This window comes from Gavia stellata, chromosome 6 (assembly GCF_030936135.1).
Source record: "Gavia stellata isolate bGavSte3 chromosome 6, bGavSte3.hap2, whole genome shotgun sequence".
NCBI classification, from domain to species: Eukaryota; Metazoa; Chordata; class Aves; order Gaviiformes; family Gaviidae; genus Gavia; species Gavia stellata.
This window is the reverse complement of record NC_082599.1, coordinates 36,378,580-36,497,387: the sequence shown is the minus strand read 5'-3', so window position 1 is coordinate 36,497,387 and position 118,808 is coordinate 36,378,580. Positions and strand designations below refer to the sequence as shown.

Genomic DNA, 118,808 nt, shown 5'->3' with positions numbered 1-118,808 from the left:
CGCTGATCTACTACTTTTAGATGCTTTTTGAAATACGGATCCAGCAAAGTACTTATGTTCTTTACACAGAGCGCAGAAAATTAGACACATGGAAGGAAGAGCAAAATTTTGATAAGGAAACATCCTAGAGATCTGTTCTTCCATGGGCAAGTTTTCTTTGAAGGACTGGAAGCAGGATTGCAGCTTTCTTTTAAAACCTGGCCCTTGGAGGAGGTGGTGGTTGCAAACACTGTCACCTTATTATTTGGCAGTTTATTGTTGAAGCCAGGTCACTGTACTGAAAGGAACACAAATTCACGGGGCCAGAACGTACAACCATGGACAGCTTTGGAGTTGCACAAAGGTCCAGTGCTGGTCTTAAAAAAAAAAAAAAAAACCACACCAAACAAAACCTAATAAAGACCTCACCCCTTCCCATGCCCCCCGCTTTCCCTCAGCTTTTTACAGTCCTGTTTAGGTTTTCTATGTGGCCCCTCATATCTAAAAGTCCTTATTCAGCGTCCCATTCTTCTCTTTATTAAATTTCTGAAGAATAGGAAACCCGTCCATTCTAACAAGCTTTTAAATGACAAATCATGCCTAAAAGCTATAGTTAAAAACTTTCCCCATAAACATTGTGGCCTACTTCTGTATCTTTTCCTTGACTGTGAACAATACTTTCTTCCCACTTGCACTCTGGAGTCAGACCTGGTAAGGGTAGCGTGGTATGGAAATGTGCAGCTATATCTGCTCAGCATACTCCTAATTAATGTCCTTGCATCTGATTTTGTGTAAATCTCTTCTGTTGTCTCTCTAGATGATCAGCTTTGCAGAGCATGAAATTCTCAGCATATCTTACTTTGTTCAATACAGCTTTTTTTTGTGTACAACTCATACAGAGGGGCAAGCTGAGGAGGAGTGCAAAACTTGGTCCACAGTGCGTATATAATAGAAAGAAGGACAAAATCCAACTTCTCCACATAACTGAATATATCTTGCAAGGGCTTGAGTCAGATGGTGCTATTGAAAGGAGTGCAGTTAAAATGAAAGGGTTTTTTTGGTTAAGTGTGTTTTCATTCATGGATTATGCCTACTATAAATAAAATTCACAGTATTCACTAACTCATCCGTTCTATTTTCTAGCTACTGGTGGGTGCAACTCCAGCAGCTGTGGGTTCATAAGAAACTGTACGTTATCTGGTTTATCTGTTGAAACTTAGTAAATGCTGTAATGTATCACCAAATGTATTACTGTACTGCTCCGTTCTTAGGTACTGTTCTTGCTGCAGCTTTTGAAAGCAATAAGAGAAATTTTCCACATAAATAGTTGCCATATGTTCAAAACTTATTTTAAGAGGTTCCTTTTTTATATAAATTGTGGATTTGGTGTTTTTGTTGTATAAAACAAAACTGTATTAAAGCTTATGCAAACATTTGGGAGGTTGATCCACAAGAGGTGATGAGGTCCTTCAGCTCCATACCTTTGAGATGGTTGCTATCCCTGAGAATCAGGCAGTCTTGTATTTATGCTAACAGTATTTTACTAGTTCCAGTACTGGAAAAACATACCACATGTAGAAATATTACATATGCAAAGCTGCTAAATGGTGGATTTGTTGTTTGTTTTGGTAGGGCATTAGGGATTTCAGAACGAAGAAAGGCATCTTATGTGTTAGAACTATCACTGACTTCTAGATTTTTGAGAAAATGTTCTATAGTCAGGATCATTCCTGTTTTCTGCTTCACTTACTCCAAAAACTTGTTATAATGTTGGAGCACATTGATGTGCAATTCAATTTATTATTTTTGCCTCTGTAACCAATTTAGTTGGATGTTAATAAATCATACTTGCAAAAGGTCATAGAGCACCCTGACTTTTTCCCAGGGGTTGTAAGCATCTTTCTTCAAAGGTTGTTAGTGACAGCTGAAATAAGTCTAGCTGCTGTAGTGATCTGTGCTTTTTACACTTTCCAAAATGGCAAGTATGAAAGAGCTTCTATCTGCTAGAAGCCTTATTTATCGCTCTTACAATCTGTCCGGTAGTTGTGCAATGTTCCAGTTGTTTACCAGTTACCTGCACGTGCTGTACAGCACTGTCTCATGGCTATTATGCCAGACACTGGGGCAGGGAAAGGGATAAGCTGATGGAATTCATTGAAAGCTGGAAGTTGATTCTTAAAAGCAGTTTTTAGTGGACAGATGTGCAGCATAAATGTTATGCTTCAGCATGAATGTGGAAAACACAAACCATATGTTCTCCATAAAACAACTTTTAAAAACAAGGAAACATAGTATTTACTGGATAAAATAAATAACTGGAAGGAAACGGTATCAATGCGGTGTTTTCTCCCTTAGAGATGGTGATTCAGGACAGCTCTGCCAATCAGATCTCAACTATGTCTCACAGTCCCACCATATGCATATAAGATGCAATACAGATGGATTAGGATCTTGAAAAATGTGGGAGTACAGTGAGTGCAATTCCTGACCAACCTGTAATTCCTGACTGCAGTTCTGCAGCACTTCCCAGGCTCAGTGTGTACAAAGTATGTGGTGGGAGGGAGCACAGAGGTTCCAGGAAGAGCTGGGAAAATTGGATCAATAAATCTGTTACCACCCAAAACATCCTCAGCTGTTGTACATGGCAGAATAAGGATAGAGGCTGAAAGAAAAACAGTGTTTATAGTGGGCAAGAATCAGTTCCTGTTTTTTGAAATCCAGCCATTTTGGTTCTGTACTGGGTTAAGAACTTTGGAACTTGCTCATCATGTCAGTGGGAATCACTTCATTGCTCATTAATTTCATAGAGATCTAATATACTTTATTGGTACCTGAAGTAACTAGCATTTAGTTCAAGTTGCTGGGAAAATAGCCATTTAAAGAAGCAGTAATATTTTTATTCATAATTATAAAAGGGAGAGGAAGATGGCAAGGGATGCTTTTTATTGGTGGCCTAATCATGAACACCTAGGGCAGTAGGAACTTCTGTTACGGAGAAATGGACATGGAGTGATTGCCTCTGGAAGTAATAACATGCCAAGTACCCCCAGCGTGGTCAGTGCTACCCAGACAAAACAGGCTGTTGGGCCCTACAGAAGTGTAAGGTAAACTTGGCTCCTATAGACCTTGCATCCAATTTGTGTTTAAGCTCAGTTGTCTGTTCATTTACAATAATCTCTATTTTAAAGTAATTTTGCTTACTGCAAAATGATTCAAACCACCGTAGCGTGAGGAAAAACACTGACAGCTGAGCAAAGCTTGCTCTGCATAGTAACTGACACATCTTGGCTTCTTTTTCTTTTTTTTTTGAATGCTTCTGTTACATTTCTTTCATCTTGCAAACATTGCTCTCCATGCTCAATTTGTTGATTTTAATTTGAACCCCCTCTAGTGCAGCAGATGCATAAGAATTTGTAGGGTTACTCTGAGTTTTTAAATGGGGTTAAAAGCTGGCCAGATACCAAATTCTGCTGTATACTTATGAATTTGTATCTTTGCTTACTCTGTGCCAAGGGAAATATTTGAAATTGCTATGTGTAAACCCTCATTTGAGGTAAATCAGCATTGCTCTACTGAGCTCAGTATAAGTGAGGCTTAAGTTAACTGCGAATTTGACTCTGTGGGTTCATTGATGTAAGTTTACAGGCTCTTGGAACAATAATAAATTCCTGGAAGACAAGATGTTGTGTACGAACATCAGCTGATGTTTCTGCCTGTAACTTCACAGACTTCAGGAATTATTGGCTTTCTCTAAATGTTACGGCACTATTTCTCTTTGAGTATTTTTTGAGCTGATATTTCACTTGGTATTTTAATAAGACCAGCTGTTGGAATTTGAAAATAAGATATTTTTTTCTTTATTAACATTATTTTTCTTCATTAAAATTTCTTTAATAAAAAATTGCTTTCCTAAATTACAAATTTCTTACTTTTTCACTTGTGTTGAAAAAAAAAAGAAGCCATGATAAAGGCTGCAGTAAATCGAGTTTGAATTACTGCAGTACATGCCTTGAAAAATCCTTTCCTTCTCAGGTTTTATGAGGATATGTCTGCAATGCCTAGATTGCTGCCTAGAGCAAGGAAGATTATGTAGATTTATCAATAGATGAGAACCTGTCTAATAGCTGAGGAAGATTTACTGTTTTGTTTACTCTTTTTTTTGTTATCATTTCAGCCATTGACAGACTGAAGATGAGAGATCATCCTACTTGCATTTGTTGTTTGTTACTTGCACTTCAGTAAGTGAAACAAATCTTGTGAAAACAACTAGAGCTATGTAATAGCTATATAGGTTTTTTGGACAGGAAAATCAATTTTCTTATGAAGTTCAAAAATAGTGCACCAAATTCTTAAGCCCTTTCAGGGGAAAAACTTCTACTGAGGACTTTGCCTGAGAAAAAGCACCACAAGTAGATCAGTTAGAGCAAGCTTGACTTTTTCTGAGTTCTCTAGTTACCAGAAGATGGTGAGCCTAGCCCATTCTTAACCTGTCCCCTTTCATTTTGGAGAGAGAGTAAACTTCAGTCAAAGTTGATGGAGGGTAAGAACTCAAGGATATTATATTCTCACCTTTTGTGAAGATCAGAAGCTGGAAAAGAGATCTGGATGTGCCACTTCACAAGAAAGGCCATATTAGGAGCTCCACTATATTTTATCTAGCTGCAAAGCTTCCTAAAGCTGATGCTCATGTGAATGCTTTGGTCTTCATACCAACAAGAATTGTTTGTTTGAAATGATGTGGGAAAGGAGTAAGAGGAAAAAGTATATATTGTTGAAATAAGATTCTCAGTATTGAAGCGTACATTCACGGGGTCCTAGCCAAAAGAATGACTGCAGTTCATGCGTTCCCAGCACTGGTTGCTCACTGTTTCCTTTCATAGTAACACTTCCTCTCAGGACACAGCTGGTCTTCCTTCTCTCTTAGAAATTGCATTGCTCACACTGTAGTGTATTTGCATTGGTGAGGCCAGACAGCAAATGCAAAAGAACCAAATAAGCCCCAGCTCAAGCTGCCTGTGACCAGTTCTGTAGGAGGAAGTCCATTCCCTTCTCCCAGTTGCACAGAGAGTAGTACTGGCAATAAGAAAACCATCCACCCAAGGTTTCTTGCATCACCCGTTACAGATGCTACTCACCCAAATCAATGCGTCATTCAGACAAACAAGGGCAGAACAAGCTGCAAGGACACCAGTTTCAGTCCTATGATAGAGCAAATAAAATACATTTTTAATTGTCAGAGAACAGGCCAGCACTTCGTTTCATATGTGAGTTTTTTCCCAGCATAGCGAAGACCTGGTCTGCATGTGTAACTGCAATATAACAAACAGTGTCAATAAGCTGCAGTTGTGTGACTCTAGGCCTGGCTACCACCTGCACAAATTTGCAGGACACCACTGCTGTGTAGAGGTTCCCCCTCTGTTCAGAAGGACACCTGCAGCCTTTTACACCTACAAATCTGTTTTGACCCACAGCACCCCCTTTATGACACCTTGCTGTCTTTTCGGGCAATACCATTGCATAATATAAAAGAACTCCCGTGCAATTAGCAGACCACGCAGTTTTCAGCTGCTTGCCAGCCCTTCCTCCTTGTTTCAAAAAGAACTGTGTTCTTTCCATCCTGCTTCCCTTTAGTGGGGAAAATCCAGGTATGTTCTTACCCCAGAGTCTGTAAGACATTGAAAAGAAAACCCTCTGTGTGCTGAAACTAGGGGGCAGCAATAGCAAGCTGAAAAATGAAATGGCTTTAAGAAGAAATACGGGGCCTTAGTCTTGGTACCCAACAGGGCTGAATTATCAGCCCTGTGTGAAATGGGGTGGGTTTTTTTAGAATAGTTTGGGTGGAAGGGACCTGAAAGATCATCCAGTTCTAACCCCCCTGCCATGGGCAGGGACACCTTCCACTAGGCCAGGTTGCTCAAAGCCCCGTCCAACCTGGTCTTGAACACTTCCAGGGTTGGGGCATCCACAACTTCTCTGGGCAACCTGTTCTAGTGCCTCACCACCATCATGGTGAAGAATTTCTTCCTAATATCTAATCTAAATCTACCCTCTTTCAGTTTCCTTTAGTCCTCCCCTGCAGTGTGCATTTACACAGGAGAAGATGCAGACAGCCCCTGGCAGCTCCTGCTGCAGAGACCCTGGGAAGCTGTAGGAACCCTGACTCACCTTGTAGTAGCAATGCAGCCTCACAGCTCCTCAGGACCCTCTGGAGCCACTGGCTTCTTTGCCATTTGTGGTCTTCTCCTCAGTGCATCTGCTACTTCTGTGGGCCATGGCCGGCTTCAAAAAAAACAAAATTCTCAATTTCTATCTTTGTGGGTACTTAAAAATGCATTTACTTTGTTCTCCTGGAGAAACCAGTTTCAGATTGCCCTGCAACAGGCATTCCACTTGTTGAGTTCTGAAACAGAGACTGAGCTGACAGTTAACAGGTAGTGAGAATGGGGGTTAAGGAGTTGCAAAATAACTGGGAAATAAAATAGAAGAGGCACCAAAACCAAAAGGGAGAGACAAAATTTGTTTTAAATCATAATAAAGCTATTGCTACAAATGTTGTAGTAGATGAAAACATGTGACTGGTGTTATTCCATGAAATATTAGTGTTCGCTTCTGAACATTTTGCAATGTTTGACTACGGCCATGCTCCAGTTCGGTGTCAGTGTAATACAAACACCATCCAGCTGGCTGCCTCGTGAGGAACTGCAATAGCATACTGAGGATTCTTTGGAAAATTCTGCCTGAATTGTTTGCTCCTGCAGTCGGATAGTGAGTGTTTTTGAGGGTGCTTGTGCCTACACATCTATTCAGAGGATGCAAGAGGAATTGTGTGAACCAGAAGAAACCTGGGGAGCTGATCAAAGAAAGCTGTTCCTTACAATCAGCTCTCCTCTCTACAGGCAGCTTCAGTCACAGGCTCTTCCCCACAGATCATTTAACTCCTCTTGTTTTGCCAATTTTGTCCTGAACTTTCTATGTATTCTTTAGATGTGTTTTCCTTAGTTCTTCCATTCACAGTAACTAAGGTTGTCTATAAATAACAAAATCGATATGAACTGCACTAATTTTAGGATCACATTTTTTATTGATCTGAAAATGTAACAGTAGCACAATTATGAGTGGAAGTACAATTTATTAAATCAATGCAAATTACATAATCATTTACAATCAGTTGTACCTAGCTGCCCATAGTACTAGGCACTGCACAACTATACTTAAATAGTGCCATGTGCTGTACATTTATATTTTAAAGAACCCTGCCAGAGTGCTTACAATCTGAAAGGTGTATGTGTGCTGAGATACAAAGATGAAGTGCCTCATTTTTTTGGAGGCTCAGCGACAGGTATCTTCTGTTTGCAATGTTTTATTGGAAAAAAAAAAATCCTAGTATTTGTTGTTTTAATACAGTTCATCATTTGACTTTGTAGGTCCTGTTCCAATGGGCTGAGAACCAAAGATGCAAAAAAAGAAGAAAAATTAGAAGCATAGGGGATAAGCTTCATTTCAGATTTTATTACTGATACATTTTTTAGACTTTTGTAGTTTAACGTGGAATAATATGCTTTTAAAATAACTGTTTATACAGGACCTACATAAATGTTTGGGGCTCCTACACAATAGTTTGATAGCCATTCCTTTTGGCTAATTTATGAGGAAGTCCTTCTACTGAGTAGCTTGAACAATATAGCAGCCAGATGTTTTTTGATAAAACATTAATGAGACCAGATGGTTCATAATAAACTACTATGGAAAAAGACTTTTGAGACATGCAAGAAACATTGTCTATTCCTAAGTCTTCATTTATCATTATTGTAAAAGAAATAAAGTTCTGTGGCTGCCATCTAATCTACAATTTAAAGTTAGAAGCACTCAGTTCATGCAGCTTCATGCAAACTGTCCTCCATATTATTGTTAGAGACATCACTAGATGATTCCTTCGGTAACTACAATCTATTAGACATGATCCTAGCTTACCCTTTCTGACAATTTTCTTAAAACTGGGAAAATGGGAAAATCATCACATAATCACAAGGTTTTCATAGGTAGATCTTTAAAAAGTTACAGCTACCCTAAAACACTGTCACTGCAGGGATAAGAACGCTTTTACGGTGACAGAGGGGAGCCCTGTGCCACAACACATGTACTATGGAAAGGTAGATATAGTACTGTTTCCCCCCACGCCGACATCAATACTCGAGGCACCAAGATCTGACTGAGTTATACTGAACACATCTGCCTCCTTCTGCGTCTCAGTGGGGCACTCTCCAGCTGTCCTTCCAAGGGATTAAAAGATCCAGAAGTGAACTCTTTTTTTCCTCATATTGGTCCCTAAAGGCAGCAGAGATGAACCTGACAATAAAAGACAGCCTCTAAATAGTGGCCAAACTCATCTCACAGGCAAAATCTTCAGATGGTTAAAGATGTCACCTTCCCATCGCCGCCATCAAGAGCCAAATGGACAGAAGCTCACATAAATGGGTAGAGAAACACAGCAGAACAGCTTTCTGGCTGCTTTGAATTCAGACGGTCCCTCCTGGCTTACTGCACCCTCTCACTGGTGTCCCCTAAAGTAGGACACAGTAACTCGCTGTTTGCTAAGCCCGTCAGTAGCTGCTGGCACTGTGGCAGGGCTGATGACAGCCGTACCAACAGGAGAGCAAGACAGCTGTTTGCAACAGGAAATATTTCAGAGGACTGAATGGTATAGGCGAAAACTACAGAGCATCCCACTAAAACAGGAAATTAATTTTAATGTGAAATACAACTAAGGCTTGTTAGTCAACTTGAAAGAAAGAAAGAAACAAAAATCCTGCTCAGATCTTTTATTCTTGCAAAAGGAAACGGGGGGAAAAAGTTCATTCTTTTGCTGGTGATTTGGCTTATGTTGTTGGACACCTTTAAAAAGATTTGCTACCCCAAGTATCCTTCTTTTCTAAATAGAAGCCCAAAATAGTTTCACACTTTCTTCCCATTTCCTCCACAGAACTGAAGCCAGCAGACCCTTCTCCAGCCAGTGTGAGGCTTTAAAAAAAGCCGAGGATGCAGCCACAGAGGGCTTTGGACAACCTCCTGACATGTGAATATACAGGCTGAATTTCAGTGAGTGCTCTCCAGCTAGGCTGGATGCAGCCTGAAACAACTCATTGATGGCTACAAGGCATCATATGTCATTAGCACTGCTGTTAATACAGACCCCGTGAAAGCATTTAGAAAAGTTAAGATAGAAAGAGAGCAAAAAAACAGCTATTTAAGAAATTCCCCTTTGCAGCCAATTTTGGACTTACATCCTAATGTCAGTGGTTGGAAAAAAAAGGCCAGATTATGCCATCGTACAAAAAGAAAAAAATCTAATGCCAAACACTTGTAGGATGCAAAGACCTTTTCTGTACCTGGTAGGAATAACCATTCTGCAATGCTGACATCTTGTGGTGGCCTGCTCAGTGATTCTTATCTTAATATCATGCCTGAGGAATTTCACACAGAGGTGTTCAAAGAGCATACAACTATTGTGTTGGGGTTTTTTTCCTTTCAGACTACTATCTTTTGTGTTATTACTCACTTACTATGTGCATTACTAATTTTTTAGTTGTAGCTGTGAAGTTCTCGTGTCGATTTATTATTTATTTAAATAAGGTAGCCAAATCTTGTCCCATACCAAAAGCAGTTTGTCCCAGAGGCAAAAGTTTCTGGTTTTCTCCTTCTGCTCTTTCTGCAAGAGGATCTTCTCATGCAGGACTCATGCAGAAGGCTCTTCTAATGCAGAAGTGATGCACTTCATGCTTCAGCTCAGGAAATGGAGTGCGTGGCAGACAGATCCCAATACAGACCACACTCACAATGTGTATTTCTCTGATATTTCCTTGCTGGCATCCCAGTTGGTCATGAAGTAACCACGTGCTGTAAGTTTTGACTGTGCAGTACACCTGATGAACATTTCCACAAAGATGGAAGGCTCAAGGTGGGTGTTCAATCCTAAATGTCTCCTATTTGCAGCCAGTTTTGGTAAGTCTTTGAAGCCTCTAAGTTAATTGCTGCATAGTCCCAAAACTGTTTGCTAATACCCAGACCTATGTTTCTGTCTCTTCTAACTAATGAGAAACATCTGAACACTATGCTATGTTGGCTTGTGTCCTTCAAGTGGATAGATTTGTGCTTGAAGATTTTTCTTGAAAAGATGGAAATACTCCTGATGTGGCCACCCTTTATTTGGTGTGCACACAATCACTGGTAACATTCTCAAAATGACTAGCGAGTAAGTTTCACTGGTTTTATTTGTGTCCCCCCTCCGCAGTGAACATTTCCATGGTAATGTGGTTCAGTGAAACTTCCTGGCTTGATTTCTCAAAACATGCTTTAGCAGACACATTTGAAATTAATCACACATTGCCACTCCCTGGAAAAACACAACAGCTGATGAAACATGTGCCATTACTGACCACTGTGGGAGATTATTACTGGAGCTAGAGATTCTGCATCTCAGTGCTGATCTTAAAAAGAGATGTCCTGAAGATGTGTGGGTGCTTTTTCTCAGGATGAGGCTCTAAGAATGGAGCGTTATGTTTTGTTATTAATTAGTCCATAAAAAGTAAATTGCCACAAATGCAGATACTTACTCAGGCTATTTGTTCAAATTTCTGTAAGCAGGTGCAACCCCAGAAGGGAAATCTATTTATCATTGATTCACTAAGGATGCCAGCTGGGGGAATCAGAAAGGGGTGATGGATTAAAATCTGCTGAAACTAATTGGAAGTTTTGGATAATGTACATACTTAAACCAAATGGAAGAAATGGGTGATACTTTAGCAATATGCATTAACTGTTACCTGTCACCTGGGACTGTTCATTTAAGGACATGCAACTTTCAATTCCCCTTTGTTCCAGAGCCCAGGTGTTACTCCATTAAGATCTGGTGATGTGACACTTGTGACTATACCCCGCAGCCTCAAATGCTCTCTTAAAACCACAGGGGAAGTACCTGGCCTGTAGCACAGTTCACTTGAAAAAGATTTGATGTTTATTATCTTGAAAAACTACTCCTTGGGTTTCTGCAGACTCATCTATTTCTCGCTGGCTCAGTCCTTTGGTATAACAGACAACCAAGTTGTTTTGTTCTGGTGTTGCATTGTTTTCAAAGGGCTGAGATACTGTAACAGAGCTCACTATTTCATACTGTGGTTCATGAAGCTGCCCCCTGTGCTCCATTGACCACATTTCTCATTTTCCACAGTGCTGCTGTTCCAGGTCTCTGGACTGGGGACCTTGGCTTGGAAGCTCCCATTCGGACCACTGTGACTTCGCACAGCCAACAGTGCCAACCCTAAGGTTGCAAACCTGCAGCCAAAAATGTGGCAAGGCTGCTGCTTCCAGCAGATTTTGCACGCAGGCCACTACCCTCTGCATTTCTGACCATGGGTGATCCAAGCCAGATTTGAGAGGATGTCACAAAAATTCCCTTAATTAAATAATTTAATATAATAAAATATCATTATCCAGCAATTACCCGTAGGGAAAAGAAGCTGCCTGTGTTATTTGATGGGAAGTAACCATGCAAAAGCAGCTGTCCCACTCCCTGGCTGAGCTGACGGACACAACCAAGCCCTCCTCTGCCTCAGCCCCTCGCAGGGCCGCACCACCACACAGGGCAGCCCCTCTCAGAGACCTCCAGCTGGGGCTCTGTGCCGGACAGCTGCCCCCAGCACCGTGGCACGGCAGCAGCCCAGGCTGCCCGTCCCCTGCGTGCAGCCACCTCATGGCAGTATTTTCAGCCCCCGGGGAAGAGGAGGCAGGCCCGGTGCAGGCAGGCGGGAGGGATGGCAAGGGAGGCAGAAACTGCCCCGCGGTTTCGCAGGCGGACAGCGGCAGCGCCCCGGCCTCGGCCAGGCCCGGCCCGGCCCAGCTGGTCTGTGCTGGGGCGGTGCCCTGCGCGGCAACATGGCGGCGGCGCCTCGACCAGCGTCCCGCGGCGCTGCCACCGCGCCCTCCCCGCACGGCCTGAGCCCCCGGGCGGCGATTGCGCTCCTCCCGCCTCGCCCCTCGCCGCGCCATAGCGCCGGCAAGAAACCCCCTCTCCACCGGGGGCTTCACCCCGCCTCATCCCTCAGCTTCGCCCTCGGCGCCTCGTCTCGGGGCGCGGCGCGGCTTGGCACGCCCCGCGGGCGGAGCTCGCCGCATCCTCGGGGCCCGGCGCCGGGAAAGCCGTGAGTACGGGAGCGGGTCCGGGGAGGCGGTGGGGCTGGCCGTGCCCGCCTCCCCAGGGCCCGCTGAGGGGCCCCGGCTGCCGCCGCTCCTCCCTCCCCGGCGGGCTGAGCCCCCCGCGTCCCGCCGGCTGGCCGGGGCAGGCGCAGCGAGACCCCGGCGCGCAGCGTGCCCCCCGTCCGACCCTGTCACACGCTCGGGAGGAGCCGCTGCGGCCGCTTCGCCGACTGCGGAGCTCCGCTCTCCTTCCCTGTCTGCCTGGGCGCGCCCTCCGGCTTCACGAGGGGGAGAACAAGGCTGAATGGCTGCAGTGCACGTGGGGTGGTTCTGAGAAGGGGTTTAAGCGTGGCACGGCGGGGTCGCAGCAGCGTTTGAGGGGATACCCGCGCTCGGACTCCTGCCTGAGCCGCCTCAGTGCAGGTCTTGGTGAGGTGGCCACTGGTTTCTTCACCAAGGGCAAGGGCAGCTCGGGCCCGTTCCCGCAGGCTGCAGCTCCGGCCACGGGCCCTCGCACCTCCGCCTCGCAGGACGGCACCTGCCGCATCCCTCTTGGGTGCCTCGAGCCGCTGTGGATTGCGTGACGTCCAGTCTTCGGCGACATGCTCTGCGAAGTCCTTGAGGCACAAAAGAGGGCTACATCCAGGGCTAAAATTCATTGGGTGTGTTTTCGGGGACCACGTGTGTCCGAGGACTGAAATTTGTTGTGTGAACATCACAGCTAGGCTTTGCGTATGAGCTTTTACAGCAGTTTTTAAATGTAAATTATCTTGAAAGGCGATGAAAATAACTATAAGGTTTTGTAATAAAACACACATCCTGCTTGTCATCACTTCCATGCTTTAGTTGCCTTTTGGCGTAAACTCCGACTTTATTAGGATTCAAAGGCCGTTCCCGCTGCTGCACAGCAGAGTTAATGCCTAACAGCTCTTCTGACACCACAGCTCCTGCGTGGTCATCTTTGGCCTTCAAGGGCTGTATTTCCTTATAACTTGGATTGGCAAGGGATGTGCTGACATTTGGCGATCCAGTGGTCACCCTCTTCCCAAATTCCATGTGTACTCTTCCCGGTGTGCTGGGTAATCTTGGGGAAAAAAAGCTTTTTTGTATTTTTTGTAAAGGTCTGTGTATGTGTATACAGAATGTAAGAAATATCAGGCAACTGTTGCGAACTTACTTTTGTGCTGACAAAGGTAAACACTGATTATTCATAAAATGTTTCTTTGGATCTAATGTCCTACTATATTGAGTTAGGGAGCTGTGATAAAGGAAAGTTGCAGCATAAGATTTGTTTGTTTAAGTAAACAATTAAGTTGCTGTAAATAATCTTCACTTGATCTCTTCCCCTTCGTTGAATAATCCTCTAGTAGCCCAGGTTCAGGCTATTTTTAAATTTCTTAGTAGGCAAGGAAGGTACTCCATCCTTTTCTGCTTTCACACCTAGCTATCAATCTACAAGAATGAATTCAGTCTGACAGGCTTTTCCTACCAGCTTTGATACCTTCCCTTTTAATTCTACCAAACCAAGCACAGCTCTAACAAAATTTCCTGAGGAAGAAACTCCAAAGGCAGAGTTTTCTTAATGCTGTGTCCATAACTGCTCCATGTCCGTTCAGTCAGGATGCCGTCGATCCTGGTAGCTGTATTAACTCCCTGATGTTGGCTAAGGGCATATTCAATTGCTCTATGTCTTTGTTTTGTGAACTAGTGAAACAAGATATTTGGGTGCATTTTAGAATTTGTGTTAAAGGCACTATATCCAAAGAGACGTAAACAGGAATTTGGATAGAATATTCTTGCTTTGCAGGTACAGCTGCGCCAGCAAATATGCTCCCTGCAAAGACGTTCCCAGCACAGTGAAGTGTGGGAGACGCTGATGTTGTCATTCTGAAGCTGAAGACAGTCCCATCTTTCCTGCCTGGTGAGTCTCAGCAGTCATCATAAGCACTCCGTGGTCTTTCCCAGATGTCCTTTTTGCTAGTCAAAAGCGTGGTGACTGGGAGTGAAGACAAACCACCATGAATTGTAAGTTTTATAGAATGGTGTTAATGGTTCTTCTCATGAGATTTAGTGAGTGTGTAATAATGCCAAATCATAGGAACTGTTTTTTGCAATTTGTCTTATCATAAACTCCTCAGAAATTGGTGAACCTTTTTCTTTTTGGAGACTATGCCTGTGTGAGTTGGTTGTGTGGGAATGGGATCAGAATGAGTGAACAGTCACATAAAGTACAGAAATGTTTGAAGAAGGTTATGCTGGGGAAGAGCAGCTCATGCAGGCAATAAGAATTTTCTTGATGGTCCCCTCCACTACAAATCAGTTTTGTGGGTGGTTGTGAGATACAGAGTCATGCAAAAGAAGTCCCAGGGAAAAAGAAAACTTTTTTTTTTGGGCTGTTGAGGGGTAGGTTGGTTTGTTTGGGTTTTTTTTTTCTGCTGCAGTGGAGCTGCATTGCTTACTCTGTTAAAGTGTTCTCACTGAGATTAAAACCGGGGAAATTAAGGAGGAGAAATTTAAGAATTCAAAAAATCAATCTCAGTTCAGAGTTTAGGAAAATGTCAAAGAACAAGAAAGTTAGCGGAAATATTCTCAGTGCATATAGCAGGGGCGTTGCTGCAGGTTTATTGCAGCCACAATTACAAAGTCCCAGAAGACTCTTCAGTAAAATGTTAGGCGACTTTGACATTGTTCAAATCCTTTCCATGCAGGTGTTGTTGGGAAACACCCTTTACTTGCTTACATAGAGAACTAAGAGTAGGCCATAGGGGTTTCATGAGGAGGTAGATACCTTAACATGAATTAGTAAATGCTGTATGAAATATTATCTGAAATGGGATTTGGGAAAAGCAAATGGAAAGGTAAGTTCCCGTCTGCAAAAAGGCTTTTTTTCCTCTTTTATCCAACTTATACTAAAACATGGAGCCTGTGGTCCAACCACTAATATCTTTATTCAGTTTTCTGTTTTCTCTCAATAATCCTGAGACCCCACTGCAGTATCAATTTTTGTTTGAAGTCTGTTCTAAGTTATTCTGGACAGTATTTGTAAATGACAAATCTAACATCTCTGCGGAGCAAGACAGGTAATTAATCATGAATGTGTGGATACCTAGCTAAGACATCATCTTAGTTGAACTTTCCAGTCAATGTCAGCTGGAGGATTCAAAGGAGTGCTGCCAACTTTAAAAAACTGATTTAATTCTGGAAACTAAAAAAGATGAGATTTTTAAAAATATTGAAATTTAATTTATTAGAATTGTGTGTTTAGCACTTATGAACGGTCATTTTTACCATTTCTCCTGTGAGTTTAGCTAGTTTCCCTTATTGAAAAAGTTCATTGTAAATACAGCAAAGTGCAAAGTGCATTGCTTGGGGTAAAGGAAACCTTATACAATAAGAGATGCCAATATTTTTTAATTTAAGACATTTAAAAGCTAGAATAAGATAATGTATGTAGCTGTTTAGCAGATATGAATAACAGTTGCAATTAACAGTTCAGTTCAGTTTAGCTGTAGTTATGCTAATGGAAAATAGAAAATTGAACATTGAAGGTAAAAAAGTTCAGAAAGAAAAAAAATTATTTGGGACTTTCCAGGGGCATAGTTCAGAAATAAAACTTAGTCACAAATATTCCAGCACAAATATTTGTTGCTTTTTACAGAATAATTTTTATTATCCCTGTATGTATTTACTCACTATTAAAAAAATCAAGATAATTTGTGTAAATAATAGCCAATTACCTTATATGGAGTAAGATAATTTTATGTTAGGTAATAAAAGAAGGATTCTGTTGGGAGGCAGAAATCCTCTGCCATTGCACTGGTGCTCTTGTCATCCCAGCCAGTCTCTCTGGAGCGCTCACAAGTAGATGCTTTTTTTTAGAACTTCAGGTAAGCTGAGTTAAGTTTTTTCCTCCCTAACAAATTAATTACCTGTGAGCGTTCCTTGAAGGAACTTTTCAGCTGTAGATTGGAATATTTATTTTCTCACACATTTATTTTCTTTCTGCATTATTATTGTAATGTTTAAGCCTTGCATATCATGTTTGCAGTGCATTGTCCTTTGCTTATTCACTGTTGCTTATTTAAAATTTTAACTAAAATTATTTTGTCTGTTACTGTGAGAACCTTTTTACCTTGGGATAAGTGGTTTAAACTGACATGATTCTCAGCTCAGAGTGGAGAAGGTAGGATGAAAACACTACCTGTTCCTGTGTTAATACCAATATTGTGAAGAACTTCTTAAAGTAACAATGTAGATACTTATACTTTCCAACTGTAGCTGTTGAAAAATGAATGTATTCTTTCAGACTTTAATTGATTCCCCAAGATGTTTGCAAAAGCAACAAAGAATTTTGTGAGAGAAACTGACAGTGGAGGTGACTTGATCCCTGTCTCCCACTTGAATGCCTCAGACAAGCTGCAGCTCCTGAGCTTAGTTACGAAGAGGAAGAAATTCTGGTGCTGGCAGAAGCCCAAGTATCATTTCTTGACAGTCACCCTGAGTGATGTGCTCACTGAAGACAAACCAATAAAACCAGGTAAAGCCATACTTGGGCAGCACTATTATTGCAGATAAAAAGAATGCAAAGCCTAATCTTTTTTGTTACTATTCTCAGTCGTGTTACTAGAGGGCCCCTTTCAGAGGAACGCTCTGAAGTATTCTCCATCCATGGAAATGAGATGACTGGATCTTTTCTCACTTGACTATTCATTTAACTAAACCCAGTAATAATAAATGTTTGTTTTAAAAAAAAAAAAAAAAGAAAAAGTTTTACCTAGATAGACTACTGAAATTGAGTGCTGAAGGTTGTCAAGCCATGCAGTCCTACTGTTTAATAACAGTGCTGCCTGCAGCCACAGGAGCTCCCCTAGAATATTTCTGGGTTATTCCAGTATGTGATAGTAGCGTGAAACTATACTGTGCTCCAGGTCAAAAAGCACTGGATAAACAGTGTCTTGTTGGTGATAGTAGCCCAGGGAATGCTTGCACAGGCAAGGCCAAGCAAGTTTTACCACTGCTTCCTTTCTTTTTGCACAGAGTGTTAAAAATGGCTAACCCTTGCACTTCTTGCTTCATCCAGCTGCAGCAGTCCTAACCAGGTTTTAGGATTAATGATCTGGAATCCCATATTTCTGGGCATGTCACAATTCCATACAGGAAAATAGATAAGTCCCTAAGTTTAGATGTTAATTGTAGCTGGCTTGGAAGATTAGCTGATTCTGAGTCAGTTCTTCGGTTTATAGGTGTATAAGATTCAGAGTTGTTTTAAGCCAATTCAATGCTTCCATTGGTTTTCAGTGAACTTTGGGACAGCCCTATAATGAGATATGTCAAGATAATGGCAAAATATTAACTCTATTGTACAAACTTTGTAGTTTGTCTTTGTAGCTGGAATAAGTTTCAATCTTTCTTTATAAATCTTCCATAGTATCTGAGCTCAGCATTTCTATCCCCTTATGTTTTCCTAAAAAGGCAAAATATAAAAGATAGCTGAGCAAAGATGATGAAAATATGGAGGAAGCAGAAGTAAGATTGCAGAGTTGTAAGTTTCATTATTTACCTGCTCGATACTGTTCCTTGCCTTCACTAACTTGTCATATTTTTTGTAAGTTTCTTTTTTTCCAATCACTTCAGGACTGTTTCAGCACTTCTCTTCACAGGTAGAAATGACTTTTATTGCTTTCCTAGTAATTGTGGAGTCTGACTTTGCAAAATATACGGGGAAGTTTGAAGATTTTGTTCAAGGAAGTATTGAAACTTCATTTGGAAACATGAGCCTTGGAGCTGGAGGGAAGGGCTATGTGGAAAGCCAGTCCTCATTTGGAAACCTGAGGAAGCAGGAGATTGACTTGCAACAGCTTATGAAAGACGTCAAGGACAGGTATGTTTTTAATGTGGGCATTTTAATGGCCAGGAAAGATTACTGTGCAGAAAAGACTTGGGCCAGCTGTGGTCACTGAACAGTTGCTTCTGTAGTGTTGCCATAGTTTGAGAATTATTTTTCTTGTAAGCTTTCATTTTCAGGTGATAAATCATATATACCAAAATGAAAATTTCCAGATTTTAAGAGCTTGATGGTCAAACCTTTCCCTTTCATTTTAAAAACATCTTTCTGCAATTTCATCTAACGTATTTGCATGAATTACCATATGGAACAAGGGTCAAATCTTTCTTTGGGGGACTGTTCTGAGGTAGCAGTCTGGAAAAAAATGGATTGGTTTCTCTGTGTTACAGGGGCAAATGCTATGGAAACTGAATTCAGAACTACCAATATTCTTGTAAGCATGCTTTATAATTTATTTGTGTGTGTGAGCAACTGTGCTAGAAAATTGGATTATTTGAAGCTGAAGGAGTAGTAAAGGTGAACAAGCATGGTCAATGCATGTTCTAGTAGTTGAACAAAATGCAGTTTATAGATCTGTTGCTCACTGTTATACGCTGTACTAACTGAGGGGGAAACCCCCTGATGTTCCGAACTATAATCTTAATTTTACAAGATATGCAATACTTCCTAGCCTACTCTGAAATGAGATTGATTTAATCTTGCAGTAAGACAGTCATGGACCTAAGCCTAATTGGCATCCAGCTTACAAGTCAGGGGTCTACTCTGCATTGCAGGTCCTGACTCGTGAGAGATGAAGGTGGTTCGTTTGTGACAGCATTGTACCCTAGATCAGTAGGAGGTGGTGTAATACATTTTAATAGTCTTTGCTGGTGCTCTGAAGATAAAGATGATAGGTTTTTGTTATCAGTGCAAAAGTTGTCAGAAGCAGTGTAAATTCTCTTCAGATATACTGATGTTCTAGAAATAATCAATTCTCCATTTTCACAGGAGCAAATGGCTGCTGTTCTTCTTATTGTGAGCATTCACAAGTCAACAAACTTATTCTAATAGTAAGGCACCTTGCTATCTTTGTACTAAATGCCTTATTAAAAGCAAAAAAATACTGAGCTAAATGTGTGTACCAGGCCTGTAAAATTAGTATGCATCTGGTATCAGAAAAATAGTGTCAGTCAAGATTTAGAATCTTGTTTCTAACACTAGAGTCCTATAAAGAACCAAACTACAGTAACTTCTGTTTAGATCAGGAAGCTTTTACTTAGTTTTCTGCAGTATGTTACCTACTCGATTCAAACAAATAATCTTCCCATAGCAAATCAAACTTACTTCAGCACAGGTTATAATCTTGAATGTAACTACACACTTATAAATATATTATCTTCTTTTGAGCGTGGAAAATCAGTAGCCCTCCACTGATCTGAATATAACTGTAAATGAGGTTAATGTGTGCGCCCCTTTATACAAGGAGCTAGTTCTTAGATGCTCATAGCTTATTAAGGCTTATGATGCAAAGTGTGTAATTGATGTCTAGTCAGTGTGGCTTCTGCCAGGTCACTGAAAATTATGAGGATAGCACAATTTTTATTTTCTTCTTCAGCATAACTCCGAGGCTCACTGGAAATTGTGACAATGCCTTACAAATGAAATTCCAGTTACTCATTCATAAATATTCTATGATTTATGATGGATTGTGTCCAAGCTTCTAGCTTTCGTCTCATTCATGGAGCATTGTGTGGAATTCAGGAATTCAGCATTCGGGAGTGCTGGTGCCTAGAAGTTAGTGATTTTTTGATGCAAAGCATTATGGTATTAAGAGGATGTTTACCCATCAGTCCTTGTGAGATGAGAGTCAGCTAAGTGTTCTTGATTTCATCTAATGACATATGTTGCTTGTGCTTGTTAGATCTATTGTTGTTTCCTTTATTATTTCTATATGTATAGCCTAATCAAGTTGCATTTTAAAACGTTGTTCTTGTATTATGCTGTTTAAGTCAAAGTTGCAGATAAATAGCAGAAGACTCTAAAACAATAGTCAAAGCTGATATGGCTTCTAAACTAGGTCTTCAAGGTTCAGCAAGCTGAAAGTGCTGAGTGGCAGCAAATTGGTTTCCTGACACTTCTTATGTGAACCTTCTGAAGGAGAATCCTACTGATCTTTTAATTAGATTCCAGATGCCACATTGGCTCTCCTTTTCCACAAAGGGACGACAGCTGAAGGATGTGGGATGACATCCTTCCTGATTTGTAGAAGCAATGATATTTTAAATGCAGAACCGACTTTTCTTAACATAATATAAAATATAAAAAGTTAAGTGGTACTTTAGATATATCTTAACTCAGCATATTTTATTTTACATTATTCTTGCTTTTTGTTTTACGTTGTGCTTGCTAATTCACAGAGTACTGTAACGTATTGATTTTAGGTCAGAGTCCTATGCCTTTAACTCAGTGAGCTTGCTATGTATTTAGGAGTATATTCCAACTTCTATTTTAAGGCGCTCAATAGTGTCTGCCATAAGATCCTCACAGAGAAGCTGATGAAGTATGAGTTGGATGAGCAGCCAGTGAGGTGGATTGAAAACTGGCTGAATGGCTGGGCCCAGAGGGTGTTGATCAGTGGTACAAAGTCTAGTTGGAGGCCAGTGACTAATTGTGTACCCCAGGGCACAATACTGGGTCCAGTCCTGTTTAACATCTTCATTAGTCATCTGTGTGATGGGGTCGGTAGGTGTACTCTCAGCAAATTTGCTGATGACACAAAACTGGGAGGAGCAGCTGACATACCCAAAGGGTCGTGCTGCCATCCAGAGGGGCCTCAACAGGCTGGGCTGGTGGGAACCTCCTGCAGTTCAGCAAAGGGAAGTGCAAAGTTCTGCACGTGGAATAACCCCAGGCACCAGTACATGCTGTGGGCTGACTGGCTGGAAAGCAGCTTTGCAGAAAAGGACCTGGGGATCCTGGTGGACGCCGAGCTGGACATGAGCCGACAACAACCCTCACCGCAAAGAAGGCCAATGGTATCCTGGACTGCATGAGGAGGAGTATTGCCAGCAGGTTGGGAGAGGTGATCCTTCCCCCCTACTCAGCACTGATGAGGCCACACCTGGAGTACCGTGTCCAGTTCTGGGCTCCGCAGTACAAGGGAGAGATGGACATACTGGAGAGAGTCCAGTGAAGGGCCACGAAGATGATGAAGGGACTGGAGCACCTCACGTTTGAGGAAAGGCTGAGAGAGATGGGGCCGTTCAGCCTGCAGAAGAGAGGGCTCAGGGGGGATCTTGTTAATGTATATAAATACCTGAAGGACGGATGCAAAGAGGACGGAGCCAGGCTCTTTTCAGCGGCACCCGGTGACAGAACAGGAGGCACAAACTGAAACACGGGAGGCTCTGTCTGAACATCAGGAAACATATTTTCTCTGTGAGGGTGACCAAGGACTGGCAGAGGTTGCCCAGAGAGGTTGTAGAGTCTCCCTCCTTGCAGACATGATCCTAGGCAGCCTGCTCTAGGTGGCCCTGCTTGAGCAGGGGAGTTGGACCAGATGACCTTCCAACCTCAGCCATTCTGTATTTTCCCCTCCAGTGAAAAAGATTATGAGGAGGTTATAATCTCTGTAGATCTCATGGAATAACAAATTTGCTTGTTTGTTTTTACCATTTCACTGAGTTGTGTTGGGTGATTGAAATAGAAGTTCTGAGAGGATAGTGACAGCAGAGAGAAAGAAACAGGACCATGTGGCAGCAGTCAGTCAGTCCACATCAGCTGCAGAAAGGTTTGCCTGTCACAATTCCATGATTTCATGTGAATGATTCCTAATTCTATGGTTAGCATATTAGAAAAACAGAATAAGTGTTATTAGTAATATACTCTGGCATGATTGAAAGATATTTTTACACTATTGCATGTTGCACTTTAATATGCACTTTCATTGATTCAATTATGGTCCATGCGGAGACAAAAATAGATGCCTATTCCTAATCTGAGTACAGTGGAAATTCAGCCCATTTTGTTATTTGTTCTTTAAAACTCCTTGAGCATTTATGCGTATGATGCAAAAAACATTCAGTTTTCTGCCAAAGGTGCTACATGGGCAGTATGAAGTCACAGAATGTTATGAGACAGGATTGAATAAAATCAATTGTGTGTGTCTGTGATTTAAAAAATAAGGAGGGCGCCAAATAGAAAATAGAGGAACTATCTGTCACTTGCACTTTCAAAAGTCTTTGGCATTCTTGGAGAAGATGTTCTATGAAGTAATTGTCAGCTTATTCTGTAGGGAAAAATGTGAAATGCTATCAATAAGCTGACTATAGCAGATACTGTGTTCCAGTGTGACTGTAAGAAGTAGGTCAGAGAGGTTGTATTTGAAACATTAACAAAAGAAATATTAGGTGTCTGTGCTTGGTGGAAAGTGGCAGAGTGAGGTCTGGTGGATTTTACTTCATGGCACTCATTTGGAGGCCACTATTAGAGAAGGAACAAAGCTGGATGAAGGCTCTCACTGCAAGCAGCATTTGTGTGGAAGACATCGGACTATTGCCCCTTATAAATGAAGTGGAGAAGACCGAACAAGCTGAGAAATTCTGGCCAAGCAGTGAGAGAGGTTTTGAAGTTACTTATGTGGATGTTATGCAAGAAGTTGCATTTGGGTGAGGCTGTGAGAGTAGGCCACCCATGTCTCTGCAGCTGGGAGAGGAGGTGTGTTGAGCTGACATTTCCCAGTGCAGGACTGAAAAGGTTTTTCACTCATGTGGGTAGTTTTGACTAGTGAAAATTTGTGCAGGCAGGCAACAGTGCTGACTTCAGTGTGAGGATGGAGAGGACTCACAGCAGTAACCATTCCTTCTGGTATTCATAGAAAACTGGCAAACACCTTGCTTTGAGGATTTGTGGGGTGGGTTGCTGAGAAGACTAGACAGGATTTGATGCAAAAATGGTCCTAGTCCCCCTCCTTTGTGGATGGTCCAGTCAGAGATTCTGTGCCTGAAGGGAAGACTCTCAGTCTCAGCTGTGGTGTTTAGAGAAGGCTCCTGCTCTCTCCTTTAACTGTGAGAGCCTGCTCTATTGCCAGGTATTATCTGTTTTCTCTTGTCTTCTATTAGTTTCTGCCTTTCAGTCTTTCTTTTCAGTCTGCAGTGAATTGCCTTTGTGCCTCTCTGTTCTCCGCTGCTTTCCTCATGCAAGAAGAAAATGGTTGAGTAAAAGTGAAGGAAGCATTTGCATTATAGGAGAGTGGAAGTGTTTAATCCAATTAAATGTGGAGCGAGTGAGACTAAAGAAATTCTTTTTTGTTCATGTTTGACCTGTAGAGCTTCCAGCATAGTAAATCATTGACCTCAGGAAGGTTATTTAAGCAGAACAAACAATCAAACAAATTATCTTTTAAATGATCTTTATTTATACAGGCTCATAATCTGTGTGTTGATAATGGGACTTAGCAAACCAACATCTCATCTTATTTTATGTAGTGCTACTTTTGAGTACTGCAGCTCAGCTTCTCAAGGTGGGAAGGAGTACAGTGATGTAGTACAGGTCACACAAGATCAGTGAGGGCTTCTGTACAACAGATGATGAAAGAGGTGGTAAGAGTGATGGTTGTAGAACAGAAATAAAAGCTCTGAAACATGACCAGTAAAACAAAAAAATGCAATGCAATTCGTGTACTTGCATGCATGTATTCTTAGGGATTTAACTCAACCATCTCTTGTTATTCAGATATATTCTTGATATTCAGGGTGTTATGCTAGCAAATGAGTTCAGCTCTTGGAAAAATACGCTCAAGATTCAGTGGCCATTGCCCTGCAATACTTTAAGCCCAGCTCTGATTGTCAAACTCTAACGCTGTTGCATTTAGCTCTTGATGACTATTTTCAGTGATAATTTAGATAAGCTGGGTATTTGCTTACCTCATGTTGTCTCCTGTCTGAGTCGCTGAGAAGAGCAGAATGTTTTGCCTTCCACAGGCTGTGCCCCAGTAATAACTTGTGATGTGCTTACACACAACCTTAGGGTCTAAGGAGTTTTGTGATAGAAAGTTCAGTGCCAGTAGTCAAGAGGAGAGCATTTAATTGTGCTGTCCTTAAAGAAAAAGTATTTGTAGCTGTTGGTAAGGGTATGTGTTTTAAAGCTCTGAATCTGGTACTCACTAAACTTAGTGGGAGGAGAAGAGCATTTCTGCCGCCTTTTACAGTGGAACACATCCCACTGAAGTCACTTGAATCCTGGGGCTGAGGCAGTGACCATGTCTCTGCCACACCGTGCAGCTCTGTGCAGAGGACACCAAGTTACCTCCGAGACATGGTGCCTGCAGGAGTGCTGCATCAGGGACCAAAGCAAGTGGCTCTGTGCCCCTATGGTGTTAGTGTCACTGCGTAGCCTCCAGTGCTGTGGCAGCTCATCCAGCGCTGCCTCAGAAATCTCTTCACTGTGCCTCACTGCAAGTTTACCTATGTCTTCCGACTCTTGCACTCTGCCACTCTGCTGTTAATTCTGCATCTGAACCTCAAAGCCAGGAGCGTGAGAGGGTCTGAGCCAGTCCCACCTTGGGCAGAATACTATAGAAGCAGATGGAAGAAAAAGTCTCTTGAATTATTTTGGTCATTCATTTGTATAGAGTTAAATCATATTCTATATGCTTCTTATGCTAATGCTCCTTCAGAAACAGCAAATCTCTGTTTAATCTGTGTTTTTCTACCTTTGATGGTTTTGTTTCTTTTGCTCTAACTTTTGGGGATATCCGGTGAGTTTGCCATCCTCTAAAGCAGGCAAAAAATACATCATATGAAGGCAAATGACAAATTGCTTTTGTGCTTCTTCATTGTATTTCTTCCCCTGTGGCTTCTTAGGTCAAATGTTAAAATTGCAAGTTTTAGTGCATTAATTTGTATTTTCAAGATGCTTAGCACACCTCTTCAGAATCATAAATCATTATTGTGAAGTATATGATAAGCTTGATGTTCTGTTATTGTGATAACTGATAGCTCTGGTTTGGCAGACACTTCTAAGACCAGCGGTGTTTGTGATTGCGTGACATTGCTTCAATTTTTGCTTAATCCAAAGATTCATTGCATTCCAAGCATAAAGCATGGCTTTGCACCAAAAGAAAAAAAGTTATATTAATAATCTCAGGAATGTTTGGGGATGCTTTTCTAGTGGCTGCTGCATTGCTTCAGAGGTATTTTCTTTCCCTTGTTTAAGCAATCAACTTTAAGGTTTTCAGACAGTTCATTCCAACTGATTGAACTTTCATATAAGCATGTAACTCTCCAAAGATCAAAAATTGCCTCAGGATATTTTTAATTTAATAAAAAACCAAGCTGACTTCAGACTTACGCAGACTGCATAAATCCAAAACTCCAGAATCTAATAAATCTAAAACTTTTTAATTAAAAGTGGAGATATCTCGATTTAAATAAAGCAGAGTCAGACATGTCTTTCTGTCATATTTTTGGGGAATTGCCATTTAGCCCCATGAATATCCATTTACAGTAAAAGGGAGGAGAAAAGACTAAATAACTTGGGCCAGGGATAGCAATCTTTTAATCTTCCAACTGTCTTGCTAGAATTATCTGTTCATAGAAAATATGACATCTCATCTGAGGACCTCCAGTGAGTATTTTGAAAAAGTATAATATAATTGACACATTTTAATCAATTCAATACAGTTAAGAAGTTGCTTTAACTGTTACCAGAAAGTCTGTTAACACCCCATAAGTAGTAGTGAATTTTGTCATCTTTTCTTAGAAAACAATCCTCCTGTATTGTTTCTGGGAGTTCACTTTCGTTCTTATGCTCATTCTAAGAACCACCTAACTTTAGAAGTATCTCCAGCAGCATTTAAACACACGCTGAATTATGTTGTGGAGAAGGGATGACTTGTTAAGTTGGAGGCATGGGCTAGAGATTTGAGGTCCCTCTCACAGTTAATTTTTCTTTTGACTGTGGTAGTCCTGGTCATTAGTTGTAAATTGTGAGGTTATACCGATGACAACACAGGAGTTTATAGCAGGTGGGTTTTTTTATAGTAATCTTCTCCAGTCTCAAAGTCCATGAAATCTTTTCTGTGTTTTCTTGTCCAGCCCTTTGAAGTATTTGGTCAGTGTTGATCCCACTCAGCCAGTTCAGGGTTTAAGTGAACACTGAAACAGATCCATAGCAAGCTGTGAGCATTGGCATTGAGGTGTCACTCTCGTAGGGAGCTGTTCATCCCTCAAAGAGAAACGTGGGTGACTCAGAATTTGGCAGCAGTATGTCAGGGCACTCCTTTGCCTGCACATGGGCCTTCAGAGGCCAAACCAGCATTCCTAGTGGTGGTCACCTCAAGCTGTCCTAGTCCAGGGTGAGTCTGGACATCAGCATTTGGGCACGAAGGAGCCCATGTTACCTCCCCTGTTGAGAAGCACCTGATGGCACACCTGTGGCAGGTAGAAGGACATACAAAGACAGGGGTGACAGGACTGAATGGTGACAAGGAGATAAATGAGACCGAGTTTGGCCAGATGGCTGGAAAGTGGTAACAATGAACTGTGAGAAGGAGTGGAGACTAAGGCTGGGAGCCATGAACAGCTGGTGTCATCTGAGGGTAGAAGATAGCAGAGAAATCACATGAAATGGGGCTGGTGAGCTGGCTGGCTGTGGGACAAAGCTGAGAAGAATGAGAAGCGGGGGGAAGAAATGGGGCTTGATCTGTTCCGGTAAGAGAGAGAAAACCGAGAACTATTGTAATCAAGTCCCACTTTTCCTTACAAAGAGCTAAACTAACTAGGCTGGAAGATTGGTTGCTATGTATTTCCTAACTTCCAGTAGCTTGACTGCAACTTCAGTCTTTCTAAGCAAAGCTTTTTGATATGTGGGTAATACTATTATATTACATGCTTATTGTGTAATATGCTATTATAGGTATTTTTATTGTGTGTGTGCATGCACAATGTATGCAGTAGTGTGCTAGGCTGCATGAGCACAGGTCTTTTGTACTCCCTCGTAACCTTTTTGGTTGAAATAATTCTTTTGAGTAAAGGCTGCAGGATGTGACCCATTGACTTACTGACACTGTTTGTGCTAACATGAGACTCTAAAGACAATGGTTAGCTGGCATCCCCTGCCATGGCCAAGTTAATGTCGGTGTGAATTTGGAGTAGCAGAGGATTCAATCCAGTGTCCACAAGCCTGGCTGGTTGTTTTCATATTACACTGAAAGCTTAAAGTTGGCTTTAGTTCTCCCTTACTTTTTTAGCTTAGGAAGTAGCCAGACAACTGCCATTTTTGCTCAGAGTAAGGAATCAAGAATTCAGTGCATGTGTTGGGACTTACTGTGGAATACAGATATTTACTGCTACCAAATAACAAAAAAGGCCATAATAATTTTGAGGAGACTGCTCATACAGAAACTGTTGTTATTTATACAATAAAAGCTTCTTCAAGCAATTAAGAAAATGTTTTTTCTCAATTCTAGTATTTATGTTGTTAACGGTGTATTTTCTTTTTCAGAACAATAAATCTAAACAATAGTTTACTGCAACAAGTAATAGAAAGAAAACGTGAAGTTCTGTGCATCTTGAGAGAAAAGATAATAACAACTCAGAAGTGTACGATATCTGAACATATCCAGACAGAAGAAAAAATCAGCGGTGTGATGGGATGCAGTACAAAAATAGTAAAGGTAAAAGTTATTAAAAATCTGCAAGGAATAAAACATTTGCAGATTATCTGAGAAGAAATTATGATTTCTCCAAATAGACTTCAGAGTATTTTTCATGCTTCCTTAACATGTTGAACTCTCTTCCTTAACGTGTTGAAATCACTGCACTGCATAGTTGTGAAACTTTAGAAAGGTAAAATGTTTTTTCTGTTGCCTCACTGGCAAAAGATGCCATCTTTTAGTGTGAACCTGGAATGTGGTTTCCATCAATACTGTCAAATTGTAATTCAGTTTCTACGTAGATTCCTGCCTACAGCAGAACATAAACCAAACATATAACAATTCAGTGGAAGGTGAAGAGCAAAAAGCATTGCTGAAGCAAATTTATTTGAAAAGCCAAGTAATCGTTCATCAAAAATGTTTGCAGTGTCTACTGAGTTTTAATATTTATTGAGAAGCTATTTGTTTTCAGTCATGGGAGTATAGATTAGCTGCATTATGAGGATATCTGAAAAATCGTCTATGAATTGAAAGGACTTACCAAGGTCAAAACATATGCTCGTTCATTGTAAGTTTTTTTTTTTTTAAAGCTGCAGATGAATCACTTCTGTGTACTGGGTGTCTCCAGTAGCAGAAATCCGGGAGTTGCACTTCAACAACACTCTGTGCAAGTGCCACCTTCCTGGTACCAGTCTCCAGCTGGGCAAAAGGGGTGTCAGGATAAAAGAGGGCAGGGCAGGATACTGAAGTGGGTGCCCATTTCCTAGTGACACAGTGTTTCATGTGTGGCAAAAGCTGTACCTGGAACCCAACTTTGTACTAGGACAGGGTAGCTAGGAGTTTGAGGGCTGCTCTTGGCATTGTGCTTCTACCTCGCTGCTCATCTAGTTCCTTTCATAGTTGTCAAATATAAAGTGCTTTAGTTAGCCATCATGGAAAATAAAGCATATTCTTTCTCTGTATTTTTTCCCCTTAATTAATTCTGTGTTTAAGCTATGCAATAGCTGAATCAGATAAATTATATGTCCTCTAGGTTTCAGTGAGTGAAAATGGAAGTATGATGAAGTATTCTAGTGTGATCCTTGAAATTCCTCCTGCAACTACTATTGCTTATGGTGTAATTGAACTGTTTATAAAGCACAGTGGCCAGTTTGGTAAGTATAAAATTCATTTTCTGTGGCACACAGTTCAACTGTGGACAGAGCTGTTGGGCAATGATTTTTGCATTTCCCTGTGTATGAAAGTGATGATGTTATATGGTCTCCATTTCCTTGATAGTTACTTCTGCTGTGAAATGCTGCTCTTCTGGTTTAGTAATCCTTTTTCACTTGTTTGAATAAATCATAAACTCAGAATAACTTAGGTTTCAGGGGACCACAGGAGGTCATCTAGCTCAAGCCCCAGCTCAGGGCAGGGCCAACTTTTGAAGTTTCATCTAACGTCAGAGTTAGATCAGATTACTTGTATCCTTGTCTATTCCAAGTTTTTATTATCTCCAGAGACAAAGATTCCATCATCCCTCTGGGCAGCTTGTTCTCACGTTTGACCACCATCAACTGAACTGTTTTTTTTCCCTTAACACCTATGAGAATTTCCCTTTCTTTAATTTGTGTCTCTTGCCTTTTGTCCTATCATCATACAGAAGAGTCTGGCTGCTTCCATTGGGTATTTGTAGATAGCAATAAGGTTTTCCCTTAGCAATATTTTCTCCAGGCCGGACAAACACAGTCTCTCAGCCTCTTCTCATACATGATGTTCTCCAGCCCCCAGCAATCTTGGTGGCTGTTTGCTAGATTGCTCCAGTATGTGAATGTCTGTCTTGTACCGGGGAGTCCAAAACTGAACACAACACTCTGAATGCAGTCTCTCAAATTGAAAAATCACTTTCATCGATCCGCTAGCTACACTCTTGTCAGTACAGCCCAGTATGCAGCAAACTTCAACAGCTGCAAAGGCACGCTGCTGATCCTCTCGAATTTGTTGTCCAGGTCTTTTTCCGCAATTTTGCCTCTAGCTAGCTGGCCCTCAGCCTGTGCTGTTGCCTTCAGCTATTGGCAGGGAGAGTGAACTGAATATAAATCGATGGTCAACCAGGAATGTTTAGACAACAGTCATGATAAGAAAAGAATTATTCATAAGTATAGGACTGGAATTTAAACTTTTCTGTCTATTTTGCACTATCATATCTAGATTATTCTCAGAACTGTTGCAGAAATGTCCTGTCATGTTTTCTGGTCATGCTTTACTTATTTTAGGTTGAATACTTTCAGGTGTCAAGTTAAAAAAATATTGAAATTGGCTTTGGGGGGAGTAGTAACTCTGCCCTACAGAATCACCAGGTTTTTTCTTTCTTGTCTATCCTCAGTTAAACTCCCTGACCTAAAGGAGGTTTCAGGGGATGTTATGTAAGAAGGAAAGAAATCAGATGGACTGTGTAGAGCTGGAGGTTGGAAAGGACTTACATGGAGAGAAACAGGAGATACATTGAAGAAATAATTGAAGTGCAATTGAGATTTGAATCCAGGATGCACTTTATTTGGATAAGAAATGTAGAATATACTCTCCATCATTCTCCTTCAACTGATTTCTGATATTAAGGAAGTCTGTAGGTTCAGGAGTATAAGTAAATATCATGTGACCTGTAAAAAAAAGATTTCTGAAGCATGGAATTGTTCTGACATAGACTGAACGCAGTGATGCACCAGAGGGCATTGACTTCATGGTCATAATAAACTGTAATTCAGAGTAGTCAGGTGCAGTTAAGGCTATCTGACTACATAGGTGTATAGCTGGTAGCCTACTTATGTGATTTCTAGATGGAAATTCCTATGTCCTGCTAGCTGATCATACGTGGGTCTTGTTAATGATCTGTATTTCTTTGCTCTCTTTCCACTTCTTCTTTTTCCACTTTTCTTTTTTCATGTTTAATGTTATGTCTTTTAAGCTTCAAAACCAGCACAGGTTGTTTCATGTTTTATCTCAAACAACCTATGTCTTGCCTTTTTTTTTTTTTTTTTTTTTAAATTTGTGCTATCTTCCCTTGCCTGACTGTCATTGAGAAGGTAAGGTGAAGGAACTAACAACAAAATTAGGGATTTGCCAGCAAGAATAAGTATGGTGGAGCCTAACCTTCAACTTCTTAATGTCTGAGCAGTAATCAGTGTCTGTTTATGGAAATACAAATAGCCTTTGAAGTTAAATCCAGAGACTAATGTAGTCTTTTTACATGACAGTGAAAGTGACCAGTAGCAGGTGTAACATAATGGGATTCTCTTCACAGATAATTATTGATAAGGTGCATGTAAGTTTTCTTTTGTTGTTGTTTGTTTCTTTTTCTTTGCCACTGAGGGTGCTTGAGTTATTGTGTAAGGAAGAATGGTATATAAACTTTCTTAAAAATGTTCTGGCTAGTGTGACTGGACATTCTTGGATATTTTTATAAATTAAAGAAAAAGGTCTAATCCTTTTCTAATTCCTTCACCATAATGCTTTCCTGTAATCATTCTGTTTGATTTCTACAGGCTAATTTTCCACTACACGTAAAAGCTATTCCTGTTTGGAACTGTTTGGAAGGCTTTGCAGTTTTGTGCCTCTAAAGTTTCACTACAAGTCCTCTTGTTCTTGCTTTACAAAACAGGAGGTATAGTAGCACCCCGCTGATTTGCTTTGTTCTGTTCATTGCTATGTATATGTGACTTGCTTCCTCTTAAATGTCTGTAGATTAAACAGTCCTAATCTTTTCAGCTTCTTCCCGCAAAGGAATCTCTTTGCCTTTGATTGCTTTCATTGATCATCTCTGGTTTTCTTCCATTTTTGTTAATGTTTCTGAATAACTAAGAAGATCTAACTGCATTAGTGGAGGTTTGTCATTGATGGATGTAATAGAATTCAACAGAGAAAATATCACAGGATTATGTATATTCTTTTATTCGCTTATTTTCCCTTCTCCTTTTTTTTAAATAGTATGGCAAAAATTAATGAGCTACAAAATTAACAGTCCTATTAATACAAGACTTTCAGAGTCCTTTATTTTCCTCTGAATTGAGTCCGACTACAACAGCAGGGTCTGTATCTCTTAAAACTTTTCACATGATGCTGTGTATTGATTTCCCTTATTAGCATCATTCTGCCTTAGAAGGGCAGGTAGTTTATTAGCACTATCTTCCTCCTTCAGGGTTTGTGTGAAAGCCTTGTTATTATCAATGAAAGTAACATGACCATGTTGGCCTTATGGTGCCTTAGCTGCTGTCCGGAGTCTTGTTGCTTTGGGAGGTTCTTTAATTTGTGTTAATCATTTTCTGCTCCTCTGTAGTTTGTTCTTCTCTGTGAAGGGTTATGCAGGCATAAAGGTCTCTGACGTCTTTCTCTGTGGCAGAGATTTCTTTGTCTACTCTCCCTTTGAAAAAGCTTTTTGCTGATGGAGTGCTCTTTGTGCTTTCTCGTCTTCTTTGAATGTCCTTAATTTGGTGAGACAGACTCTTACAACTGCAGGAAGGTTATATTTAGGTTTTGTGCCTGGTACATGTGAGCACTGTGCTTGATTAGTTACATTTTTTTCCCTTTGCTGTCAGGTATTACTTTAAAATTGAGTTTCTCTTGCTAGCCTGCCTGCATTCTCCTCAGACGTGCTGCAGAGTGCCAGGGACACAGTTTCAAATCTTGCATTTGAACCAATAAAAGATGATCAAAATATGCATATTATATTCTGCATCTTCGGGGCAGAATATTGGACACATGAGCACAGAATTTCATAGTCCAGATTTCTCAGCATAACTCTTACAAAGGCTCCCTGTGTACCTTCCAGGAGTCCCTTAGCTTCATCAAGTTGAGGGTGTTGGGGTGGCAGGAAATCGGCAGTCCTGTTTGGGTGAGGTAGGCCAGTGCTTGTCATGAAGACGGGGCAGAAGGGGTAATTCAGCCAGGGTGTGTTATTTTCTCCATGAAGTTATTGGAAAGAGACAGTACATTGCAGAGTGATTCTGTTCATGAATATGCCTGGGTGAAGTCCTTTAGAGACTCTGAAAAGCCCCATATTTTCCACTGATCTGGAGAACTTGAGGATGGACCTGTGGTTTGGTTGAGAAAGAGGAGTCTATCAGTGCCATGACCACAGAAGCTCTGTGAGGGACTCTAAGAGCTCTTATGAATCTCAGAAAGTGCTTTCATTGTGTCTCCATCATGAGTGAATCCTGTAGCCTGTGTTACAGCTCATCTCTTAATTGGTAGGAAATGTGAAGAATTCATACCTGTATCTCTTGTATGCAGCATTGAGGTTTACGGTGTCAGTAAGAAGTTTTCATGTTAGTTGCTGTCTACATTACTTTAGTTCACAGGAGCTGGTGTCACATTTTGTAGTTGGTAGCTGCACCACAGGACCTTTGCCTGTGCACACTGTACCAAACATCAGGACTGCAGTAATGCTCAATAATTCACATACATAGCAACCACTGGCATTCTTCCCATCTAGAAGAGATGAGACATGGAGAAATCACATGCGAGAACACTAGATAACATAAACTAGAATCTCGTTTGGTAATTGTTTGTGTATTTTATTAATTATTTTTTTAATTGAATTTCTAATTACAGAATTCTGTCTGCTAGATGAACAGCAAGGAGGTTTTGAAAAAGACAGCACAGAAGGCTCAACTTATCCCCATTCAGCACTATTCAGAGATGCTTCGTTTCTCTATCAGCCAGATGCTGTTGATAATGAGATGTACTCTGAGGCTAAAAACCTCATTCCCAGTGATGCTTCTTTAAGTGTATTGAAACAAGGTATTGCCAGAAATGCTTTATATGATTACATTACAGTGAGTTAAGCAACGCGGTAGGAGGAAATAATCTGGTACAATAGCACATAAGAAACTATGTTAGTTCGTTTTAATAGCCCTTATCAGGAACTCTTGGGGGAATGCACTGAAAGAATAGAAGAATTTACTTCTGCAATAGGTATATGCAGTGGACTGTTCCCTAGGAACATCCTGAATCCCTTTGTCATAAATATGATCTTACAAAATCAGGTTTTCATAGCAGTTCTGTTACATTCCAGCTGAGCTCTATAGGATTAGTGATGATTTATGCTTTCATTCAGAAAGAGTCACTGAAAATACTTCTTCATGATTTGGAAAATACTCTCAGTAAAGCTTCATAGTCAGAGGTTAGTTTAAGTCTCAAAAATTACAAAGACATGTCCCCCCGCCTTTACTTAGACTCATTATTTTCTGAGAGGCTTTATAGAAATCTTTGGTATTAACGAAGGCTGACGAAATTAAAGTGTGATTTAACTGGAAGTTTGCAAATTGGTATAATGAGCCAGGCACAACCTGTTTATTGTAGGGATGTGGAAGGAAGGGGCAGGATTGTCACCAGAGGAATGAAAAAGGGGAAAACAAATCAAGGCCCCAGAACACACTTTACTTTTCATTAGTTCTTAGCAGAGTTCTTACAACTCGTTCTAATGATGAACATCACTTTTGTTATCTCTAAATTTCACCCTTTGTTCATGGCTGTTCAATAGACTAACTGTGACAAAAATAGATACTTATTGTCCTGAAATAAATTCTGTCATTCTCCACTGTAGACTTGTTTGAAAGGAGTAACTGTGTCTCCATGTGTGTATAAAAACCACTTATTTGTGAAAAAAATGGTATGCCACCGTTTTGTTTTTTGTTTTAGCTTGACATACCTTTGTGCTTTTCTTGCTTAAAAGGCTTGGAGGTGTCTTTCAATTAATTAACCTGACCTGTCTCTTGGAAAAAAACTAAAATAATTGTTTCTACTAAAGCAATTTACAGTAGGTTTCCTCTTCTGTTGTTTGTATAGACAGTCATAGGATAGCATCAGGTACAAAAAATATCTGCCTGTGACTGGGCATTATTTTATTCCCAATGAAGTAATTTTTAGATATAAAAGGCATCTTTAAAGAGAGCGTGTTTCTTGACCGGAGTGACACGAAGGGAAATTTCTTTTGAACAAGGTTAAGAACGCTTGCATGCCCATATTTTTGGAATGTGGCAAAACACATTCCAAACTTCCAGTTAGCATTATTGACTTTAAAACTTATTTTCTTTTAGGAAAGTGCTAATTTGATGTCATAAAACATTGTGGTTTAGTGTCATAGTTGAATTGTGGGGAGAGTAGTGCAGTGAACTCTCTTGTCCTTCTGTTGTATGTATTGTAATGGATTCAATATTTCAGTCAAGAAGAGGGGTTTTTTTTTGTCCTGATTTTTGTAGTAAGTCTTTTTAGGTCAGGGGTGAAGGGGTGTAATTCTTTGATGTAATTCTCTGATGAAATATGAGGACAATAACAATTTACCATCACAATAGGAACTTTTAATTCTGTGTGTGGACTCATACCATTGACTTTGTAATTCCTATTAACCCACAGATTAAGAAGTAAGGTTATGAGCAGAACTCTTCATTCTGCCTCATAAATGAACATTCTCTGGAGATGGTCTTTCAAATAAGAAACTTCATATATGGTTAGTTCAGTTAACATTAAAATACCGACTTCTAAAATATTAAAAATACTGAACACTGCATGTTGATCCTTGGTAGCTGTTCTTCTTTCTTAGAATTTTCATTGATGCTTCATTGGCTTATTAGGGAAATACAATCAGATGTGTTCCAGCCTTGCATTATAACTTGTGCTGATGGAAATCAGGATGTCGAGGTGTGGTAATAAATGAGCTTATGAAACACATAGCAAAAATGTTAACTGTTTTTACTGGTATTTCTGTAGAAACACTTAGTTTTATTTTTTACTGCTTTCTTGGGAAAGATCTGTCACGGCTGAAGACTCAGTTCCAGCCCTTTGTGAAGCTGCCGGAAGACAAGCAAAAAGCTTTATATAAAACCCTTTGTGAACTCTTGCTCCATGAAGAAATGGTAACTGCCCTGGAGGACGTGGTAAGATTAAGAAACTTTTTCTTGCTTCCTAAAAGTAATTTCAGGATAGAGCTAGCATTCTCTTTTGCTTGAACTTTTCTCTTTTCAAGAAGCTTTACTTACTCCTTTGCTTCCAGTTAGATGATATCTGCACAGGACACAAGCCAGATCTGAAGGAATTAAAACCTGCACAACAACGAGAGCTCATTGACTTCTTGCAGCTCTTAGGGTGCAGTTTACAGAGTGAGCTGTTGTTGCAGAAATACGAGCCTCAGGATGAAGAACTCTTCTCAGCTGCTCACCTCCTCATCAGTGCTGTCTCTGGTATGTTGTGAATGAAGAGAAGAGCCCTTTTTAATTATTTTCCTTTTAGAAGCTCCCTCTGTGTTAAAGCGTTTATGTCTCTTTTTGAGCAGTTGGTGAGCTGAATGAACATAATTTGTTCTGTTTCTTTTTACGGGTTTGGTATACCATGCTTAGCATTCCTGGCTGAGAATTAAATTCAGCCCTCAATCACTGACAGATTTTGCTTGTAAAATGCACATTCCCACAAGATTGCTCACTCTACTTTCTGCTGAATGTGGGCATTTCCAGTTTGGTAAGCTGATTTCTGTCCCTGCTGCATGCCAGAGTTCTTCCTGCCTAAATGCTGAGAATTACAGATGAGGTGTTGTCTAACATTGTGTGTAACAGCGTATATTGTTGAGGTGCAAACTATATTTAGCAAAAATGAATTTAACATAGACACACTGCAATTAGAGGGTTGTTTTGCAGCTGCTGAAAAAGGTGATTAAACATAAATGTCAAATAAATGCCATGCTCACAATCTAGTTGGCACCACAGTGTTAATTAAAAGCTACCTGCAAAGTCCAAGACAGACTTTCCTGGCTTTTTCTCCTCTCTCTCATATATAAAGCATTTGCTGACATTACAATAACGAAGGGAAGTCCAGTGTGGTATTAGTTAGATACGGCATTGTGCAGCAAAATGTCAGCGTGCATCCGTATACACACAGTACCCAGGTAGGAAAGCTTAACTCATTTGCAGAGACAGAAAAGAAATAGAAACCAGAAACCTACTGATGTGGTAACACTTGTCAGATGCTATTAACAGCAGGGCACAGTTAATTGAGAGTGTTGCATTATCACTTGGCTTTGGACATTGTCTGCTGCTAAAGTCCAAGCATAAATGTAGCTGGATCAAGAATCAAGAGCTGTTTTATGCCTGTTGCTTCTATTAGGAATTACAACCTTCTGAGTTACAGAGTTGAAGGGCACCACAGGGATCATTCAGTCCTTCTCCCTGCCTCAAGGCAGTCTAAGCTATGTCATTCCTCTCAAATTGTGTTTTTGTTGAAGTCAGCATCTCAGATAGAGTGGAGGTTCTTGTTTTATTCAAGGCCTAAATCATTCATCCAGCCTGCAGACTCGGAGTGAAACACTGGGGAGATACTTAGGGAGGAGACAAGAACGATGAGGAGGAAATCCCCTTTCCTACGAGCTGCCTGTTCTCAAGGGCATCTATTGCCCATCCCATTTTATTCTGCACTCTGGGAAGCAGGCAGGAAAGGGCTGGATCAGCCTCTTCCAAACGTCCAGCAGAGCACTTGGGACAACTGTCCTCAGCCTTGAATCACTTTGGTCTCCAGCATCCATTTCATGAGGTGCTGTACCTTGCGGGTGGGCCTCAAAAATGCAGCTTATCTGTCTTTGCTTACCAGGAGAACCCCATAACAGATCTCACTGTTAAGAAAGTCCCCTTTCCAGCAGCCAGCCCCGTGCAGTGTTCACTGGAAACAATCTTTCCCTTTTCCTTCGCAGAGCTGTCTGATTACACTCTTGTCCTGCTGCGTGCCTGCTGTGATCTTCAGGTTGTTCCGGCATTGTGTTGTTTGGTGAGTAATCAAAATGTGACTGCGTAGCATGTGGGCCCCAGCAGCAGTAATGACTCTGTTCTCTGCTTTATTGTGTTTCTCACCCAGTAAAGAAGATGTCAAGCTGCAGTGCAAATTTCAGCTCTAGGCATTGCTTAGGTGAGGTCAGAGTCTTACAGTGGCAAACAAAGAAGATAATTTACGGCTGGTGGATACCTAACTTCTAAAACATTTCTGTATTTCAGAGATTTCATGGGCTGTGAGCAAAAGAAAATTGTTAATTGAAGCTTGAATAGTAATTTACTAATAGTCTCACTAGCCCATTTTAAAGTCCTAGTAACAGTATCACCCGCCCTTGGGAAACAGAAATTTCGCTTTGATAGCAGCAGCACTTGGGCCTTGGCAAATTCTGAAGTTCCAAAACTTCATTGAAAATGCTGAAGGAATGGGGCAGGGCTTTTTTTTTAAGCATTTTAAGCTTGCAGACAAAAATAATAGTAAAAACCTTTAAATATGTAGGGCGCGGGGAGTCTACTGTTTGCTCAGAGTAAGAGTGAGAGTTAAGTGTGATCTGCAGTGAGATTGAACTGGGGGAAGGACACAGTAGGAGAGATGTTTCTCCTTAAAGGGTGCCAGAGAGCTTTGGTTCTGGATGAGTACGTTGTACTTGTCGAGGCTAATAGTAAAGGGAGTTTTGCCCTTTTGCCACTGTCTTGTAAGCTCTCCTGTGGTTTTGTAAGAAAGACCTGAGCTATGTGGTGGCAGGAACAGCACTGCTTGGAAAACCTTTTTAATGTCTCTGTCTATTGCTCTCTCTCATGAATACAGCCTAACATCGCTTCGGCTGATGGCACTGTGGCGCTGAGCAGCCCTTTGGTGGCTACTCTCACTGACAGAGGAAGATTTGATGTCGTCCAAAGGCTGTTTGCTTCATCAAACATTAATTTGGAAATGACAGAGTCTTCTGTAAAGGCTGTAACTATGAAAGAACCTAGATTCTTCCCACTTGTTCTTTATGTTGCATTGTATGGATTTTATGCGTTAGGTGGGAATGTATAGGAGCTTTGCTGAGTATCCAGTTATTGCTCTAGTCTGTTCGTTTTTCTGTAGCTCTGCAGTGTAGTGGTGGTGTGTTTGAGCTAGCAGTAGAGCCGCTCAGTTGAGTACTTATGGCAGTCCAGCCAGGGGTTATGGAGGTCAGGGTAGTCTTGGCATGCCAGGGGTGAGCGCTCTGCACTGCCATCAGGTGTGCTACTGCTCTGCAGTTTCACTAAGGTGTGTCTGCAGTGGAAAATACGTAAACAAGGGATGAAGGGGAGGAAGAAAAAGAAGACAAGCCTGGAACAGAAATTGAACGTAGCAGTAGCAGCCTGATTGCTTGCATTAATATGCGTGGGAGAAAACTGCAAAGTACAAACTGCGTTTTGTAAGCAAGCAAACAAGCAGGCTGTGGAAATCCAGGGTTCTGCAACAAAGTAAATGTTTTACTCATTTAAGACTTGATGTGCAGAATGCCTTCACTCTGGAGCAAGTGGAATGGAGGGCTCTCAAAGAGGTACTTGATTAGGTTTTCATTTATTAAGTATAGGTTGGCTGTATGGATGCGAACTGCGCACTGCAGGAAATAAAAAACTCTTTTTCAAAAACTAAGACCGCCTTAGGGAACTATGCCTCTGTACAGCATTTCTGTTTTCTATTAAGTTTTTACTCAGCAAGTTCCAGCTATTTAAATTGCATTCTGAACTTTCTCTTTGAGATACGGTGATGCCTTTTGGTGTGTGCACATGAAATGTCCCTGCTGTACTCCACAAAAATGATCATTTTACCCATATGACATTTTAAGTGCAGATGTTTTGCTTATTTCTTTGACTAACGTCAAAGTGTTAGTAAAGCACTTTGTGCTTTGAACTGCTTTGCCTTTTTTTATTGTAATTTTTTGTAATCATGTGAATGGGATAGAAAGGCAGCAGAGATCACTGTAAATATGGGCTTGGGAAGATGATGTTGCAGGTAAGTGGAATAAGATCGTGAGATGGCTGACAGGCAAACAAGCAGGCACCTCTGTGTGTGTGTGCACGGGAGGGGTGATCAGGCCCTGAAACTTAGCTAGTGGGTAAGAGTCCTGGGTTCAGTTTTCTGTTCTGTTCCCCCACGGTCTTGAGCAGATTGTCTAAGAGGACTGTAAAAACTCATGTCAGTTAAGCTTTCACTGAGAAAGTGGACTTTGCAGAAAAGCACCAGAAAAGCACCTTTACATAGCCCGAGAGTGTAGGATAGCCTTGCACATGGAGCTGTAGGTGTTTCTGTGTCTCATCTGCTAAACGAAGCTGAACCTTGCACTGGTGTATACAGAAATGTCCTTTAGGATGACGGAAGCATGTTGCCCTGCTTCTGGGAGGGATGTGTGTTTGTAAATGGGAAAGTCTTCACTTGCCAATCACTACTTAAAAGTTGCCTCTGTAACTAACTCATTTATCAAAACTTTCTATTAAATGTTATGTCAAAACAATAGAATAACTTATAACCTCATGCATTTAATTTCCATAGTGTTTTTGGGGGGGGGATTCCAGGCATTCCCTTGGCCTTGAAGATGGTGCACACAGATGGCAAGTGGATATGCAGACATCCATGTAGTGCCACTGTCCATGTGCTCTAATCTTCCTTACAGAGTTTTGGTGTAAGCCTTATGTGCGCTATATTGCATAACTGCTTTCAGGGGGTGCATGCTGTGTCATATATGTAGGAGAGGAGGAGATTTGTTTAAAGAGGGGAAAAAAACCCAACAAACTCTAGATGTTCTCTAGAAACACCATTAGAAAAAGAAAAGGTTTTGTTTCCTGCTGTTTTGCTTTCAGATGTAGATCAGTCTTTTGCTTCAGCTAAATCCACTGAACAGGTTCAGGCTGGGGAGTATAAAGGTTGATGCAAAGCCAAGGTGAGGGCACCTGAGTGGCTGGCAGTGTCTGTGGTACTGTTCACAACTTGACTGCTAGTAACTACAGCCAGGGAGGATGGAGGCAGTGTGCTCTGTTAGAAAGTCCTGCTGCTTGTAACTCTTAGACAGAGGGGAACCCAGGGAAGTGTTCCATGAGGCACCGCTGTTGCGGGCTGTGTTTATGTGCGATAAAAAAAAAAAATCTCTCCAAATAACTCTTGTCCTGCCCTTCCCTAAGCTAAATGAGGATAGCCTCCCCAGGGACCCAGCCTAAGCTGCACTTCCGAATTCAGAATCCACTTTAGAAGAGCTGGATGTGCATCCACTACATCTTAGATACTAACAGTGATTTCTTGTGACAGGCTGCCCTCACACAGAAAGTGCTTTTTCAAGGTTAGATGAGGTCTTCCCTAGAAAACGGTGGTGGTAAAAGGGCTGTAGGGTCCTTCAGAGAAGGTTGAAGCTTGTCTCATAAAAGGCCTGATTTCACACCCTGAATTCCCTCCCCAAAATGTTGCTTCCCCATTCCCCAGGAGGAAGGGGGAAGAAACCACACCTCTGCCATTCAGAATAGGATCAGGACCAGGGAAGATGAGGTCCCCAGCCTCTCTTCAAAGAGTATGTGCTGTCTCCAGAGGCCAGCCAGCTCAGCCTTGCTGCCAGTAACCAGGACTTGCCTCATACCAGCTGCAGTCTGAGTCCCTTGAAGCTTTTGTATGCTGGCTAATTACAGTGTGGGCCCAGGAGAATGACTCCCTTAATGCTGCAGTGCTCAGAAAATAAGGAGCCCAAATTCTGCAAAGACATTTATGGGATGGTTGAAGAGGCCCCAAGAGCTCTATACATTGAACGGGGATCTGGCACATTCAAGAACATCAAGCTAAACAAGACCAACTGAAACGCTGCTTTTCTGAACTTTGAGCACGAAATGAGGCCCGAACACCCCATACCAGCAGTGCACAGCACCTGCTAGACCTAAAACCAAACCAAAGCAGCACACGGAGTGCAAAGCCCAGTCTGTGCACACGAGCTGGTCAGTGTGACGTTTGGTACTAGCACGCTAACACACTGGTGGGCTAGCAGGAATTAGTGTGTTAACATGAAGTCAATTTTCAGCAGTAAAAGATTAGGTAAAGATAAAAGGCAGATGTGTGCAGATTGTTTCTTGATAGCTTCCTTATTTGGCTAAAATTCAGAGTATGACCAAAAGAATCAGAAAAAAGCTAATTATATTTTTTCAATATTAAATCTTTATTATATACAAAAATATTTTGTTGGGAATTAACAGAATTTCACAATTTGTACATTAACATTTTTATGTTTGGCTGTGTTTATTGTGAAAATATTAGCTGTGAAAAAGACAATGGGGGTTTTAGAAAACAAGTCACAATTTAAAAATGTCCTGTGTATTAGCTGACTTTATCAATATGAAGTCAGAATGCTAACAAGTCCCATCTGCTAGGCCTGCTCTACAATATTGTATTCAAACAACAGTTAGATACTAAATCATCTTCAGGTTTACATTAGAAAGTTTAGCTAATAGTTAAGATTATTATTTTTTTTGGTAGGATGTTTTCAGCTAGAGTTTTTTTTTTTTACAGGAGAGCAGTTCTTAAAGTGTTACAAATGTCAAATGCAGTTTAATTTAATATGCTGTAGAAGAACCCCCCCCCCCCCCCCAAGAGCTTCCAACAGGCAAAACCAGTTGTGAGAACAAGCAAGGTAAGGAAATGCACGGTGACAGGCTTCTAATATACATTTAAATCCAAACACTTCACTGAGACTTTACAGTTCTTAGCCCAGTTTGGGGTGGGAGAGGGGCAAACTTTCCTGTATTTTAAAACCTAAGGAAGCGGTCCCCCTTCTTACACCACAGTACACAAATGTGACACGCAGGCAATACATGATGAGGGAGTGGGGGCAGGGAAGGAATGCTCAACATGCATTTTTAAAGGGGGAAAATACATTTCAACAGTTATCTCCATGTATAATTGTGTACAAGACCTAAACAAACAAAAATCAGTCAAAAAAATGATTTTTTTGCAGCCAACAATTTTGCTGCTGCCTCCAGAACTGTACAAAGCAGTGCCATTCATTTTGCTCTATGCTACGTATCATGTAAGGGGTCAAGTAACAGAGCAGTTACTTGCATTTTTGGAAGAGGTTTTACTGTATTCTTGGTAAATGTTGGCTACTTACGGAGCAATACTTGCACCAGCCATGAGGACAGCTGAACGTGCATGGACAAGCATTAGCATGGAGCTAATGACATGAAAAGGATAAATGGGAGAAAGTGTTTCCATGATTACTTCAACTGTCTTAGCCTGGCAGGTGGGTCAGTAAGTACCCCAACATCCAGCCACTGCCTTGGCAGCAAAAGGAACGCCATACCCAACTAGCGTGAGAAGGGGTTAAAAATACTGAGAACAAAATTCAGATTTACTTTAAGTGCAATTTATTCTATAAAATACAAATACTGCTGAGACCCTGCTTAAAAGAATATTCTGTTTGGAGGTAAAACTGCTTAACAGCCTTCACTAGGCTGGAGTTTGGTTTTAAGCCTGTACAGGTAAATCCCAGCTGCAGTACCAGCAACTGAACTGAGAATTCAGCAGTTTAACACGTGACAGTTTGTGGAAAAGTATGCCACCATGGAGAATTCAGGCAGATACTTACCCCTAAGTTTTATTTATACATTTATGTATGTGTGTGTGCACAAACATGAGCGCACTTCTAATATGTTTGGAAGCCAAAGCTGCCTCTGAAAATTGGTTGTTTTACAAGTGTTTTAATTCTTTTTTTTTTTTCAATCCATCTTGGGACTGAAAACAGTAAGTTATACCAGTCTTAAATACTGATGCTTATATTGACTGCTAGTTCCTCTACAAGACACAAATTGAGAAATCCCAGACAATTTCCATCAGTAAGCTTGTTAAAAATACATGAAAACCAAGAAGGGTAGGCCATAAAAAGAAACCCAGCAAAAAAAAAAAAAATTGGGCCAGGACATCCCCAACTTCAATAACAACAGTCCACCAGAGAAAGCAAATGAAAGTACCTTTAACTACGGAAATCCTTTCAATGGCCCAGGAGAGGTTTTGCGTAGGGACTGACATCTGGAGGGGTCTTTAAGGCAAGAGGCCTAGCAGACTACAAGTCTTTGTATCCAATAAGCGCTACCTAGACGTCGGTAAATTGATTTCTCACTTTTGCAAAAATAGTATCATGAAGTTTGGCAATAACAATACGGTACTTTAACTATTCAGAATTTGGGTGAGGCAGGAAACCCTGCATGAAACAAACAGTCCATATACATTTGCATGACAGATGCAACAGACCTCCGCCTGCAGCTTGTCTTAAAGCTGTACCTACAGGCACCATGAGTGATGGGGAATCAACCTACTGCAGTAGGCACTATAGGTGTACTGAGAAACAGCATCTGCCTCAAAGTTCAGTCTGAATGAAGAAGCCAGAAGAGGAAGCCTGGATGGGAAGCCAAGGAACAGGTAAAGGAAGTTTGAATTTGGTCGTGTCACAATAATAGCTTATGTGTAAAGACAGGTAATAACCCCCATCTCTTGATTTCTGGAGTGGTGCTCTACTTGATCAGTCTCCACTGGTCCTTAAGCATAGCAGAGAGGCAAGCTTGGCTCCAAAGGGTACCTAGCCAGGAATTTTCTGTGTTTCAAAGAGTAAAAAGTTTCCTATTTGTTATCTGAATCGCCCTCTTCAAAACAAATCCCAGATGACTTCCTGAACACTGAGCTGTAGGCAATTTGCACTGCAAGTCATTTAGGTATGATTTTAGAAGATACAGTGAGTTAGAATTGTGCTGAGGATTAGGGAAAAAGTGTCACATTTTGAGCCTATCCAAGATGTGACAGTTTATATAAACACAAATTCAAAAATGATGAGCTGATGTGCCATCCTGCTCCACAAAGCTTTGTACGACTAAGTACACAGAGCCGCACTTATCTGAGAATGCAGCAAAAGTTAAGGATACTGCATTGGTTATAAATTGGATTTCTTTTGCCTACATCAGTCTGTGATTTTGCTCCAGTTTTACCTTCGTTTTATATTTGCAGAACATTTTGAAAGACCTTTATAAATCTATGCAAGATGACACATCCCATTAAACTTTAATTGACTGCATCTTGTCCCATGATATAGAACCTAAAGTAGACCTGCTAGTGTAACATTTAGAGACAGCAAGGTAATCACTTGGGTACACATGCACCAAAGTATTTACATTAAAATTGAGATTGGTGCACACTTGAGGGAATTTTTGGTGCATTTAAGGAAATAACTTAGGGGTCTTGGCATACTGACTGTACTTTTATGTGTAACTTTTCATTCACAGGGCAACTACAGTGTTTCTTCTATAAGTCTCTGTATGTACAGAATTTTACAGCACCTCATGCACTGTCCAAAACAGATAGAAATTACAGATAAATATAGACTTTTTAGATTGAAATATCTGTATATTTAGAAAAATATACATCAGTAAACACAATAAACCAGGTAGAGAAGTGTACCAGTTCTAAAGTCTCACATGCAGGTACATTTCTGGATTAAGTCATGGTAGCTTAGTAATGTGATAGCAGACGTGAGCATTTTTTGTTTTATCATCCACATACATACATATACACAGAAAACTATTTGATAATTTACTTTTCTAAACTACTTAAATATTTATCTTGTGATACATACCACATACCTTAAACATTTAGCAGCATCTTCACCTCGCTCAGACACGCCTATTATCATTAACAGTCAATGTAAAAAGTTTTCCTGTTAGTATCTGGAAAATGAATGTTTACTACAGAATGAGACACATGAAATCCCAGTTATTTTAACTCCTCAAAAATACTTCAAACAGCTGTTATATGAAATATTTTCACTTTCTTAAAACAAGCCTTTCATAGTATCTTTCTCCCCTAATTGCACAACGCACAGGTCTCAGTCTAACATCTGGTTTAGCACACCCTGACAGGTAGAGACTATCACCGCTGTCTGTATGACTGAAATGGCACCATCATTCTAAGAACGTCTGAGAATGCTCTTTTTAAAAAAAAAAAAGTAACTGTCATTCTCATTGTAGTCATCCTACCAGGTAGGGGCAAACTAAGCAGAGTATCTGATTAAAATATGATTTTGCTAAAAACCAAACCGAAACAAAACCCACCACCACCAAAACAAAACAACCCCTCTCCCCTCCCCCCCACCTGCCCCTCTGAACTCAGTTTTCAAGATCTAACAAATAGATGCAATGAGTGTGGTGTTTGGGTTTGGTACCCCCCACCCCTTACAACCTGCATGTGGACACCCAGATAAAACCTGCAGACACTTTGATACAATCTTTGCGTGCAAACTAAGCAAGCGCTCTTCTCTTATTGCTTCAGAATTGTACTTCTCATTAGCAACTACATTAACAACAGTAAATGGTCAGCCACTAGGCTCCACTGTGCTAACTGCTTGATTTAAAAACACTATGTGAACCTGCAGCGAAAGGTTTAGGGTTTAGCAAACACACATAGTTAAAGCAAATGGCTGTTTGGAGATTGCTAACTAGGGAGGCTCTTTAGGCAGTATTCTCCCTGGGATGGAAATAGAAGGAGCAGAGAGGTTTTCCTGCCTAAACCTTGGTGCCCATGCTTCATGTGTTTCATTTCGTTAAGTAAAGTAAATTTATGGAAACAAAAAAAAGAAAATAAGTGATATTTGCAATATAAAGTACTATGGTGCGGAAACTGAAGAATCTTCTCATTCCATTCATTAGGGAAGAGTGAGCTCAGCCCACTTTTGGCATCACAAATAGAGTATTTTCTAACTCATAACAAAAAGGCATCGTATCTGTCCAGATAGATAGCATATCTTATTTACAGCGTATGTAGGTCTCCTATTACACAGTATACAAACACAGTTTAGTCATGTTCAGCATATAGTGCCAATAACAAATCATTAAAATAGTCAAGCAACAGCTCTGCTAACATTGCTGCTACCTACAACACTCGATCCATTTCTCAAAGCAGCCTCTGAGCGATAGGATCACAGAATGTGTCTCCTGGGAAAGGAAAATAAAAGTCTTATGCTGGTGTCACATTTAAAAGCTCTGCCAAACTTAAACAAAACCAGAGAAAACACATCCTGAAAAGTGTAACAATGAAACAACGTAGTGGTACAAATTTTCCTTCGAGAATTTCAGATTCCCTCTAAGAGACTGAAATCTCAGTATTAAGAGCCACAAAGATGACCTGTACTATACACAGTTTTGACTAACATTTTCCACATACATTGGGATCCCAAGCCCCCACCACCTCTTTCCCCCCACAACAACCAACTTTATAGGCTTTTCAAAATCATCTGTAGTATACTGGTGTTTTGAGGGGTTTTTTGAGACTTACACTTTTCCTATACTGCATCAACTCCATTTTTCTTTTCCTTGTGCACATAAAAGTCTTTAAGAGCCCCAGGAAGCAATACTGTTTTACAGCGTCTAAGCCCCTCTTCCTTCAGAAATAGTTCTGAGGAAGTTGCCTTTTGATAGCATTCTGTGTCACACTTTGGTGTTGGAAAAGAATTCAGAAGCCAAGTGCCTGTCACCAGATAGAAGAGAAATTAAACAAATAGATGACTTCAGTTTAGACACCTAACCTGGTAAGTGATGGTGAATGTTACTATATACAACAGCTGACATTATAATATAAAATATGGTCACAAAAAGAGCTAGTCTTAGTCACATGCTATATTTTCGTTTTGTTCTTGTTAAGTAGAAATTTACATCAGCGTAAGTTTTGGTCGATGAACTTGAACCTAATACAAATTCTATCAATGAGCCTACTAAGGGGAGAACTGTCATTAAACAAAAGGAAATATGTTGTAAAACAAAAAGGTATAAACAACATTGCTTTTTAGCAGTAAGCTATCTAATGAAAAATGCAATTAAAACAAATGTAACAAAAAGCACAGAAATTCCATTACATCACACTCAAAAATACAGCAGTTGATCACGCATAAATACTCAAAGAGATAATATAGAACCCAGCTAGATCTCTCAGGAAATTAAGCCACAGATCACTATATAAATACTGAACAATGTCCTAAGAAAAGAAAATGCCTTTTTTTTTTTTTTAAAGCAATGTGTTTTTACAAGTGTGAATATATAGTACTAAACATTAAGTGTCACTCTACAAGGCTCCACGTTATCAGGTTCTCTCTCAGGCTACTTTACCATTATTCAAATTGCACTGAATTACCTTGCGTACAAGCTTTCTAACGTCAGTACTTCAACCTTAATGGGCCACCAGGTTGGCTCCCAAGAACAGCCCAATAAGCTGCTTTCTAGGTATTGCCTTCCGTTATTTTGAAAGACACATAAAAGGGAACCTTCACAACAGTTGTCTAAATCAAGAGACATCAAGAATTTGTGAAAGATCAAGAATGCACCAACATTAAGCCAAAAGAAGCTGGAGCAATGGAGCTGTGTGTTGGTTGCTGCTTTTAATATCTAGAATTCTGCTCCCATGACATCATTATTTTTTTAAGGAAGAAAAAAACCCAAAGAAATTAGTGTTCTTTCCTAATAAGAGCTATAGACTTTTGACCAGTTAAACACTGACGTTAACAAGTTTTACAAAAAATGTTTCAAGTATCCTTGTTTTAATCACAGTGAAAATGTAAGACCAAGATGTAAATGTTGAAGTGAATGATTGAAAGTTTCTTAGATGAAAAAGGCAAAGGTACTAAATCAAAACATATAAAAATGCTTAAACGCATTTCCTTCATGTGATATGAATAGAAAGGTTATCTGTAAAAAGTTAGAAAAATTAAAATAAATTACATATTTAAGTACACTTTCCCTTCAACATTTTTATAAAAATTCAGAATAGTGTACTTTTGAATATACACAGAGTAAAAATGCACAGGTGCTGTGGGTTATCGTCAGTATCTACACAACGTCACATTCGCATATTTGCTGCAGTTGATTTTGTTACTTAAGCTCCTCTCGAGAAATCTCAATATACCCAGCTAATTGGGACCCACTGTGGTTCCAGCCTCAGTCTCTCGATAGCAGTCTGTAGCTTCTCAAAGGCTTTGTCTAGGTTGTCATTTACAATGGTCAGATCAAAATAGTGGTTGTATGCTCTCTGGATCCGTGCACTTTCATCCACTGTTTTTTTCAAATCAGTGTCCTGTTGAAGAGATTTTAGAGACTACTAAGAACGTAAGACTTGGCAAATCCTTATAAATACAGAAGAAGTATCCCTTCATGACATACTGCAACTGACTATTTAAAGCTATATACTGAATATATTTTAAAAATAACGAACGCTTTCATTTATAGTAAATCCACATAGAACTTACTTAAGCTAAAATGCACTGAAAAGGCTGAAAATGTTATGAGTTGTGCCAATAATGTTAAATATGGCAACCCAATGTCTGCAAATCTTGCAATTTTTAAGGAAGTCAATAGAAGCACATGAACTTGGGCTGGTATGCATCATGGGCAGTTAATAATTTTGTACGTGCAACCGAGGATCCAATCAGAATAAAATTAATGCTTTAAGAATGACTGAGTCAATCAGTTATGTAAATATATTTGTGCCCTTTTTTACTTCCACAGAAAGCACCCCAAAATCACAGAATTTAAATCAGTATGAAATAAAAGACAATGAAAGATACATTTCTAGTAGAATAAAGCTCTAGAATACTTTACTGCATTTAGAGGCTACATTTCAGCCTTGTTCACCTGACATCAGTTCCTCATTTGTAAACTACTGCTGCATTATTTTAGTTCTGACATGAGCTGCAAAATATGCAGGAAATTTATATTCCTATATTATGAAGCCTTCATGAAGTGCTGCCAATGTGCATTTTTTTTATGTTTCATTAGTCCTACATTCTTAGAAAATTCATCTCAACTTCTTACAAAAAAATTGCTTTTGTGCAAAAGTGATGAGATTTGTCCCCTTGACAATATTTATTTTAATATTTTCAAGTCCAGATACAGTTGTAAATACAAAAGCCAAATGAAAAAGTAAGTTTGTGAATAGCCTTTTCTTCACAGTAAATGAAGGAGACAAGAAAATGTGGCACCACAAGAGACAGAATTTTTGCAATGGAATGGCTTAGGATCCTAGAAATAATGTAGACAGGCCCACTAGCAAGCAGAACATAATACTTTAAATGATGTTTGTTTTTCATTTGTTCAAGAAGTATAAGAATATGAAATGGGAAATTATACTCTTTATGTACATGTGCACAGATATGGTTTAGAATCCATAAAGATACATAAATGTGTATTTTAAAGGTAACTATCCTCTTTATTATTCATAAGGATAAGCAAAACAAAGGCAAGGATGTCCCTTAGGGAATCAAATATTAGGAAGTGCAGGAAATTATCTTTATACTTCTCTGGACAGTTTTAATCTTGCCTTCTTGTATAGGCACCACAAAATTCAGGGTTCATTAGGGGCAGGGAAGCAGAAAGGCAGAGCACCCACAGAGATACTAGAAGCTGTAATAACCAGAATCCATGACTAACACTGGACAGTCTCTCATGTGGTTAAAAGAATGGGATCTCACAGGTTTGAAAAGAAAAAAAAAACACACTAAAAATCCACATTCATTTAGTGGAAATTAACCCACCTCCCCTTTTATTGCTTTGAATGCCCTGTCAGCATTATACAAGATACTGCTACTATCTAAGCTGCAGCACTATTGTTGCGAGTTGTCAGCAAACCATGGCTTTTCTCAAGTGGGGAAGCCGTACTGCTGAACAGAGAGGATAGTCGTCTTAACTGCTCAATCTGGCTTTTTTTGCTTTGATCCTGCAGCTGGGAAAGTTCATGCCCATACAGAATATTTGCTGCACTGGCGGAAGCATGTCTCACTTCCCTCTACTACACACTGTATCTCAGAAAAGGAAAGAAGATCTAATGAACAAAATGTGCCACTTTGCTTTACATGGTAAATCCGATGAACTTAAGAGGAAGAGAAGCTATTCAATACTTCTTACTCTGGCAGCTTGCAGCCATTCCCAGTGCAGCACATGCTGCTACTGCAGTGGAAACAAGGCCTAGTTGCATTCTCTTGTTGGTTGGAGGATTTTTAATGCAGGCTGCAATATCTTTCCTAAGGATTACAGAATACATTTTTAAAGCACACCTGTATTATAAGACAAACCTGAACAAAACTTTTTGAAGGGAGAGATGGGGAAAGTGAAGGAAAGATATTGCAAATAATCAAAGGTGACACTTCCCAAAGAACACATTACAAGTAATTTCTGTAATCAACACTTCTCTGTAAGAGGTCTATTTTTAAGAAAGAAGCAATCTGCCTTATACATAGCATTTGATTAACTTCTACTAAGTAATCAGCAAAAGTCTTGCCTAACTTTTCTTAGAGACATTACTTTCAGAACAAATTCAATCTAAAATGAAAGGTTAAAAAAAATAATAAAAAAATGTAAGAACATCCTGTTCAAAGCAAACTAAATATGAAATAATCTGCTTACAGTGAGAAGTTTGGTTGTAATTCCAGCATCTACCACAGCCTTGTGCATAGCACGCAAAGTCTCCAACTCTGGAGCAGCAATAAACACTACATAGGGCATGAATTCTGAAGTCCTCAGTATTTTCAGGGCCTAGAAGCAAAGAAAAAGAAAAAAAACCTCTAAGTTTGAGAATGACTCACCACATGTCCCCATTACTTAAGGGGCACTGCAAAACTAGTCTGTTACAATGGGCAGAAAACATAAGCGAAGATTCTTATTTCTATTTTGGAAACTCCTACACTGCCTTTTGGAATGCTCAACATCATTCTTTCCTTGGGTAAAAAGATTATTTACTACTCTGCAAGACTCCTCTTCCATGCAGAATTTAAGCTGGGTTTTTTTCCATCTTTCTAACTCATTCCAACTAAGTGCCACAAATGCAAGAATCCAGTTGATATCGTCGTCTTTAAACCAGATAAGCAGCCTTCAAATTTAAAGGCATATCTCTTCAACATTATACTCCTACAATTGTAGTGTAACATTATAAATGATATACCTGTGGATTCACATCCAAGATGCAAGTCCTTCCTGTCTGAACAACTTCAAGGATAGAATCAATTTTGGTGCCGTAAAGATTTCCTTCATATTCTCCATGCTCTAAATATCTGCCAGCTTTAATATCCATCTCCATTTCAGCTCGTGACACAAATCTGTATGCTTGCCCATCCTTTTCATCATCCCTTGGCTTTCGTGAAGTAACTAAACAAAAAATTTAAAATATAAATGGAATGTTTTCTTTTTGTATTTGGAATACAAATATGAGACTGGACTGCCTATTAAGTTAGGGAGAGTATCATACACGTTAATATACAATTATAATTGTTCCAAATACAGATTAATTCATTATTCTAGTGTAAGTTTCAAAACTGAGCACAGCCCCTCCTGTTCCCTTTATTTGTATTCTTTCCTATATGTTGCTTACCCACCATTTGCTTATTTCCTTTGTATTACTCCTTCACACCATATACAATACTCACTCATGTAATCTTTTTAATTATTCACTTGATAAAATAATTATTTAAGTGAATTGGAAATCAACTGGAAGTTTAACTCTCAAATGCCAAATGTACTTCTGAAAATTGAGGCCAGCTAAGATTACTGATTATCCTACCTTAAATATAAAGTAGAGAGGAGATTCTATATACAAGAAACTATGTACTGCATGTGCTTGACTACATTGTCAAATTGCTTCGTGGGAAAAGTTATTTTTTATGCTTTTGAAGGGTGTTCAAGACCTCCAAGTAAAAGCATTTTTACACTGTGTTGCATTACTTTATGTATTTAAGCATCTCTATAGCATTTTAGAGAAACCAGTAATTTTGAGGGCTTTTTAAAAAGGGAATAAAGAATTTTAGAAGTAATAAAAGGTTTCTTAGTATTTTTCCAATATAAAATAATGATATTTCCAGGGGAAGATTTCTTTAAAAAAGTAACACTGAAAAGTCAACCTTGTTATCAGTCACACATACCAATTCTTAGTGCCCTGGCCAGTTTTGGTGTCATTCAGCAGATGAGAGAGACTGGTTCTCATGTTGCACAATTTATCTTTCAGACCTGTCTCTCCTCCCCTATTACCAGATCTACTTCTTGTCCACTAAAAACAGAAGGCAACAGACTTTTTTGAAATTCGGAAAAGCAGGTGGCAGGAGAACAACAATGTAGCTAGGGTAGACTTCTCTGGTCAGCAGTCAAGCAGGAAGGGGCAGTTAAAAAAAAAAAAAGATCTTGTGAATGAGCAAAGTAACTATCTGGAAGGAAGGCAAGAACACAATACTTCAGTAAGGGAGGAGGTTTTTTTCTGAAGTTGATAGGGAGAGAAAAAGAAAGATCATGGGCTTGAGGCTAGATGTATTAAAGCATCAGATTATCATACACATCTTGGAGACCACAAACACTTCAGTTTTATTGGAGGTTTGTTGCTTTTCCCTACATTTCTAATACTAAAGTAACAATTTATAATGCCTAGGGTGCTTCTACAGATGGAAAACTGAACGGCAAACCTAAGAAACTCCACTGGCTGTTCATTACAGAACACTACTAAGAACTTCTAGAATCCCCTCGCTAACTGATGGTGACTGACACTGAAGAAACCTAACAGACTGTGATACAGTACATACAGAAATTGTTTTTCTGCAGCATCAGTGACATTTAACTGCTAGTTACAAATATTTTCACTGGTCATCATATGGTAGTTCAGTTCTCTGAGAAGATGAAGAACCTTTTGTTTTCCCACTCTATAACAATTTTTATACTCTGACAAAATTACTCCTACCTTGAATCACGGGGATAAACACCAGGTATTTTCCAGATAATCAGAGATTCAAAGTATTATAATACAATAGGAATGCTGACAACTTACATGGCACTGTAGTTCCAAACCTAGTAGGATTCAGTACTATAAACCTGTTCTTCAAACTTCTTCGCCCCACTCCCTGGGCCCCAATTAAGACTAGTGTTTTCCTCTGAAAAGGAGGCATTTTGGCTACTTCCTCATAGATCTGGATTTCATGACGATCAAATTCTACATTGAGAAATGTACAAAAAATAGTTAATACACAGTCAGTACTGTAAGAAAAAAAAATTAAGCAGTCCTGCTATATATCAACAGACCACACGTGAATATAAAGAGTACCCAAAGGGCATTTAGTCTGATACAAGCTTTCTTGCTTTAAATTACTATGGCAATAAAATAGTTACCCCTTCATGGACAGCATAAGGTCAGATGATTACCTTTACTTCCAAGGAGAAAATTCGAGACTGATCAGAATGGGAAAACTGTGATTAACAATTAGTGACCTTTCACAGAATCACAAAACAGTTGAGGTTGGAAGGTACCTCTGAGGGCATCTGGTCCAACCCCAATGCTCAAGCAGGGCCACCTGGAGATGGTTGCCCAGAGCCATGTCCACGGCTGTTAAGTATCTTCAAGGAGGGACATTCCACAACCTCTCTGGGCAAACTGTGCCAGCGCTCCATCAGCCTCACAATAAAAAAGTGTTTCCTTCTGTTCAGAGGGAACCTGCTGTGTTATTGCTTGTTGCCTCTGGTCCTGTCGCTGGGCTCCTCTGAAAAGAGCCTGGCTCCGTCCTCTTTGCACCCTCCCTTCAGGTATTTATACACATTAATGAGATCCACCCCCGCGAGCCTTCTCTTCTCGAGGCTGAACAGTCCCAGTTCTCTCAACCTTTCCTCATAGAAGAGATGCTCCAGTCCCTTCATCATCTTCGTATGCCCATGTTTCTCTTGCACTGGGGAGGAGCCCAGTACACTTCAGGTGTGGCCTCACCAGTGCTGAGTAAGGGGGAAAGATCACATCCCTCAACCTGCTGGCAACAAAGCTTTCACTCTTTTTCTCTTTTAGCACACAGTTCTTCTCTGACTTCCACCTACCAAAAGATGTACTCAGCACCACCGTATCTTCACTGGTCGCTATTGCTTTAACCATAAAAACATGATCTATCAAATTTATAATCAAATATTTTACTGCAAATTTTTCAGCTTTGGATACACTAGACTTTCCAAGTTTAGAAGTTTAGAGAACTTTGACTCATATGTAATGTTAAGAGATACCTGCATTTCTTGTAGTGAGATACATCATCTTTTTCTTTTTTTTGCTGCTTATTGTTCCGCAGAAAGGCCCTAGAAATGAAAATTGAGACCAACTCATCATTTTTGTTAAATGTGTTTTTCTGAAGCTTATTTACATGAACATATGCAAGTTTAGATTAATTAAATTTACAAGGACTATTTTAGAATTTTTTATATTCTAGGGCAGGAGATCACATCTATTTTCATCCACATCAAATGGTATAGTAAGAACATGGAGAAAAAAATGCATTTTCCTAGAAAGCTTTGTAAAAAGCAGCAGAAAAATCTATCAAACATGTTTAATTTATTAACTTTCAGTGCATACTATAAAAACATAATTAAAAAAAAGAGAGCTAATTCTTATGCCTTCCCCACCTCATTTAGCTTTTCATCAGCAGGTGGCAAAACTGATTCATGTACCTTTGAAGACTAAGCATAGACTTTGGCCCCTCTGCTTCAGCCAAAGCCAAAATATAATAATTAGCATTTTGCAATATTCTGTGTATTCTCGCACAGCAGTTTTCTAGTATCTATGAAGTCAGGAAAAGCAAAACAAATGGAGTCAGAGCAAAATCTATTCCTGAAATTCATTAAATCTCACCTGAGTTGTCCCAGTCCCTCCTAACAAAGGCTTTTCTCTTCTCTTCCAGGAACTGGCTAGGAATAAGGCCTGCACTTCCTCCTTCTTTGACATGACTAGCCTGGGGAAAAGAAATAAAAATCATAGGTAACTTGTGAGAAGCATTTTTCCGACGTGGTGTTTCGACATGGTGTTGACCAACTTTCACACTGCCAGAGTTTTTCAATGGTAAGTATTGATACATTTACTAATGAGACTTGAAAATTCAAACTCAGATGTGGATATTAAAATTCTGTCTTAGAGTAACAGTGCCTTGCCACTGAGTATTAAAATTCAGGAAACTTAAATAGAAAGAAGTTTCATTACTGGTTCCCATTGTTAGTAAGCTACTATAGCCATAAACCTTTGGCATCAAAATCCTAAATGGAATTCTATGGCTCCAGACATTGAACTCTCAAGTGACAAAACTCAAGACCTTCTAGTACACAGTACACTTATTCTGTATTCTTGAGCTGCTCCAAACAGGTTCCAGTGCAGCTTATTAACTGTCATTTCACAGTGAATGCCATTAACACGTGCCTAATCATGCCTTCAAGCTTTTTGCACTAAGTAACTACAGATTTAAAATCTTAGTAACTTAAGTATTCCTAGCAATTAAAGTTTGGCTAAGATTCTCTCTAAAATAATTTCATGGCAAGCTCAATTCTCAGCAAGCTGAACACATACAAACACAGAGTTATGAAATATTACACTTTTCTTCTCCATAACTGGTTGGCCTGTCTCTTGCTAACGGGAACTGTTTGCTTTTCAACTTGTACACTTTTACCTATGACTAACTGATTTTTTACAGCTAGCAGGTTTTCAGTAGGAGTCTAGCATTACTAGAAAGCACAAGGAAAAACTAACTTTTTTTTCGCAGTGGCATGATCTGCATAGCAATACTTGCAACACACTATACTGGTTTAACGCATTTCATTTTTGCTACTGATCGAGTATTTAAGTTTTATTTCTCCTGGACTCCCACAAGTTACAACTGGAGAATTTACAAAGCAATACAGAAGACAGCATGTAAGCTAAATGTCAAACTACTCCGGAGTTTTGGAGTGTCTAACTTCTGAAACTAATTAACTTGGCAGTAATAAATTTTCTGCCTTCCCTCACACTTTTTATTCTCTTGCTTTCTGTTATTACTGTCACTGACAAGCAACAGAATTCAGCAACAGTTGTTGATGTATATTCAGACTTTGTTGCTTTTAAAGAAGTCATATATATATTGCTCTCAAGTAACGTTTGGTTTGGCTCACTATTGCTTGTTATCTAGCAAAGGGTGAGCAATTTAGGGATAGAAAGGGAAATCAATAATGCTAAACTCTTTGCCTAGAATGCCACTGCCACTTGGAATTTTGAGTATCTCGGTTGAGAAAAGTGTCTTAAAGGTTCACTCATCCCACTTTCAAAGGCACTAATGATGTTTAATTGTGTGTATAGTGTCTTGGAAAAAATAAAAATAGCATAAGCACTGGATTACATTTGTACTGAAGGACTGAATGCAGAAATACAACCTTAAAGCAGGATGAACTGCCAATATTTGAAATAGTGCCAAACACTTTGATTATGAACATGCATGTTACAGCTCACAGACATTGATCACCACTGTGGAAATAAAAGATACATCTTCTGCAAACAGCTATTCTCACCCCTCTTCAAATCCACAGGGTTAATTTCCCTCTCTCTCCCCTCAACTCTGAGCACTCAGGAAGGGGTCCACTTCCTCCACAGTCGCTGTCAGGGAAGGCTTACCACAATTAACATGGTCAACCTAAGACTTTCTGCTAGAAATTGTCCACTTAAACCGATTTTGGAATGTCTAGGCTTATGATACAAGAACAAAGACAAATAAATAGCAGTAATAGCAAAATAAGTTGTTACCTATACAATTTATACCATTCAATTTTCTCTAGTATTTCAACTGTTAATATCTTGACATTAGCTTGACACTGGATTGCAGTGTAAATATTTTTTCTTATATCTACTGTTAAATGGAAGTAGATCATAATTTAAAGTTTCTTATTAAGGCAACTAGTAAAGCTTTTCAGTTTATTTTATTTTTTTAATCTTTTTACCAACCTGCCACCAATTTGGATCTTCCCGGTTTACAATCTGAAGAATTTCTCCTTTAGAAAATTTCAAACCTGCTTCTTTGCATGGGATGAGGTTGTCATTATATGGATTATAATCAAAATGACACTTCACAAAAACCTGAAATGTGTAAAAATTTACAAAGCTTAAACATTATAAAAGACATTCTTACTAATTTATCTGTCAAACCGAAGTAACCCCTTTACCTACAGCATAAAAAGTCTGACATGATCAAAGTTGCATTTGGCAAGTAAAATACAATCTATGGAATAAACTGGCATATACCCGCTGAGAGAGTAGAATAATCAGCAGTGCAAACCTTGGCTGAAGGAGCTTCATGACAAAAATAAAACAAAAACAACTGCTCTATTTGGACAATGTATTACAAAACACATTTTTGCATTTCAGTATATACAACTCAATTAGTATTCTGACTTAAAATTTCTTAAAAATATAAAAAAAATTCTCAGAATGTGAGTACTGTATTCAAGGCTTATGGAATCTTAAGAACTAATTTTGCCATGAACTCAATGGTTTAAAACAAACAAGATATGTGACTGCTTAAGACTCAGATTTGATGCAGGGGAAGAAACAGTAAGTTGCATCAGTACACTGGAAACATCTTTGACTTTTTTCTACCAGGTTGGGGAGCAAAGGAAGCAGTGCACCTGCCTCAAATACAGCACACTCCCTCAGCATCTACTTAATGTAAGCATAGTCTGTTATAGTCACCGACATTAAGACCCACTACCTGAAGGAGTGTCTTAGAAGATGTTTCAAAGGCACTGATATAGAGCAACAAGTTACTTCTGCAGTGGAGAAATTGAAAGCCTACAGCAACAACAAAAGGATAAGGAATAGCCACCATCCAAGTTCCTACTCAAGTCAGTGAGTTCAAGCTCATCTGTTGAATTCAGTATGTTTCTGAATTCTGTGAAACAGATTACTTGGACACTGATCATGTTATAAACACATGCAGTTCACTGCAGTTTAGTGTGGTTGTGGCTAGGTCATCAGAGGTCACTGGATGTCAAAGAAACATGCTTTATATGTACTATACAATCTTACTACTATCTTAGATATTAATTAGAATTTTTTAGGCAGGCATATTAGGCGTGGTATTAATCTACTGAATAAACCCATTTCCAAAATGTACTTAAAGGTGAACACAGGTATCTACATTTTAGCTTTCCTGCTAGTCTTAAATACACAAAATAATCAAAATATATCTAATCCAACATCTTAAAATAATCTTACACAATAAAGTACCAAGCAGAAGTTCTTTTGATAGAATTGTTAGAAGTGTGCTACTGACCTGTTGAGGAATAACAGTGTCTCTGTAGCTGGGGAGAATCTTCAGAGTGACACTGCCACTAATACTTTTCAGCAGTTCCTGCAATTCCTTTGGATTGTTTCCAACCTCATGGCCATTCACCTCTTTAATAATGTCACCTACATGCAGAAGACCTTGTCGATCTATCATTCCGCCATGAAGAATTCGCGCTATTACCAGATCATTGTTCTCAACTCTAAACGTAACACCCTGAAAGAGGTATGTGACATCTAGTTTACCATTGTTTGAATTTTAATTTCATTTTACCATTCTCTCAAGCAAAAACATACAGCTATGGGATATTCTGTCTGAAAGCAGACAGTAGTAGTTACTACAGTGTAACATTTCCTAATACACAGGAATACATCAGGTGACACAAAAGTGCTTCCAGACAAGGTTTTCATACGACTGAACGACGACTGTATTGTTCTCGATTGCATGCAATCCTGTCATTTTGTATCAGGATCAAACAGATGTTGTATTAGTCAGTTATGCTAGCAAGTCATTCAGCCTAGTGACTGCCTAGTCACTATCCCGTAATTTCTTAAAGAGAACAGGATGGAGATCCTGAACACAAGTATCTTCTTATTTCAACCTCTCAATACCGATCCTATCACCCATTAAATTACACAACATAATAATGGAAATACTTAAAACATAATGCAAGAAATCAGGCATATGCAAACGTTTTCACTCGCACTTTAAATTAAAGACACAGTCATCTTCAATTACTTACCAGTGGTTCTCCTGCTCTTTTGTGAATTCCAAGGATACGAATAGCATCTACTGGAACAATCTGGTTGTTCACTGAAGAATTATTGACTTCTGGGCTAGAAGGAGGGGAATCATAACATTTTGAAGCCACAATATCATGTGCTTCCAAGAGTGACTGCAAAGGAACAGAAAAAGCCTTTTTTTAAATCATTAAAGAACCATTTGCAAAAGAATTTATTGCTGAATAACCATTGAATCTGCCCTTTTAGGACCAGATCATGAAACTCTTACTTCACATGGAATGGAGCAAAAATTGACATACAAGTACTCACAGGGACTGATAAGCCTACTGTCTTGAAAAATATGCTCTCTTTTGTAAATACAAATGACTCTTAAGGAAGTATAGGAGAAATGTAATTAATTTGGGAGGACTATGTGATCTTGCAAGGAAGAAGATGGAAAAAGGAGTACCTAAAATAGTCTTTCACCTAATGAGACAGTATCCGAGCAAATGGTGAAAGTAAACGAACAACCCACTGCAAAAAAATGAAGATAACTCATCATTAGATACTTATGTTTAATGTAATAAAATTTTCCTCCACAGTAATTTGGATAATTACAGGTATGCAAAGATTTCTAGCAATCTGCAGAATGAGTGCTTTCTGCTTGCATAAAGCCAAGGCAGAATTCTAGCACCAAATAAATACAAGTTGACAGAATTAACTTTCTGGAAGACAAGATCTCTGACCTTACAGTTAATGGTGTTTTCACCAGTCCTCATACATAAATACAAAGCAAAAGGAGGAGATCCAAATAGATATAATCATCTTTGGAAGACAATGCAATTTAGACTTGATTTCCTCATAAAAGATACTTTAAGATTTAAAGAAAATATTTATAAGACAATACATACAGGTAAAACAAGATCAAACTTGTGAAATTAGACATTGGAGACTTTCTGTCTTAAATCGGAAAAGGGACACCCTATAGCCACCATACATGGTAGTTCAAGATAAAGCATCCTACAGCACAGAGAGTCTCAGTGACAGATACAGAAAGAGGACAAGAAGCAAGTAGAAGAGATGCCCACTAGGCCTCAAACAACATAGCTCTGTTTCATTCAGTGACCTGATGAGATACGGTTTTAAGTCAGATCACTGACTGGTGTCAAATAAGTAGCTAAAAAGAGAAGACACCATAGGGACTGTCACAGATAGTGACATGCACATGCCAGAGGAAGACAGCAAACTACCAGAAAGCAGAGCAGGTGAGCAGGCAACATTTAAGCAAATTTAACAATTTTGCTATGCAGTCTGTTCAATCCTTTTGTAAACCACCTCTAACCCAAAAGTTGTACAACCATATTAGTTCAGCGCTAAGCTCAACATGCAAGCCCTCAAAGTGTCACGAACCTGAACAGTCATTTTAATCTGCCCATTACACGATGATCCTGCTGATATTTCAACTTGAGGTTAGAAGGAGGTACTAATTCACCGATTCTGCCCCTGCCATTAAGGCTGTAAAGACAGCTGCTTATTGTGGCTGCTCTGATACTGTGGACACAAACCAAATCAAATTAAATAGGTAAAACAATCATTTATTTAAATCAAGCAGCTGTCAGATGGTAGCAATTTCTAATCCTTCATTAGCCAAGACACATCCAATCCAGAAACCAGAACAGATTTCTCTTTGCCAATGTTTGCAAGAAACATTCTTAGATCTTTCTACATTTCCAGAATGAAACCAACTAGCATCAACTACACATTTTAACACATTACCACTGACAAAACCAGGTAGATACACCGGTATCATACTTCCAGTTTTCTCTTTTGGTCACATGCTAGAACAAATTGTCCCCAAACTTTCTAGCCACAAACCACTAGATTTCTCATGGAAAGCATAACCATGCTTGTACAGTTCCCTGCCCTTAACGGTCATATAATTTATGGATTATAGTCTGATCCACAGTCAAAAAAGTCTACTAAGCAAACAGTCTGTGCCATCCTTTTCAAATTAACATGCTCTGTAAGATTCTTCAGTTCTTAAATCTGATCCCATTCCACATTCTGATCTATTTATTCAGTCAGTTTTATGGATAAGCATGAATTCTTTCAATGACTACTTAGCCATCTCTCAATCACAAAATCTTTTTCCTGCTATTTAAGTGATGGATGAGTCACAGAAGTACTATCACGGACTGTACACTGCTGCCCACAATTATAAAACGGTTTCTTTAAGAAAAGTAGTTTATCGGTTTCCTCAAAACAAGCCATATTTAACTTACCACCTTCCCATACCTAACTCTCAGTTCTGAAACTCAAGAATCTATACCAGTTTTATGAGACTGTTTCCAGCCAGGTCAATGGCATACAGTCCTGAAGAACACTTAAACAAAGCCACCTGGCAACAGGGGCCATGTGTCTGTATCCACTGCTGGACTACTCTCCAACATTTTACGTTGCTTTGTTACTTTCTTATTCCAGTAATATGGATGAGTGATCTGAGAAATACAGCTGCATCAACTTCAGTTGTTTCTTTCTTATGTTACTGGAAAAAGTGATATCCTCTGCTCCTGCAACTCCAGAGCTCCCCTGGAATCTGACCTTTCTGGTGCTGGAACACCTACAAAACCACTGTCAAAGTCTGCAAAACAACATGGACTGAATAATCAACAACCATAAAATGGTTCAAAGTTTCCTCCATGCAGTGTATGTAAACAGGATCAGCTGACTGTCCAAGACTGGATGACTGTAGAAAGGTTCTCCTGGAAAAAATGGCAATGTTGCCGGAATACGGCATTTAGAAGAACTCTATGTGTATCACAAGAGATATCCCACAATGGATATACAGTCCTGTGGCAAATAGTATGGCCCCTTTATGCAAGATACTGTCATAAAATAAAATTGGGGGCTGGGGTGGGGGAAATACACAAAAGCAGAACAGCTCTATGGTCTTGAATTCAGGGCTCCTGTCATAACACTTCAGGCCTCAGATGTACTTAAAATACTTCCGTTCCTCTTCTATGCACTAAATATGTGCTAGTCTTCTCTGATAACACTGTTTAAAAATTAGAACTTAATAAATGGACTACAGGCCCCTAATGTACATGTGAAAAGAAGACATTTTTAAAGGCTGTTCTGGAAAAGTGAGGAAATCATTTAAGATCTTAAGAGAAATCAGGGGGGCTGGTAGGGAGGCATGAATGTGTGGGAAAAATAACCCTATAAATTAAGATCTGTCTAAGAAGCAACTTAAGATCACTTTTCTAAATTAAACATTTTAAAGGTATGATTAGCCATTATAAAACTAACTATTAGAAGAAAATACTGGCTGCTTTTCCGATTAATTATTTTATTGCCAGCAGAATTTACTACTTAGGATGAATGGCTTGCATAATTCTTGGAAAGTTGAAAGTAACTGAACAAGTTCTTCCATAAGCAGCAGAAATGATTCTTCTGCATGTTTAACCACTGCAGCAGTGTGATACTTTCAACTCCTCCCTCTTCCCTCAAGGCAACCTCTCTTACCACTCCTCTTCTGCTCTCCAGCTACTGTCTGGTAAGACTTGCTATAGGCTTTTCCATGCACTGCATGTGCCACCCAGCTCTCCAATACATACTGTCCTGATGGCCAGCCATCAATCCTGTGAAACTCCTAAGAACTTAGTATCTTCCACACTTCGACCCCTGAAAAGTTCAGTTAAAACTAAAAGGGGTAAAAAGTGGAAAGGAAGAAAAAGAAAGTAATGAAAGGAGAAATGAGAAAAGGGAGGGAACAGACAGTCAAACATAATAGTATAACCATACATGCACCTGTACTCCAGAAGACAATCCCTCCCCAATGTTCTTCTATAAAAATGTATAAAAGAAATTAAGTTCTGTAATTTGGTATTTTCAGCACTAAATGATACATTCAAATAAGCTATCGCACTGAGGACTTGTATACCACATTTGATACTTGTATGCCGAGGTAGGTTACAACTGTAAGATGACGCTGTGATAAAGTGGAACCATTCATTTGTAGAATACAGAATCAGCCTCTAAAACAGTTACACAATAGTGTCCATGAAACTTTAAGAGAGTCAAGTCAAGGTGGCTTGTTTACACATTTACTGAACTGCAGAAAGGATGCAAATTACATTTTCTATAATTACAAATGACATCGTATTTTTCCTTTCTTCCTTACAGGTGCCTTCCTGCAGAACTTGGAATATGCCTCCTTGCACCAAATGAGGCAGAAAGGATAGCACTTATTTCTTCAGTATTTGGTTAATTTTCTGTTTCTTTTTCAAAAGAGAGAGACATACAGCCTCCCCAAGACTTAAGACAGAATATTGTATCCACATTTTGGTCTGCAAATTGTCCTAAAAGCTCTTCTAGAGTGGTCGTAACTACGATATCAGTTAAATAAAAACACTTAATCAAAATACTGCTACTTTGGCCTCAGTTGTCTTTGTTGCCTGCTTTCAGATGGGGAACGAAAACACAAAATTAAGGGCCCAAAAGTACACCCTAATTTTAGGCTTCAAAACAGAATCATATCAGATCTACTTTTTAAAAGTAGAGTAGCTAGTTGCTTTTTGGCTATAGGTAGCAGCCAAAGCTGCTCATTGTTTCTGCAAATGAGACTGAAGGCCTCGTAACAGGCACTTAGAAAATAAAAAAAAAATACAAGTTAAACCTGCTTCAGACAACTTTTTTTTTTTTAAATGAACTCTAATTCTGACTGAGTGAATGATAGCTTAGTTCTCCAGGGCAGCATTTAACTATCTTAACCATCAAATAGTGTTTTATCTTCCTTTTGTACCTAATTCTTTCTGTACAATCCAGGTTTTCCAGCAAATGAAGTAGGGAGCTCTAGAAATGGCTTATTTCTCTTACATACCCATGACTCGCCCAACAGTATAGTGAAAGAAGCAACATGCAATCTTGTTCATAGCATGCAATAATCGTGACATGACTTTTTAAACTGGGTTCCAAGGAAAAGTCAACAACCTGTGACCCAGTAAGTCTGATGTTGATACTAAACAAATTAGAAGTTTCCATAAAAAACAGAATGATTGGACAAAATAGATCATGGGAAAGCATCAAAATGCTTTAATAAAGGGAAGTCATGCTTCTCAAATCTAGTTAAGTTCCTTGAAAGAGTCACCAAGCATGGCAACGAGGCTGTTACAGTTGATAATATAGATCAATTTCCAAAAGTCCTTTGATAGACCCCTTTATCAAAGTCTTTTAAAGAAACAAAGCTACTATAGGATAAGCTGTAAGGCTCTCAAGTGGATGAAAATACTGGTTAAAAAGACAGAAAAATTACGGCCAGGAATATAGTATTATTAGTTTTCAAAATCCATGTCACCACGGGATTTCCCACAGGCATGTGGGATCAGTTCTACTCCTGCCAATACACTGACATGTCAGATAAGTGATCTAGGAAATGGGGGTGAGAAGTGAAATGACGGTGTTTGCTGATGCTGCTAAACTATTTAAGGAGTAAAACAACTGATTGTAACCTGCAGGAGCACCTCATGAGCAACAGAGTGAGAACAAGGCAAATGAAATTCAACACAGACTGCAAGGGAAAACACAATCCTAGTTTAACACTAACTGGCAGACTCAGAAGTGGTATCTCTGAGGTGTAAACAGTAGAAAACCAAACCAAAAAAACAACCCACTTTATGTTTACTGAGCCTAGAGGTACCTCTTCTTTACTGAGACGGTAGTCAAACACTGGAACAGGCTTCCTAGAGAGGTGGTTGATGCCCCATGCCTGTCAGTGTTTAACAGGCATTTGGACAATGCTTTTAATTTTTGGTCAGCCCTGAAACAGTCAGGCAGTCGGACTAGATGATTATTGTAGGTCCCTTCCAGCTAAACTATTCTATTCTATTCACCAGCTGTTAAAAAGGCAAACCAAATACTAGGAATTTTTAGGCAATGAGTAGGAGATGCAACAGAAATTATTACACGACTTCATAAATCCATGCTGCTACAAGTGACTCTGGGAAGCTGTATACAGCTTTGCTTCCCTTCTTTTTATTTATTTGAGACAGACAGAAACACATATAAAATGAGGTCTCTCAAATCACAAGCAACATGGAAAAGCTGATTAAGAAAAACTGTTCACTTTCTTCCTACACAAGAGCAAGGGGATATTAAGTGAAATTGACAGGAGACAGTCTCAAAACCAAAACAACATAGTCTCCACTGATGTGGGATGTTGTGAATGCCACATTTTTACATGGGTTTAAAAAACAACTGAACAAGTTGATGGAAGAGAACACCACCACAAGTGGGTGATACTACTTCTCACTCAGAAGTCAGAGCAACAGATCACTAAATCCTCACAAAACATTTTGGAAGGTATCACTGTTGGCTTGCCCTAGCCTTACAGTCTTCACTAGATGCCTACTACTGAGGACAGGGAAGGAAAACAGAAGAGATATTTGTTAAATGGGCCTTTAACGTACAATTAGGAAGCACTAACAAAAGATCAGAGCAAAACTGTAAAGTTAACATAGCATATATGCAATTTAAAGTTTGTTCTTTATAAATCAAACAACAAAAAATGTACAAGAAATAGCGTAAGTATTGGCGTTTTTGTTCACCAGCTACTTTGGAACTTTAGAATAAAATGTGCAAGTTGCTTAAGCCTGAACTAATGGAGTAACTGACATCATCATCATGTTGTGCCTCTCTGTAAATATGACCAATGAACAGGAGTGAATGCTGGGTTTACCTTAGTATTGGCTATTCACCCTAATTAAAATTCTTATTTGATCTCAGTCTCCTATAGGCCATTTCCAGTCTCCACCACAAAGATTCTTTGCCCAGCTGGTCTCCGGTCTTTGCCATCTCTCTCCAGAGATCATCGCCACAGTGCCTTTCAAGTCAGTCTAACTCCAGCACTTCACTTATTAAGTCCTTTTCATCTTTTGATTCATTCTCTTTAACTTACCAGCTTTAGTTTCTCTACCTAACACAATGGATCTTTGTCCAGTCTGTCACTGCACCAGTCGGCCCCGAGTTCCAATCTTTTTGCACTGTAACTACCAATTCCTCCAAACTCATCCTCTCCTTTTCCAGTACCAATTTCTGCTAAGGGATCGAAGACTGATTTACAGGGTTACTCACCATTAAGTCTCCAAATCATAGTCTTTGATCCCTTAGCTATGACGCCCTTCTGGACAAATAAGAGCACAAGGGAGGACAACATACTGCTCTTCACAAGAGAAACTGTCAGCACTCAGAAGAGCTACTACCTCAAAAGCAGAGGTCTTAAAGCATTCCCTCTTCCAACAGTCCACAACACAGCTTGACAGCATTTCCAGTGTTTATCTATGTTAAACAGTAATGCATCTCATTGCTATGTTTGTATAATGTATAACTGCAAATTTAGAAAGAAAATGTGTGTTTAAACTCATACACCCAAAAAATGTCTATGACTCTACACCTGTCTGCCAAAAGAATCACATTTATACTGTGGCAAAAGGTTTGCTTATGTTCTTCTACAGGACACCTATAGCTAAGTACTAAAAACAGCTGAAGACTGCTTAGAAAGTCCAGAATCTACCAAGGATTTACAAACCCTAATAATCTTCAAGGGTCAGTACGGAAGCTGGTAATAGAATGGCAGGTATGGAAAAACATCTGCTTTTGAAAAGCATATGTCAAAACTTCACTTATGTTTAGTAGAGCAACACTGAGAGGGATGCAGAGTCCCAACTTAAGCTGCAGTGCAGATCGCGTCATAGAAGAATCACAATCATTCACTTTGCAAACTGTACATAATGTCAACAGCTGAACTGAAGTGCAGAATGGTCAGTATCAGGAACTGAGACCACCTGGAAATGCTAAGGATGAAAACTTCAAGGAATTGTTACAGAAACTCCACTTATATAGGAAGTAAATGTTTGTCCAAGATTTCTAACAGAAACTCAAGTGTATTTTAATATGAGACAAGGTATTCTTTAGGCGATATCAAAGAATAAAATCATGCTCAATCTTAACCTCACATGGCTTCTGCTTTAGCTTTCTTTCGTAGTAAAATCCCACATATTAAAGTTTGCTACAGTTCAGGTTTTGCTTCATTATTATTCCTAGATCCATATGTGGACACTGATATAGTAAATTGGCAATATACAGTAAAAAGGTGGCACCTGAAAATGAGGCTCCTTGAGTATTCCAACCAATTCTGCAATATTTTCATCTTTATTTATTAAGGGACTGATGTCTTCAAGAATTTCATTCACCAGCTCCAGGTTGTTGTCACTGACAGCCTCAAGTTTAGAATCTTCCAGTCGTTCGTGAGCCTGTAAGATTAAATATATGAGACTATACAGTAAGTTTCAAGTAGTTCCAATTCATGAACCTTTTCATCCATTTCTTGGTGAAACATTTAGCAGGAAAGCTGGAAAAGTTACATATAGTATAATCTGTATATTTTATCTTTGTAACTGCTGAAGGACTTTGCATGCTTAACTACGTGACCCAACAAACTTTATAAGCAGCACCTGTCAGAGATGCTTGCATGTCCTTATTTCCTATAACCTCTATGCTATATACACCAAACAGTCCTCTCTAAACAGTATAGCGCCTTGGATCTTTCCTGCTTCAGAACCCAATACAAGTACACCTTCTAGAAGGACAAAAGAAGAAGGAACTATGGGATCTGCTGAGAAAAAAATAAAGTCTGCAAAAGAAGCATTTACCTCAGGCTCCTCTCATTCAAATACCTTCAAAAGAGCAAATTTTAAAGGAAAGTCTGCATAAATAAAGGAAATTCTAAAGAAAAGTCTGCGGCAAAGGCAGCTAACAGTATCCTGGGCTGCATTAAGAATAGTCTTGCCAGAAGGTCCAGCTCTACTCAGAACTGGTGAGGCCACACCTGGAGTATTGTGTACAGTTCTGGACATACTGGAGAGAGTCCAGCAAAGGGCCACAAAGATGATGAAGGGATCGGAGCATCTCTCCTCTGAGGAAAGGTTGAGAGAGCTGGGACTGTTCAGCCTCGAGAAGAGAAGGCTCGCGGGGGTGGATCTCATTAATGTGTATAAATACCTGAAGGGAGGGTGCAAAGAGGACGGAGCCAGGCTCTTTTCAGAGGAGCCCAGCGACAGGACCAGAGGCAACAAGCAATAACACAGCAGGTTCCCTCTGAACAGAAGGAAACACTTTTTTATTGTGAGGCTGATGGAGCGCTGGCACAGTTTGCCCAGAGAGGTTGTGGAATGTCCCTCCTTGAAGATATTTAACAGCCATGGACATGGCTCTGGGCAACCATCTCCAGGTAGCCCTGCTTGAGCATTGGGGTTGGACCAGATGCCCTCAGAGGTACCTTCCAACCATTCTGTGATTCTGTGGTAACTTTTCATCTCTTTCTAGAGCTATTGCTGCAGACATAACCCTTCCCTAAACACTGCAGATACTTAAATTCATTGAAAGGTAGGAGCTTTGACCTGCAAGAGAAACATCTCATAAATCCAAATGCTTCACTTATTTATTACAGGCAGTGCTGTATCACAAAATTAGGGAGTAAGAGGAGGCCAAAAATAACGAAGATTCTCAATGCACTCAATTAAGAGTTATTTACAATCATGTAGCAACAAGCTCAAAAAAGAACAATCGTTTTAGCATGTAAAAACACGACAAAAACCAGATGTAATTGGGAGTCATCTATATATACATCCCATACATGTAACTTGAAGGTATGCACAACACATCTACTTTTTTATTAGTGCTTTTAAACAGATGTTAAAATAAAATTTTGCTAAAACCAGAAAACCTTGCTTCCTGAAATCATCTGGGTATTAAATTCTACTTCATATCTATAAAATGGTATTTCTGCAGGACTGATGATCAAACACTGGAAATGCTAACTTAACATAGAGAAAGACATTTCAAACATTCCCCAACACCAACACGCACAAACCAAATGACCATGATTACAAAGCTATAGGAAGCTTGGCACCTACACACATTCTCCTTAACAAGGGAATGCTATTTTGTACATAATACATACAGTAAACAATATCCTTCTTTTAAAGTTTACTTCTTTTATAGCAAGTAAAATCACAAATCTACTGACTTTTAAACATACTGCAACTGCAAAACCTTTATAAAATTAGAGAATATGGGTTACCTTTTTTCTCACTCCTTTTCTTTAAAATACTAGCACTAACACGGAGTGTAATCTAAATACAATTATCTTCACCCTTCACTCCAAAATCAAGGCCATGTATATACCAGGAAACAGAAAGTTTATCAGTCAACAAGCTCTGATCCTGTAATATGCTGGGGAGTAGCAGGATATGGAGTGATAGGAATAATTAAAAAAAAAAAAAAAGTAAAAAAAAAGAAAGAAAGAAAAAAAAGGAATTGCTAACTTAGATATTGCAATTATTTTTTTTAGTTCAGTTCATCATTTCAGAAAGTGATACTGAATTGAGTCTTTTGATTCATTCAATATTTATTATACTCGCCAAATGTTGAAATAGTAAGGCTTTTGCCTCCAACATCCTAAATACGTAACTCAATGTTTATAGATTACTCCTAAGATGTTTCCTCGGTCTGGGTTAGGCATCCACCTGGTATGCTGTAGGCTATGCTACAATACTAAAAGCAATAGTGTGACTGCAGAAAGGAAGATAATGTTTTGAGGTTCAAAAGAATAGCTAACAATCCAGGAGAAGTGAATTTTGATAAGACAGTTCAGTAGCAAAACTGAGTAAAATTCATGCATGTTCCAAACTCAACAACTGTTTTCAAAAAAGCTAACAATTCTAAAGGCTAGTTAGGATTGAGCATATACATCAGTAAATGACAGGAAAGTGCATTTTACGGTGATTACAGTTACTTTCCCTTTCACCTACCACCCACTGAAGAATGGAAAGGTACAGTACAAGAACCCTATCTGAAAAAAGGTCTAATTTCTACCTTGATGCCTTTATTCTACACAGAAAAAGTGTGAAATAAACTTAACACAATTTTAAAAGATTAGCCAAACTTTGCATTGCAAATATTATGAACTATTATGCTTATTGCTTGCCTTCATTTTTTTAAGGACTGAAAAGAAAAAATAAGTTTGTATGGCTCATGGCACATTTCCCTAAGTTGTTTTTTTTTTCCTTTTTGCGATACTTTACACAATGATTAGTCTTAATAACTGACTAATAAAGGAAAATGAAAAAGCATTTACATTTCTGGCCTGGTCTGAAATTAATCTGCTTAAATAATCTGACCATCTCAGAGTCCTGAGACTTGCCTATTCTGTTAAAACTAGCCCTTCTAATAGAAAAACAAGTTTTACATATTTTTAGAGACAAATGGATATATCTATATACCTCATGAAATGTGATGTCATTTTGATCTTGTCCTTATTTAGCTCTGCTGGTTAGGACTGAGTTTTTGGGTTTAATTCCGAAATAATTACAAAAGAAAATATGAGTGAGGTCATGTTATATGAACACAATTAAAACCTTTCAGCATTCTAGATAAAGCAAGTCTCTAGTTAAGAGTCTGTTTCCATTATAAGCACTTTTTTACATCTGCTAGTCATTAAATTTCACATAATTGTAATTGGCCATTAAAGCACAAATTCTTGATAAGAAAAAAATGCTTTGCAATGAACATTTTCTTCATGATAAATATTAAATTAAAGATGACGCATGCAGCAGATACTGAAGTTGGAAAAAACTCTAAGTAAAAAATGCTTTTACTTACTCCACTAAATTTAGTACACAAATCTTTCCTTCTGCAGTCATCCCACTAGCAGATGAGACACATCCATTATTTCTAAGTTTATTACTATGCAATGTCTTCCACTTACAACCAATTTTTTTGAACAGCTTAAAGAAGTAAATTCTTACGTTAATTCTTTAGAGAAGTTTTCCTTTCCAGATTTTTATCTTGAGCAAAATCCCTGCTCAACAATCCTTTAGCTTTACAGAGTATTTCATAGCTGCCCAGAGGACATTTGTTTCAGATGTCTATTCATATTAAAGAGACAGCTACATTTAAGTTAACTTTTTTTTCCTCATGAAAGGAGCTTATTTTTATGAAGTAAGATTAAGAAAGAATATAAGTGCTGTGCAATATTGACTGCATCTCCTACTACATTTTAATTACAGAGTCCAAAGATGTTCTTGCAAATATCACCTTACATATTTATAAATATTTACCATCTACAAATAAAAGACATTCATAATGCTAGACCAAAACTAAGGATAGCCCATATCTCAGAGAGCTGACAACCAAAGGTCCCAGTATTACTCTCAGATCCAGGAAAGGGCATGGAAAGAATATTTCACTGAGCTGATCAGAAAGTTGTTTTGAGCCAAAGACAAAAAGAAAACTTGTTTACGCCATGGGGGAAACAAGGTTATTGCTCTCACTTTTCATCTTTGGCATAAATACTAAAAATCAGAAGGCATATGGGTTTTACACACAACAGTGGTCACGAGACTATATTAAAACCAACTGCTTCTAATTTCAAGTATTTTCACATTTTCTTTGTAATAATTTTACCACATTATTTCTGGAGTCTCTGAATTTTTCTTCTTCCTCTAGATTCTTCCATATAACAATGAATCAGCATGCACAGAAATTACATTACACCAAGTCTTCACCTTCAAGAACTCCTAGAACTCCTTCAAGTCTTTTAGTAAGAGATACCGTACGTAAAAGCCATTGGTAATACCGCAATCCATACTCAATGTTCACACAATAATTTAAAGAGTTAAAATATTCCCAGATTCTACTCAGAGCAGCAAGTTTAAATACCTTAGCAAGTGATCTTACAATAGGGTTTTCCATAATCCCTTTAAGAAAAATCAGGTCTATTTCTTCAGCGCCTGTCGATGTCGGCAGATCAGTAAGGTTATCCAGGACCTGCTGCATGGCTGCTGACAGAAGAAGGGCGGGGGGGGGGGGGGGGGGGGGGGGGGGGTAGAAAAGTAAGTACTGATCAAAACAGGCTTGCATAAATATCAAAAGCTCTGGGAAACACCACAATATTAACTTCAGAGATGTTAAGCAACCAACTACATCTACTGAGAGCAAGTGGACAGAACACAAAAAGAACTTTTGTTGTTGTTGTTTGAAAGGTGGAAATAAAGGATCTAGCCAAACCCTTATCATCACAATCAACTTAAATCCACACCCAGCACATTCCTTTCAAGATTCACTACTACTGCCCCAATGCTGGAAGTGTTCAAGGCCAGGTTGGACAGGGCTTTGAGCAACCTGGTCTAGTGGAAAGTGTCCCTGCCCATGGCAGGGGGGAATACAACTACATCATCTTTAAGGTCCCTTCCAACCCAACCCATTCTGATTCTATGATTCCATACTTAAAGACTGAAAAAAACCAAACAAGTATAAACTATGTATAAGGTATGCATAATCTTCCAAATACAATAAAAGCAACTCATTCATGTCTCTTTTCATTTAATCGCTCTTTCAGAGGAAGTTTTCAGCCCTTATACGTACACCAAGCAACTGCAAGTTTTACAATGCTTGTATAGGCAGACGTCACTGTTTTTAAAATGAACACATAGTTCCAACACAATTTTTTTTAACAAAAAATTTGCTTCCAAGGCAGCTTTTTACCTTGGGGACACTTGTGTCCATCCCCAGCAGTCCTTTACAGCCAGTTCTGACCTTACAACCAGTTCTGACTTCTTGCACCGCAGCAATAAGTGTAGATGGTGCAGATGCTAACACCAGCCTGGCACCACAACACACTGCAATGGGAAGTATATCCTACAATGCGAAATACATCATGCCTGCCCAGTACTCTCAGTGGAGATTTTCCTGGTTATCTACAGACTCACAGGGAGAACTGCAGCAACTTGGGTGAGAGTGAACAATGGTGCTCAAGAAAGTCAGAAAATCCCACCCTCCCAGCTGTCTTGTCCCATGAAGTCACTTAAGTGACTGATGAGAATTTATTTTATAACTGTGTGCTTCAACCCTCCCATTTAAGATGAAGTTGAACAAAACATATCTTTTATGTTAGACAACAGGTTCAGTATGTTCACATATTACAGAGCTCTTGCACATTTGGGCACGTGTGCAGCAGCCCTTAGCTGGGATTACATCAGCTAGCCCTGAGCTTGCAGAGATGAACATTTGCCAGCTTAGGCTCAGCACAAAACGGGGCACCAATGGAGACAGTTACAATGTCCTTCGCAAGATAAATGGTCATTTTTTCCCTGTTTTCCAACATATGACTAAATATTCTTATCTCGTAGTATTATCTTAGTAGTGAATAAGGTATACTGTTCTTGTCTTTAACCGTATTCTTTTAAACTCCTGCCAAGTTATATGTGCATGCTCAGAAAGATGCATACACAGGTATACGAAAAAAATCTTCTGTTGAGATCCCCAACAAGCTAAAAAAATATTAGAACAACCACTGTGTACTGCAATACTGCACATGTTGCATAGCAGCATACATCAAGAGAATTAGAAAGCCTATATGCCCCTTCTCCCACACAGGAATTTACCCTTAACTTTCCTCATTGTTTTATAATGAAAGCTATTATGAAACACTGCACAGTAACAGAACAAACAGCATTTCTCAACACCTACTTTCTAATTTCAATTCTTCCTAGAAAATTCCATCCCAAGAAAAAATGTCCTGGCCATTCTTTCTGTCAAGAGGAACTGACTTTTCAACAATCAAATAATCTTGTGTGCTACATTTTAACTACAGCAGTGTATGTCAAAAGACTGCATTTTTAAAAAATATATTTTAACCATACTTCTCACTTTCAAAAAGTGAATCTTCTGCGAAAACACAAGTAGGAGGGAAAATGACGCTTACTTTATGCTTTCAGGTTTTGAAGCAGTATTATTTCTACTTCGCAATAGATAAAGTGCTGTTAGCAATCACACATTATGTAAAGTCACCAAATCAACCTGTAAATAGTCTGTATCTTCCTCAGACGAGTTATGTCTCATATCTTGATTAGTTCAGCTGCAGATGCCTGTGTGTTGTTTCACATTTTCTCAATTTACAGTTATAGATTCATGACTCTTAATGCAGTCATGCAAGCTATAGTATTTGCAGAAGTAGATGGTTGTTTCTAGCCAATTTACATAGTGTACTAGGTGCTGCATAAATACTGCAAGTGTTATAATAATAAGCTTTCTTTATTTTTTTAACAGTTATGTAAATAGTTTTTAAGGGAATTCAGGTTAGCCCTTTTGTTCTTATAAATAATCTGAGTAAAAATATAAAGCTTCCTTCACGTCAAAGCATGCATCTCAACTACCAGTTGCAATTCCAGCACCTGATGCTGACAGAGGCATGCATAATAAAGACATTCCTTATATATCTCCATGTTAATAAGCTGTTTCTTACATAACCCTTTCAGAATTCGGCCTGTCTTAGAATGATCAAATTAAAGAATAAAATCCCAACATAATATCATGAAGGAGAAACTGTTAAGAGCAACATTAAGCTTCACAAAAATTATTTCAAGCTTTGTGCAGCTAGACAGGATATTTTCAAATTAATATTTTGTTTAATAAAGGTTTCACAAATTCTAGCATCAAAACTGCTTAAGTATATTTTAGCATTCTTGGAAAGCAGCAAACACCTTTATCAACATGCAGAGTTCAAAAAATTCACAAAGGCAGACTTGCATCCCAGGCGATCAAAACCAAAACCTGCTGTTTTCAGAAATAGATTCCTATTGCTGTGCATCTGAGGGTTGCATTCTCTCATGGCACAGCCATCATGGCAAGAGTCTTCTTAGCTGTAAATAGCGTTGCCTCAATATTAGAAAGAAAAACAAAAAGGCAGGCATATGTAAGTTGGGGTAAGACACCTTTACTCCCCTTGAATTGTTTTAAGTTTGAACACAATGTGGGTTTCTATATTGCATCAGTGTAGCTAGTTCCCCATCTTCAAGGGAAGATCTTTTTAAGTAGTTGAATAAAAAAATAATACTGTTAAGTACCCCTTTATTTTAATCAGCTACAAGGTTAAGTACAAAATTTTTAGCATGAGAGAAAGCTTTAAGAAGCTTCAATGAAGTCTTTGCACCTGTTACCAAGTACATGGTAACTGTAAACTACATGCTTCAATGTGTTTATATGCTTCACAATGTTTCACCACTTTACATTCACCTGGAGAAAAATTCAGAACATAACCAAATGTCATTTTTCGAAAAGTCATCAGGAGCATCTTCCAACAAGAATTATGTCAGTTGGTTTATTTAAAAAGAATAGACAACAATACATGGGTACTTTTTGTGACAGACTAGACTAAGCACTTTAATTTCAGTGTTTCACATTTATTATGCAAGTCATGGGCCAGCTTCAAACGTAGTTCCTGTTTAATGTGAAATGCTAATATTTGCTCACATGTGAAAATAGCTTTGGAAGTCTAAGCAACATATTGACCTACATATGCCTTAGATACTCATATGTGTACTTTCAAACAATTCGATTTATCCAAAGACTATTTAAGCGGGGGTGGACGGGAGGAGGGGAAGACACTTTGGCAAATGTATTACAAACCCTCTTTTTATGTATCTATCCAACAGGCTTTGTTTATTCATTTCTAGGGAAAAAAAAAAATCTTATTAAAATACAAACAGTGGGTGATACGTTGTTTCCAGGCTTAATTATAATGATCTTTCAGAATAATGTAGATACACATGGAATTTCAAGTAGCAGTCTTTAAAACAATTTCACTTTTTTCTTTCCTGGGGCAAAGCCACCTTAGCTTTGTTAGAAAAGTGTCTTACCTTTGAGCAGAGGAATGAAAGCTGAAGATGTAAGTACTTAAGTAGGAAAATTTTACTTAAAAGATCAGGTCCTATCAAGCAAGAAACAGATGAAACTAAGGAGTTTAGAGCCTACCAAATCTAAACACCCTATCAAAAATTGCCTTTTGAGCCTCCCATCTCTTCTCTGGCAAATCTGCCCTTGAAACGTTGACAGAGGTTACTTGCAGGGGGACGGGGCGGAATACCTGTAGAACTTAAATGTAAGTCAGGCATACAAGAACTAAGGACTACAGTGAACAAACTGCATAAACCAGGTTGTCAGGAGTGTTCCTTATTGTCGAATACTTTGGTGTCCAATAAAAAGCAAAAGTGTGCTTTTCCTTCAGTGTAAAATTAATGGGGTCTCTCTTGCCTCTCTTGTCCCATCTTTTAGAGGGAACTGGTAAGAACATGCTAACTTTGAGAGCTCTACTATGCATCTCCTTCTCTCTCTAAAGACAAGCCTTCTCTGTATTTGAAGACCCCTCTGGGTAAAAGTTCAAATTCTCATCACAACACAAAAGGATTTGCTTTTGTGAGGACAGCATGAAATAGGCATGGTTGACTATGATGGTACAAGAAGCACATATTGACATCAGCTTCCAGACAGAACAGGAGGAACTGAGCAGCAAAAACATGCTCTCAGTTGAGGCAAGTTGTTGAAATAAAAGGATTCTTAGGAAAAAGTGACAACAGAACTGAGTTTTGAGCTGAGACTCCTAAGAGAAAATGAGATTACAATGGGCCACCCTCCACTCCAGCCCCTGGCTTTGGTGACAGGGAACATACACACATGTAGAATTCATTTCCACAGTTAATTTTCAAAGAACATCTTCATAACCATAGAAAGTTTTAAGCATCAACAAGACTCAGCAGGGGCATCCTGGTCTGCTGTGCACATGCATTGAACAATTTAATCCTACTATGCATATGAACCCATACTCAGAGAAACTAGTGTGCCATTTGAACCCCATAACAAAAAGGGAAGGGGGGGGGGAAGACATGTTGTTTGATCTCTGTGGCAAACAGCGCACATCCTGAAGCATAAGAACACAGAAATCCCACCTACTAATGCAAAATTTACTAAACAGAATTAACACTTCCTAATTCACATATAGCTCTTCAGACAACCAAACGATGCTTTAAAGGTTTAATCTACATACTGTAACTTAAAATAGTAAATTCAGATCAAATAGAAGTAAAAGATACTATGATAACTCTTTTCTTCTTATATTTGTAAGAAAAAGACAGGTTTTCACCAAGCTCTCAACTGTGACTCTTCTATCAAATTGGGTTTTACTCTTTCTTTCAGTGCCTAATTCTTGTCTACATTAATTCTATGTAAAGAAAAGTAGAAGCCTACATTTTCCAGACTTGCAGACAGAAGACAAATGTGTCACTCACTGGGGAAAATTAAAGCTTTCCAGACTGAATACCTTGCACAGATTCTTTTAGCTTGATTTCATTTTATTAGTCTCCAAGCTTACAAACTAACAGGAATGAAAAGAAAATTATGTATAATATATTCGAATAAACATATGCATATTTATTTCCACATGACCTACTCATCTGGATAGGAAGGTATAATAAATACCTCAAGGACTATTGGTGAGGCCGGTGCTTCACACAAAGTCTAGAAAGTTAGATTAAAATCTCGTCACATACAGAAACTTTGGAAACAATTTCTTGTGTGATTTAATACCTTTTCAAGAAGGATATATCCAAAAGAAAAATTTCACAAGACACCCAATATGTATAGACAAAAGAAGATTAATTTGTAACTTATACAGTCCTTAACCAATGACAGCTGTGTAAATTTTTTCCATTTGTATTCATGTTTTTAAAAAAACGGATTTATGCTTTAACATAAGGTGGAAAAAAAGTTATTTTGTATTGGCCACTTCTCTCCCCAGTTACAAATCATAACATTTTTGGCAGCCTAGGCCTGAGAAAAGGAGTACCAATGAACAAGTTAACATTTTGAGCTAGTACAAACAAGTTCATTCACTAACAGACTATTGACCAAGAATATATGAAACACTGACAAAGCCCTCTGTTACTACTGCTAGAGTAAGTTTCAGAAACCAGGTTTTAAGATAAAAGTCTCTGGGAAAGCATTATGCAGTGAGCACATCCAACATTATGTTTGCATTGCCACAGTCAGCAACTGTATTCACTGAGCAGAGATCACATTTAGAAACACCTCCAGAGAAGTGCTATAAAGTGATGTACAATTGCAGTTTAGCCCCTCTGCTCCTCTACACTAGGCTATGAATAGGTTACATAATCCCATACAAAGTATGCCTACATTGCTTATCGTAGTAGGGTACAATGATTCTTGGGCTCTCAGGCATCCACAGACTTTGCGCCTACATCAGTGTGAGGTTTTATCCAGGCTATTTGCCAAGCAGGGAGTGTTGGGCCAATGCAGCTATAGTCCTGTTGAAAGCCACCTTAACTCAAATATTTCTGGGCGGCAGTCCACTGTAACATCATGTAGGCACGTTTTCTAAATGGACTCCTTCCTCATTCAGTAAATACAGTGGATCTCCTCTAGAAAGACCATAAGACTGCTTAATGAAGGAGGCTGTTGTCTGCAGCATGCATACTTCACTGACTGCAGAAAGGAATAGCATATATGGCAGTGAATTAGTAAAGGAAGGAGGAAAAGTCTAATTGATAAGAATGAATGCTCCCCTGGATATTCAAATTCTACCCACTGAGTTTTTGCATGTTGAAAAGACATAACATAAATGCTTAGAAATGTTTACTAATTTCTTTACTTCATTTTCTCAAAGTCTCCTGGCAAGCCAAGATTGAGCTATTTTAGCATAACTATAAATAGACGCTCGAGCAGTCCCTACCCTTATCAAACCTAGCTCAACTACATCTTACAAGCCCATTTTTCTTCATGACTCTGAAGGTCACAAAAGCTATGGGGAAGAATGAACCCTTCTCCATCCCAAACACTGTAGCTATACTTCTTTCAGGCTGTGAAGTTTGTCTAAAAAAAGATGAAGCACAAATGTTCTGGCGAACAGATGGACCTCACAGCTGCATCTTTTGGAAAGAAAAGCACTATTTTAAAATTATTTCAGCAAAGATAAAAAGGGAACAAAGCGTAACGTCTCCAATACCAGCTGAATTAACAGGTTAAGTCTTAGCTGAATATATGTATCATGACCAACAATATTGATAAGAGATACACTAAAATCCAGTACTGAGGAAATTGTGTTAGACTTCTCTTTCTAAAAGGATTGTAAAGAAAAAGATCTCAATTGTAAAGTACAAAGGCACTTAACTTAACTTGATGCTCACTAACTAATCTTGATGCTTTGAAGATAAGCCTATACTGGTGTTAAATATTACCAAGTTTTCTGAGTTTTTTTTTTAATTAGAGAAAGACTGATGCAAGCTTCATGCACAGATCATGACTGAGGAGGCATACACATGCACACACACAAATATGCTGAATACATCTTTTCTGACAGAGCGAAGCTTCTCATACAGTAATTTAAATTGTACAGGTCTAACCCCACAGTTGAAAGTTCTCTGCAGCAAACAAATGGTAGGACAGCAGAAACCTGCATGGTGATTCCTCTATTGTAGTCTGAACCATCTAATGAGTTTGCTTCTTCATTATGGTATTTGTACCACACTTCAAGAGGCAGGAGGGCTTAAGATGCCTTCTGAAAGGTTCAGGAGAGGCAATTATTTAAAAAGAGAATTCACTTTCCCATTTTTCTGCTTAAATAGTTTTCATGCTTCACAAAAAAGTAGCACTTCTTACTGAATTACAGCATATACAACTGTTTAAGAGTAATCAGTTAAAAGAAATTATTACTAAAAAGTAAGCATTTTCCTCCCAGGGGTACATTCAGAAAAATAATTGGATCAAGTTGTGAAAGCTTAACTTACGTGGGAAGGGTCCCCACAAGGTCTCTAATCCAACCTCATGCTGTAAGAAAGGACAGCTGTGAAAGCACACCACGTTGCTCAGGGCTTTACCCAGTAAAGTCTTGAAAACTTCCCAGGATGGAGAGACTACACAACTTCTCTTGGCAACCACTTCTACTACTTCCTAATGATGAAAAAGGTTTTCCTTATCTACAGTCTGAATTCCTCTTGCTTCCATTATGTCATTCATCTCTCATCCTCACTGGAACAGGGTGCCCACAGAAGTTGTGGAGTCTCCACCCCTGGAGATATTAAAAACCCAGTGGACACAGTCCTGGACAACCTGCTACAGTTGATCCTGTTTGAGCAGGGGGTTTGGGCCAGATGATCTGAAGAAGTCCCTTTCAACCTCAACGATTCTGTGATTCTGTAATTATTTCCCTGCACCCTTCATTCAGATGGAAAGCTTCACTCACTACTATTACTCTTCTTGAACTTTGCTATATACTCTTTCACACCATGTAAATACTACCTTTAAATAAATACTGGAAGCTCATACTGATACCAAAAGACAGAAATCTCCAGTCTTTCTGTAATATCTTTTCTGCCCCAATTTAAACCCAGAAACACCATCAGCTCAGTCACAGATGCCTGGACTTCTCCAGAGCAACTCAAGCAACACTGGAAAAGCTATGCTATCAGTGGTCGTTTTGAGACCAAAAACGTTAAGAATTTTCACAGCATTAAAAAAAAGAAAATAAGCAGACCTATGCATCCAAACAATTACTTTATGAATTGATACTAAATTGCTAATATGCTGTTTTACAGCTTCTAAATAATGTTCATCAGAAACTTAGTAACTACAGTAAATCTTTGCTGAACATCTGAACATCACCACTGACAGCTGCCAACGAATAAATAAATTTACTTCCAGTTTCTGAAAACTTTACACATTGCCCTAAATACATGAAGCTTTTGCTCTAGCTGACTATTTGCATTAGTCTTCCTGAAAGGTAGTACTAGGGAGCCAAATTTTGAAAGCAGTTCCATTTCCCCTCTAAATTTTATATTATACAGTTATGATAAGGTACAGCTTAAAGGAAACCACTACTTTTCCTCTTGCTATTACAAATGTTCATATGTTGCCATTTGGAAGAAATAATCTTTGAGGAGATCTTCGAGAAAACTTCAAAACATAAACATTTCTCTGCACTTGCCAAGTTGCACAAATATGAAGACCAATTATTCCAGACACTGAAGAAATAATTAAAAAGCATTCAAGTAATCCAGAAATCTAAATCTGTTGGAGGAAGTGGAGGTCAGTGGAAAGAAGAGGAGATATTCTATACATTTGAAAGCCTCTCCCTATAGCCTAGACAAGTAGGGCTGTATAAGTAAAAGCTTCCATTGTAGGAAAAAAAATTAAGTCTTCCAAGAGGAGAGAAATTAAAAACAGTATTGTGCCTCAAATTACAAGCAGCAGTTGCATTTGAAATAAAATACAGAAGGAATTTAATGCAAAAGCTTCAACCACCATACAGCACAAACTGGCGTGTGTAAAAGCAAGTCAACTAAAAGCTTTTTTAAAAGGCAAAATTAAATTATTTCTTTTTTTTTTTTTGTAATGTTCTTACTTTTCAGCTACAGATGTTAGGGAAGTTTGTATTGATGTCACACAAAAACTACTGTACTTTAAATGAATACTAGCCTATGCCCCAGGAGAAATTTCAATTTTGGTGAACAAAGACTCTATGCCCTTAATTCAACTACTTTAGTACTTCAGGTACTACAGGATATTTTAAAACAGATTTTTAAATTAAGGCAAAATGCATTCAGTGGATATGCAGTCTAAGATACGACTTTGTAACCAAAGTTTCAGTACAAATTCAACAAGTCTCAGGATGTATCCTGCACTCCACTCAACTTAAATCAAATCCCTTCTTCACACAAGTACTAAATTTAGACCTGAAGAGAAAAATAGTGAACACCCTTCCAAAGGGAAAGGAGAATTCCACTTCAAGTGTTACATGCTTGCACCTTGTTACTGGTCTCCAGTCAACACTGTCACAATGGATAAAGGCAAGCTGTGAAACTTTGGATTGTATGCTGTGCCACACTTCTAAGAACAGGCACTCCAGCAGCCACAAAACAGGAGGTTCAAGTTCTCCTATGAACATGTTTCTTCAACCATTCGCAGTTTCATCTAGGCACACTATGCAGGCATATTTTCAAAGAAGAAAGCTAAAATCCACAAGGATTATAAGGTACTCCACTGTCAGTGCAAATGTCATGGCTCAGAACAGTACTTAAAGAGCTATTTTGTAATGTGGTTTGGGTACATATGCAAACACAACAAGGTACTTTTAATACACAAAATTGGATACTCTACTGCATAGCAAAGTAACAACACCATGCACCTCCAGAGACCCATGATGAATTTGATCACTAGAGATCTTGTTGGTTCCACCGGAGTTTGCATCTCAGGGGTGCTTGCATCCTTCTATCTTAAAGCAACTGATCACTCAACAGAACACCAGTAGGAAATCCTCAAAATTCCACACTTCAGATACCTGGGTGATTCCTTAATCTTGGATAATATGAAATATATCTTAAACAATTCTTTCTGCTCCCTGTTCTTAATCCAGATTATCTACAGCTAGCAAACAATGCCTCAGTTTTCATTCTTCTAGCCTGAAGAGGGTAATTTTCTGACCTAAAGAGGGCAATTTCTCCTCTCCTATACTGATTGGGAAAGAAGCAAGCCTGGCATAATTCCCCTGTACCTCCTCCAGTCTGCACCTTTTTTCAACGCGAACAGTCAGAATTGTGCAAAGTGTATCAGACAGGAGCCTCATGAGTGGCTTGCACAACACCATTAATACTTCCCTTTCTACTGATACAGATAGATCATGAGATCTATTTTGACTTTCCCACAGTTGTATCATACTGTCAGCTCAAGCTACCAGTCTGTCACAAAAGAATATAAAATATAATTTTGAACCTCTGTCTCCTCCAAACCTTAAATTTGTAGCTGAACAAAGTGTCCTCTTCCTTAAGTGCAAAACACTACATGTGTATTTTGTCTCACTGGTATTACTCTAGGCTTCAAATCAGTTTTTGGCGCTTTGGTTTTGATCCTCTGCTGCTTCAGTGAAAATGCTTTGACAATTAATTTCACCAGAAACCACCTTTCATCCAGATACTACTGCTGCTTTTAACACTACCTCCTTCTACAGCTTTAAGTGTAGGAGACACTGAGGAATTCTAACAATTAATAATTTTATGATTAAGGGTTTTGATATTGAGTGAAGTAAACCTGTATTAACACATTCTCAGACTTACTTCATAACAACAGCAGAATCCTGTTTTAAATGAAAGCATCCAAACACAGCACTTTTAAAATCTGATTGCCCCATTATGATGCAGCCACTCCAAAAACTACACCTATGCCCTTTTAATACATTACACCCATATATTAACATTTCATGCATGCCCTGTTTCAGATCTGTTACTGTGAAGTATTTAATTACCACTTCCAACCTAAAACACTGGAGTATTTAAATTAGATCTGCATCAATGCAGACATAAAAATACTTTTATTTGAGGTTCTATTACAGATGCTGCACAAGCATTTGAAAATTGTTCATTAAATTCATACGCAGAAAACAGAAACAGCTTTTTAGAGCACAAAATAAAGCACTTTAGAAAAGATTTAGACTATCTCAACACATTATTTAATAAAAAATGAAAGTGATTCTAATTTAAAATAGAAAATATATTTGACTTTTACATGACTATTATATCTACCCCATTTTTCTAGAAGGAGAAAGACTCACCATGCAAAACTTCCATACAGAAGTTTACAGTTAATTCAGAGTCTACTTAATTTCACTGTCTTCCTCTGTATCGCAACTTGCAAGTGAAAATTTTAAGACAGGAGTGAAACTGAAAAAATTATAAAATATAAATGAAATTATCTCTGGCCTAGGACCTCAGTTTTCAATTTTACCTGATCACCTACTACATTTTCCAGAAGTTTCATCTGAAGTTACTTCCTAAACTCTAACGCTCCCACTTCAACTAAAATAGCTCTTCTTATGCAAGTACTCCCCATCTCTGCCCAAACAAACTTAGGAAGCTGTAAAAGCAAGTTGCTAAATTAATAATGTTATAGTTCAGGGTGACTTGCAACAGAAAAAAAAAGTTTTCTTTACTATCCTTGTCATATGATGCAGTTCTTGTTTACTCTAAGGACACAAGGCAAAGCCTTACCTACAAAGAAAATTTACCAAAACATACTTGGAATGTTAGTAGTGATGTAGTGGATAGAAAATGGCTTTTCCAAATTTGTTTGCAGAACAACATTGCTGATGTCTTTAAGCAGTGAAAATACCACATAAAACCTTTATACTTTAATACACAGATGGCATGTTAAATGCTTACTTGACCTGCATGAATGCCCAAAATGCATCTCAATCACTTCCCTAGCAAGAGACTCTATTCCATACTTTTCTTTTAATTCAACACAGTCAAGATTTACACAATTACCTATTCATTATCCTCAACAGTTACCTTCCTTTAGTCCTTTCAAGGGTATGTTCAAGAACCTTGGAAAAGGAATGAAAAGATCACCTTGACACTCAGATTGTGAAGGGAACTGAAAAACTCCATGGAGTAAGCAACACTGCACTTAGTCATGGGTTTCACCTCCCAGACTACTTCCCTGCAATATGCTGTCAGCATTTATTTAGGATCACAAATGCTTAACTAAAAGTGGGAAATTTAATTTCAATTTAAGAATATCAGGGCACAATAATGGGAAAAAGTTATTTCTAGTGGTCTTGCGACACCTTGCATTAAGAACTGCAAGTTTTTAAGAAAATTACCACTTCGAATGTTCACCACCTTCGCTTTCAAGTCAGTTTACTGCTGTGAACACCAAATGACAATGTTCTGTGTTTTATAAGGTGGACACAGGCACAGAAACAGCAAAGGGTATCTTCAAAATGGTATTTTGCATTTGTACCCGTGATGCACACTGACAAGTTTGGAATTTTCTACTCTATTTCCTTAGAACACCAATTTTGGTTTCATTAAGTTTTGCATAAGAACTTCTGAATTTTCAGTCATGTACTCTGTCACCTCAACTGAAGCAAAACCAGAGAACTTTTAAGTAAAGGCTTACAGCAAATACCTTGTGATCAAATAGTTACACATCTTCTAATTAAACAATGGGTTTTAAACATCTTTCCATTCAAGTCTTCCTTTGCAAAGTGGAATACTAGATGACAGAAGCTCAAGGACATAACTGAAACTTCAGAGTAGTGGAAGGGCTGCAGTAAAAGACAAGGGAGTATAGTTCACGCTCAGAATGATCAGCTTCATATATAAACAAAAATCTTGCTTCCAACAACTGTTGACAGCTTCATTCCCAATGTTGAAAGAATGTGCTTAAACAGCTTACTACCAGATTACTACCCACTTACTAAAGATTAAGTGGAAAGTTAGAAACATGTTGTATGCCCAGATACAATCTGCTGCTATTGTACCAGGTCCGTACCAGATGACATGAAAGCACGCAGAGCCTAATAACTGCTGCAGTGGAAGGCAGTCATCTCACTTCAGTTTATTTCTCTTCTTTGATAGCAGTAACTATTCAAGTACATACTTTCAGTTACCCACATTACACAAATCACTCCTCAATTAGTGTTGCACAAGCCAAGTTCTGCACATCTTCAGTTCAATTATTTTCTTTTTTTCAAAAGAAATTCTGGCAAATGCAAAGACAGCTGAACTTTTCTTCTTGGACAGTTCACACCACTGCAAAACTTAATCAAAGAATACAGTCTCTCAAGGCTTTTTATCATTTTCTGAGACAGATAAATGGCTGTAATACCTGAAAGTAGAAATGTTTAAAACTACAACTTTTACTTATATTTCATGATCTCTTTTATAACATATTTTCTTGTAAAAATGAGGCCATACTGGAACTTGGCTTTTTGAGTGCATCTGAAACACAAGAAAGTCTACAGAGGAGGAAAAAATTAAAGAAATTTTAAGATCATTTCCTTCTAGACTCCAAACTGCAATTGCTGTTTCTTAAAAGCAGTTCATACATATCCTCATATGCTAACTCTCTTCAATCCCATTTACGGTGAAACAATAAAAGCCACAGACTCTCTTGGTTTTGACCCAAGTCCTTTGTTCTATTCTTTCCCCCACTGCTTAGGGGTCTCAGAGAAATGAATAGGAGGAGAGAAGAGAGGAAGATCTAAGTACAAGCAGCACCTGACTGAGCCAAGAACCTCATTGGTTTTTGATAACGGAACCTCTCAGATTCACACAAGTTTCTAGGCTCAGTTACTTGGCTACCAGTAGTCAGAATTACTTAGAATACAATGCCATCAACAGAAAAGGAGCGGAGAGGACTCTCAAAATAGCCTATTAAAGTCCTCCCATGTACAATCAGAAATGGCAGGTTAGGGACCATGATTCTTCTCCATCCCCAGCTTTGGAATTCCACTGCAATAGGTAAATAATTCCATGTTTCAGCTTTTCCACAAGAAGGTTTTAGGAAGTCTGGGTCCTGACCTGGAAAACAGTAATTGCTTTGCCAACCATCTTCAGCATGGCCATTAAGAGGACTATCTCATCACACTAAATGAGTTCTCAGAGCAGTCAGTCCCATCCATAGTAGTTTCTGCTTATTATACTCCCCATTAAATTCCTCTTTACCAGAACAGTATTGGGCCTGAGAGATATATAAAAAGCAAGCAATGTACCCTCCTATGGATAAATCGGTTCTTTGGACACAACTAGCTTTAAGATTGTGGAATAATTTAACGTGAAGTTACCCTCGAGTTCCCAAGTAAACTTAAAAGCGCAACGATGTCTTTTTCTGTAATGCTAAGATACCCAACATTTTCTGGGTGTTACAAGGTCAAAAAAACATTCATGACATTCATAACGACTGGCAACAGAGAAAACAAGTACTATCTCAGCAGACAGGTCATACAGCACACACAGGGTGATAAGAAGGAAATAGATGGAGTAGTCATTGGCTCATGCAAACTCAGCACTGAAGTTAAATGGCCACATTCTTCCTCATGATTTTGAAAGGTCTGGAAAAAAAACATAGTCTAGAGAATGCATTTTCAGAAAATGTAAATTCCTTTTGATAAAAAGGAAATCAACCTGTTCAGTTGTTTTTCCAAATAATCAGCTGTATTTCTTTCATTTTCCACTACATTGTTCCTGGAGACACGCCCAAAACCCAAGTGAAATTTTGATTCTGCTTCGACTTTTTGGATACGCTGTCAACATGGCCCCCAGCATACCACCTTGTCATGTGGTGCAAGAACAAGTCTTATACTCAGGACAGAATCTGGCTGGCTGTCTCTCCTCAAAGAGCAGCTGATATTTTTAAGCAGCCCAAGCTGCACTTCCCTAAATCAACAGATCTTGATAGCTCAGCTATCTCAATTGCAGAAACTCTGGCAGAGTTTCTATTTTTCTAAACACAGTGTCAGGATTTACATACCACATCACTTCTCAGCGTAAGTTTTCAGACCCAGACAAGCCAGCTTTCACACAGAAGGAATCAACAGTTGCTTTTGAATAATAGAGAGACTGGTTTGAATGAGCTCCTGCCAGTAGTTCAAAAAAGAAGCCAAGTCTCTGTATTTAAAACTTATTGTCTCAAATTGATTACCATCCCCCTGTCCAGAACAATGGATATCAAGGGCTATGAAGGAAAAAGATTCAATCAAGCATGCATCACTTTGGGTCAACATAGGATGAAATTATGGCTGAAAGGGTAGAGAATTAAATAGTCTAATGATAATTCTTTTATATAGATTCTACGTACTCGAAATTCACGATGCAATTACGTAAATTTCACATGTGGTCAAAACTGTGATTTTTCCTGTGCTTAATAAATTAATTGTTAGCATATTGAACAAGTTTAAGCAGAGTATAGCAAAGACTGTTGTAATATCCTGGTCTCATGTGCCTGTTACACTCTTCTTGCTCTAAGAATATCTGTAAACCCATACTCTGGCTCCATATAACTCCTCTTGACCTATATTATACATACATACTTGACTACAAGAAGGGAAAGAAGTGTAGGAAGCAAGCGGACGTGCAGATATCCAAACTTAAGATTGGGTGCGTGAACTATGATTCAGAAACAGCAATTCGGATTTTCACTATGGGCAATAAATTGAGTTTTGTACCAATGGATTTTACACCACTTTAGACTCATGAGGTGTCAGTCTTCTCTGTTCCTGCAGGTAGTGAGTCCAAATAAAATTAAGCATTACCAAATCCACTGACTACCTCAAGACAAACAACAGAGTTCAGTTACCCACATACTAATGCTGCGTATGACAAACGTCAAATGAGAGTCCCAAGACAGTTATTTGATCTTAAATCCAGAAGTAGTCACTGGCCCATATTCAGCAGTATAACATGGAAAAAAAAAAAGAGTCTAAACTTAAGTACAGACCAAAAAATATTTTCATCCGTTCTGAGTACAATACTGACTAACAGCAGGAAACTGTAGAACCCTTCTCCTAAAGGATTTTCACCAAAGACTTACAGATAAAGCACTGTCTGTCATTTTTCTTTATTCTTCTTTATCCAAGTCCATGACTCAGCAGACAGTTCTTTTTCTAGACAGATACCTGAACCTAAACAGGTATCTTTTTGTAAGAAAGGAACATTCATACAATGTCGTATGAGCACATGTCAGATGTCTCTTGATTTAAAGTGCCACGAAGACTATCTTAAGTTCAAGCCTTAATAAAATAAATACATCAGTAAAGTAATTCTACCAGTCTTGCTCTTCAATTATGGGGCTTTCTAAGCACGGGTGGATACCTTCACCATGCTGGAAAGGGTAGTGTTTAAATGGGACTGCCACCTATTCCACCTGTCTTCATGTGTATATAGCCTGGCACTTCTACCTGGAAGATGACATTATGCTTACTACTCCTTCCTTGATGGAAGGAGTAGTAAGCATAACTTTTTTAAGCCTACTGCCTTAAAAAAGTTCATTAGACAATATTACAGAGAAGTGTGATTTGCTAAAATATTACTGAAATGATTTAAGTATATATTCAGCTGCAAGCAGGTATGTAGTCCCAGTGACTTCAAAGTTAAGGCATCTGTTAAAGCTGTTTTTGGGAATTAGGACAGAGAAAAAGAGCAGAAAGGAAGGAAGTGACGTACTTGAATGAAAGACTCATTCTGAGGTTTGTATGTTCAGACCCCCTCAAAAGAGGCTGACAAGAGATATTTGCATATATTTACTTAAGTACAAACTGTGAAATGTCACATAGTAAAACTCTTGATGAACCCATCTGGTTCACAAAGGTTACTCATACTCATATATGCTCAAGATTTTTTCCACTATCCTTCCATTCACTGCCTATTTCTGTTCACCCAAGGAAGTACTCCTCCTGTTTCCTAAGTATACCCAAATGCTTAAAAAACAGAGTAGAGACTAAAACGAAAATGGCGGCTTAGCCACATATAAAAGGATGAGTAGTTTGATTAAAACCAATCTGTGCTATAGACATTTAGAGATCTTTTAACATGTTTAAATTCTATTTTAAAAGAAGGACATGATCTAGAGTCCTGATGACTCTTCACTTCTTTTGCCTTTCTTGTTAACTCAGTCACAAGCTGCCAATGAACTCTAAAAACCACGTAATAAAAGCTTTAGCAGGATTCTAATTTTGGTCACAGATAACCAAATATAGTAATTCCAGATAATATTAGCTGAGATTTATGATGCATTCAACATCTTCAGATGCACAAGAGTATTTTTGGGCATCACTTGAACAGACAATGTTCAATGTACAGCTGGTAAATTTTAATCCTCTTTTTTCTCGTATTTCTATACAAGAAGCATATGCGTGCTGCACTTGATCTCAATTTTCTTCCAAAGGATCTATTTCTTCAGCAAGAGAAAAGACAAGTCTAGTCAAGCCTCGCTTTCAAGACATCAGAAGATCAAACTATAGCTATTTTTGAGAATGGAAGTTAGTTATACCATCGTCACTTCTCTGAGCAAGACGTACCAATAGTTAGAGGAAGACCTGCCCTCCTGGTGCAACTTGGGATAAGAAAAGTTGGCCAATTTTTTCTGAACTCCGCTGTTGCATTCTTTGTAAACTATAAAAAAAACCCAAATATTTGTTTTATCTACCACTATCAAAATATCTTATCCCAAGAAGAAAAAGCACCTCAAAAAGCCTAGAACAAGTTCTTGGTAATGGAACTGCTCTTACTTTTATACATTTCCCAACTTATGTCAGGCCTGAGAACTTCTACATTCCACTTATTCCAAACTACGGGTTAGCCAGTGAGTACACTTCTTGTTCAAAGGGAATAAGAAAGTCACCTTGAAAAAATATTTTTTTAAACATTTTTAGAAGACTATATTGGGACACTGCTTCTTTATTGCCTCTTCAACTGACTGATGAAGGGATCAAACACAAGAACTTCGACTTTTACCAACAAGTGTGAAAAAATAAAATACTGAAAAGCAAAGAGGAGAGAGCTCTTTACATCCCTCTGGGTCCTTGTCATCACGTTTCCAACAGGTAGCAGAAACTATTTCTATAGCGCTATGCTGCTATTCTGTATGGCAATCACTGCTTGGATTCTAAGATCTCGTATCAAGCTGATTTCACTGAACAAAATACACCTCCTGTTCACTGTTAACACAAGATGGTCTAGAAGTCCCGATTCCATCCTTCTTACTTGCATCAGAAGACTGAAGCAAGAAGCTTAAAAGTCATTGGGTACTATTCGTAAACTTGGAAGTGTTTTCCAAGTGATACTGAATATGACAAACCACCAGCTACCTGTAGAATGACTGAAGTGAGTTAAAGATGAGCCAGTTGCTACAATTTGTTCCCAATTCTGAGCATAGATATAGGACAATGTGAAGAGGGGCTTTAGGAAGAATGCTTTTTAATCACAGCAATCTAAACCAGATCACTGTTTCCTTATTATCTATGCACTTTCACAGATCAGTTGAAGATCTGTTTCCAAGCACAGGACACCATACTGTCACTCTGACTTGAAAGAGCATTTCTATTGCTAATCTAGAAGTCTTTCCTTTAGCTTCAGATGACCACCTGTTGTCAGCACTGACATGTAAGTTGAAAGGACTCCATGATCAACCCAAAATTCAAACTATTAAAATGTTCTTCATTTAGCCCCATCACACTGTATCCTTCTGTGTTTATTAAAACCCCACACTGAAGGCAGAACCATTAAAGCCACACCAAGATCTTGGGCAAGGCTAGGTCCACCTTACACAGGGTGCCTGTGTGGAAGATGGAATCAGAAGGAACATGTCACACAGCAGCAGTCAGATTTCTGGAGAGCAGGTAAATATGTAAACAGGCATATAGGCTCCAGTGCTTGGAAGCTAAACATCTATTTCTGCTGTTCCATATGGACACATCATTAGGCAGAATGGAGCAATGGGGGTATCCTCATCAGTCTGACATGCTTCCTAAACTACATATACGGGTAATCATTAATCTGCTGCAAACTTACCATCAGCTCTATTACCAAAAGAAGAACTAGTACTGGCTCAATCTTCACAGTAGGCTACAATGATACACATCTCACACCTCAGTTATCAAGCACTCCAGAGAAAATCCAGTGCAAGGATAAGAGTTTCTCATGTTTAATCAAACAGATCTCTAGTGCCCAGTAGCAATTTATATATGAATACTAGTCCATGAAGAAGTTGAGACTAGTTTTGAAATGGAAGCATCTTGAATAGTAAAAGCACACAATAGGAACTACATAAACCACAAACCTCATTTGGTTCCAAAAACCTTCAAGTTAAACATTAATTGGATTCTGGGAGATTACCTGGGGAAAATATCATTCATGTATGCTTACTTTGATTTTATACTCTCCTAGACAGCTTATGGATGCTGGGCTTTTTGTTTACAGACAAGCGTTCTGTTTTTTAAGATATATATGTATGTATGTATATAAACACACACATACACTCTTAACACATATATATAAAGAACTATACTTTATAAAAAAATGCCCTCTTTTTATGTATGTATACAGCCATGCACACACTTAAAACAAAAATAGTATATATGTTTTTTCAAAGAGCTTTTAATGAATGGACTGCCAGCTCCAACCCATTACTGATAACAATCCCGTTCAGTTCAAAGGGGTAGTATCTCAACATAGACTGAGATCACATCAAAAAGGAGAAAGGTCCTGATGCAGGGACTTCCTTCAGTGCAATATTAGGGAGTAGGAATCTTTTTCTCACTAGTAGCCATACGCACAGCTGCTTACCTGTGCCTGGTATTTTAGATCATCCTCTTGTGTTTATACTGGCTCCCTAATGACTTGTAGAAAAGCAGAGAAAGAGAAAGGGTAGGAAATGTGTTATCTTTATTGCCTACAAGGGGACGGACTTTCTGGAGACCTTCAGTCTTATGCCTTTAGCGTTATCAGTCATTCTGCTGTCTTAGTTTTCAATCCCCTCTGCAAAGCAATCAGATCTTTTTGGAAGCTGTTAATGTGCAGGGCCAGGGCAATTACATAAGATGTTATTTTACTAGTGAACAACACACTAAATTTTGGATTCTGCCACTGTTGCAGATTAACGCAATGAAATTCTTCACCAGTTTTTGGCTAATGATGTCTAGGCTCTTGGGAACCACGATATGCTTCTTTATCCCTTTCTGGAAGCTGAATTTAAGACTATCCAGACACTAAATTTTCTGGCCCCAGCTCCTTCTCGTCCAGAGACATCCATGCCTTCTGTCTTCTTAAAAATCTGTTCAGAGATAATGTTAATAGGAGCTCCTGATAGATTCTGAATGGTTTCAGAAGTTGCATTGCACGTTGGAAAAAGGATATGGAGTTAGCTGGACCTTCGGTCTGACCCAATGATAGATCTTATTATTTGAAAACTTACCGTATTAAAGAACACCCAAATACTTTCAGGTTTGTAATGGACTCAAGTGTTATGTAGTTAGGCTGTAGGACTTCACTGACAATGCAAGCAACAAGTTTTACCTATGAACGTTGCATTTAACAAACAAATCTTGCATTAGTATAACGTCCCTTCACTGTGACACCAGATGCCAACTACAGAATTAAAATGAACTGCCTCTACAGATATCCTGACTAGTCTTGTCTTCAACACAAACAGGAAGTCATGTCCTGAGACCTCAAAACACCCAAGATTTCATTCTGCCTATTTCAAAACAGCACTATATTCTCAAACAATGAGGTTCACTTACAAATTCATTTTTGTAGATTTCTCTGATGTAATGCTTACGTGCATAGCTACTGCTTGAAGCAAGTAAGATCCAAATAGAGACAGGCCGTTTATATAAAAGCGTTTGCATTTTGGAATTAGTGTCTCACTGTGGTTCACGATCATCTATGCAGAGAATTGCCCTTCCTGATGAAGTTCATAAAGAAAAATGGAAAAAACATTTTCTTGACTGTAGCACCTCCCCAAACTAATGGTGCTTCTCTGTTTATTTCATACTGACTGGCCTTCTGTCCCAAGATTTTTTAATAGAGGTAAAATGTAGTAACTTGTTTTATTCACACAGCTTACTGCCAAACTACTTGAAAGGTTTACAAACCCAGAACTCTGGAAATAGTGATTTAACAAAAACATTGCTCTAGCTAGACTTACTTAAATGTCACAATTGAAAGATTTAGTGTGCTTACTCTCTGCTTATTAAGTAAAATATCCAGTATCTCCAAATTAAGAAACTCTACAACTGAGACTGAGTGAATACAACATAAGCTCCAGGAATAGAACAGCTATCTACCTGGAGAAAATAAAGTTACAGGTAAAAAAAAGGTTAAGGTTAACTTTTAAAATGCAAGTATTCTTAGCTATCCCAAGCTAGTAATAAGGAAGAATAGTAAGCATTAAAAGTTATCTGAATTCTGAAGTAGTTACAGAAAAATAAAACTCAATGTATTAACTCACCCTGGAGGAAAAAACAGAGTAATCTAATTCAAACTAGTCTATGGCTGTCCAGAGAGATTACCTGCTGGAAGTACAGTAATTATATTTGTAAAGTAAAATCACTTATGCCTGGGGTGGGGAGGCCCAAGGGATTTTTTTTTTTTTTTAATTTGAAATGTTTAAAAGCTTCATAATGGCATGAATACTGAGAAAATAAATTTGTGTACAAAAGTACACATTCTGTGTAATGGTCTTTTTCAGTGGTGGTAAACAATTATGTGTAACCGGTAAGACTGTAGAACACCAGATGTCAAGCATGAACAGACATATAGTTCCACTTTTCCATATAGTGCCCATACATCCTCAGCTAAGTAGCAGTGTTTTGGAACTTCTTGCAAAAGTACTTCTTGCCAAATTTGTAATTAGACTAATCCTTATAACTCTAAAGAAAAAAAATTCCTAGTGGTTTCACTGGAAGTTTCTCTATATAGGTTTTTGCCAGTACCTTACAAGTGAGATTACTTTAAAAAAACAAAACACTATATTCTTACGAGCTCTAACTTACTTAATAGTCCACATAAAGTGTTTTAATTCAACATCTCCAGTTAATAGCAAGACCTAACAGCACCATCCTGACAGTCTCATTGGGATGCAAAACTGCCTCAAAATAATTTTGGTGGCTTTATGGAGAAATAAGATATGTGGTCAAACAACACCTAACCTTATGTCTTGTCTACAAAAAAGAACTTTACTAGGAGCCAGAAGCTCAAGTTTCGAACAGCTAAAAAGAAACAAAGTGAAACAATACCAGAAGCTTGGAATCAGGTATGAAGCATTCACTTCTCTTGGAAATTTCAAATGACTTGTGACAATACATCTTGAGACCTTCCACTTTATTAGGAGTCCAGCTGCTGAACAGTCCGCCCTTCTCTTTTCCATTTCCTATTCATTAGTACCAACGAAGTACTTCCTTCTGAAGGCCCCAGTTTTACTGTTGCTGCTTACAGCTTTCCTGAATTGTAATAGCATGGAATCTGACCTAAGACTGAGAACTGTATGGTAACCTTGGTAAGAATTACACATTTCATTCTGTTGCTGTTTAGTTAGTCTGTGCTGTTTGCAAAGCTATTTGCCAAGGTTTGGCAGTTAAATGCGTACGCTTCAATTAATAGCTAATAAATTCCGTTCAACAGAAACTTGCATGCCTCCAGGCGACAGCACAAAAAGTCCCAGAAAACAGGTTGCAGCAACTTCCCCAAGCAATAGACTACTGGATGGGAGATTCACTTTTTTATCCAATTACTAGACCAAGATTTCTAAATGTATCAAGTTCTGGCTACAGTGGTGGGTTTTTTTAAATGTATTTAGCTACTTACTTGTTAAGGAGCACCGGCTTATTTATCACTGTACACAGATAGGCAAGCAGGCACCCGTGCAAAAATAGTGCGCTACTGTCACCCACCCAGAGCCGCAACTCCGACCTCCCTGAGCACTTCCCCAACTTAGATGTCACAGTGTAACCACTAGAGGGCGCGTTCGAGCTACATTTCTATTGAGGAACAGGAGGGGCTCCGTTTCACGCTTTCGTACTTGAGACTCGGAACTTGAAAATAATAAAATAAAAAACACCTTTCTGCACCTTTTAACAACACCCAAAGCCTCTTACCCTTCTCACCAGTGTACATATCCAGTTAGTCCCCCATCCCAACAGCAAGATTTCCAACAATGTCTTGATCCCTAAGGCCTACATCTTGGGAGTCAGCAGGGTGTGTGGGACAGACGGATGGATGGATTTTTTCCTACCTAATTATGTGTCAAACTTAAGAGACAATTCAACTGCCAACTCTTCAGTGCTCTCCTACCCCTTTCCTAACGTTTCTTCTTATTCCCTGTCCTCAAAACTGCCCAAACATTTCTCCCTTCTAGCAACGGGAAACATGAAATACACATGATCCCTGCAGGCAGCAGCAGAAGGATGAGGTTCTCAACCATCAGTCAGAGCAACTCAAGCACAGTCATTACCTCTATGGGACCAGCTAATGCTACAGAAGTGCCATTTAAAACCCAGTAACACTGGTTACCAGTTTATCTTGCTTCCCAAAGAACAGTGACTCACAGTGTGTCCATTTTACCACTCTTGGGCCAAGACACCTATTAGATTATCACAGAGCTAATGATGGACAACTCCTCTCACACAACAGGTTCACGCCAAGGTTAAATTTTATCTATGCAGCAAGTGGGCCACCCTGGAGAAAGCTATGAAAGAATGAAACAAAAATCACAGAGCCAGCCCAAATATCATTAGTGTTTCACTTCATAAATAAACTTCACTTGAACATTGCTTTAAATATCACACATAGCCATGTACACAAAACAGTGAGTTTGTCCTCAGAGGGAGGATCACATATGCCAAATGCCAATCACATCAAGCAACATGCTTCTGGAAGTTGCTCAAATACTACATAGAGCAAATCTACATAAAAGAGCTTCACTGATCGGAACTGACCAAATCAGGCACTGCTCATCCCATTTTGTTATTGCTTACCAAATCTAGTGTAAGCAGCAAAACTGTACCAGTAAATCTGGGAAGAGCAACTGAGTATCTGCATGATTTGCATTCAGATGACTGCCTTACAGTCATACACTCTATAAACATTAAGTTTCACTTAACAATTTCACCCTGCCTGCATGTTCTTTACCAATGAATACATAAACTGAACTTCCAATTGTTAATCACACCTCCTCCTCCTGCACTTCTAGTGACCTGAAAAATACAAATGAAGCTGTAAGAAGCCGTATGACTATGGTAAACTTAATATCATTCAAGCAATTTCTGTCCAGCAACACTGTGCTTTGCTACAGCACAATAGTTCTCAATACAGTAAGCCAGAATTGCTTGGAAAGGCAAAATAAACTTTTCACTCATTTCATTCACTAGACTGCAGTTTGCCTTCCCAGTTTCAGAACTTCTGCTGTATAAGCAGTTTCATCTTGCCAAAAAGACTTCTGTAAACTTCAACAGTGGATCAGGAAAGGCATGGGGTGGAATTTTAATAAGAAGATATGTAAAGGCTGACGTACCAACTGGCCCACTGACTTGTTAAAAAATTAAATCTCTGTCACATAAAAAGTTGTTGAGATGTTTTACATACAAAATCTCTCACATGACAGCTGCATGCATATCTCTGAACATAACATTGGTAACGAATGAACATGGAATCAAATATTTTTTTAAAATGTATCAAGGAATGTAGTCACAGAGTCAGAATGGCTGATATATTTTTCTTTCATTCCCCTACAGATTTATTTCAGTGCTCCCCTACATTGTTACTAGTCTTAAGAAAGTTTTACCCTATCTTTTTACCCTCAGTCTATTTATGCTCAGTCTATTTACCCTCAGACTACTTTCCTCCATCCTGTGTTCAGATATTTACAATGGTATCACTTTTAACTTTTCATTAATGCACATTTGACCAGTGGGTGGAGATAAGGCTTTAATTAGAAAACTAAAACCAAACTATTTGAGTAGCCACTCTTGCTACAGAAATAATATTTGAATGCCAACACTATCTCAGCAAAAGAGGCTTAAATGAACTATCTTAAAAGTAAAATTTAAACTATTTTTCTTCCTCCTAATTTTCATTATTTCAACAGTATCTTGACAAAACATTTGGAATCACGAAGTAAAGGCTTAAGCTTATTTGAAATCAACAGTTGTGTCTCCACCTACTGGAAAAGTGAATTTAACTGGAACAGTAATTTTATCCTTTGAGATTTGGGTAAGCAAAAGCTGTAAGAACAATGATTTTGTGTAAGATGCAAAGAATTGGTTTCCTTCCCCCCCACCAAAAAGAGTTTGCAGAAACCACTGACATTCCCCGCAGTCACCATGGATTTCATGAGGTTCCTACTCTCAAACAGTTGCTTGTCAGAATGCAAAACTAATCAATACTCTTAAAATAACATATCCAAGTAATTTCTTAAATAACATTTGTTGACAGTAAATCTGAAATGTCATCTAATTTCAGTATCTTGCTAATTTCCACCATGCTTTCCTGAGACCTAGACACTAACATTAGAACAAGTTCTTCAAATAACTGATGTGGAAAATGCACAGAATGGTAGCTAATATGAAGCATTCTCAATATGTAACACCTTTTTTTTTTTTTAAGCCAAAGAGACCTTGAAAATAATTAAACACGAGGCAAAAGTAGAAAACTTCCCATTTCCAAATTTTTGTTTTTATTATTTAATACAGGTTGTGAAAGTACTTACCATAATTTTAAAGACTCTAATTAACCCAAAATAGGAATGTAAATGTTTTGATATGGAAAACCACCTCTCCTAACCTCTCTTTTTCTCTTTTTTGCCTCCATTATTCTTGTAAAAATGACATCAGTCATAACTAAATAATTCAGGCTTGCTTTATTGTGAAAAAAACAATTTTTAAGCCACAGGATAGCACATCAACATCACGATGCTTTGTTTATCCCACTGCAAAAGACAACAGTTTGCTGTAGTATAAACTGAGATCCAACTGCAGATGATTATAATGACCATGGAATCACATAATACCTTAACTTAAAAATGATCTTAACTCTTCCCCCCAAAACCTGAGCCATTCTTCTGACATTTTGTTGAACTCAGATTAGAAAAACTTCAGTCACAACCGTACTGAGTTAGCCAGTAACACCTACTGGTGCAGCTATCTGGCACTGCCTTCTAGCTAGCACACACTTAACTAAAATCTTAGATCACCTTTAAGCTGTGAAACCATCATCATCTATTATATATCCTGTGATAAAAAAAGTCACCTTGACACCTACCTGCCAATGAAAACAAACCTTTACATTCCTCTAATAGTATTTGTGACCAGCACATCTGTATTTCATCCTGCCTCTCATGTGTCAGCCTGAACTAAACTCACTTTTCCTCAGGACCCTTCATGAGCTGCTTCTATTGTGGAGGACAGTAAAACCACTTTCCCTCCAGACTCGCTCTTAACCCTGCCATCATATTCTACTTCATATTTCCACACAAATAACCCCAACAGTGTCTGTGCCACTCCAGTTGCAGGATGTTTCTAAAAAGTCAGTTTTTTACCACATGTGCAAGGCCGAACCCATCCCAGTTTGCCTCAGCACTGAATTTACAGAACATATAATGTGCACTTTCTCCTGGTACAGTAACTTGTTTGGCTTTTTAAGAAGAGTTTCTCCCTACACCCCAACTCCTTTAGTGGCTCTCTTTTCCTCAAAAAAACAAACATGAACATCTCATTCAAGGCCAGCTCAAAAAAAAAAAAGAGAGAGAGAGAGAGAGAAAATAAGCAGCAAAAAGCAAGTTCAGGTGTATGTAGTGTTGAGAATCCATCTGTCCATGCTGGTACTCCTGCAGCAAACACTCTTTCCTCACCTAGTAGCATGATCACTACCTCAGTCAATTCCCTCAAACCAGGATGAGCCAATTTTTATCCATTTTAACCTTAAACACAGAACACAACAGGGCATTTTATTTAAACTTGCCTGAGTTTTTTATCCTTCCAAATCTTAGGACAGTATAATTCATTCTACATCTGGATGGAAACTGCAACACCTGAAGTACTACCACAAACATTATCACAATCCCAAGTGCACACCTGTTAAGTGAAAAGAAATTCCTCCCCCTTTTCTACAGCGTAAGGAAAGAGTCACTGATCTACAGATCAGTGTCCTGCACAGAGGATCAGAGGGCACTCACAGGAGCCTGGGACAGTCACATCAAGTCAGAACTTTAAGTTACTTATAAGTATAGCAGAAAGCATGGTTTTAAAGCAGGACACTAAACTTTTATAAAACCACATTCAAACTGTAAGTAATTTCTACAAATAAATACATTTAGAAAAACAGAATGATTCAGGGACTGACTCACTGTACGAAGAGACTGATGCTAAAGACTCTCTTGCCTGTCATTATGGTACTATAAAGTTTTCCCCAGATCATTGACCTTTGTTTCTGCACATAGGAATACCCAACGCAAGGACCTAATACCAAGCTGGAGCTTGAATCTGTCTGAAGAAGCTGAGTGTTTGAGGACAATGCTCAGATCACATCCTCAACAGCTCAAAATAAAGCCTGCCAAATTATTTGGTAGATTTTCCTGCTTTTACTGTGGTTAAACAGGAACTAAAAATGCCAAAAGTAGTAAGTTATATTGCCTAGATTTCTGTTCCTTTCTACCTCCCTAAGGTTTGCATGCATAGCAATTCAGAAGAAAAGATCAGATTAAAATTTTATGGTTTAAATAAGAAACATCCTAAAAGTCAGGGTTCTTGCACTCATCCCCTCTACTAGCCTTCATTAAGACTCCTTCATATTAGCCAGGCATGTTTCCACTACTTCCTTTCTTATTTTTATTTTATTTATATAAAAAAACCCATATGTGATTAAGCCATGATTTAAGTTAATAGCTTCCATTATTTGTTTAAGGAAAAAAAAAGCAAGAAGAGGTAGTTCAAAGAAGGTCCAATTGCACATATGTTGCAACAGCTTTTCAATCATTTTAGACTTTTAGTATGCACAGTTAGCCCACTAATATAGCAGCAGAACAGACACTATTCCACATAGCTGGTACAGTATATTTGTCAATAATTTCCATATTAAGTAGTTCTTGACAAGGCAGGCTGAAACAGCAGTGATCCGTAGGATGTGAAACAAATGTGAGCACCCAGAATTCAAAGAAGCTGAATATACACACTTTTGGTTAGATGATGAAGTTTCCATAAAAAAAAAACCAAAAAAAGCCCCAAAACCCCAACAACAAAGAGAGTAGTAAAGTGTCTCATCTAGAAAAGATGAGGAAATAAAAAACTAACAATGGTACGAGCATTATGACACCATCCCTCAGTACTGCAGATTTTTCACAGCAATACGGATCTCAGGTAATCTATATAATGCAATACTTCGAGAACAAATCAAGGAGAGCAAGATCATAAATGCCAAACATTTCAAAGGAGGGAAGAGGAAATTAAAGTTTTCTCTGAAGAGTCCTTTAAAAATCCCATTAAAATGAGCTCAAACTAGACTCCAATTATCAGCACTTCATTTGAATGAGAATTTTCTCCATGGCATTTTCAAGAATTATTTTGTGACAGATGTTGCATGGTCCAGTCACATGTCAAAGTGTTAAAAGCCAACCACCTCAGCAGAAACAAAAGGAAACATTATGATGCTAGTGTCAACTCAACTAGTTTAACAGACACTATCTGTTCAGAAGCAGCATGCTAAGATTTGTTCAAAGCCTCCTCTAGTCCAGCATCTATTTATAGCTGCCCAGGCTCTCTACAATTTCTCACAGCCCCTCCTCCTCTCAAAGCCAAGTCAGGGAAGTTTAAGGGATATAATCCTGGGCCTTATGCCGCAAGATGGTTAGAAGATCTGCAACTCTCCTCCAGCGATCCTATGTGCAGTAAGATCAGGACTAACGAGCAAAGAATGGTCTAACCTACACAGGAGCCAAATACATGGGATAAACCTTGTATCTCCTCTTTAGGAACAAACTCATTTTTCCTCTGCCAGCATGTTGACAGTAATGAACCACATAAGCATCAGAGCCTAAGCAAAAGATACTTGCTTCCTTCCTCCTCACCACAGAGCAACAGCCTAAGCCAACTGCCTTGAAAGCCAAGACAGAAGCTATCCAAGTCAGCTTTGACCCCTGGACAGCAGCAACGTCATCCATATACCTTCCCACTTATATTCTAGAGCTACTACTGTACATTATACCTTACTCAAAGGAACTAGGAGGCTGTTGGCTTTTTTTTAGTGCAGTTTCTGGCTAACATGTGATATCCACCAGCCAGCCATGCATATGCATGTCTTTATAAAGCATTGATCCAGATAGGCTCTCTTTCACCAGCATCCCCACCAACAGCTGTAACATTGCCGAAAGGGTGCAGGTATTTTCCTGCATATGGAGCACAACACCACAGGCTGAACTCTGCCACCAGCTTAGTACATCCTTGGTGCCTCTCCTACCACCTACACCCACTTGCCTGTAGTACTAGTACAGAGACCAAGGAGGTGACAGCACTACTGGAAACTCCTGCCCACCCGATTACAACCACATTTTCTCCCCTTTCCCCAGTCAGAGGCAGACGGAAGGGGAGGGATGACTTCCTCGGGAGGAAAATAAGCAGGGAAAGGCCGGGGCAGAGATCAAGAGAGGAGGAATCACCCCAAAGGGAGAGTAGATAATCCCTGCGAGGCGAGGCTGCGGAGGGGCATAACCGGGAAGGGAGGGACAGGGACAGCGAACCGGGGGGATAATCCGGCAGAGAAGGGGGGAGATAATCCCCTCCGAGGAGAGGGGAGGCGGAGGATCCCGGAGAGGGAGGGGCGGGAAATCTGATAATCTCCAGGAGGAGAGAAAATACCGGGAAGGGGGTGGGGGAAGGGGGGTGGGCGGGTAGATAATCCGGAGCGGCAGATGAAGAGCGAGTCTCCCGGGGACGCATCCGGAGGCGGGAGGAGGAGGGTTAATCCTCGCTCTGGGGGCAAAAATCCCTCTTCCCCGACTCCGGCGCTGCCATGTTCGCTCTCCCGCAGGCCCGCCCGGCACCGGTACCTGCGGGCGGGCGGGCGGCTCTTCCACCCTCACGCCACACGCACACGGGGTGCCTCGGCTCCGGCCGCCCGGCCCCGGGACAAGGGGCTCGGCCGAGATCGCTGCGGGACCCCTCCTCCCACCACCATTTCCCCACCAGCTCCAAGGGAGGCAGAGGCGCGCGGACGAACCCCCCCCACCCCCGCACACGCGACCTCCTCGCCGGTACCGCAACTCACCGGCTGGCACCGGCTCCCGCTCCCCGTCCCCTCCTCAGCGGGCGCCGCTCAGCCCCATCTACGAAGTCGGGCGCGCGAGCTGCCGGTTGGCGGAGGGAGAGCGCGAGCCAGAGGTGCCGCCGGCTCCGCCGCCGCCGCTCCTGCCGCTCTGCGCCCGCCTCGGCGCGCGCCGCCGGCGTGGCTGTAGCACGCGCTCGCGCTCCTCCTCCCCCGCCCCCTGCCGCCCCGGCGCGCGCGCGGCCTCCCCGGCGATGGCGCGCGAGCACCTCCCCCGCCTCCCGGAGCAAACGGCTGGGCGCCTGAGGGGGCGCGCGCGCCTCTGCCTCGCCCCCCTGCCTGCCTGCCCGGCGGCGGGCCCCGCCTCCCGCCAGTGTGCGTGTGAGGGGGGGCCGTGAGTGTGCGAGAGCGAATGTGAGCGAGGAGGGGCGTACGTCTGCGGGAGTGAGAGCGTGCGGGTGTGACTGTGCGTGTCAGAGTGTGTGCGAGAGCGAGCGCCTGTGTGCGTGACTGCGCGTGTGAAGGCGGGAGCCTGTGGGTGTGTCAGGGAGGGAGTTGGCGTGAGAGGTGAGTGCGTTCGCGCAAAAGCGTGCGTGAGGGCGAGCGTGTTTCTGGCGGAGAGCGCCGGTGTGGGAGAGCGCAAGTGTGCGTGTCCCCCCGTGCTGTGGAGCACGGAGCACACGCGCTCCCCGGCTGGATTGGGTGCCGGTGGTTGCCCGGGCAGGCTCGCACTCCCGCCGGTCCGAGTCGGGGGGGGAGACGCCAGCGTTTCACTTGGCGCTGCCTGTTCAGTCACCGAGCGCGAGAAACGCTGGCAAAAGCTTAAGTCAAATATTTCAAAGGGCGGGGGGGAATTTCCCCTGATACTAATAACATCCAAGACCACTGAGGTGGAAACAACACTGAAAAACTGATTTTCCTGCACTTGTGATCACTGTTTACTTTAAACATTTCGTTTGTTTTGAACAGTGGTAAAGCCTAGCTTTCGCTTTTTGCTTCTGGTTGATTTTGTGGAGACTCTCACCTTTGGATGCTCTCAGACTTTCTGAAATTTGAGTTGCAAACATTAAGTCAGTCTTGCATGCACAATTCTCACTAAAGCGGGATCATTAAGGGTAAAATTTTCCCCAAAAAAGAAAATGTTCATATCCAAACCAATGCTTTATTCCTCAGCTTGTTTTCATTCGCTTTTTTCCTTCTCTTACCGACTTTTCCAAAAATGTTTACATCCAAGTGTACAGTTCGACAGTAATCTACTTAATTACGCTGTTTTAAGAATACGTGATAGCCTGGTGTGACATATGGTAACCCTTAATGATAAACTGTCTGCAATTCGCACTGGTTTTTGTTTTGGGAGCCACTGGGGAGAAGGGAAAGCCAGAACTATGTGGGGGTAGAGTTTGAACGGAAAATTCACTAGGTATTGATTTTCATTTTAGCAGGTTCAGGTTGTGCTTTCCTACCAGGTAACAAACTGATTTTTATGCAACCACAGATACCAAAGTAGCGGCATATCTATGATGGGCATAATTAAAGAAATTGTGGAACAGCAGCCAGCGGGTAAAAAACCTTTCTCAGATTGACCAATAAAGATATGTCAAGTAAATAAGATCTTGCTGTCCTCATCTTGGGAAACCAGCATGTAAAATTCCTTTAGGAATTATTTTTACTTACTCTTCAAATTACAGTAGCTACCCTGTGCTGAGAGCTTCACAAGCACTTGGAATTATGCATCCCTGGGACCAAAGAGCTTACAGCCCTCCTGCGATTTCTCAGTAAAAAAGTCCAAATTGAACATATTTTTGGTAATTTGCTTCACAAACAGTTATCTTTTCTTTATTAAACTGAAAGGAAACTTAACGTGTCATTGGAGATTCTAAGCTAAGTAGTGACCTACCACCCTTTCGGTGTTCAAACCCCTGCGGCTACAATGGAAAAACTGGCAGGCTTAGAAAATCCTCACACCCCGAAAAATAACTCCAGATCTTTCACTCTCCTTTGCCCCTCATTTATTTTTTGTGATGTTCTAATGGAAAACCTTTTGAATCAGAGCCACAAAACGCTTAACTGTCATCTCATCCTGTGTTTCACAACTCAGCATCTTGTTGACTTCTCCTCTTACAGTCCCTGCGTTTGAGGAGGCTGAACATTATTCTATTAAGGAGAAAGGGATGTGGCAATTCATGCTGGCACCTTTCATGATATCCTGACTTTACCTTCGTGGCCAATGAAAGAAAATCGCTTCACTGCAAAACTTCGAGATTCCTTATTACGGTTCAACTCAAAGCTTGAATCCAAACCTGTGAAACACGAGAGCCCATTTTTGGCTGCAACAGAAATACCTAAACACAAAGTACTTTGACTGCTCCACAGCCTTTTGAATGTCTTCTATGCTGGCCTCTGCAGCTGCTATTTGGCTGTTAAAGCCCTTTAGGGAATGTGTCCCAAATGCTCACACACCATTTCTTGCCCACTACTTAATCCATTTGACCCGTTGGGGCCAAGGAAGAAACAGAGATGTATTGTTTTAGAGAAGAATTTAGAAATCGATGTTTACCCTCTGTCAGGAATTATCCGTTTGGCTTTTTGTTACTTACATTCGCATGCCTCTCATAACAGAAATCCCCTGTTCAAGGATGGTCATTAGGACCCTGATGGTGCAGTTCAATCTGACAGCTTTGCATCATTCCTGCGGTGCAAAATGACCATAAATCTCTTTTATCCATTTAACAGGCAATTACTGCACTTCAGCCAAGCCTCACCCTGTTCCCAGTTTAGGGCAGAGAAGATGGGGACCTGGCCAGGGCTGACTTATGCCCCAGCAATTTCTGGCTAGTGATCATGGTCAACCAGGCAGAAGTTAGAATAGTGCCAAAACTGAGTTGCTTTATGCCAGGGATTATCTCAGTCTCTGTCTAGCCACAGGATTCAGGGAGCAGAAAGACTGTATGGTAGGTCAGCCCCAGCCCTCATACTTTTGGGCTGATTGATTAGTATTCACTTGAACAGGAGTTTATGACTCTACAGAGCTTTGAACTCTGCCTTTGATGATACAGATCTCATTCAAGCAAAAGGTTTCTTTTCCTACAGAGTCTGAGGTTCCTCTCTGTCAAACTGCAAAGACTAGGATTGCTAAAGTTGTGAGAGTTCTCTGCTGGTGCTACATGTAATGTGGTAGAGGTCTTTCTGCAGGATCTTTTGGTTTTACTAGGGCTCCTATCCTGATATAGAGGGGTTAGAGAAGCAGACACTCCAGTGTACAAAATGTGGGAAGGAGGATGATGTGATTTTCAGTCCCCTTACAGTTCTGGGTCTACAAATGGAAAACAAAACCTGTAATCACCACCAGCCCCACCACATTTGCTTATTGCTGGAGGAAATGATCTACTGGCTGATGATAGCTATGCCAAATTTTTCTTTCTCTTATGGTCTGCAGAATTCTGGATCTGAATTCTGAATTCTCTGACACTGTTCTGATTACTATTTTAATGACAAAATGAACAGATGTACCCACAGAAGAGCTGCTTCTTTTTAGTTAGTTCCCCTTTTTATATTTAATTGTTGTGGGAAACTGATGTTGAACACTTAGTGAAGGATTTTGAGACACTACATTTTTTAAATGAAGTTTTAAGGTGATTGCTGGCATACTCTGCAAGTCCAGTGTTCTGTGTATTTTAGTTTACCAATGCCTAACATGGATAATCAGTTGTTATGATCAGTCTGCAGACAGCTGGAACTCTAAACTACTTCTTTATTTGATAACCCCTAAAATACACTGTCTTCATCACCTGATAAATTACAGACAGTAAAGCATCAGCTTCTTTGCTGTGTTTATCACCATTTGGGAATCTCATGATGATAACTTGTTTATGTATCCACTGGCATACCATCCAAGATCATTGTCCTCAAAACAGGGAGGATTTTTTTATGAAGTTCTTTGTGCCAAAGAAATGAGCTAGGGGTTTTTTTGGTATACAGAATGATTTCATGCCTGTACACAAAACATCATCCAAGATTTTAAAAAAGATCCAGCAAAGACAGCAAAATCTATAAGCTACTTTTCATAAGAAATTGCATGATTTTCCAAACTACTCCAGAGAAACTCATTAAAAGATCACACGAATGATTACAAATATTGAAGGTAAAATAAAAACAGGTTTGGGGGGGTGGGGGTGTCAAAACCACAATAATTAGGTGAATGTTGATTTACATGGAAAGGCAATATGAAAGAATAAAAGGAGACAGTACCTACAGAGTTAAAAGGCTATACATCTAATTTCTATGCTATTTTCATCACTGAAGTCTGTTTGCATGTGGAATTCCGCTCCACAGGAGGAGATAATCAAGACAAATAGTATGGCTGTATTTTTAAAAGGGGTAGATAATCTCATGGCAGCTTACAACATTGGTAACTGGGCAAGCTAAGATAATAAGGCTAATCAAATCTCATGCTTCACAGCACTAGTTCCCTGCGGGGTCAGGAAAAACTTTCCACTATATCCAACACTATACAATTAGCAAGGTTATTATTGGGGAGCAGAGGTACAGCCTTTTAAAGCAACAAGCTTTTACCATTATCAGAGAACAGAGACTGTATTTAGCCAGATAGAGAAAAGAGCATTATTTTCTTTTGCCACTTCTGCTCCTCTTCCCTGTCAGAGTTTTAGAATTGCAGTACTTGAGTTTGTTAAAAAAAAAAAATATTTCCCCTGAACATGATTACCTAAGTGCATTACTGTCTGAAATCTGTCAAAAACTCTTACACCTGTGACTGGTAGCCCAGTTCAAAAATAGCTGTCACTGACTGGACATAGGAATGGTATTGATTAAGCTGTTGCAGGTTGCAAGTGCACATTGCCCTCTGGTTAGGTCAGTAATGTTACAGAATTTGCTTCTCAGTAGCTGTTTAGGCAGAAAGACATAGTCCCAAATGATGATCAGCTCTTAGCTAGGAGCTGAAATGACATGTGTTTGGAATATTTAGTTTTGGAAGTCATTTTCTTTAATTGCCTGAACATATTGTTGTAGGTGTTCTGTGTGTATACTTGAATTTTATTTTCTATCAGTGTGTGCATCAGAGAAATGATATCAGCTACAATTGAAAATATTTATCTATTTTTTCTGCAAAATTTATGTTCTGTATATGAATGTGATACTCTTTACAAGTTTTTTTTTTCTTACGAGGCAGAGGAAGCACAATAGCAGAACAACATCCTTTGAAAACCTGTATTATGAAACTAACTCTTTCTATGAGCTATACTTCAGACACAATACATAAGTGTTTCCTTGACCCCTATATCAAAGATATTTATTGTAAAGGTACTAATTATTTTCAGGTGACCTTTTCCCCTGTGCACAACCTATGTGCATTCTCAACTCTTGGCCCACATACTGTTCAGAGCAGGAAAAAAACCAAAACACAACCTCACCTCCATCTTGAAATTTGGGTTAAATGAAAGAAAATCTAAAAACATGAGAGGAGCTTACCTAAAGATAATTTCAAGCTTTTTTCACAGGCACAAGTTGTGCTAATCTTTCTTATATAAAGAATATTCAACCCCTTTCTTTAGCTAGACTGCATGGCCATGAGCTGTAGAAGGTTCAATGAAGTTGAATTAAAAATACAATTTTTGTTTACTCCTCGGGTATCAGTAAAAAGTTCAGTAAAGAATCTGCTGTCTACAGTAACTTCCTGAATACAGAGTTAGGCACAGATCCATAGAGCTGAACGATGAAAATGTGGGTCTGTTGCTGAATAGGGTAGGTCAGTTAGAGACAACAGACACAGCTATGTTTTAGGTGCTCAATGCCTTCTTTCCCTTGTTCTTCACCAACAAGGTCTCCCAGGCCTCTATGCAAGGAGGAGGAGAAGTACCAGCAGTGGATGAAAATCATGGGAGGGATTACGTGCAAGAACTCAGCTCATACAAGTCCATGGGACCAGATGGGCTGCATCTGAGAGAGCTGAGAGGGCTGGCTCATGTCCTTACAAGGCTGCTCTCTACCAGCTTTGACAAGTCATAGAGATCAAAGAAGGTCCCTGATGACTGAAGAAAGGCAAATATTGCACCCATCTTCAGAAAAGGCCAACAGAATGATTTGGGAAACTACAGGAGGGACAACCTCACTTAGGTTCCTGGAAAAATCCTGGAGCAAGTCCTCTTGGAAAGGATTTCTAGGCATATGAAGAAGGTTACTGGAAAAAGTCAGCATGGATTTACAAAGAGTAAATCATGCCTTACCTGCCCGAATGCATTTCCATGGTAAAATGACTGGATTTGTGGATGAGGGGAGAGCCATGGATGTCAAGACTTTAGCAAGGCTTGAAAAGCTTAATAGACTACAGCAAGGTTTTTGACACTGACTCTCACAATGTCCTTTTACCCAGGTTCACAGTTTTCAGTCTGGATGAGCGGACAACTGGATGGATTGGATGGTCAGGCCCAGATGGCAGTGGTTAATGGACCGTGCTCTACCCAGGCGCTAGTAGCAAGAGTAAGAAGTGGAATACCATAAGGGTCTGTCCTGGAACCTGTCCTGTTTGACATCCATAACAAGGACCTGGAGGAGCTGACAGAGTGATGGTTGATCAACAGATTTGCTGATGACACCAGGTTGGGAGTACAGTTAATATGCTGGTGGGGAGGGCTGCCATCCAGAAAGACCTTGACATGCTGAAGTAATGGGCTGACAGAAACCTCATGAAATTCGGCAAGGGCAAATGCTGAGTCCTGCACCAGAGATGGACTAACCCCTTGCACTGATCCAGGCTGAGGGGAATTGTGTCTGCCAGGTTGGGCAGCAGCTGTTCTGAAAAGGCCCAGGAGGTCTTGGTAGACAGTGAGCTGAACATGAGCCAGGGGTGTCCTCTGGCAGCAAAGAAGATCAACAGCAACCCGGGCTCTATTAATATAGGAGTAAAGACAGTATATTACTGCCCCTTGTTACCTGGCACTTGTTAGACCACATTGAAATACTGCCTGCAGTTTTGGGACCCCCAGTACAAGAAAGATGTTGAATAAACTGAAGGAAGCTCAGCCAAGATGGTTGGGGGCTGGAGCACTTGGCTAGTGAGGAGAGGCTGAGGGAACTGGCTTTGTTGGGTTTGGAGCAGAGATGGCATTGAGGGGGAAATAACAGCAGCCTGGAAGTGCCTACAAGGTTGTTATCGGGAAGATGGAGCTAGGCTCCTCAGTGGCACATGACTGAAGGATGAGAAACAAAAGACGCAAGTGGAATCAAGAGAAATTCAGGCTGTAGATAAAGAAAATATTTTTCATCATTAGGAAGCAGCGGAGGAGTTTGTCAAGAGGAGTTGTAGTCTCCATCCTGGGAGGTTTTCAAGACTCAGCTGAGTAAAGCCCTGAGCAACGTGGTGTGGTCTCATAGCTGTCCTTTCTTGGACCATGAGGTTGGACTAAAGACTTCCTGGTGTCCCTTCCAATGTGAATTACTCAATGACTCAATGAGTTCACAACTTGTATACAAAACATGGGGAAAAGGAACTATGTCTACAGGGAGAGAAGACAATTCTGGCATATATGGTTTATATGGTTTATCCATGGACCAGAATCCAGGCTACAACTGCCCAGTTGTGCTGTAATAAGTTGGTGCAGTTCCATACTCCCCCTTGTTTGTTCTTTTGGCCTCAGCAACCTTGCACTCTTGGCTGCACAGCTCTAGGAAGAAGGCTTGCATGTTTTGAAGCCTTTTTTGGCCACCAGCAAATTTCTTAGTTTTTTCCCTTTCCATAGCCTCCTTCCCAGAGAAGGAGGTCCCCAGAGTGAAAAAGAAACCATGGCAATATTCTGAAAATAATGCTTGCCGGATCTCTTGACAAGGTACTCATATCTGAAAATAATTTATTGAAAGAAAATGTAGAAATTCCCCTATTTCACCATCCTGTCTTCAGTCCAGACACACAAAGATGAAATTCCAGAAAAAAAAAAATACAGGCATTCTCATTTTCCCTAAGGTTTCCTTTACATTGTTAAAATGATGTCATTTATGCCCACTTCAAAATTCTTTTGCACTGCGTGATGGCTGTAAAGGGACGCTAGTTTAAACAAAAAATCAAGTCCCAAGAAATCTTTGTCACATTCAATAAAATCAGAGTACCAATGCAGAGAATTTTAATTAAAAACTTCAAATAAACTCAAGGGAATAAAATAATTTGTGAACCTAAGCATATCAGAAAAGCCATGGCTCAGCGGCCTACATGAGTAGACTCAGCTCATTTCCTAACAGTGTTCTCCACCTTACAAAAAGTGTTGCCAGAGAGGCTCTGCACCCTCTTGCTTCAAGGCAAAATTAACAGTTAGCTGAATTCAGGAAAAACCATCCCTTACAACAGAAAAATGAGCAGTATTAGCAGCTTCAGGCTGCAAGGCCCTCTTCCCTAAGCTGCTATTGTAGCTCTGGCTACAAAAGACAGCTCCTTTCCCGAACTCTTTGGCTGCAGATATTTTCAAGACAAAATACACTGCCATTCATGTCTCCAGCTCAATGGGATGCCAGCAAAAAATTGTGTCTCCAGAGAAAATCTAGTAGAAGATAATCATTGTCAGTAGCAAGCATTGCTGCCTGTTCCCTGCTATCTGCCATGGAAAATTCATTTAAAGAAACCCACAAGGCAGTTTGGCAAAGATGACAGCAGCATCAGAGGACACTTTTCTGCCGGAATGAGGAAATAGAGAAGAAATAGTGAAGACAAAATATGAGGTGATTTAAAAAGGCACATGGATTGGAAAGGGGAACAAAGGGAAAAATAAATGCTGATCAGGTATTTTACTTTTTAGAAAGGACTCATTTTACTTATAACCATATTTAGGGATTAAATTCTTATTTTAGACAAATATAATATCATGGGAAGAGTAGTTAAGGAATTATTCCACCAATATGGATCTTGCATAACTTCTGGTTCCTTTTTCTCTTTAATTTTCAAATGCTGTTAAGACTGTAATATGTAATTTTAAGATTTGAGCCCATTTGTCCTAAAAGTGTTTGAAGGAAATCCAATTATGGACAGTAGAGCAGACCATGCTTTAAAAAAACAAAAAACCAAAACTATAGGCACACATAACACAATGTCTCGTTTTAAAGTCTGATTACTTATACTGCATGGTCTAAACAGACCCAAAAACTGTACTCTGTTCCTGCAATTAATTTCTTTCACAAAATTGCTTATCATTTGAGAAAGTTGGTTTGTAGGACTAATGGTATCCTTTTGTTCTGAGTGTTAAGTCCAGTCAAAACACCACTTTTGCTGTGGAGTGCATTTTGGAAAGCCAGGGAAAATTGGGCCTCCTGAACCTATTTGTGCAATTTCTTCCAAGGCAAGGGGATGGTTACAAAACAGATGTATGGAGCTGTACAATACAAATCTGTCTGTGGGAGCTACGGGTAAAGCTCTCATTTCTTTTGCCTCAGACAAATTCCTGGCAGAGGAGGCAACTGAGAACAAAGCTGACTAAATGTGGGGCAGCACATGCCAAAGGGGAGGTGCAGGCTAGTTACTTTATGTTTCTCACAGGACAAAGGCTGTTGGCAGGGCTGAATTTCTCGTTATTGGTTAAACTCTCTTGTGCAAGATACTATTTTTGCACATTACTTAGGAGGACATGTGGCAGAATTTCCATCATTATCAGTCTTTGAGAACCTTCAGAGTATCACAGGTATGGTTCATCCTGCAGTGAGACAGGGACTGTTTGACTTCTGAGGTCCTTTGCATTCCTAGTTTTCTGTAATTTATAGAGAATAATTTATAAACCAAATGGGAATTATATTTATCCAGTGTTTTACATTGCACTGGATTATTAAAACATCATCGATGATCTTTTACACAAAAGATGCTGTAATATATAAAGGAACTATCCTTTTTTATGGTATTTATCAACTATATACCCTTTTTCTTACTGTTTTTCAGACTTGTTTATTTACATTTAAGCTCCATGAGGCCAGGATTATCTTCATTCTGTGTCTGAACAGTGCCTAATCTGTTAAAACTCTACTTCTTGTTGGTCCCCAGGCACTCCTATGAATAAAACCACTAAAAATAGTAAATTATGTTTCTTAGTTTTAAGCAACATTACATACAGGGTCCTCTTTTTTGTTGTGACTTCTGATTTTAGCAGACCCTCTCCTAGCTGTTCTAGTGCATTTTTATGCCTTTCAAAAGCTTTGTACCCACCACAGGGCTTTCTTTCAACATCTTAAAGATCTTACTAAAAATCAAATAATGAATCTTAGGACTTTTTTTAAAGCAAAATTTAGAAGCAGCAATGTCTGAAATCCACAGCTGAGTTAGTGCTATCAGAAAAGGGTAGAAATCCTTTTTCTTTTTTTTAACTGACTGACAGTGATTTTTAATAGCACTTCCTTCCTACCTGGCTTTTCATTTCTCATTAAAGAAAAAAACCTCAAAAAATTAAATACGTCAATCAAAATGGAAAGTTGGCGGCAGTAGTTTCCCAGGCATAAGACTACTCAAAGCAAAGCTAGATAATAGTGGTAACTACCTAAAACCTTGTAGTGTATTGGACTTCAGCCTAAGAGAGACCAAATTACTGTATAAACTCACACACATGTTACGCAGAGATACTATTAAGTCTACCAATCAAATACTGGAATTTGGAGGGGGGAAGGGAGAAGGAAAGAGGACATGCCATTGATATTTAACAGTGCACAGCTGTTTCAGAAAAAAAAATTGAGACAAGGAGTAAAGAAAGTATGCAGCTGTAGGTTGGATTTATGAAAGTGGTGCGCAAAATTTGGCCAGGTCACAATCATGTGATTTGTTCTAATCACAACCAGGAATCAGGTTTCTGAATTTATATCTTATCTAGATTCCTATCTGTGTCTGAAGAATGCAAGACATCGTGGCTTAAAGGCAGGGCAAAAGTGACTTATAGCGAGGCCAGGTGCAACCACTCTATAGATGCAAAGGCATACATAGCCATGTGCTGCTTCCATATCATGACATCTCAAAAGCACACTGTACCCACCGGTACTATTGCAGAGGCTCCAGTTGTGCTGTTTCTGGTTATCTACACTGACTTTGTGGCTGTTTGAGCTGGGCACAACTGCTGTTGTCCCAATGCAGGACGGAATACAATCCGCTAAGCACTGGTTGCAGGCTCCAGGACGTTCATTGCTGCTTCTGGGCGAGATTCATCCACTCTCAAATCACCAGTACCGTTACTCACGAGAGCTCATGTTTCCAGGTGTACTCCACACCACTACTGATAAGGCCAGCAGTTGAGGTTGTGCGACAGCTAGTAGGCTTGTTCCTCGAGCTGGAAATGAATTGGGATCCTCCAAAGGCAAAGCAGGCAAAATCAAAATCAGGCTTAAAAGGCCAAACACCAAATGCAGGTATCAGCTGTTAAAATCTTGAAATAAATGGTTAGAAGTTAGGATCCGAGGTTCCCATTGTTTCCTCAATGGTGAAGGCTCACCTCTGCTGCTTACAGCAAACACAGTCCTTCACAGGGGGACTGTGTCCTTCACAGCAACAGTCTCAGGGCTAAGGCCTGCCTTAGAAAGGAAGGGATATCAAATCACCATAGGGGTTATGGCATAAATTAGTCCTTCCAGGGTTAGAGAAGTGTTTTTGTGTTGCACTGAAAGCCAACATTGAGTTGGCAATCCCTACTGGGGATCCATCCTGTTGCTGGGATGTGCAGCTGTCTGTCCTCTCCCACTCACAGAAACCGAAGGGAACATACGGTTTCATACATCTGTCTTCTGTGGCATGACCTTTTTCCCTCTGCGTAAGGGAAATGGACTGTTGAAATATCCTACCTTTTTAGCAGTGTATTAATCACCGAGTGCAAATTTGCAATCATGTAAACTAAACACTTGAGTTTGATTTTTATTAAAAAGAAATCTTAGCCCAACAGATACGATTTGTGATTATCGCTTACACTCCCAGTGCACTAGATTAAAATGACAGCTTTAAAAAATCATTATAGAGTGCACTAGAATCCCTCTCCTTTTATTACAATCTATTTTTCCCTAAATAGGAATATGAATTCATTGAAATATATTTCATTAAAATGGATGGGTTTTGATAAATACTAGAGAACCGTATTATTATAGGAATAGCACGCAATAAAGCATGTATTAATTGACCATTAGCACAGTTCTTGGGTAGCTTAAGTTAGCAACCTTGAGCTTCTTGAAGCACACAAGGTGCGTTTTAATAGACCATTAAAACATGGCATGTTGTATCTTATTGAAATGTATTACAGAGTGAAACAAGCTTTATTTCACTGAGAACATACTGACTCTTTTTAGCCTGAAAAATGGATAAGAACACTGTGTTCCATACATGTTGGGAGAACCAGAAAATTGTGGCATTTCTCCCTAGTGACACAGAACTTTATGGAAAGATGTGAGTCATACTGGGTAGGAATCTGTTGCCTAAACTAAGACATTTTTGACACTGCAGGCAGCCTGCGTGATGTCCAGCTGTCTCTCCAGAAGGTGCCAGGCTCTTCTAGATCTCTCTTCATCTTCACTGTCATTTCTATGCAGATGTCTTACATGCGTTATGTCATCGGAAGGACTTCAAATGCCTACTTGTTGGCACCTGAATGACTACCATTGCAACCTCTACCTCCCATAATAAACCTGCTAGACCAGTATATAAATACTTCAGCCATGATCTACATGGATGGACAGATGTATGGATAGACAGGTGGATAGGTAAGCTCCCTGCAGCATAATTTTCCAGATTTTCTGTGGAGCTTTGCTGTTGAGGTGTTCTTATTCTTCCAAGGTGATAGGAAATAGATAACAGAACTGGTCTCAGCGCAGTTGTCTCAGCTGAGACTGCTGATGCATTTCTCACCAAGAGCTTTTACTGCCTCAAAGATTAGTTCCTGCAAGGCCTTCTCCCTGAGCTCTTTGGCTTTTCCTCAGAAGGGGATGACCTAAGGAAAACTGCCAACTAACACCTCATGAAGCTTCTTAAGCATCCATGTCCTCTCTGTGGATATCTAAAAAGGACAGGAGTTTCAACCTAATGTGTTGAGATTTCTTCTCCCTGTCACAATGCAGGCAATGTTATCAGAGCTCAGAATGAGTTGCCACTACTGCTGCAGATGTTGGAAACAAGGGGTAAAAAAGCTCTTAAACCAGAACAGATTAATTTAGAAATTTTCTAAATTTACCAGCTACTCTAGTGGTCTCACTACCTTTTTTCTTCTTTTAGCCTATAAACTTTTACAGCATAGAGTTGTCTTTATATTTGTGCCTAGTACTTTTTCAGATCTTAATAAACACATAATAATAAATTATTCCAAACTGGCATGCTGTGATAACTTACAAATATGGCAATGCTTTTGAGTTTTCTAGTGCATTAAAGAAAGATTACATTAGTCCTTAAAAATAGAGTGAAGTAAATAAGCTATGACAGTATAAAGAAATGTCGGAAAGAGTGGAATCAAGTTACTAAAAGAGCTTCTCTGTTTACTCAGAACAGAGTTTGATGTGCTAACTACTAAACATTAACGTATTATCTTGATGGATTTTGTACCTGCACACTTTAACATCACAGACAAAAAAGCTTTAAAAATAGTGCATTGTAATGTGTGCTTCATTTATTAAAAATGTATGGGCAAAATAGATTGTATTTTTCATCCTCTTCACATTCTTGTCATTGTTCTCACAGTGAAAATCACAAATTCTGTTTTGAAGCAGAAAATGAATTGCAGTTGCCATTAAATGTGGGTGTTTACAGATGTTGCTAATTGAGAAAATAGTACACTGTTCTCAGCAAGAGAATGCTTCATTTATACTCTGGAGAGATGAAAGCTACCCTAGAAGGAGAGAAGAGCACTTAGCAGCTTTTGAGACATGAAGAACATGGCACATGAAGAACATTATCTCTCTCTCTTACCTTTTTTTATTAATAACCTGAAATAGTTTTTGCTGTGTTTCTTTTATCAAATTTAATTGATAACTTTGGCAGCCAAAACGAAGATCTAATCCTTCTGAAATTTTTAATAACTCTTATAAAATATTGAAAACAGGTAATGTCCAAGGTAGATTATGGAATGGACAAAAGCTTCTACATCTTGTGTCCCCTTTCTAGTTCTGCTAGTGGCCTAACCACACCAGCTTTCATCAATTTCAGTAGGAGATTCAAACTCCATTCGTCTCTTGGGATCCGGAAATTCATTTCCAGCAGAAATGTTTTATGCAAAATATATCTGCTCCTGTAAAAAAAATTTCTTTCCTATTTAAAAAGTATTTTATTCCAGATTTTTTTGTTTGCCCTGCTATGTATCAATGGAAATCAGAATCAGCACTTTTAAGTTGTGATAGGAAGCTGAAGGCAGGATTGGCCTGCAATTATCTTGCTCACTCCAAAATAATCTGAATTTTAGTAACATACAATTGACTCTTTCAGGAATCAAAATACAGGCTATTAAGACAGATGTTCCATTACAGCAAGTATGCGTGTAGATTTTGGCAGGTAATAGAGAATGGGCAAAGTACAGAATGAACAATGTCTATACTTAATTTTCAAATTGGCCTGTTAAAGTTTATCAAAACGTTTTTGGTGGTTTAGTTGACGACCTCCTGTCATCAAAACATTATCTTTTAATTCCCTAGTGTGGTATCCTAACCTAGCACATTTGAGTAGTAACAGTATTTATCCTCTATACATTCAGTATCACCAAATAGTGTTGCTATGACTAACACCAAGATGTCTCTTACATTTTTTTCTACTATGTGTTTTTTACTGTATCTTACTACTTCTTGAAAGACAAATATAAAGGCAAAAAGTGACTTGTGTAAAAATAACCAAATGAGTTAAAAAAACAGTACTGCACACCAAGATGTAGAGCCCGCATCTGCACTGCTTTGCACTGTGCAAAACCGCTTTCCAGCATCATGGTGTCTTATAAATATGTGTTTGACAGCTCAGTAGCAAAGCATATTCCCACTTTGGATAGAACACTGCAATTCTGTACGATGTTGCTTCATTGTGAGTTTGTCCAATTGGCAAGTTAATTAATGTCAATCAATGAGAAGATTTATAAATACCCTTATACCCCATACTCTTCCTTCTGCTTCTTCAGCCATACTGCATATGATGGTTTTGACCTGGGCATGATCATTAGGTTAGCTTGAATTGTGTCTTGCTTAAGTTGATCATTTAAACAGTTAACCCTTGCTTAACATGGCAGCTCATTACTGAAGGGCATCTCAAAGCACAATCCTTTGTGGCTCAGCAAGGGCTTGCAGGCAGATGATGACTGCTTTTGTGCTGGAAAATGCTTGAAAAATCACACAACAAAATGCTTAAACTAAGATTCCACCTTAGTCATGTCATATTTCTTACAGAATTCTTCAACAATGTTTCCCAAACTGGGGTCTTACGAACCTTGTCAGGAAATGGCTCTACTGGGTTTGCAAAATACTGGAAAAAATGTGATTGCACCAAATCAGAGTTTTCTTCTCAAATGAGATGGCAGCAGCTCAGTGCCTGTAGGGGGGGACAAGGAGCACTGCAATCATGTTTGTGCAGCCGCACTGCAAATGTCTTTTATTTGCATTCAATAGTTTGCAGGTCCCTGGTCCATACAAACAAACATCTGCAGACGGTGTGTATAGCAGCTCTTATTCTGTGCCCCCAGAGGACTAGGTACCAGCTGACAGCTCTAGGATTGCACCCCTGAGCTCAGCCAAGCTTGGGCTTAAATTCAGCTTGGCTGAAAGTGGCCATATAAGCCTTCATACGACCTGTCTGAGAACTCAGACCGACAGCAGTTTTTGGTGAGCTTTCCTAGCCGAGCTCTTTCAACTGAGACTTTTCTCCCAACAAGCTGGTTTCTTCCTGGTGCTTCTCTCTTACTTTAATGGAAAATACTGAGCGCTGCTCATGTCCCTGTAAAGCAGCTAGAGACACCTGGGCAACAGATGTAACCGTGTGACGTGAAAGACTCATGCATGGCCAGAGCATTTCCTATCAGCCAGCTCCATGTACCTGTGTGCTCTCTGTTCAGTGCTGCAAATCCTTTTCTAGCAAGCCCTCTGCTCCTGCACCAAGTTT

The 118,808-nt window shown here is 39.4% G+C and overlaps 2 protein-coding genes across 2 annotated transcripts; one reads left to right on the top strand and one right to left on the bottom strand.

The window, feature by feature from the left end:
- The first annotated feature begins 16,494 nt into the window (after positions 1–16,494).
- GSDME (gasdermin E) lies at positions 16,495–38,468 on the top strand. The gene is made up of 9 exons (XM_009810384.2): positions 16,495–16,705; positions 17,857–18,049; positions 27,497–27,668; positions 28,681–28,801; positions 33,234–33,422; positions 35,430–35,557; positions 35,674–35,860; positions 37,357–37,430; positions 38,238–38,468. The coding sequence occupies exons 1-9, from the start codon at positions 16,495–16,497 to the stop codon at positions 38,466–38,468; spliced, it is 1,506 nt and encodes a 501-aa protein (XP_009808686.2).
- Positions 38,469–48,359: 9,891 nt separating this feature from the next.
- On the bottom strand, positions 48,360–72,149 carry PALS2 (protein associated with LIN7 2, MAGUK p55 family member). Its single transcript, XM_009810386.2, has 11 exons — positions 72,033–72,149; positions 67,412–67,564; positions 59,276–59,428; positions 58,522–58,749; positions 57,195–57,326; positions 55,089–55,188; positions 54,470–54,538; positions 53,259–53,420; positions 51,396–51,598; positions 50,861–50,989; positions 48,360–48,536 (listed from the first exon to the last, which is right to left on the bottom strand). Exons 1-11 carry the CDS (start codon positions 72,147–72,149, stop codon positions 48,360–48,362), a joined length of 1,623 nt encoding a protein of 540 aa, XP_009808688.1.
- Between the last annotated feature and the right edge of the window lie 46,659 nt (positions 72,150–118,808).

Excerpts from the sequence above, each read along its gene's own strand:
- GSDME (XM_009810384.2), top strand. The coding sequence starts at position 16,495 with ATGTTTGCAAAAGCAACAAAGAATTTTGTGAGAGAAACTGACAGTGGA. Across the intron at positions 27,669-28,680 it reads GCAGTACAAAAATAGTAAAG|GTTTCAGTGAGTGAAAATGG; the intron begins GTAAAAGTTATT and ends TATGTCCTCTAG. Across the intron at positions 35,861-37,356 it reads CCTCATCAGTGCTGTCTCTG|AGCTGTCTGATTACACTCTT; the intron begins GTATGTTGTGAA and ends TTTCCTTCGCAG.
- PALS2 (XM_009810386.2), bottom strand. The coding sequence starts at position 72,149 with ATGCAGCAGGTCCTGGATAACCTTACTGATCTGCCGACATCGACAGGC. Across the intron at positions 58,750-59,275 it reads AAAGAGCAGGAGAACCACTG|GGTGTTACGTTTAGAGTTGA; the intron begins GTAAGTAATTGA and ends TACCTCTTTCAG. Across the intron at positions 55,189-57,194 it reads AAGATCCAAATTGGTGGCAG|GCTAGTCATGTCAAAGAAGG; the intron begins GTTGGTAAAAAG and ends TCTTTTCCCCAG.